The 144,179-nt window shown below is 43.7% G+C and overlaps 3 long non-coding RNA genes across 4 annotated transcripts; 2 read left to right on the top strand and 1 right to left on the bottom strand.

The window, feature by feature from the left end:
- Positions 1–29,442: 29,442 nt before the first annotated feature.
- On the bottom strand, positions 29,443–115,691 carry LOC120093543 (uncharacterized). 2 transcript variants are annotated; one of them, XR_015625184.1, is made up of 5 exons: positions 115,612–115,691; positions 68,265–68,402; positions 36,629–36,744; positions 34,242–34,359; positions 29,486–31,527 (listed from the first exon to the last, which is right to left on the bottom strand). It is a non-coding gene; the product is annotated as an uncharacterized LOC120093543 (long non-coding RNA). The 2 variants fall into 2 exon arrangements; XR_015625183.1 differs by lacking the exon at positions 68,265–68,402 and having other exon boundaries at positions 29,443–31,527.
- LOC100910949 (uncharacterized) lies at positions 115,238–118,883 on the top strand. Its single transcript, XR_015625182.1, has 2 exons — positions 115,238–115,522; positions 118,449–118,883. It is a non-coding gene; the product is annotated as an uncharacterized LOC100910949 (long non-coding RNA).
- Positions 118,884–125,902: 7,019 nt separating this feature from the next.
- Positions 125,903–130,207, top strand: LOC148004591 (uncharacterized). The gene is made up of 4 exons (XR_015625185.1): positions 125,903–126,274; positions 126,973–127,025; positions 127,574–127,798; positions 129,388–130,207. It is a non-coding gene; the product is annotated as an uncharacterized LOC148004591 (long non-coding RNA).
- The last annotated feature ends 13,972 nt before the right edge of the window (positions 130,208–144,179 follow it).

Here is a 144,179-nt window from a genome sequence, read left to right as displayed (position 1 = left end):
ATGTCTCCCAAGGCCCACATGCAAAAGGCTTGTTCCTCAACTTGGGACTGGAGTTGGAAAGCCTCCCAATGTGGGGCCTAATGGGAGGTTTTGGGTCATTGGGTGATGGAGTGCCCTTCAAAAGAATTGTGGGATGTTAACCCTCTTTTCTTTTGGTATTTCCCAGATTCAAGGGGTTGGAGGATGGCTCAGTTGGTAAGGTGCTTACCACAGAAGCATGAGCCCATGAGTGGCAGTGCTGTGCTTATAGAAATATAAAGAGAGTGGGGTATGTTTTAGTGGATATGTGTTGAGGTATGGGGAAGAAGGTGCCTCCGTGGGCCCATGCTGAGGCATCCCTTCCCCCTGAAGGACCAGCCACACAACAGTATAGTATAGAATAGAGTTTATTTGGGGCATGGGGAGGGGAGTTAAGAGGGTAGTAGAGACAGGGAAAGGCAGAGACAGCAGAGAAGAAAAGTAGAGAAGTAGAAGCCAGCCATGAGCATGTGAAGAGAGAGGGGAGAAGGAGGGCAGAAGGGAGAGCAAGAGCAAGAGAGAGAGAGAGAGAGAGAGAGAGAGAGAGAGAGAGAGGAGCCCTCTTTATAGTGATTCAGGCATACCTGGCTGTTGCCAGGTAACTGTGGGCAGAACTTAGACAAAATGCTAACAGGCAAGACCCCAGAATGCATGTGAAAATGCTGGTAAGGGTAGGGGTGGGTGATATGTGCTTGTAACCCCAGCAATGGGGAGGCAGAGATGGGACAAACTCTAAGCCAGTCTAATCTGAATGGAGAGAGCTCCAGGCCCAGGAGAGAGCCTGTTTCAGTGAGTTATGAATGATGATGAATGGTGAATGATGTTGTCTACCAGCCTGTATACAGACTTGCATGCTGCATGTGGGTGTGGGCCCACAACACTCAACCTCCAAAAGGTAAAAATAAGAAATCAACAATAGTCATTCAATAATACAAGAAATGGGAAAGTGACCTTTTCAGTCCCTAATACTTGAAATGGTCAGAATCTAGCCTTGGTGATAGATAATACATTTTGTTTTATATGTGTCTTTATTTTTTTTTAATGAGCTAGCTAGATCGTTTTTACTTTTTTAAAGTTGATAAAAGATAAACATCAACATTTGATAAGAAAAGATTAAATAAATATTTTTAAGACATTAAAAGAGATTCAAAAGATGTATTAAAAATACCCCTTGTTCCTCTGGATAATATTAAAATTCAACATTTAATTGTGGTTTCTAAAAAAATTCAAAGGATAGCTTTCTTTCAAGTGCAACTTCGGGAGGGACTGCACACAGGTTCAGCTATGGTGGCTGCCCAAGCCCTGGACCTCCATCTTGACCACACTGGAATGGCATCTATCAGTGTGGGGGAAACAGGTAATTTCCTTGGAAGGACATTCTTTTCCTGGCTCATCTCCATCCTTCATGAATCTTCGTCTTTACCAAGACCTGTATCATTCATGAGTTTAAGCTCTCCTACAGAGAAATGGATTTTGGCTTCCATTAGGGGAAAATGTCAACAAATGGCGAGTTTTAGGGCAGTGGAATAGCTTTAAAAATGAGATATTGAGTTTCCCCAATACCAGAGGCAACGGGCATGCCTACCACCTACAGATGGGCAGGCAACATGGAGAGCACAGGATCAAAATGTGCTGTTAAGACACCATCCTCCTCGACCCCACCTCACAGCTGGGAGCCAGCACGGAGCACACGTGTCGGAGGGGGAACATGCAGTGAAAGGCCTGGGAGCTGAAAGAAAATAACTGGAACCCAGTTTCAAGGTTAGATCCAAAGCCAGCCAGCAACTGTAGCCAAAGCAGGAAGAAAAATTTCAGTGCACACCAGACTTGAAAAACAATCCACACCTAGTCCAGGAAAAATCATTTCTTTCACTTGCTCAGCACTGTGTGGTTTTAAAGTGTCCTTTCCTATTAGCCTGGTCCTTTTTCATGGCTCTGGAAAAGAAAAGCCATTGGGTTATCAGAGACCTAGCTTGGGGTGGTTAATATTTATCGTCGACGTAGCAGGACCTAGAATTATGGAAGAGACATGCCTCTGGGCTTGCCTGGGAAGAAGTTTCTAGATTCGATTAATTAAGGCGGAGACGCCAACTCTTAACTGTGGACAGCACCATTCCAAGGACGGAATGGAATAGCGAAAGCCAGCTGAGAACAAGCGAGCGGTCAGCTATCCCATGAGTGATTGATGATATCACGTGACCACCTCTCGCTCCCGCCTTCATGACTTCCTGCCAGGTTGGACTGCACCCTGGAACTGGGGGCCTTCCTTCTAATTGCTTTCACAAAGGAATGTTGTTGAAGCCACAAGGGAAGTAACTAATACACCGTGGGGGCAAATGAGGAAAAACCCGAGTCCAGGAAAGTTAAGCCACTTGCATCCACTCAACAAGCAACAGTCAGGACCTCGGAAGCTGGGTCTCTATGCTTTATGGTTTTTACCCTTAGAATTATATCCAGACGTCAATTCATGGTTTGGAAGTGGAAGAAACTCCGGTGTGTGTGTGTGGGGGGGGGGGGTGTTGTCATTGGCCACACTGACCTTCTAATGCCTTCCTGTCAGGAGGTCCCTTCTGTCATCTACTCACAGCAGGGGATGTTGTTGCCCAAGAGTCTCTCAGTTTGCCTCTTCTAGGTCTTTCTGCCACAAAAGGCTGATTCTTCTGATACAGAGCCCGGACAGGTGGTCGCCATCTTCCTCAGAATGGCTCTTCACGAGCCCAGAGCTTGTTATTAAACTGACTCTTCATCTTTTTCATCTCCAGACAAAGTAATTGGCTTAACCTTTCCCCCACAAAGACAACTACCCTCTTGAGTATCAAATGCCCTTTTCATGTAAATGGGGGAATTCCTGAGCTGCCACTTAGCAAACTCTCCTCCTTTAAAAGCTCTCTCCAAAAGCAGCGTGGCTTTTAGCGAGTAAGCTCTTCAAGGAGCCCATTAGCTATCTGGGCGGATCAGCAAGAAATAAGGCAGACCTTTGACCCAGACCTGAGCATGCGTGGGCTTGGCAGGGAGGAAAAGGGCCAGGTTGAAATGTGGTTTTTCTGTGAGGCTCATTTTCTGTGAGGAGCCTAGGCTGTTTCCATAGAAAAAAGGAAGCCAGCGTCTGCCCAGGTTCTCTTGAGACCCCTGTTCATTCTCTGACAATTTCCCCTTTCAAAAAGTCCTATCTCCTTGACTAAGGATTTTTGGAGCCCAGGCCTTGTATCTTCTCTACAGAAAAATCACGAGGAGGGTCTTGAGCTGTTGAAACTCCAACTCTCTTTTCAACAGGCAGATGTGAGGTCATCTTCCTAATAGGGATGGAAAGACAGCTCAGCGAGTAAGGGCGTTTGCTGGGCAAACATGAGGACCTATGTTCGAATCCCTAGGAGAACTGCTGTGGCTTACTGAATGCCAGGGTAACCCTCGGTTCAGGGAGAGAGTCCCGGCCTCAACTGAATGATAGGCAAATAGGAAAGGACACTGCGTCTCCCTTTGGCTTTCATGCATAGACTTGTATACTTGCATACGTACATGCAAATATATCACAAGCACACACATTTCAATCAATCAGTTTTCTTCGAATGCTTCTATTTCTTCCATAAAGGGGAATGGGCATTGCTACGCATTTCATGATCTCTGTACAACTCACACAAAGTTCAGAAAAGGATTTATAACCTCTGATGTGTTTTCGCATGGACCAGGATATTAGCATTACATAGTCACTCTTCGGGAACCTCATCCAGCCCTGCAGGTGCCCAAGATGAAGAAAGAGATAGTCTCAGTTGAAGTGCTTCTCACTGGGCCCCCCACTGGCAGGGCTGACAGTCTGAGAGGCCCCGGAGAGCTTCCTGCCTGCGCCCTTTTGTTCCCTCACACCTGCTGTGTGAGGCGTCAGACGTCGGTGTAAACAAACCTCTCGGGAGAATCACTTTTATCATTGCACCTGCAGGATCCCACTTACCGTGATCAGAGCCCGTGACACAAAAGCAGGCCTGTCTCTGGGGCCCGTTTGCCATCTGCACTGGCGGACCCTAGGGACTGCAGATGTAGAAACAAGAGGGCTTTAAATCCCCAACTTGCTATACTGCCTCACACCCTCTTGGAGTTCCCCAGTATCTTATATCCCAGCCAGAGCTGCCTTATTTATCCGCACTGTTTTATTTAGTTGCTCAGTCTGGGACCAGCTGGGTGTTGCCTTTTGTGAAATCTTTCAGCCTGATCCCTCTTATTCAAAATGCTTAGAGCCAGAAGTGTTCCAAATTCTTAATTCTCTCAATTTTTGAAAACTCTCGAATGCACAGTGAGCTCTGAGGAGGAGGAATATGTTCAGCTATTGATATTTCTCATAGAACTTATGCATCTAGCCTACACGCAGGCCATTTTATGCAGCACTGTTAGTGTGTCTGTGTTCTGAGTGTGACCTCGCGTGACTTTCCTCTGATGATGCCACATTGGTGCTCAAGCAACTTGAGGATGCGGAGCCTCTTCAATTTTGGACTAGGGATGGAACTTGTAACTAGCTATCCCTAAAGCGAGCTCTGTGCACCTGCAGACACCAAGGAAGCCCAGCCAACACCCAGATGACCCAAGAGCTGGAGAGATACGTAAACTGTTGGCTTCAGGCATTGGACTTTGGGATGATTTGCTGATGAAGACATTGCCAATAACTCATGTCTGAAAGGTCAAAGGTCAAAGGTCTCTTTGCTTATACTTAAGGTTTACAAAAGCAAAGGTTTAACTTATTTTCTTTATTGGAGTCTATTTATTTAAACTGGGGTATTAGGCTAGGGTGGGTGGTGTGGGATACACATGGGAGGTCTTAGGGTAACTCTCAAGAGTCAGTGCTTTCCTTCCAGGGTGTGGATTCTGAGACTTGATCTCAGCTTCTTAGGCCTGTGGGTAAGCACCTTTACAGCTGAGCCAGCTCCACTGGTCCAAAAGAAGAGATGCTTAGAAATACATGCGAGTTTTCTGTATCATAGAAAATTAATTTCATAATTCTGAAAAAATAGAAGAAAGGTCTGGGGGTTTGTACACAGTCCAGTATTTTCTTAGAACAGTCTCACCCAAAGTGGGTGCGGATGAGGGGGAAAAGTCATTATCTATTTCCTGAGAACGTTAATATCCACTGACATTTAGGTGTTTATATTCTTAAAAATCAAACAGCTCTACAATCGGTAAGTTTAAGAGCACGAGACATGAACATCCGGAGAAACTATCAGTAGACATAAATAAAGAGACCAGGAGGTCATATGACCGTGCACTTAAAGAGATTATTAGAAAACAAAGAGAAAAATGGGGGAAATACATGGAAGATACCCAAGTACAAAGCATCAAAGGTCCCGCTGCAGGGTAAGACCTCATGATCCCGACACTTGGTGACTGAAGGATGAACATGAAACACAGTCAAGCAGTGGCATAACAGCCAATGGGGAAAATACAAGGAGTGAGAAAATGTCCAACTCTGTAATCCAATGAGGAAAAGCAAATTAAAGTGGCATCGAATTGTTGACCTCAGAAAACAAAATTTCAATCATTTTTAGGCCATAAGTCATTAGACCATTAGAAGGTCACGGGGTCTGAACAATGTATACATTGTTGGTGAAATGGTAAATATCTTCTTAGGGAAATAAATATGACAGTTCAGCTTATGGTCCTTTGCATACATTTACTTCTGACCTAGTGATTTGGGTACTTCATAATCAGGGGGACAAAAAGCTCTCTGTAGATCTGATCAACGGCAAGTCGTACTCAAAGAAAATTAGGATATGCACACATAATAAAATAGTATGCAGCCATTAAATAGAAACCATGAAGGATCTAAATGGTTTAAGAAAAATGTCTACCCTGAATATTAAGTGAAAAAAATATTATATTGTCTCTGAAATGCAGTTTAAATGTAAGTACAGTAATAAAACTTGAGGCAACACCAAAATGAATGTAGAAGTATTAAAATAATTGTTAAATTCTATGTTTTCCTTTTGCAGCCCCAGCTCCGGGAAATAGTAAATATGAGACTAATTGCTTATTATTAAATGCCTTGGCCATAAACTTTGGCTCATTCCCTGACTGGCTCATTATTTACTTAAACTATTCTGTGTGTACCATTTGGCTATTTATCCTCCTTTAGTCCAGGCTCAGTTCTTCCTTCATGTTTCTTCTGGTTCCCCCTGAGTACTTCTATTTGCTGGTTTATGTCCATCTTTTTGGTCTCTTTCTCTCCTGCAATCTCTTGAATCTCTCCTTTATATTCTCACTATTTCCCAGAATCCTCTCTGTTCCTGCCAATGTCCCACCTCCTTTTTCTTGCTTCAGCTCATTGGCCCTTGGCCCTTTTATTGACAGGTGGTACTTACAAGAATGAGTCTCTCTACATGGACGCTTGTTTTGCTTTGCATAATGTGAGTATAAACTTTTTAATAATTTGTTCAGTTCAAAGTTCCTAAGAAAAAGTCCATTTGAAAAGTTTTCTCTTTGAAACCATTGAGGGTAGGTAGATTTCATGTTGGCACTCCGTTCATGCTCTAGGAAGGGTGACTGTGGGGCCAAGAGAGTCCAGGAGCAAGTACTAGAGAGATGCCTCCCAGAGGGTGCTGACTCCTTGTACATGGCATCTACCATTAATATTATCTACTTCCAGGCTGATCTCACATTTTGCCCTTGGATTTGGTGCCCAGAGTGAGGATTCTTCCAAACCTGATCTCTTTTCTTTTCTTTTCTTTTCTTTTCTTTTCTTTTCTTTTCTCTTCTTTTCTTTTCTTTTCTTTTCTCTTTTCTTTTCTTTTCTTTTCTTTCCCTTTCCCTTTCCTTTCCTTTCCTTTCTTCCTTTCTTCCTTCCTTTCTTTCTTTCTTTCTTTCTTTCTTTCTTTCTTTCTTTCTTTCTTTCTTTCGGGATTGCTCTAAGGAGGTAACGAAGCTGGCAGGGTAGGGAACAGGAAGGGACTAAGGGAGAACATGGTCTTGGTTGGAGAGTCATATCATCTTGGTCCCAGAGAGCTGAGAAGTACTCATAAATGCCCAGTAGCTCTGGTCCATGCAAACTTTAGTTGCTGGTAGCTTTCTGTGGTCTTGCTGGTGTCCATTCCTCAGACGTCTGGGAATGTGATGGCCAAACTTTTGGACTGAAAGTTAACCTTATGCTTGACATTGGGAGATCGTCAGCATCTAATGCCATAGACTATCCTTTGACTCAGCACTCTTGGGTCCTTTGCAGTATGGCTCTGATACACATTCCCTAAAATGCTCCCCTTGTATACCTCAAAAATCTCTTTCATCCCGAAGAACATTATTAACATTATTAAAGAACAGCTGTGGTATGGAGGCTGGTAAAGGGGAACCAGGGGACATCAGCCTCAGAACTCTAGTCTAGAGCCTTACCCTCACCTCTCCCGTTGCCTACACGTTGCTGACTTGCCATTCTTGCACTGAGACTACATTCAGGCCTGGACTTGCGCTGTTGTCTCTGCATCATTCTCTGGCCTTTAGTTCACTGAGCATCCTTAATTACCCTTGAGCCCCACACAGCATCTTCTGGAGGCTGTCCTTTTTGAGGCTATGACTATAGCACCAGGAATATAGTGGTCATTCCAAAGGCTAAATGGAGAGAAGAGAGAGATACCATTTCCAATGGTTTTAAAGCAGTAAGGACAACCCGGTGAGGCAGAAGAATTTCCTATTCATCTATTAATGTTATCTATCCAGTTATCTCTTCTTCTAGCTATTTCAGCTGAGATCTGTCAACAACAGTATTTACTGAGGACATAAAGGAAAAGACAGAGAAAAGTGTTCTGGGCAGCCCATTCTGAATGAGGGAGAGTTATGGGTGTGAGTGTTCAGAGTGTAAGAGACTGGGATGCCTCGGGAATGAGGAGTGCTGGGAGCAGAAGAACTTGTTGATGATAAGAATTCAGAGTTTATCCTGCAATTAACTAGGCACTGTCAACAATTCTGTGGAAAAGACCGTATGAGTCTGAGCAACATAACCTAGCAGACGTCTGGGAATGTGATGGCCAAACTTTTGGACTGAAAGTTAACCTTATGCTTGACATTGGGAGATCGTCAGCATCTAATGCCATAGACTATCCTTTGACTCAGCACTCTTGGGTCCTTTGCAGTATGGCTCTGATACACATTCCCTAAAATGCTCCCCTTGTATACCTCAAAAATCTCTTTCATCCCGAAGAACATTATTAAAAAGTAGTGTTCCAACACACGTCAAAACCCTTTGCTCTATTCTCTAACCATACTGTAAGAGTTGATCATGTTAGGAAAACATTTCTCCCATTCAGTTGGAAGCTGGATCTATCTATCTATCTATCTATCTATCTATCTATCTATCTATCTATCATCTATTTGTCATCTGTTTATCATCAGTCTACCACTTATCATCTATTTATCATCTATTATTTCTCTATCATTTATCATTTATCTATTTATCTGTCATCTACCCATTGCTTTCTCTCTTGAATTCACGTGTATACATTTGCGTTAAGGTTTTCCTTCCTGTGCAGAGGCACATGCAGAAGCCAGAGATTAATCTTGGGTGACCTCTTTTTTTTTCTTTTTTTCGGAGCTGGGGACCGAACCCAGGGCCTACCGCTGAGCTAAATCCCCAACCCTTGGGTGACCTCTTTTGTGTCTTCCTGTCTTATTTTTTGAAATAGCATCTCTCACTCAACCTGGAACTTACTGTTTTTAACCAGGCTGGCCAGTCAGTCAGCCCTTGCATCTACCATCTCATACTGTATACCAGGATTACTGGTATACACCACTATGTTTTTTTGTTTTTTGTTTTTTGTTTTTTTAAATATAGATGCTGGGGATTTCAACTCATGTTCTCATGCTTGCATAGCAAGCACTTTACAATCATGGAGACATCGTCCCAACCCTAGAATTGTCATATTTATCTCCATGCTCCCACCAATTGACTGTATATGTCGGATGATCAGATGGATGAAAGTTTTCCTTTTCAGTGTCTGTTGTATACCTTGCCACGTAAACATCTTGCATTTCCATTTCTGCTGCTGACTACTTCCTTCTGGCTAGATTGACTGATGTTTTCAGTCTTGGATTCTAATATGTTGCTGTTGCTTGACCTGTAAGGTGAGCATAGAGAGCTACTCACAAGGCATTTGCTGAGTCATCGGATTTGTCTGTGCTTCCCAAACAGATTAATAATAGTCACCATGTTTGCGGATCCCACCACTCTTTGACTAGCATTATGTAAGGTGCTTCTCCTGCCCTAGAGACCAAGCTTCAGACTCTTTTCCAGATGGAGAAACGGAGGCACTGATGGATTTGGTATTTTGCCCAAGATCAAATGACTAGTTAAAAATGGCTATGGAGTGGGGAGCAACTAGTCAAATGATAAAGTAAAAATATAATTAGATCCAGGGGACTCTCATGTTCAAGTTGACCTGGTTGTTTTCTTCCATATAATGTGCGCTAACATCTACTTCATGTTCTCTGTGCTTCGCTATGTTTATCCAGCTTAACTCTGCCTGCTGGTTAACACTGTTCATCTGGTTCACCCCTCCAGGGAAAACAACTAGACGGAGAGGCTGAACTTCAGTGTGAGAGGCAGCCTAAGAGGTTGCCGAAGAAATGGGGATGTGTACATGACACCTTGGACCAATGCAGGATTAGAGGCTGAAAGGTCATGGGATAGGTAGGTGGTCGAGATGAGGAACAAGAAGATTCCTGGGCTGTGGAACGCACCCTTGTGTGTTACTGGGAAAATATAGATGAGCTCCAGGGGTCAAGATGCGCCATCTCTCTGGAGTTTGGTAGATATTCCATGTCTTTACTGTGAGTTTTACCTGACGTAAAAGATGGAGGAAGTGTTGGTCAGAGGAGGCCTGACATAATATGGGGTCTGGAGGGCTACCAGCTCTGACATTCAGTGAACCCAACTTCATTTCTCTGAACTCAGTTCAGTTATCAATAGAGAAAACGATGCCTACTCTAGAGGTTACTAAGGGCACTAAATGGGATTCTGTAGAGAAAACATTAAGCACAAAGTACATACAGTGGATATTAGATAACTATTCGTTTTACTTCATCTCCTTTAATTTGAATATCAAATACTTTTCTAAGAACCATGAGTTAGAGACTTGGTCCTTAGGGAATCCCTGTTGAGAGATGGTGGAACTTTAGGTGGGAGGAGCTTAATGGGTCATTGAAGCCATGGCCTTCAGAATACGTTATGGGACTGTAACCCCTTCCTCTTCAACTCCTTTGCTTCCTGCAGATGAGACTAATGGTTTTGCTCTAATACATGCTCCCATCATGAGGTGCAGGCTCATTGAAGGCTTCAAACATGGAGCTAGTAGACCATGGACTGAAGTCTTTCAAACTGTGAGCCAAAGGAAACCCTTTCCTTTTTATAACTTGACTCAGGCATTTTGTCATCATGCTAGAGACTTGGCATCTCTCTTTAATTTCTTTGCTAATTCTTTCAGTTGTTTTATGTAATAGAGTCTACGTCTCTAAGTTATAAATCTTATTAGGGAAGGCTATGTCTGTTATTGATTTAATTTCTTCATCCATCCATCCATCCATCCATCCATCCATCCATCCTTCCTTCCATCACATACAGTTTGTCCCACAGCTGATAGTGTTGAGTTAAGTACTTGGTAGAAATAATGAATAGCAAATGCTTATTTACTATGAAGGCAATCAGTGCCTGAAGCTATGTCATCATAATCCGTTTGCATATCAGAAAAGTGTTGCCTGGGAAAGGTCCCCAGCATATGACACTGTCAACTTTGCACCTCCTTACAGAGCAGTTCAAAGCATTCATTCCAGGCTGGGTTCTTCGTTCTTCCCATTGGTTACTGAACACACAGTCCTAACCTCTCCCCTGACATCAACCCTTCTTGCCCCTTTCACACTTTTTGAGGAGCAAATAAGTCAATCCATTTCATTTATCAACTGATAAGAGTTTTCAGTTGAAAACTATTTTTCACCCATAACAGCATTTAATCCGTGTCCCCTTGTGAAGGTATTAATAAAAACGAGAAAAATAAGGGCACAGCGCATTTAGAGTATTGCTCTCTCTGCCCTGTAGAGTATTCACAGCCAACACCTGGATGGTAGACATCTTTCTAGAATTTATATAATGTATGTAAAGGGGAGTGGCAGGTTATGCCCTGTCAGTTTGTCTTCTGTCATTTAATGTCTACTTTAGGTCTCATCAATTTCCTTTTGCGAATCCATCAATAGAAGAAAAAAACATGCATGAAACTGAAGCCGAGGATGACTGTCTGTGACTTGAATTCTTTCCTGAAGCTTGTCTTAATAGGTGTTAATTATCACGGGCTTACTACGAGTGGGAGGTGTGTGTGTACTTTAAGCCCACCCCAACCATTGTTCTTATATCCGAGCTGGTTCCTTTCACTCCAACTCATAGCTCTTCTTTCTTTCCTTTGGACTGCTCTGAGCTACACAGAGCCTAGCAGTGTCACCTCACCGGAAGTCGGTTTGGGAGCTCTTTGCTGAGCAAGCACCCCCGCCCACGGGCCTTGTGCTGACAGAGACTGCAGATGTCCAGGACTGCGGTGGACATTGCGCTACAAGAAAGGAGGAACCGGGCCAAGGACATTGTGTTCCATCTGTAATCAAATCCCACTACGTGGTGAATTCTTTAATTCAAAAGATTGAATAGGACGGTACTTTAAAAAGAACTACAGCTGGTTGAATTTAAGGCCTGACAAAACTCCGGTCTAATAATACCTCCTGGCCCGGGGCCGGCTGCGTCCTTCTGTTGGGGAACTGGCTGAGGTTTCAACCACTCTGGGCTGCATCTCAGGCTGACCCGTGATGAGACGCTTTCTTTGCGTTGGCCTTGACAACACCAGAGCACCTAACGGGACGAGCAGTTCTGGTGGCCTGCCATGGTTGTTCAAGCAGCCTGTCCTTGCTGGTGGATTTGAGGTGTATCGTGTAAATCTCGCTATATTTGTGAGTGGTTTGGCCTCAGTCGCAAACCTGGCATTTCTTCCCCCTGATTCCACCGTGTCAATCGGTCGATTTTTTTTTCTTTGAAGGATATTTGCAATGGAATGTCCATCTTTCCTCTGGTTGTTTGTCAGTTTTACCTCTAAATATATTCTGGACACTTCGTGGTATTTTTTCCTTAATTTGCTACAGAAACTAGCTATGTCTAGTACACCGCCTGGTTTAGTTCATAAAATAAGTCAACAAACACTCCAGAGAGGCCCTTCACGAGCAGAGCACCCTGTCAAGTATCTTGGGTGGAAGAGTACGCGGGGAAATTCTAGGTTCCACGGATTAAAACACTGACCACACAAAGCACTTCCCACATTCCTCCTGCTAGATTCTCTGCCCCTCCTGGGAGTGTACCTTGGTTGCCTCTGGGCCTCACACGTAGAGAAATCTCAAGCTGCCAGCATCCTTGTGGTTTCAAAATTACCAAGAGGGCCAGTTGGGACTGATAAGGTGAGAAATACGACCGAAATCATACAGTAAGTAAGAAACAGAGCCAGAGTGGAATGCAGGTGAACCAGGGGTGAGCAGGGGTGATGAGTGGATTCTGAAGTGTGTGTCTGTGTGTGTGTGTGTGTGTGTGTGTGTGTGTGTGTGTGTGTGTGTGTGTGTGTAAGTGCAGTGAATACAAAGAAGGTCCCGGGAGGAGATACAATGAAATTTAATCATCTGCGCTTTTATCACTGAACCCTGCTCCAGGGCTCATACTCAGCCTCAGAGGTCACGTGCCCAACCAAGGCTTACACTACAAAAACGCCTGGCTTCAAATGCAAGCTCTAGGACTCTTTGCACTTAGGAAACTTGCAATATCTCACTAGTCTTGTGCCAGCACTATAACAGCCACTCTTTGCAGGTCATTGTAACAATTAACCAAGTTATGAGGTGCCAGGCCTCAGTATTTTAGGGCATACATGAAAGACACGTGACCAGTTTTGCTATTTAACTTCTGTCCTTGGTGATACTTTCAAACTATAAAATAAGACGAGTGTAGAATTTCAAGGCAGGAAGGCACTGGTCACGTTCCCAATCACTGAAGCACCTAGAAGTAGGCTGGGATGGGATTACTGACACAGCTGAAATGAAAACCAACAGTTCCTTGGTGCTCCCACGTCTCGCCCCTGCCTCTTGGTCTCATCTTCCTGATACCCTGAAAGGTTAAGAAGGCAGAGGTCGGGATGGAAGGGAGGCCCGGCTACATACATGTTTTTGTTAACTCCCGAAAGCTTCACCCTCAGGATGTTAGAAAAATCCTACAGGCTGGTGGATTAGAAGGAAGCTTTCCTGATGCTGGTTGAGTACTCCAAATCATAGAAGGTTCAGGAAGCCAAAATTAGAAACTGGCCAATTATTCGTGCCCAAGGCAGGGCCAGCAGTGGGCCTTCCTCATCTAATCTCCCTCTTCCGAAGGGAACAGCCACGGGGAGTAAAATCGAATCTGACTACTGCGCTTCAAAATTTGCTCAGCAGCAATAAAAATGCACTCCAAGTGTCCACATATTTGATCAATTTTGCTTTTATCCTTTAATCGAATAAGACTCAGCCCTGCAATCAGAAGGGAAAGCATTTTGCAATCATTTCTCCAGTGATTCATCCAGCAGCGGGGCTCACACTCGACAGGATGGGGATAAGGTATTTAATGCAGAAATAATTTTTATGACCACATCACAAGAGGCAGGAATGGCTTTTAAGGTACATCATATTTTAGTCACAAAAAACACAGAAAGTATGCTCAGAGGTCTTTGCAGAAGGCCTGAATGGAATGTAGGGGTTGTATACACTGTTATCAAGAAAAGAAAGTCTTGGCTTTTGTTCTTTTCTGAGCCATGATCTCTTCTGTTCTTGGTTAGTCTAGCAGACTGAGAAGAAGAGTATTTTCAGAAAGTTCAAAATGAAGCTGCAGAATGATATGCTGTTCTCTAGAGCTGGAAGAGAAGGATCCAGACTCCTAGGAAGCTGAGATTCTGCAGAACATAAGGACACCCAGGGGCCAAACACACGACCACTGCCTCCCTTTCTCCTGCTGCAGGTTCTGTGCCCTGAGCCCTCCGTGGAGGGAGGAAAAACTGCAGCTCTGGTGTGCCACCCCCCATTGGGGTCCATGTCCTCTTCCCAGCTGTCACATACTCTGGAGATACAGGAAGCAAAGAGAAGTAGGAAAGGGAGGAGAAATGAGAAAGGGAAGAGTCGGTTGAGAGTCTTTGAAGAGGCAGGGGGTGTGGTGGATGAGCATGAACGTTGGAGCTGGACATGGGTTAAAATCTCACTTCTGTTGTAGCTCCATGGGTGTGGTGTGGGTTCAGGCACCTAACCTACCAGAACTTCCGCTTCCCAGTTGTAAAACAAAAGGAGAATGAATATCTGATGGGTTGTCGTAACAACCAAGGAGAGGTAGAAACTAAAGCGAGAATTACCACAAGAAGCTGGGTGTTATGATGCATGCCTGTAGAGTCCTAGTGCTTGGAAGGTGAAGGAAAGAGGAATCAGCTATGTAAGGTGGTCCTCTCTTGTGTAGTGAGTTCAAGACCAGCCTGAGATAAAGGAGACTCTGTCCCTAAAAAAAATAGCATCAACAGAAAGGATCTACCACATTATCTACTGCTGAGAACCTACCTGAAGGTATCTTAGGCAGCACAGATATCAACACATTTGATTATCATGATGCTTTGTAATATAATATCTGGGCTATGAAATCAATCTAAATGTGCTTAACAGATAAATGAATAAAGAAGGTATGTTAGAGGCACACAATGGAATATTATGCAAGCATAAAGAAGAACAAACATAAATAATTTGTGGGAGAATAAATGAATAGAAGTGAAGATCACACTAAACAAAAAGCCAGACTTGGAAAGACAAATATGGCATGTTTTCTCACATATGCAGAATCTGTTTTTTGTTTGTTTGTTTGTTTGTTTTTTAAGATACAGAAGTAGAGAAGGGACCATTTGAGAGGAAGAAGAGCAGATGGATTAGTAACATAACTTAGTCAACTGCATCTTTCCTGATGACTCACTTGTTCTGTTATTGTAGTGGGGTCCTGATATCTTCATCATCCAGGGCCTCTTTTTATTTCTCTTTCAGTTCCAGTTTCTGACCAATATATTCTGGGAACCCATCATCAAAGCACACACATTCATAACTGCCCATCAGAGCACACACATCCATAACTGCCCATCAGAGCACACACATCCATAACTGCCCATCAGAGCACACACATCCATAACTGTCCATCAGAGGACACACATCCATAACCACCCATCAGAGCACACACATTCATAACTGTCCATCAGAGCACACTCATTCATGACTGCCCATCAGAGCACACACATCCATAACTGTCCATCAGAGCACACACATCCATAACTGCCCATCAGAGCACACACATCCATAACTGTCCATCAGAGGACACACATCCATAACCACCCATCAGAGCACACACATTCATGACTGTCCATCAGAGCACACTCATTCATGACTGCCCATCAGAGCACACACATCCATAACTGTCCATCAGAGCATACACATCCATAACTGTCCATCAGAGCACACACATCCATAACTGTCCATCAGAGCACACACATTCATAACCGCCATGTCTTCTTACAGGACCACCCAGCCTAGCATGATTTCTCACCATCTGTAGCCCACTTCCTGTGTTGTCACTCACAGCAGCTTCAGGCTGTCTAGAGAACAGAAGGATGCAGTACGTCTTCCTCTGTCCTCTTACTTCTAATTCCCAGGCTGCTTATGTTTCGAGTGGAAATTTTAATAGTGACTACATAAAGAGTTGGGCCTTAGCTTATAATCCATTCTTAACAATCTACCTTTTAAATATATTTTATAGTTACTATCATATAATTCATACATACATAATATAAATAAGTACCATTTAATATATACGATATTGAGTTGGGTTTTTATAATTCACCTTGACAGTCTATCTTTTAGATATATTTTGTAGTTATTATTATCATATATTATGTATTTGTAACATAAATAAATGTATATTTAATATATAATGTACTTGGGAATTTCATACAAGTGTTTGTTGTATTTTGATCATATCCACTTCCTACTCCCTCTAGCATTCCTAGATTCCCCACACATATGTCCCTTCCTTATATATTTAGTTGTGAGCCTAGCCTTTAATGGCTGAGCCATCTCTCCAGCCCCACATGTCCCTTCCTAACCTCATCATTATCTCCTTTTCTTCCTCCTCCTCTTTAGATTCTTCTACTGTCTTATAATCCACTGAGACCGCTTTGTGTAGACTATATATTCATAGCTATAGGGCCATCCACGGGTGTATGTGTAATCTATCAATGACCACATACCTTTCCCATAGAAAAGTTACTCGCTCTTTCCTAGAAAAGGCCTGGGAGACTCTCCCTTATCTATGCTGGAGTTCTAATGTGGGGTTTTGATGAGCAGATAGGTCTGGTATGTAGGATGCAGTTCCATGGTCTGGCTAGCCCGAGTCCATGAAGTTGGGATCACCTGGGCTCGACCTTGCATCCTCCAGCTGAGGGCCTAGGCTCCTTCTAAAGCCTGAAGTCAGCGGTGGTCCTAACAGTGGGAATGGACAGTGCAGAACTTCTCAGAGAGCTGGCTCAGAGCATCTGTCTCATTCTGTGGCTCAGTGCAGATCTCCACAAAGCTGGGCTAGACTAAGGGGTGGTGGGGAAATAGTTTCTACCTTCTGAGGGGTAGAGCTAAGAAGCTGGTTTCTTTTGTATGGCCCTGAGTCTTGTATTACGGTATTTCTTCCACACTTTTCTTTTATTCTTTCTCATCTCTGCTGTCTATTTCTGGATCTTCATCCAAACCGTCAAACGGTTATATCTTCCTCCTATTTTCTCTCTTTTTCTTTTAGATGAATAGCAAGGATCTTGCCTGTACTTTGGAAAGTTATCCTAACCTTTCACCTCCAGCCCTTCTATTGATTTTATTTTTCTTCTTGGATATCCTCATCTCAGACATTTTCTCTCCTGAAATGTTATGTCTCTGCACTAACTTCTTCTGAAAGATGAGGTGACTCATCTCCCTGGGGGTTCAGAATAGGGCTAATCCGTTTTTAAATTATTTTTCTGCTCCTGGAAAATGATAATTATCCTTGAGGTTCTTCTTTATTTTTCTATTTGTGGCTCTGGATCCCATGTAGAATCTTCCTAAAGGTGGGGCTGGGGAGCTGGCTAAGTTGGTAGAGTGCCTGCCATGCAAGCAGAAGAACCCTCAGTTTGGGTTCTCCAATCCCTACCCAAAAGCCAGGTGTGATGGTGCATATTTGTGATTTTAGTACTGGGATGGGAGGTGACAGTCACAGGATGATACCAGGAGCTTTCTAGTCTAGCACCATTGGTAAAGTCCAGGTGCATTGAGAGACCTTGTCTCAAAAAATAAGACAGATATTTAGGAGGATACTGGGTGTCAACCTCTGTTTTCCAAATTCACATGCATGCATGTGTGGGCACACACACACACAAATGTGTATCTCTCTCTCTCTCTCTCTCTCTCTCTCTCTCTCTCTCTCTCTCTCTGTGTGTGTTATGTATGTGTGTATGTTTCTGTCTTTCTTTGTGTGTCTTTCTGTGTGTTCTCTTTGACTCTCTGTTTCTCTCTGTCTCTCAGTCTCTCTGTCGCTCTGTCTCTCTCTGTGTATGTCTCTGTCTCTCTGTGTGTGTCTCTTCTGTATGTCTCTCTCTCTCTCTCTCTCTCTCTCTCTCTCTATTTCTCTCTTTCTCTCTCTGTTGTCTCAGGAACCTTAGTAGTCTGTCCATATATAGAATGAATTCTTGTAATGCCAATTTTAAGCACTTGTTCTTGAACAAGAACCTCTGTTGTAGGATTTGTAGCAGGATCACACAGAACTAGCATGGCCAACCAATTGAAAGAGACATCCCAAAGGCCAATAAACACAGATCTCTATTGTACATACTGATTTCCCCAAACTCATTTAGACCCTGGGCTTTTACACATGCTATTTTATTTTATATTTGAAACAAGGTCCCACTTTGTAACCTCGACTGACCTGGGACTCACCATGTAGATGGGGCTAACCTTGAACACATAAGAGATCCATCTGCCTCTGCCTCCTGAGTGCAGGGATTAAAGGTGTGCAACCCCAGATCAGTTCATTCGTTCGTTTGTTTGTTTTCTAAACTCTTCCTTTCACCATTTATTTAGTGTCATCTTCTATGACAAGTTTAAGCTGAAATAATATCTTTTTGTTAGGGGTATTTTCTGTATCCCTAGGCTTGCTTTTGAGCCCTTGTGATAGATTGTTGCAGTAATCTGTCCATCAATCCTTAAACGTAACTCAACCCTAACCCTGATGATTGCTTTATAAAAACATCAATCCAATGTCTTTCTTCCTAACTAGGCCACGGTCTTCCTGAGATCCAAGCCTTTGGTCTTTCTCCACAGGATCCTAGGCACCTAACAGTGCACCTGGCATGTAATGGACACTTGGTGACTAAGCGGAACATACATGTAAACTAAATCTCCTGAACACCCACATCTTTAAAATGGCAAAATGGAGTCAAAAAGTCTGATTTTTACTTCAGGGCTTAATTAACGGTCATGCTTCTGAAGTCCCACCCCTGCCCTCAGTTAATGTTCATGAGACCTCCTGCAGGAGACAGAATACCCCTGGAAAAGTCCCTGGTAGGTCAGAAAGCGGAGGACATGGTGTGTGTTGTACCCTACAGGAGCCACGCTTTGCCCTGACCCTGGGGCGAGAATACCTTTAAAATCCATGTAAGCCAGGGAGAGGGCCGCAGTGGTTGGCTGCAGAAACAGCTTGTTTTTCCACTGTTGCTGCCACCGCTCTATGGTGGCTGGTGCCACAGCAAATACCCAAGAGTCTCAGCATAACAGAAGATGGAAAACTCTCAGCTGACCACTTTCACCTTGACTGACTTCACCACAAATCTCCCTGAATGCTAAGACTATAACAACAAGTTGAGCACAAGAATTTTAGAGTAATACCATCAGTGACCATACAGGGTTCAAGATGTACTTGAGACTCATGAATTTTTATTGGGCCATGAGGAACAAATTCATTTTGTCCTTTCTCACATGAGGAGAATCAAAACTGACTCAGGATGACAACTATGTCCTGTTTTCTCTCGTTAAGAGGGTCCTAGATGGTATAAAGATATATAAAGTCATGTGTGAGCTCTGATCTGAGTAGAGGGTGAGACTGTCCAGGGGAACAATGTGGAGTCATGGGAGGTAGCATAAAAGGAGAAATGGCCAAAGAATGCTATACACCTCTATGAAAATGTTCTTATTAAACCCAGTGCTGTTTGCAAAGAATATTCGCCAGTTATAAATAACAATGGGCTGAATAGGCATTGGAGATAGCCCCACCCACTTCTCATTTCAGACCCAAGGAAACTCTGTGTAGGGCAACTTGCCTACCTGAGACAGTTCATTTCAAAGCCAAGGATAGACCCTGAAGCCTCCAAAAAAACGTGTCTTGATTATTTAAGCAAACGCCAGCTGAGGGAGGAAAGCCACGTCTACTTAGTGTGCTGGAAGCTCAAAGCTGCTCTACCTCAGGGTAATGAAGGAGAGACCGCTTCCTGAATCCACTGCTTTTCTGGAGACTGGCAGACAGCTGAGAGGGCAGAGCCACCCAGTAAATAACACCCTGGAGAGAGACACAAGTAGTTCCAGAAGGAGAGAGCACACTCAGCTGTCTCAGACCAGGCACAGGAGGAGAGCCAGCTAGCTGTGATGTTTACTGCCATTGTCAATTGGACAGAATCTAGAATCACTTGGGAGATGGCTCCAGGTATGCCCTGGGGAGTTTCCTTGAGTGTGTTACTTACATCCTTGAAGACCCATGTCTAACAGGGCAAGAACCTCTGCCTGCAAGTTTTATCCTGTGCTAGATTCTCTTCTAGCCTCTGCTCTTGGTTCTCCTCATTTCTGTTCTGCAGCTGTGGAGTAGCCGGGTCCTTTGGATGTGTTTGCTCCGCTCTATGCCTGGTGGTCCTAGAGTTAGCCACAGACACAGATCTCTTGATATTGACTACGGCCTGTCCACTGAAAAGGTCTCTAAATGGAAAACCTCTCCCTGCTGTGTAAATGAATCTTCTTTAATATAAGTGCGGCAGTGGATTAATCCAGCGGCCGTTCTCATTTACCTTCACAGAGAAACCACGATTTCTGTAAAACTACACATCAATAGCCGAGCAGTTAAATAGCATACCTCAAACGTCTATACCGAACTGGCTACCTCCCAGCCCCATCCCATAATACTTGCATATGACTACTGGATCTGGCTCTTTTGGCCCTTCTTTATGGATTCAATTCCTCTATCCTGTCGGCTCATCTAAATCTCCCTCTCTCCTTCCTCTTTTTAGAGGACATCCTGTCCTATTCTCTATTCTGCCCAACCCTTGGGTAACTTCTACTTATTGACAAGGCAGAGAATAAAGGCTAAGAACTGTTTACACAAACTTGAGACAGGAGGTTCTTCGTATCAGCATTACAATGCCCCGTCTGGACTGAAACATGACATGAGGGCAGAGAATTCAGTATTTGAATAACTCCAGGGTAAGTTTTATACCGCGTTCAAAACATTATGCCTACACTGCTGAATCTCTATGTCCTTGCCTATGACCTTTGACTCCTGTGCAGGCTTCCCCCACACCCCCGGCACAGCATTTTCCTGTCACATCCCTGCTGTAGCAACCATCACGCTCTTCATTTAAACTCAGAGCCTCTCTAGGCTAGTGACTTGGCCATGGTTAGTTCGCACCTTTGACATCTCATAAGCACAGGGTCCCATTCAGAGACAGACTAAGTGTTCCCAGAGAGAATGGATAAAGGGTGACTTCCAGACCAGCAGAGGACCCAACAACTGCACTCCTTTAGTTGACTTTTGTTATCTCTGAGTCACACATTGATGCTGTTAGTGACTTACCTTATCTGAGCTCTGTTTACCAGCAGCTTCTGTTTAGTAATTGACTGAGAGAACAGCTAATCCTGTATTGTAAAACACAACAAGAAAGGGATAAAGAAGACGACCGAGAAGGCAGATGGTCTTTGCTCAAAGTCCTTTTGCACAGTGGCTGGGTGACCTAGTGTTAGGGTTTAAATCTCGGCCCACGCCGGGACAGAAGACGCCAAGACAACATGGTTCCACGTGGAGAGGTTTAATGAGAGAAGAAGAGGAGAGGAAAGGTCAGCCATGGGCGCATGGTGGAAAGGGGGAAGGAGGAAGAAGGCAAGAACAGAGAAGAACAAAGAGTAAGAGGGAAGTAAGAGGGAAAGGAGTGGGCAAGCAGCCCCTTATATAGTCAGGCACAGCTGGCTGTTGCTAGGCAACTGTGGGGCGGAGCATACTTGGCTACTGCCAGGTAGCTGTGGGGTTGGAGCTTAGACAGAATACCAACACCTAGGGGAAGTTATTTAACTTGTCTGACCTCCAGTGTTTCATCTACTACATGGAGATGACAATTGGATAGCAAGTATTAAATTATATGCACAATTAATATATATAGAGTGGATATGACCAACCAGTCCATTGCCAATAATCAATAAATATTAGCAATTACTACTGGATAGTGTTGCTTTTTTAAATGAAGTATCATATGTGTAACAATAACATTTTTTAAAGATTAATTTATTTATTTTATGTACCTGTATTTTGTGTATACTGTAGCTGTCTGCAGACACACCAGTAGAGGGCATCAGATCCTATTACAGATGGTTGTGAGCCACCATGTGGTTGCTGGAAATGAACTCAGGACCTCTGGAAGAGCGGCCAGTGTGCTTAACCTCTGAGCCATCTCTCCAGCCTCCTACCATAACATTTTAACTAACAAGCTTCATGCTGACTGTACTTATAGGCCAGGAAGACTATGCACTGTTAAGTAGTCACTGAGAAGGGAAGGAGGGTAACCCATTTGATAGCTGGAAGAACACTAAACTCAAGGTAAGGCAATCTAGTTTCTGGTTCCTATCTGTTATGTGCTGGATGAACTATACAGGCATGGTCTAACCCAGGCTTCTCCTCCCCTAGAAAGGGGAGATGAGAGGCTATCCCTTCCAGAGATGGGGACCATGGACAGAGATTACCTCTGTGGAAGAGTGATTATCACGTTCAATGTTAGGGTTCAAACCCGGACAGATGGCTGAGGTGCCTATTCAACATATCAAAGCAGATACTAGTTGCCAGGTTCTCCCAGCATCCTTCAGTCCCACAGTTAAGGGGCCCTCCTGGCGGGCATATCTCACCCCTATCCTGATTCTCCAGCCCAGAGGGCTGGGCTACCTTTCCTATGTTATCCAACCATTTTGGTTACCCATTCTCTTTGTACCTTTTGACCCCCTGGCTGCTGCAACTGGTTCCTCTCTCTCCCCTCTTCTTTCCCCTCCCCCATCTCCTCACATGACCCAACTCAAGTCTGGACATGTCTACTCTGGACTCTCCCAGATGCCATTGCCTCTAACTATGCTCTCTCTCTCTCTCTCTCTCTCTCTCTCTCTCTCTCTCTCTCTCTCTCTCTCTCTCCCTTAACCATCCCCGATCCCCTGCATTCACTCACATTACTGAGTCACTGTGAAGGGACTTGGTGTGGACAGGGAACCCTGGCCAGCATGCCTCTGTCCTAGTTTGCTTTGGATTGGGATAAACATCATGAACAAAAGCAAGTTGGGGAGGCAAGGGTCTGGCTCATCTTACAGCTTCAGTTCTTCATGAAGGGAAGGTCAAGGCAGGAATTGAGAGACAGAAACTGAATCAAAGATCATAGAGGAATGCTGCTCACCGAGGTCTGCTCTCCACAGCTTGTTACCCTTCTCACACAACTCAAGACCGTCTGCTGGCCTTGGGTTATGTCAATCAACAAGCAAAAGAAAATGTCCCACAGATAGTCAGCAGGCCAGTCTGCTAGAGGCCTTTTCAACCCATGTCCTCCTCCCAGGTGACTAGAGCTTATGTCACGTGAACAAAATAACTAACTAGCACACATGCACAACAAAAATGGTCTCTCAGCTGACAAGGTAGAAGGAGATTACTAACTCTCACCAAGTTAACGCTTGCCCAATGTGAGTCGCCGGGAGCCAGAGACATGGTGGTGGATGAAGCTAAGAAAGGAGCAACCACAGCCCACAATGTCCTGCAGGCGTGGTGGTGTGTGCTGTCTTTTGGAGGAAGTATGTAAAGAGCCCAGGCTTGGTGACAGGAATATAAAGACGTGGGCTATAAGGAGGAAGGATCGATGGCAGCCAGGAACGCTACACTGAACTGGTAAGCCAGTGGTTTCACTTTCCTATCCTAACTCACTGAGAAACCGGTAACTTGGACTTCACCATGGGCAGAAATCCCAGAAGTTTGTGAGTATGATGTAGACATTAGCAGGCAGCTTGAGTTCTTCTTTTAATAAAAATAGCTTTTATAGAACAAAGTTGGGCAGATGAAGTGGATGCCTCTGGGTTTTAATTCTCTCGTGGTATAATCATAGCATACATTTGGCCAGTGCTGTATTTCAGACTCTCGTCTCAACAGCTGACTCCATAAGTATTATGATGGTTAATCTTAAATGTCAACTTGATTGGATTTAGAATTTCCGTGGACATGCATCTCTGGGTGTGTCTATGAAGACATTTCCAGAAAGGTTTAACTGAGAAAGAAAGATCCACCCCAAAATATGGGCAGCAGTAATCCAGGAACAGGAGCATCCCAGACAGATTAAAAAGGAGGAGGAGCTAAGCATTCATCTCTGTCTCTGCTCCCTGGACCAGGTACCTCCAGCCCTGCCACGTGAGCACCAGCGAGGCGCCACTCCAGAGGAAACTGCTTTCAAACTGCTTCTTTCCTCAGCTGCTTTCAAACACTCCAAGTAGCTAGGAACTAGTAACTCGTAACTAGTAACCAGTGTGAGAGTCTGCACAGTTGGAAGTGGTCTTAAGTCTGCCTTCTACTGCCTCAGCAGTTTGGGTCACATTTCTTGGGTCACTGTCCTCGTTAGACAATGAGAGCCTTTGAGTGAATGACCTCCATGCTGTCCAAGGTCACGGCACTGGGTCAGAGGATGTACCACACATGTTGTTAGTTTCTAAGGGCACGGGATTAGATTACTTGCACCTTGGGGTGCCAATGAGTGTGATCCGTGGGCTAGGGTTGTGAGAGTGGTGGAGGGGCTGCCTAACAGGTGGCATACTGCAGGAAAGGAAGAGAGGAAGGGAGGGAGAGGGGGAGGAGGAAATAGAGTCAGGGAATAAGAAGAGGAGGGGGAAAAGGAGAATGATACAGGAATGGGGCGAACAAGAGGGAGAAGGGAGGCAGGGAAGGATACAGGGAATGAGAGAAGGAGGTTAAGAAGGATAGAGAGATAGAGAGAGGGAAGAAGGGAGGGATGGAAGGAGGGATAAGAGAGGAAAGAAGGGAGGGATAGAAGGAGGGATAAGGGAGGGAAGAAGGGAGGGAAGGTGGGTTGTGTCTCCTTGTATGGAAGTAGGGGGGGAAGGGGGGAGACTTCAGAATCAAGTTGGGTGATACTGAGCAAGAGACATAGAGAGGGAGGAGGAGGAGGAAGAGACAGAGAGACAGAGAGACAGAGACAGAGAGACAGAGAAAGACAGAGAAACTTGAGAATGGAGCTGGATTATTCTGAGCCAGAGACCGAGCAACAGAGAGACAGAGGGACAGACACAGAGACAGAGAGGCTTGAGAATTTAATTGGGCAATGCTGAGTCAGTTACTTAGCCTCGGCTTCCTCATGTTTGTTCACTGCTCCTTTATTCTTCCATTCAGTAAATGTTACAAAGGCCAGACCGAGCCTGCTCCTGCAGGCCAGTGTTCAAAGGCTGTTACCAGACGCCATCATTTGTGGAAAGGAAAACAATCTATTGGGTTTTCTGGAAGAACAAAATGAGGTCAAACATTTATAATGCTAAGCCCAAGGATGGCTTATGGAGATGATCAACAACTGTTAATTATCCTTTCTCCAGCCAAAATGATGATCTTTACATGGGGGACACTCCTTATCAAAGACTTTAAAGAAAAAAATTGAAACGATCACAGAGAAAAGCCAGTTACCTTCAGACATTCAAAATTGGGTCTGGCATAAGCATGGTGAGCTGTAGCAGCTCATCTCAGAGGGGTGGCTGGAGGACACGAGGCAGAGATTTCATTGAAATCAAAATAAATCAGACCACCTAATCCAAGTCCACTTAAAGTAGTGTAATTCTGCTTGATTGTTGAGATGATGTTGTTACCAAGGGATACCGTGTATGAGGTGCCCAAGCCAAGGACATTTCCAACTTAGGCTTCTATTCTGTGAAGAGACACCATGATCATAACAACTCTTATAGAGAAAAACATTTCACTGGGGGTGGCTTACAGTTTCAGAGGTTCAGTCCGTTATCATCAATAGTGGGAAGCATGGCAGTGTGTAGGCAGACATGGTGCTGGAGAATGAATCCAGAGAGTTCTATATCTGGATTTGCTGGCAGCAGGAAGAAAATGCCACTAGACCTGGCTAAACCCGCCCAGTAGTGATATACTTTCTTTAACAAAGGCATACTTATTCCAACAAGGCCACACCGTCTAAGGCCACTCCCTTAGAAGGGGGTCATTTTCACCTAAACCATCACAGCATCCTTCTTCTACTCTTTCCCCTTCTCTGTGTGTCTTTCCTATGCTCACACTTGCACGCCCTCATGTAGATGTACACAGCGATTACACATGTGGCATACATGCATCAACATGCACAGTGCCTGTGTGCTTTGCTGGCTTCCATAAAGGTCATGTTTGTATGTCATTGGACAAGTAGTCCTTATTTTTGCTGCTCTAAGTGTGAAGAGATAGATGAATTGAGGAGTTCTTTTCTTTCTGAGGCAAGCACCAGACCTAAAACATGATTTTTCCCCCAAAAGATGGCAGAGGATGATAGGAAGAGGAGGAGTTTGAGGAGGAGAAGAAAGAAGAGGAAGAGATAAAATAGAGGAGGAGGAGAAGGAGGAGGAAGAAGAGTAATTTGGTTAGATATATCTGGGAGCCCTGAGCTGTATAATGCCCAGAGAAGACTCGCCCATGCAGAAGATATTGAAAGAATCTGGGATATCTTCTAGTAAAGAATCAGTCTAACTTTTTAAGTTTGAGGAGTGTAAGCACATGTCTGTGTTTGTGTGCTTGTCTGTGTTACAGTACCCACAGATTCTATACAGCCCATGGTTCTGAAAAACTGAGTTTGGAAATACTACACTAGCTTATGTTAGTGGCAGGCTTGCTGTGGTCCTTAGAAGACCACAGAATAGATCTTCAACTTGTCTACACCATACCCACATCCATCTCCTCCTCAATACCAGAGGTTCACTTCCACTCACAGTGGCCAAGTTATCAGCAGTTGCCAGGCAGCATCTCAGGGGGAGGTGGCTACAGATTGCTGGGCATCTGCCTCCCAGGGTTTGACATAGTCTTTGACAGTTGGCTGGTTTAGGTTTATAGCTGGGAGCCATGACTTAGACATCTGGAAATGTCTGGGAAGCTTCTCCTGAACAATTTTCTTGGGCTCTGCAGCAAGGTGGGACATAGAGGCTGTGTGTATTGTAGAAAGTTCCTTCACTTTGGCCAATGACTGCTCTAGACCCATCCAATTGCTACCATGCTGGGCTGTTGTGCACTTAGCAGCACGGTGTTTTGGCTTCTGGTGTCTTCTTTCCAGGGTTCTCCTCTGCTATTTATCTACCTAAAAAAATAATTTCTCCTCTCTCAGGGCACACTATCAGTTCTACACGCTCTAGAAGGTTTCCCTGAATATATCTACCAGCTGACATAAAAAAAAATAGGTTTCTCCCATTGAATTTTGTTGTAATCAGTTAGAAATTAATTTTTCTGACCCAGTAGACTATAAGCTACTGAAAGTAAAAGCCTTATTGTTTACAGTCATGCTGTGTTAGCAACCTTGTATATGGTTTGTGTGAAATAAGAGGAGAAGGAGGAAGAGGAAAAGGAGAGGGAAGTAGAAGAGGAGGAAGGAAGCAGGGACGAAAGGGAATGAAGTCCTAATGACCAAATCAATTATCCCAATTAATTTTGGTAAATTACCAAATTAATTTTGAGCCTGTTTCTTCTCATCTATTTCCCCAGTGGGTCATATGCATCCTTTCTCCATAATTGAAGTCATATATAATTTTCTGCCCTATTGTCTTCAGCTGAGATTATATAGAAAACATGTTTCTGTGTTATCATTTCTTCAAAAGCAGCATTGCGATGGCTGTGTGACATCCCCCTGAAAAATGTACCATACTCTATTGGCTAACTTCCCAACATTTGTACATTTGTGTAGTCTTCCATTTTTTAAATTTTTGCTCTTAAAAATAATGAAGTGTGCTGGAAAGTTTGCATTTGTCTCTCCAGAGCCGCTGTCCACCCTGTCCACCACCTGGATTTTGTCAGAAGCTCCTTTGCCTCTGGATGTGGTTGGAGTCAAAAGATTGGAAGGAGCCAATACAAGCAGAGCTGGAGGGATGAGACTGGGTCATTTCTTCCCCTGGGCTGACCACATGGGGAGTCAGAGACTTGGAGGAGCCCTGTGCAAATGGCAAGTTCTAGAAACAAATTACTCCTTGCCCTTGCAGGCCTTGAGTACTGGCACCTCTCTGCTGCTAATCAAAGTCTAGTACCTCTGTGCCCCTCCCCACTCTAAGTTTGCTCTTGGTCAGTCGACATTTAAGCCTTGTGAAATTGCCCTCAAATGACTTTGCGCAGTGTCCCTTTCCAACAGAGAGTGTGTCCCGAGATGTGTGCCTGACCCTATCGATTTCTCCTTCGAGATTCCAGATAAATCTTAAAAGTAGATGAACAGATAGAAGTATGCACATGACACTTAATTTATATTGACACATTCTTTCCCAAAGGTCACTGATGGCAACTTGTGCTTCCTCCTAGTAGGGCTTAAGAACTTTAACAACTGTTATTTTTTGCTTAAATGGTGAAATTTTGTTGTGCAAGCATATGGTGCTAAAACTCCTTGCCAGGAGGAGTCGTAAACAATGTCTGCCTCTTCTCCCAAGGTTCCAACAACAAATTGAAGCACCATTCTACCAAAATTCATTTTGGGAAACCAAAGAGTTCTTTGGGCTTCCTTAAGAGCATAAGGGAGGGATTACCTACAGGAGTTTGGGTATGCTTCCTTCCCCTTTTAAGCCTTTACCTAGGAGGCATGAGGGCTTCTCCACAACCCTATAGATGGAGATCCTCCACCAGTCTTCCCCCCCCTAGGTCTGTGATGCTCTTTTGCAAAGGGGCATAGCTCTGAACTCCCCAAGATGATGGTTATTTGCCTCATGGGGTAGTTACTTATAAGAGCATGAGAAGGGGTTGGGGATTTAGCTCAGTGGTAGAGCGCTTGCCTAGGAAGCGCAAGACCCTGGGTTCGGTCCCCAGCTCCGACAAAAAAAAATAAGAGCATGAGAACCTGAGTTCACGTCCCCTGAGTTCACATAAAGAGCTCCTTGGATGTCCATTATTGTGGTACTGGAGAAGAGGAGACAGGAGGATACCCAAGGATTGCCAGTCATCTAGAATAGCTGGTTGGTAGGGGCCAGGTTCAATGGGAAGCTATCTTCTAAAAGATTGAAAAGACACCCAAAATTGAACCCTGGCTTCTACATGTATGTGCATACTCAGACAGCTTCACAGACATAGACACACCTATAAACATGGACACACATATAAACAACATGGACACACACATGTAAACATGGACACACATATAAACAGGCATACATATAAACAGGGACACACACATATAAACAGACACACATATAAACAAGGACACACACATATAAACATGGACACACACCTATAAACATGAACACACATATGAACAGGCACACATATAAACATGGACACACATATAAACATAGACACATACCTATAAACATGAACACACATATAAACAAGGACACATATAAACATAGACATACACTACACCACACACATACACACACAGAGTCACAAAATAACATTTTTGAATATTTGAAATGCTTGTAAGCAAGACACAGATTATGTTTTAGTTTGTATACGAATGATTGCTAGAAAGAAGGAATGTTTTACGTACCTCGTTTATGGGTGACCATGCCTAATTTCAGCTTGGGACCAGAAGTGGTTTTGTTTTTGTTTTTGTTTGGTTTCTTATTCATTTGGAATCCAGAATAGTCACAGATACACAGTGAGATTTCTTGGAGACGAGACCCAAGTCCAGGCATGAAGCTGCTGACAGGCTTTATGGACAGTGCCTTAGTAGCTTCCCTTGTTGCTGACAGAGCGCCTGGTATAGCAATGTCAGGGAGAACAGCTGTAATTCGATCCATGGATCAGGGGAAGCAACATGTGGCAGAGAAGGTGTGAGTGCAGGACCAGACACTACCTGTAGTAGTGAGAGCTCACTTGCTTGCCTCTCAGCATGTCGGAAGACAAATAAAGGAGTGGGCTATCAGACCACAGCCACCTCCTCATTCACCACCTTTTATTTAGTGTAGGACCTCAGCCCAGGGAACAGTGCCACCCACATTCAGGGAACGCCTTACTTCCCTCTTTGGAAATGTCCGTCATCATTCTTATTCTCCCAACACATCTGTCATGTGCCTAACTATGTAGTTGTAAATCTAATCAGGTTGGTGATGGAGATAAACTATACTAAATCTACCCATGTCAACTGGAGATTCAGAAAAATTACTTTGAACCTTAATATCTCATCTCTAACCATCAAGTTTCACGTTTATTTCAGAATGCGAAATACTCCATCCCTGGGAGACCCTGTTGCTCATCCAGCTGTCTTAGTTACTTCCTCATTGCTGTGATAAAATACCCTGACCAAAACAAAGTAAGATAAGGCTTAGTTTGACTCACAATTCAGAGGGATACAGTCCATTACATCAGGAAAGAGACAGCAGGGAAGCCATTGCAGCAGGCCCTAGGGAAGGCATGGTAGCCAGAGAAGAAGGCTGCCTGGTTGCATACATAGGAAGCAGAACATGAGCAGGAAGTAGGATTGGACTATAAAGCCTCAAGGCCCACCCCCAGTGACATATTTTTCAGTGAAGTTCTACTTCCTAAAGGTTCTACAACTTTCCCACATGCAGCCACTAGCTGGTGGCTAAGTGTCAAAAGACCAAAATCTACGGGAAAATTTTCTCATTCAAGTCTGAACACCAACTGAAATAAGCAGTTGAGTCCATTACTTGTAGCTTCAGTCTTAGGCAGGCTTTCAGAATGTGCTCAGAACGTAGCCGTATTCTTCACCAGAATATAATATGTCTGTTTCCCGAGTAGATTCCTTCCCCTCTAAAACCTCATGAGCGTGACCTTCACTCTCTGCATGTTTACCAGCAGCCTGAGCTTATGAACCCCTGGTAGAATGACTCATTAGGCTCCGCCCACAGTATTCCAGGGTTTCATTGGTCCATAACTCTAAACTTTTCCACATCCTCTTAAGATTTTAAAATCTAGTCCCAGAAGCCTCTGAGGAACAACACCTAGTCATGTAGTCATAGAACCAACCTCACTTTTCAACACAACTTTTTCCATTTGTTTTCTTATCACTGTGACCCAATAAATATATGACAAGAGAACAAGGAGTTATTTTGGTGGGTGTGATGGTTTGAATATACTAGGTCCATGGGAAGTAAAACTATTAGGTGTGGCCTTGTTGGAGTAGGTATGGCCTTTTGGAGGAAGTCTGTCACTGTGGCAGGAGGCTTTGGGGTCATATGCTTAAGCTTCTCCCAGTGAGGAAGAGAGACCCTCCTCCTGTCTGCCTTTGGATCTAGGTGTAGAACTCTCAACTCCTTCTGCAGCACCACGTCTACCTGCACCCTGCCATGCTTTCCACTATGATGATAATGGACTGAACCTCTGAAACTGTAAGCCAGCCCCAATTAAATAGATGCCTTTATGTGTTGCCTTGGTCACAGTGTCTGTTCACAGCAATGCAAACCCTAACTAAGACAGTGGATAGGATGTCATGGAGGGAGTGGTTCAAGGCTGTGGCAATAGGCAGATAAAGTGGCTTGCTCACACCTCCTTGGACCATGAAACAGAGATAAAGCAGAAAACAGGGCTATCAATAAGCCTTAAGATACAGGAAACCCCTGTTCCCCAAGTGACTTACTATTACTCAGTTGACCAGGATTCTCAAAGGTTTCATGACCTCCCAAAATAGAGCTGCCAACTGAGGACCAAGCATTTAAAGGTATGAACCCAGGGAGGGTATTTCACATTTAAAACCTCAATGTACAGCTTGAAAAATGTTCATAAACATTGTTTTCAATGAACCTACATAGTGATCCTTCTCATTTTCACTTGTAGTGTTCTATGAACACTCAAAAACTTTTAGAATATGGATCATTTAAGATTTTGGATGTTTGGGGGTCCCAGCTATAATTGCTTTATAAAGGAGTAGCTAATGGTAACTAAAATTCTTCTTCTTCTTCTTCTTCTTCTTCTTCTTCTTCTTCTTCTTCTTCTTCTTCTTCTTCTTCTTCTTCTTCTTCCTATTATTATTATTATTATTATTATTATTTTATTGCAAAGCACTCTGGGTCTTTACATTTGCTATTTACTCACTCAAACCTTCACACATGTTCTGACTAATAAGCACATCCAACATCCTTTGAACCATGTCTGGTTGTAGCAGTAAATTATTTAAACTGCTTTGGCAGGTCAGAAGCACACTGCACCCACCCAAGAGCTCTCTGGATTCATGAAGGAGACACACATGCACACCCACACGCATATGCACACACATATGCACACATGCACGCGCACCACACATACACACAGACCAATTTTGATATGTCTTGATTAACTCAATGGTTGGGCATTTCTAATCCTCCCATAGCTAGCATACGTTCTCCCCTCCAAGTTTCCTGAGTCAACTTGCTAAATCAACATTTCATCTCTGCTACCTTGGACCCAATTTTACATCTAATCCCTCTAGTTCCCCTCATAGCACGTCTTCCTCTTCCTACCCCCACCCCCTTGGTCTCTTGCATACACAATCTAAAAGTCCCACCCTGTCTCCCTGCCTAGCTGGCTGTATAGCAATTCTTTATTATTAGTCAAAGCCAAACTGAGGTCAGGTACTCTCAGGTTTGGAAGCACAGCTTTTTGGAAGCAGAAATAAATTAGAACCAATCCCCAACATCTCACCTTTTCTGTCCAATTTTTGTTTTTATAAAGGCTCTTCTCTTAGATACAAATTGAGCATAACCATAACAATTATGTAAATTACGAAGTATGATATGTAATTAACATCTAGTCCGTCAATTTGTCAATTAAATAAAGCACTCTACCATCTATCCTAACTTAAAGAGCTTACAATTCTGTACTTGAGTTATGTTCTGATTTTAGCTTGCATTACCATCTGAAAACCATCCTTTGAAATCTATATCATCTTCCTCAATGCTAAACAACTTAAGTTTAATTATAAGACTAACTAGTCTTCAATCCTGCTAGAAATCTGAGAGTGAATTATTATCTGAATATGTAGGAAGCACAAAAACAAAGCTTCCAAACTTAAAAAAAAACTGCCGAGACAGCTGACTACTTGGTCAGTTCCCTAATTTCTGATAATGTTGGAGCATCTATCCTTGGTCTTCTGGCCCAGAATCATCTGACGGACCTTGAAATGAAACAGGAAATGTGAAGGACTAGTTTGCTCTGTCTTGGCAGAGCTAAGCTGTCAACTACCCTGCACTATGAGGTCTCTCCTGGACAGCATTTTTTGGTCTGTAGATGAATTGAGCAATTTTTGTCCAGTGGCTACCTTGCCATAACTGGAGCAACTCTATATGGAGGTTTTGATGCTCTAATTCTTCTTTGAACAGGATTGGGGAAGCTCTCAGTAGCAGACATGTCTCATTGTAAAGTGTTCTTTAATAATAACATTAAATGTCATATTCTGTAAATTTGTAATGTTTCTGAAGACTATCTATGTAAGGTATATCTGAACTGTCAAATCTTAACTACTCTTGGCTTTTTCTATTTGAGTAATATTGAAAACACTTTATTATAATTAAATCAGAATCTAACATAACCATGAGTTTACTCTCTGACACTTAACTTACATTACTTAATCATCCTAAACAGTTTGTAATAGCAGTTATTAGAAGGACTGGGTCTAAACCTTGTATTCTTTTTTTTTTTTTTTTTTTTGTTCTTTTTTTCGGAGCTGGGGACCGAACCCAGGGCTAAACCTTGTATTCTTAAGTTAGTTGCATAGGCACTATCTAAGAGTAGCAATTTTAATTTCAAATTTTATATCAATATAAGAAACTTATATCAGTGAAAACTTTAATTCTATATAAATATATAAATTCTGTACCAACATAAGAAGTTTTAACTTCAATTTTGTATAAATTATAAAGATTTATAGCAATGTAAGATTATAGCTTCAGAATGCTTTGTTCAAGAATAAATTTAATAATCCATCCTATTTCCTTCCTGTTCAAAATTATGACCATTCCAAATTATCCCTTAAAATGACAACCTAACTATAATTCATATAATAACCAAAACCAGACACCCAAACTCAAGAAATGGGACTGATGATTCTCCGTGGATTATTCCTGCTGAATAGGGGCAATGAAAAATTCTTTAAAGATGTGGGAAGGCATAGGAAAATTAGAAGAATTGGTTACACTTAAGAAAGCTAGCTTTAGCATCTGGCATCCAGTCTCTGTATGTTTAGAAAGCTCAGGATTTGACTGAAGTTTTGATTGGATCTGTCTGAAAGGTTGGATGAAGCAAAGCCATCTGGAATCATGAAACTGTTTTGGAAGCAATTCTCTGGAAATAGCTTCAGGAGGCAGGGGGCTGGAACAGCAGGTCATTTCAGCGTCCCTGAGGATGAATCTTGTCAGAGTTGTACATTCTGCAATATATGAATCTCACAATCAAAATTCTAGTACTATAAAGATATTTGTATGGATGGTGCAAGATGCAGAGGTCAATGAAGGCTGAAATTTTTGCTCCTTGTTTGAGCAAGTGAAAGACAACTGTCCTTTTTATGAGTTAATTTTATCAATAACCAATCATAATAAATCTTCATTCATGCAAGTGGAGGATGGCACGATGAATCTTAAGGATCCCATAACTCAACAAGATTTATTGTCTAATTTTAGCTGAAGTTTTGGCTAGAGACATTTTTACATCTAAGCCAGTTATTGTGCTGTTCCCATGTCAAAGAATCAGCAAATCAAGTTACCTGTCCTGTTTGATTTCTTCGAATCTTTCCTTTCTGTAGCCAAGATCTTCAGTGGGGTCTTCCCCTGTCATATCAGATCCTCATCATCTGGAAGAGGTCCAAAGTCTTTTCTCCTTTCCTGTCAACACAAATATAGAGCCTCTCCCTCAAAATAGCATGTCCTTTGTCCGGAAATTATTAAAGATATAGCATGATCTCTGTCTCCCAGAGGGATTTTAATATCATACATACCATCAAATATTTAATCATCTTCATTTTGATAATTAGAACAACACAAAGCAATTAAAGAAATATAAACAAGGGGCTGGAGAGGCTCAGTGGTTAAGAGCATTGACTGCTCTTCCAGGGGTCCTGAGTACAAATCCCAGCAACCACATGGTGGCTCACAACCATCCATAATGGGCATATGATGCCCTCTTCTGGTGTGTCTGAAGACAGCAACAGTGTACCCACATATATGAAACAAATAAATAAGTCTTTTTTTAAAAAAAGAAATATAAATAAATATTATCTGATGAGATAGTACTCCTCTGCTATCTCCTGTTTTGCTCTTACAAGATTAATTTTTAATAGTGAGATTAAGGCCTAAATTTCTACTCTCTGAGATAGGTTAGGCTACCTATCCCCTGCTTTTCCACCTATAATTTAAGACCAAAAGCTTCAATCATTTATTCATCGAAGTATACTTAAGTTCTCCCTTCTATGGAGATTACAATATCTATATATTAATATAAGTATTAGTATATAATATATAATATATATATATCCCTTCTCTTTATATAACTTGATTTAACATAAGCTTTTATTATCTGTCTGAGTTAAGTATTTTCTACTTGCCCCCTGCTCTTTGACCTGTAATTTAAGATCAAAAGCCTCAAAATAAATATTTATTCATCTATGTATACTTAAGAACATTTAAACATTATCATTATACTCCCTTCTATCCTTAAAAACAATTAAATCGAATTTAATATATCTCTATCCTTTACTTATCTGGTTGTGGGAGGCAGGCAACTTCTATTGTTGCCTCTCTCCACCTTCCTTGGAGCAGCCAGCCTGTCTGTTGGCATAGCAGGGGCTCGCAGGGGTTCCCAGGGGCTCTCTGAGCCCAAACTTTTTAAACTAGCAAACTTCAGGAAGAAATCTTCACTTTGGCTCAGGCAAAATCTGTAGCCTGTTAAGAAGCCAATTCTCCTCCCCTCCTCCTAATCTTATATCATGGCATGTGTGTATTCCACCCAAAATCTATAAATACATTTTAATAGTGAGTTCTTGCCTGCCGCATTGCACACCATCTGTGGCGGTAAATTAGTTAAACTGCTTTGGCTCCTGGTGGGTCACATGCGAGCTGCACCTGCCCAAGAGCTCTCTGGATTTGTGAATCACAAGCATGCACGCACGCACACACGCACACCAGCTATGTTTGATATGCCTTGAACTAGTTCAATGACTGGGCATTTCGAATCTTTCCACCCCCAGCTAGCATACATTCTCCCCTCCAATTTTCCTGAGTCAGCTTGCTAAATCAACATTTCATCTCTGCTACCTCAGATCCAGTTAGGGGAGTGGTCTCCAGGGCCATTTTCCCTAATTCCCTAATTCTTACATGGCTGGTTTGGTTCTTTCCTGAAGCTCTTACATCTAATCCCTCTGTTTCTCCTCATGGTGTTTCTGCCTCTTCCTCCCCCCTCCCTTGGTCTGTTGCCTACGAAATCTAAAACTTCTGTCCGCCCGGTTTTCCTGCTCAACCAATGGTTGTACTGCAACTCTCCACTATCAATTTAAGCCAGCTGGGGCAGGGACCCTCAGGTCTGGAAGCGCAGTTTTTTGGGAGCGGAAATAAGACCAAGCATTAGACCCAATCCCCAACATCTGAATCCTGTTTCTGATGCCCAGCCCCATCGCAAGCCTTGACTTTTATCCAGCGAGATGTGAGTTGGCATGATCTCATTTTATTGATGCTTCACGGTGTCAAGCAAAAATGGAAAAGTTAAAATTCCACTAGATAGACAAACTGTTCTCAGATACTCTCAATTCACATATCACAAACATTAAGGGCTTGGAAGGCCATTGGATACTATAAACAGCCCGGTAACACTTGAGCATTGTTCTACTACTTAGAGGGAAATGTTCGAGATTCATCACTCAGAGAAAAAGAGGGGTTGAGAAAACAAACATAAAAATCCCTTTCTAATTTCCATTTTAGAATAGAAGGAAGAATTTTGGGGGCAGAGCGTGGTCAGTGTTATGGTCTGTAAGCACGTGTCTCCTGGGAGAGGCCGTACTGCCAGACGAACCTGGCGCCTTGGTGGTTTGGACACTGTTCCCTCTCCCAGATTCCTCTCTTCGAAATAGAACATTCCTGCCTCCCCACACCCCGTCCTAACCTTTGCGCTTTCCATTCTCGGAGCATCAGCCTCACTCTTCTTGTTTTCTTGTTCCTTCCTCCTTTCTCCGATGAGATGAACAGTAGCAAGCAGCACTCCGTTCTCTTGGGTTAGCTCTGCCGTGGAGGAAAGTGGTTACTTTTGCAGAAGAACCAGATGCTATTTTTGTGCTCTGTGGCTTTGCAGGGATTTTTAGTTTTGCAAGAGGCTGTGTTTTATGTATTATAGCCTTAGATTTCAGCTTGTTGCACTGGATAGCCAAACCCTAGTTTTTAATTTCGTCCTGCTTTGGCTAGTAATGATGAGTCTGGAATTGGAAACTAGATTCAGAAGCAACTCTTCCTTTTATCCTTGAACAAGTTCCCCTTGTTCAGTCTCAAAAGGAGCTAAAGTTGAAGGAGGAGGAGGAGGAGGAGGAGGAGGAGGAGTTGGAGAGAAGAAGAAGAAGGAGGAGGAGGAGGAGGAGAAGAAGAAGAGGAAGAGGAAGAGGAAGAGGAAGAGGAAGAAGAAGAAGAAGAAGAGGAGGAGGAGGAGGAGGAGGAGGAGGAGGAAGAAGAAGAAGAAGAAGAGGAGGAGGAGGAAGAAGAAGAGGAAGAAGAAGAAGAAGAAGAAGATGAAGAAGAAGAAGAAGAAGAAGAAGAAGAAGAAGAAAAAGAAGAAGAAGAAGAAGAAGAAGAAGAAGAAGAAGAAGAAGAAGAAGAAGAAGAAGAAGAAGAAGAAGAAGAAGAAAGAAAGAAGTTGGGAGGAAAAGAATGACCCAATGCTCCAGTCCTATTGATGTCTGTGCCATCCATGGGTGTGGTCATCCAGATGTTCACTCCTCCAGATGTGCAGGCTTTCCCAGCTCCAAGCAGACCCACCTGTGCTGGGAGAACCCGAGGTGTTCTGAGGTCAAGGTGCTTGCCTTCAAGTCATAGTGTAAAACCCAAGGCAATCGTTCCCCGGCTGCTGGGTGTTCGGAATGTGGTTCTGTTGGGTCTGCACATCATCCTGGCTTTGGGCTCCCGGCAGAGAAGAGTCCACTTGTCCAAGGAAATGTCTGTAATACATGTTAAGTGGCCTGCGGGAGAGCCTTCTCATTTATTGGCTGAAACATTGAAATGGAAAACATGCAGCGAGCACTGGGGCCCCACAGACTCTGCTCCTTCCCAGGAAATGGGGTGAGGAGAGATGAAACAAACACGTGAAGCCAGGCGGCCCACATGCCTGGGTGTTTCACAATGCAAAAAGCATCTGTCAGGTGGAAGTCCTGGGCATGAGCATTGGAATTTACAGGGACAGATTGACTTCCGGTCTCTTGCCGGCCTTCCATTCCCACTGCTACGGGAATAAACTTTTCCATTAAGCAAGAAGAAATTCATCTCCGCTCGACAATGCTCACTTAAGGCATTGGATGCACACATCCTGAATGCCAGTGTCTGAGGCCAGAGATGAATAAGGCAGAGACCCCTACGTTCAAGGATCTTGCTCTGCAATGGGAAGGGGAAGCTGGAAACAATTGGCAGAGCCCCATGGTGTCTCTGAGAATAGAGAAACATCCAAAAGGACTTGGGGAGCAACCTGGGGGATGTGGCGGCCTATAAATGCAGAGCCCACCTCCAGCAGAAAGACAGAGCAAAGCTCTGACCCATAATTCTTCCTGTCTGAAAGAAAAGCAGGAATAGAAATGGAGAAGAGCCGGGGGAAAAGAAGGTCCAGCGACAGGCCCAAAGTGGGATCCAGCTCAAGGGGAGGCTCCAAGACCTGACACCATTACTGAGGCTATGGGGCACTCACAAAAAGGGACCCACCATGACTGCCCCGGAAAAGACCCAACAAGCAGCTGTAAGAGTCAGATGCAGATATGTGTACCCAACCAATGAACAGAAGCTGCTGGTCCCTCTGGTTGAATTAGGGAAAAGCTGGAGGAAGCTGAGGAGGAGGGCGACCCTGTAGGAGGACCAGCAGTCTCAACTAACCTAGACCCCTGACATCTCTTAGACACTGGATCACCAACCAGGCAGCAAACACCAGCTGAGATGACGCCTCCAACACATATAGAGCAGAGGACTGGCAGGTCTGGGTTCAGTCAGAGAAGAGGCACCTAACCTTCAAGAGACTCGAGGCCCCAAGAAGTTTAGAGGTCTGGTATGGTGGGCAGGGTGGGAACATCCTTGTGGAGATGGGGGTGGGTGGGGTGGGGTGAGGGGGCAGGAGGAGGTATGGGATGTGGAACAGTCTGAGGATGGACTGGGAGGGGAATAAAATCCAGAGTGTAGGGCTGGGGATTTGGCTCAGCGGTAGAGCGCTTGCCTAGTAAGCGCAAGGCCCTGGGTTCGGTCCCCAGCTCCGAAAAAAAGAAAAAAGAAAAAAAAAAAACCCAGAGTGTAAAAATTAAATAAATAATAAGAATAAATAAATAGTACTGGAAATTTGCTATTTGAGCCTAACAATGTTCCACTTTCTTTTCCTCTTTATAACATCACTTCACTTTTTACTTGGTCATTCACCCCTTTCACAAGCAGTTGTCTGTATCACTAGCCCAGGAAAGGGACCAGATTGATTAAAGCTTATTCTGGTGTCCCCTGTCCCACTGATCAGGGCCATTCAGGGTTCTCAGGGTATATAATCCAGTTCAGATTTGTGTATTCAGGATGGGGGGTGGAAGGAGGATTTGAAGGAAGAAGCTCAGTTGCTTTTTAAAAAGAAGTGCTGACAAAAATCAGCTCTCCTAGCCAGCTGAAGGTTCTCCAGGGATTCTTTGTTCTGTAGGAGAACCTTGTGGGGGAGGATGTCACTGAAGGTTGAGAACAAAAGGGAAAGGTCTCTGAGGTTTTGTGCTCTGGTTCAGGCATTACAAGCACTGTCTAAAAGCCATTGTGTAACTCAGAAGCTCTGCAGTTGGGTGGGCTGATAAGCCCTCTTTATTTTCTCAACTCCTATGGGTGGTCTTCCCTAATATTTGCTGTGATGGTTATTCCTGCTTGTCAACTTGGCTACATCTGGAATGAACTACAATCCAAAAGTGGAGGGCTCACCTGTGATCCAGATCTTATGTCTGGAGGACACAAGCTACTGACCTGGATTTTGACATGGAGATGTTGAGGCATAGTGGCCATGAAAAGCTTAGGCCCAGGCAACATGGTACATGCATTTAATCCCAGGAGACTGAGGCAAGCAGATCTGTGAGTTCAAGGTCAGCTGGGTACAAAGCAAATTCCAGATCCAGGTAGCTCAGAGGAGGGTCTTGAAGTCCAGGTCCACATTGACTCACTTCCTCCTACAAGGCCACGCCCATTCCAACAAGGCCACACCTCCAAATAGTGCCTCTCCCTGGGCCAAGTATATTCAAGCCACCACACTTGCATTCAAAGATAGAAGAATTTCTGCCAGTAACAGTCGCTAGCCATTGTGCAGCAAGTACCATGTGCTGATCACTCTGCTCCACACCTTCTACAATTTGCACCACAACCTTAGGAAAGAGAGCATCTCAGTCATATTTTACATATTAGAGAATTAAGATTTTTTTAGAAGATGAGGGTAGCTTAGTGGCAAAGCACTTGTGAAGCCCTGGGTTCAATCCACAGAACCACAAAACATAAATGAATCAGATTACACAGGTGGAATCAATTGCCCCAAAGCACAAAGAATATATTTGCATATTGCTAGGAGGTCCAGTCAAATGGGGACTGAAACTAGCTATTGGATTAAGTGAAGTGAAGTGCATCAGGAATCTTAGAGAAAACCTTTTGGGTGCATGTAGAGACTAATGGCTGAATTAAGTTCACTGGGGATGACTAGACATCAAGGAAAAGGAGGCGGCCATGTGAATAATATTTTGGAGAAATTTCAGCATAAATCATGTCCTCAAGCCTAAGTGAAATGTACTTGTGACCCAAAGTCAATTGAGGCTGTCTTAAAGTTTCAGAGGGTCAGTCCATTACCATCACAGTGGGAAGCATGGCGGCATGCAGGTAGACATGGTGCTGGAGTTGGCAAGAGTTCTACGTCTTGATCCAAAGTCAGCCAGGAGGAGACTATCTTCCCCAGGAAGCCAGGAGGAAAGTCTCTCTTTTACATGGGGTGGAGCTTGAGCTCTAGGAAACCTCAAAGACCACCTAAACAGTGACACACTTCCTCCAACAAGGCCACACCCCCTAATAGCGTCACTTCCCTTGGGCTACACATATTCAAATCACCACATTCACTCTAAACAAAGATCTGGCAAAGATCCATTCTCTTGATGCCCTATGAGATACTAGTCACAGTCATGTGTCTTTCTCCTATGACCAAATTAAAATCCATTTTTTGTATCTATTCATAGACTGAAACTCTAACAAAGGTATTTGACCAAGAGTCCTGCAGAGACTCTCGTGGCACTTGCCTCAGAAAATATACCACAAAGAAAGCAGGCAAGATAGAAGAATGAGAAGAACTATCGAAAGACGTGATACCAAATGGATGAGTATTCCTATGTTTATGTGTGTGTTCATATATGTGTATATTCATTTATAGGGGCAGAGGACATAAGGAGAAGGCAAACTATACACATAATTAAAATTTCACAAGCAAAGGAAGAATAAAATAATGTAAGAAATATTTGAAGACTTTAAGGCTAAAAGCTTTCTAAAATGAGATGTTAATACGTAGATTGAAGAGGATGATCATCTATCAATACACAGAACAGAGAGAGAGAGAGAGAGAGAGAGACAGAGACAGAGACAGAGACAGAGACAGAGACAGAGACAGAGACAGAGACAGAGAGATCCCAATCAGGATACTAGGAATAAACCCAGGCACATCATAATGAAATTTCAGTAAAACAAGCAAACCAAATCGAGGTAATTTCCAAAGACTCAACTGTTACATTGACAGCAATCAAGAAAGACAGCCACCTGAATGGCCCTGAGGGAGCCTGGAGAGCACAGAACAATAGTCCCAAGAGAAGCAACCCAACTGGATCTGACAGGAGATGCTGGTTAGTTGTGAGTTCTCTACACAGCTAGGTAGACCATAGAGACATGCTCACACTTAAACTGAGTTTGGGCCAAAAGACAAAATATTCTATGGGAAAACTGAAGCTGTAGAAAATACTGTAACCTGCCAAAGTGACAAAGCTGTAGCTAAATCTAGGCAAATATCTGTATTTTTGAAGGACTGACCAGTTACAAAAGAAAGCAATATTTTGTCAGTCTTGCAATTTGGTTTAGTGATAACTGAGATTAGCAGCAACAGTGTTCTGAACTTAAAGAAGAGGTTAAGGGTTGAAAAGTTCTAAATATTTTCCCTCACTCAGGAGAAATGTAGAATATAGATTAATATTAGACTTTTAATTATATTATAATTGATTATATTAAGCTCCAACTAGACCAAGATCCACCCTTCTGCCATATCCTCCTCTTCCCTGCTTTGTTTCCTCTCTGTTTGTATGTCTGTCTCTGTCTCTGTCCTCTCTCTGTCTCTGTCTCTGTCCCTGTCTCTGTCCTCTCTTTGTCACTCTCTCTCTCCCTCTCTGTCTCTCTCCGTCTCTTCCAAAGAGACTATGCTGAAGTAGATGTCCTGGTCCTCTGCCTTTTACAGTCTTTCTCATGCCCTTTCTTGCCCAGACCTTAAGTGTTAGAGTAATGGAAAAGAGCTAACACTAGTGGATCATGGATTGTAGGATGATATTCTTTACTTCCTGCTTTCTTATGATGGGTTTCAGTACTTCTCAATTTTATAAAATGGGTCTATAATGCTTTATATTTAAAAAGCCGTAAAAAAATTAAAGCAGCAATTGCCATCGGTGGTGTGAGAAGCTAATTAATTCTGGAGTCTGATAAAGGCAGTAGAAGAGTTGTCTGTACTAGGAGACATAGAGACACGTAAAACTCAGTAACATTAAGGCCATCTCCAAAATTAAAATTCTAAGTGCTTGATGTGTTATTTTTGTCCATCCAGATTTCTCTTCTCTTTTTTCTTTTCTTTTTTCTCCTTCTTTTCTTCCTTCATTTCTTTTCTTCTTACCCCTTCCCCATCTCCTCCCCTCCTTCTCTGTTCTTCTCTTCCTCCTCCTCATCTTTTTTCCTCCTCTTCCTCCTCCTTCTCTTTCTCTAGTACTTGAGATCAAAGGACTGTCTTACACATGCCAGGCAAATACTCCAGTACTGACTCTCATGTCTACCTTCCCAGTTCACTCTTGTGAGTTGTAAAATCAGGAAAGTCTTCAGGAACATAAGTCACCCAGCCCTGGGGTCTATACAGCGTCCCTCTGCACTTTGGAATCTACTTGGGAACTTGTGTGTCATAGCAGTCTGTCTTCTACTGGGATGCACCAAATTTGAGCCCTGCTCTGCACCCCATGCGCTGTATGATCTTGGGGGAAATTCACTGAGGTCAATTCCCTAACATCTAACTATGTAAGGGAATACAATACAGGGCAGGGCTGGAAGTAATAACTTCCCTGAAGAATGTTAGGAAACTCCCTGACTGCTCTGGGACACTGTGTGAGTAAGGGCCAAACTTCACCAAAGACCAAGTGGACTCTTGCCCAGTGACTTAGGTTTGTCAAGGGAGAAGAATAAAGGGGTGGCCTGAACACAAGTTGAAACAGCTGTCTCTGGCTCCAAGAGTGCAAGGCTAGGCTAGAATTCTCACATCCTGAAGGGTTACCAAGCTTGCTCAGCAGAGGCCACCAGACCTTGAGTGTGATGCTAAGACCTGAATCCTAAGTGCACTGTGCCTGCTCCAACTCTACAGTAGTGGGAGACATTTTGTTGACTCTGGGATGACCTCCACCCTAGATGGGGGAAAACAGTTTCTTCTGTCTCTAGCTTCTTTCCAAATAGGTGTAGGTATAAGACATACTCTGGTGTACTATAACCACCAGAGTATACTATCTTGTTGGAATTTAAAATAAACCTCCAGAAATACATACTGGATGCTTGAACTGCTTTCCTAAATAAATAATCATGTACCTTCTGTTTTAACACCCCCTGGAGCCCAAGAATTGCATGCTTATCTTGGTCACCTATCATGTTATTTTTCTTTCATGACCCAAAAACCCCTCAGTGGTCATGAGCGAAACTCATCTTCTTGGAGCTCTTTGCTTCTAGGTCATAGAATGACCATGTTATTTAGGATTCTCATCAGTTTCATAGTTTAGACTAAGTGCACCCTGACTATGTGGCTAAGCTGGGACACTCTCCTGGTTAAATAAGACATAAGATTATCTCAGAGTCAACTAGGTCAGTTCTAGTCTCCCTTCCTTAAAAACAAAACAGAACTGGTATCTAAGAAAACTTAGGTTACTTCCTAGATTAATCAAGGGAGTTGTTTTCTTTAGTAGGAAGGACAATGAGGCCAAGAACTGGTGATTTGGGGGGGACTACGTATGCTAGAGAGAACCAGTTGACTCCCAAGATCTAACCCTTCTGTTCTGATGGCTATCGGGGAGAAAGCAATTGGAAGCATTGTGAAACATGAATTCTTCTGAAAGGACTCGTCATGAGCTACATGAATTATGACACATATGCTGTGGTTTTACTTGCATTATAGAAGCCTTAAACATTGGGAAGTTTTGGCCACGCAGTACAGTGCTGCACACTGTGTGGATTCTGCAGTCTGCAGTTGGGCTGGTTTCCTCAGAATATTCCAGGAAGCATATAAAAGTCAGATTGCTGGGTGTCACCTCTTAGTCTTTAAGAGGCCTAGAGCATTTGTACTCTGGAAAGCTCTGGAAGCATTTTTACATGATGAACCAGAATGAAAACAAGGAACAAGAGTACCAGTTTTGGGGGTTAGGGATTTAGCTCAGTGGTAGAGCAGTTGCCTAGCCAAAAAAAAAAAAAAAAAGAGTACCAGTTTTGGTACTAGTCATACCCCTATTCCATTACTTTGTCTCAGATTTATTCTAGGCACAGAAGAACCAGCTGTAAACATACAATGCACACATCACACACACACACATACACACACACACACACATACATATCACACACACATACACACATCACACACATATACATACACATCACACATACACACATCACACACATATACATACACATCACACATACACACATCACACTCATACACATACACATCACACATACACACATCACACACAATACACACATCACACACACATAGCACATATACATCATACATATCACACACATATACACACATCACATACATCATCACACACACACATCACACTCATCGCATACATCACACGTCACACATATACAGACATCACACACATGTCACAGACACACACCACAAATGACATTAAAGTCAACCAAATTTTTGGTCCATGGCTGGTCTATGTGATTTAAGTTCTTGATGTCTTCATTTCCAACACTATAAAAAGAGGATGGCGTTACCTCCATCACGGGGCTGTTAGAATGTTAAAATAAGTAAATATGTGTGAAGAGTTTGCCTCAGAGGCCGTGGTACTTGACAAATCGTATCTAAAACAGCAAGTTAAAGCTAGAAATGGGAAAGAAAGGTTGGGAGGGTCATCCCATGGAGATGTGGAAAGACCGATTGTCCTATCCACGTTTAGCCATAACCCATGCTTTGGGACTTTCAGTGACCTTCCTTCACACTCTTTGGTCTCATGTGGACACTGAGGGACCTATGTATGAAGATAAACATTAATGTTCTATAAGCAGTCACTCAAGCGTACTTCAAAACTGGCAACTGCAGCCGGATCCATGGTTGGCTTTCTTCTGAACCGTCTGAGCTGCTGGCATTCACTCTGACATGGCGCCTAAGGGCAACCACACAATCCCAGATACAAGATGAAGTTGGAGCCCCACAGTCAAAGGAATGACAAGAGAATTCAAGAGGAAAAGAATTGGGTTAGTGCTTTTTTTGTTCAACTTGTGGTACACAGCAGATCCAGGAGCAGGCCCTTGTCCCTGCCACATGAGGTCAGATAGGAAGGGGATGGAGAGAGAAGTGGGAAGAACACATAGGACAAGAACATGGGGAGAGGTCAGGGATGTAGGGGAAGCTGAGAAACGCTCAGTGTGTGTCAACATCAGAGATTGTAATGAGGGCATCTTGGCCAAGATCATGATTCACTGTCCAAAACAGGGCTGGGCCTCTTGTTACTGGGAGAATACCACAGTTTTGTTTTTGTTTTGTTTTTTACATTATTCCCCAACTTTTCTCCTACACTTATGGGTGTCACTCTGTATTTATTACATAAAGTGTCAAAGGCCTCCGCTTATGTATCCTCGAGGGCCAGAGTATTGGTGGTGATGGAGAGAGAAGCCAGGAGCTGGGAAATGGAACAGTTCTGGGAAACACCCACAGGACAGATTCTGGGAGAGAGGCTTCTGCTCCCTCTGTTCACACAACCTCAGTCCAGATCCCCAAAGAGAAGCAAACATTGAAATGAATTTGCGTGGACTCCACAGTTGAACATAGCCAGGCTTTGTCCAATCAGTAGCCTGTTGGAGACTGCTCTTCTAGTCAACTCTGTGACATTCTATTGCATGTATGAGTAGTGAACAGACTTGTTCTACAAAGGGACCAGATGGCAAGTACTTCTAGCCTTGCAAGTCAACCTGTCCTGGTGGCTTGAATCTGAACTTTCAACTAAGGTATAGGACAAAATAAAGTACATTATATAGCTGTGTTTGTATCCTAGGATGGTGCATAAGTGCTGACCTTCAATAACACACAGTAGAGGTTTTGGAGATGGCCTAGCAAGTAAGAACATATGCTACACAAGCATGAAGCCCTAAATTTAAATCACAATCCCCATATACAAAGCACAGCATGGCCACTCACATATATGTAACCCCATTGGTGGGGCTTGTTAGGCCATTAGCCTAGCTCCTGCTTCACTGAGAGATTCTGACCAATGCAATAAGATAGTGATAGAGAGGGATATCTGATGTCTTTCTATGACACTTATATACACCACACAGATAGATGCATACAACACTTGTATGCAACACACACACACACACACACACACACGAGAGAGAGAGAGAGAGAGAGAGAGAGAGAGAGAGAGAGAGAGAGAGAGAGAGAGAGAAATCAGTTAGTGGACCAGACAGGGTGCTGGTGAAAAATGGCAGTCCCTGGAATTCTATGATATAGCATCCTTTGCCTGCCCAGTGACACCAACAAGGTAGCCTGGCTTGCAAGCATCATAGCAATAAAGAAATAATGTTGAAACCTGTCTGACCCTAATCCCCTCAGGAAGATAAATGTTTAGTACTCAGATATGAGGCTTCAAAGGCCCCCAAGTGACCACATAGGATGTGGTGTACTTCATCATATTTTAATTTATTTCTCTAACATGTGTGACGTAGAATTAACTCTCCAATCTTCTAATGGGTTTGCTGGACCAGGAATCCTCCTACAGTTCAGTTTGAGCTCATTTCTGGATCTCTGAACTACCTGAGGCCTAACAGGTTCCTGGAGTTCTGAGTTCAGGTTTTAGTTGTCTCACAGAGACACAAGGTTTGGAGAGCATCATTGTTTCACAGTGGCTTTATATAAGAAGTGTGAACTATCTCAGTTCTCCGAACTGTGATTTAGGTGTCATCAGTGGCCCATGAGAGAGAGGTCTCAAGTCAGACACAACTGAACACTGTGCACATAACCATTAGGAAAACATACGACATAGAAAAGGTGTGTTAACAATAGTATAAAAGGTCCTTTAAGTGAAATTACTTAAGACAGTAGGTTTGTTCATTGAACAGACACTCACTAAGTCAACAAGAGTGCAAGTTACAGATGACATATAGTGACTAAGTCACTTGGGGAAGCTTCAAGTTGGTATGGGAGCATGGTGATGCCTTGGAGACCTGAATGGAGCGTCTGATTTACTGCCGATTCCCTGCCAGAAATAAATGGTCAATGCGTCCTCGCGACAGATAGAGGGACAGATGACGAGTGGATTGGCAAAGGCTGAAAGAGATAAATTCAGATGGTTTGTACCCATGGCTGGATGAGGAAGTGGCTGGGATAATTAACCCTGGCCTTGTGGATTTGTAAGGCCTTATTTGGGTGTTAGAAAGGATGAGGCGTGGTGTCAGAATTGTCATTGATTTCAAGGCTCAAGGTAAATGGAAGTGGGGGAGGGGACATTCTCCTTCTAAAGTCTTGTCTGGATGCTAAGCCTTCCATCCTGCTGCAGTTACACTGATCAGCAGGGACAACAGGCAGAGGAAAGGCATGCTGAGCTGAAGTCAGTTCTGTTGCCCACAGTGAAATGTCAGTCTTAGACATAGGCATTTGCAACAGATATTTAATGACAGGAACAAAGGTGCAAATAACTGTCTCTAGCTAGACATGCTTCCACCTCAAGTGTGAGCTTTGAGTTTGGTTATGAGAAAGGCAACTTACAGACACAGTCCACAAATATAGAGGATGTAGGGCCAGTGGCCATCACATGACACAGGGATGTGATTATGTTAGGCTACCTTGCTGGGGTAGAAAGTCCCATCTCAGGTCAGATTACAGTAGGGGCTGTTGCATTGGAAGAGGGATGATGTCTGACAAAAACTTTCTTTGTAATCATTATGCTGTCTAACTTTGGGTGGAGGAATAAAATGTGGCATGCAGAAGCCAGTTTTTGCAAACCTAGGATGCACCCTTCTGATTTCATCTGCCGCTTTCATGGTGAGTACTGAAGTCATCGCTTTTATCATGCACACTTGGGGGAGGAAACCCTAGTAGCTGATGCCTCAGGATGGTAATTTCTCCCAGCAGAGATGGTAAGAGAATAGTACCAAAGGCCCAGCTGCGTGCGCAGACCTCAGATCCTGTTTCCTGGCATATCTTACCCTCCTTATGCGCCCCAGTTTGCAGATCTGAAAAACACGTTGAAGCAATCACAAGGCGGTTGGGACAATCCGATGAGCTCATTAAGGCAAGGCACCTAGGAAAGGGTCTGGCTTACAGGAAGCACTCACCGAAGGGAGCACAGTGTCATTCTGCGTATGTACAATTGTACCAGAAACTTCCACATCAGGAATCTTAGACTCCTCAGAAGACAGAGGTTATTCTTAGTTTCCAGACACTAGGTCAAGTGAATCACCAAGGTCTAACAGTAGCAGACACGGGGACAAACGAGCTCCAGGTTCTTCAATGTCTTAGCAGTGACTTAGATGCAACTTAATTAGTCAATCGAAAGCTGTGTTCATCACACTGTGGCGCACCGCAGCTTCCACAACCAGATGTTGTTTGTGCTTCACTTTGCTTATTTTTTTGCGTGTTTTTTCTTTGGGGGAGCGGGTTGGGAGGGCAGAGGATGAATATGACGGGTCGGGGAGAGGAGCGGAACTGGGGAGCACGATGTGAAACTCACAAAGAATCGATAGAAACTTTAAAAAGGGGGTGCAAAACGTCCGTACCGTGGAATATAATATAAAGATCGACCTAACTGCATTTGCATTTAATTTAGTGTAATAGAGAGTGAATTTGGACTTTCTCTGGCTCTATCCCCTCGGCCAGCACCACCCCCGCCTTGTGGCAGCTATCAAAGGCCTGGTGATCTGATTTGATCCCTAGAACTCACATGAACATGAAAGGAGGCCAAGTACAGAGTTGTCTTCTGACCTCCCCATGTAGACCATAGCACATCCCCCACTCACTCATCCCACCCTCCACACACACAGAGAGAGAGAGAGAGAGAGAGAGAGAGAGAGAGAGAGAGTAAAACGAAAAAAAATTGATTTGTTAACATTAAGCAACACAAAATAAAAACATTTCCTCTGTCCCCTACATTGTGGTCAGAAGGTGTACGAGGGATAATTTAGTGAGAAGGGATATCCCATGGTGTCCCTTGCAAGAAATGGGCCCCTGGTCTCCTGAGACCAACTCAGAGGCTGACACTGCTAGAGGCAGCGGGAAATCCCAGAGCTTGCCTTCTGGATGCTGGCTTCCTTTAGGCTCACCGAGGCCTGTGGACCTTAACCAGGCCTCATTCTCCGAGAAAGGAGCAGGAGGGATGGAGACATGTTTGTTAGGAAAGTGAAAGGAGAAAGAGATGCTCTCCTGGTGACTTTTGATCTTCTTTAGAAAGGGAAACAGTAGCCTGTCCCAGGTGAGGGGAGAGGGGAAAAGTTAAGATGGACTAAGAAAACTGACTGGCACATAAAGAAGAAGCCAGACAAGAGGCAGTGAACATGGCCTCTTTTAAAAAAAAAATCTAAAACCAGTCTTTTTCAAGTAGCTTCAACACTTGAAGCATCAGTCTGCGGGCTCCACGGCCCTGTGGAGGGCAAGGGTGAGCTCATTCAATGGTGCCTGGATTCATTCACCCCAGTAAACCAACGATACATGAGAAGTCCTCTGGACCCTAAGACACAGCCATGGCTGAGATAAATGATGTTCCTATTGTCGGAGAATTGTACTCTCATGGAGAAGACAAATGAGATGGACACATGTGGGTACAGAGGGCAGTTCAGAGATCTCTTGCCGAAGAACAGGCCAGAGACACCAGACTTGGGATTGGATGCATGGAGGGGACCCAAGAACACAGGACATTGGCCTGAAAGATGTGAGCAGCTAGAGGTAGCAAGACTGAACAAGATCCTAAGAACAGTAGGCAGACAGGTGGGCTAGGCGGTGTTAGCATCTCTTCCAGGCTCTATCCCACCGTTACCTGGCAACAGCCAGGTATGCCTGACTCAGTATAAAGGAGGCTGTTTGCCCCCTCCTCACTTTCTTACTCTCTGCCCCTTCTCTCCCTGCCCCTTCTCCCTCTCTCCACATGTTCCTGGCCAGCCTCCTCCTCCTCCTTGTCATCCTCCTCGTCCTCCTCTTCCTTCATCCTCCTCTTCCTTCCTCTTTCTTCTCTCTCTCTCTCTCCCTCTCCCTCTCCCTCTCTCTGCCTCTCTCTATCTTTACACCCTCCTCAATTCCCCTTCCCATGCCCTGAATAAACTCTATTCCGTACTGTATCTGTCCTATAGCCGATACCTCCAGGGAAAGGGATGCCTCAGCACGGGCCCACAGAGATTCAGATATCCATCTACCTCTGTTTAGTGAATCTTCCTTGCAAGAAAACATGCAAACTCTTCATCCTAAATCGCTTTAGATTGAACCGTTGTCATCGCACTCTGCAGGCAGTCTCCAAGCTCTCAGAACCAGACAGCTTATTGGGAAAATAGCTAGGGGTAACTGCAGTTCAAGTGTTCTTTTTTCTTTAGAGAGGTTTCCAGCGCCAGTCAACATCAAAGTCGCTTTGTCAACAGATGGTGGCCGCCAGGGCCTCCTGTAGCAGAGCATTGTAAATAGATGGAAGGGTTCACCTTGGGCCTCCTGTAGCAGAATATCAGGGAGGAGTAAAGACCACAAGAACTTTGCCATCTGGTCCAGGTAGAAGCCCCTTGTCCAACAAGGTCCAATATCCAACATGGTGTTCAAGGAGAATGGCCTTCCCTTGGTTGATAAGGAGGAAGGGCTCAAAGTGTTCTTCTAGTGCTGCATTAGCAACCCAGGGCCTCTTCAGAAAGCAAAGCTTCCCGTCTGTTAATATTTACTTTGTCTGCTGCCCTCCACAGAAGAAGGGGAAACTTCTCCCCTGTCAAGCTAGTGTTTGCACAAAGGGTCTACTGGCCCTCTCAGGTTGATGGGAAATCCATTCCGTTCAGTTAACCTGTGCCCTTAATGAGGTGGCAGCTTTCTCCATCCATCAGGGATGACAGTGGCAAGAACTCAAGCTTAAAATGATTTTCCCTGGAAACCTGGGAAAGGAAGAACAGACGCTCAAAGGATATAGCCTACCCTCAGAGAGTGACACATAACTTCGACTTTAGGGGTGACATTCTGGGGACAGCACCTGGAACCCAATTAGAGGAGAGCTGGCAAATATCAAGACATTTGTAGGGAGACAGCACCCTTCAGACCACAGGATGCTTACTAGCCTATTATATTTGGTTCACAGTCAATCACTAGCACACCTGGGGATATTTGTTATTCAGAAAAACACAACAAATTCTTCAGTTAAATGAAAAGAAATTGAGGTTCACTGTAGTATGGCGAAGCATGGACCAGAGGGCCTGCATTCTGAAGAGGTGTCTGGTTGCTGTCCCAAGGAGAACTGTGCTTGTAACCAAAAAAATCTGTCTGCCCTAACAGGGCTTTTGTCGTCTTTGCACGGCTACCTGGAACAGAGACACTGAAAATGATTTGCTAGGCCAGCAGAAAAAACAAGTCTACCTACTTGCTGTGCTGGTCACAGAGCTCTGACGGCTATGGCCCAGTCTGAAAAGAAAAAGTAAGTTACATCTAATATAAAATCAGGTCCTATGGCAAGTTGGGGAGGAAAGGGTTTATTCAGCTTACACTTCTACATTGCTTTTCATCACCAAAGGAAGTCAGGACTGGAACTCACACAGGGCAGGAACCTGGAAGCAGGAGCTGATGCAGAGGCCATGGAGGGGTGCTGCTTACTAACTTGCTTCCCCTGACTTGGTCAGCCTGCTTTCTTGTAGAACCCAAGACTACCAGCCCAGGGATGGCACCATCCATGATGGGCTGGTTCCTCCCACCCTTGATCGCTAATTGAGAAAATGCCTTACAGCTGGGTCTTATGGTGGCATTTCCACAACTGAGGCTCCTTTCTCTGTGATAACTCCAGCTTGTGTCATGTTGACACACAAAACCAGTCAGCACACTTCTCTCGTCTGGATACAAGGCTGAAAAGAAGGAAGGAGGAGGACTATGAGGAAGCACTGTCAATGTATAGCAGATCCATTCAAAGAATGTGGCTTAAATCAAGGTGTATTTAATCATCTCATGCAGCTCTGAGAGTCAGAAACCAGAGGCAGCTCAGAGATGACTCTGCTTATGTCTTCACATCAGGTCCCTGCCAATGGTCCCCACGTTCACATGACTGCTATGTGGAGACTTCAGTTCCTGTCCTATGAGTTACTCAAAGGGCTGCCCACAAGAGATGCAGCTGGCCTTTTTGAAGGAGGAAAGGAAAGGGAGTGAAGGAAAGAGGGAAGCATAACAAAACAGGCCAGACTGGCCAACACTTAACTATATCTCCCAGTTCCGGAAGCTAGAGACCAAGATGGCGGCCCCCAGAGGGGTCTTTTGACACCACAGAGGTGTCTTTGAGGCTCGGGCCTTGCTGGCATCATGTCTATTTCCTCACTGTGTCTGGCACAAATGTCCACATGTGTCCAAGTTTCCTTTTCTCATAAGGATATCAGGCACAAAGTTTTGGAAACTATCTTAATGGCTTCACTTTACCCCCTGTAAATACCTTATTTCCAGATACACTTCTTGAGGTAGCAGGGGTGTGGATTTTGAAGGGACACAATTTAGACCACAAAGAAAAACAACCCCAAGAAGGAAGACGTCTTTTTATCACACAGTCTTTGCGGGTGACACTATCCCTGCAGAACTCCCTTATCCATAAGCAAGACCCCAAGTCCAGCCCTTAAGTAAAAGGAGACAGTGAATGTCTGTCCATTACGGGGTGCAAGGAAACAGGGCCGTTCTGCCCATCAAGGAGTCATCAAGGAGTAGTGAGAATTTAAAAAACAGTTTACCAAAGAGGGAGCACAGAGCGGAGAATGCACTGCCATGGTTAAATGTGGCTGTGGGACACTGGTGGGGGACCATTCTCTCAGGGATAGATGACATCTCAAGACTTTCCATGGTGAGGGGAAAGGAAGCAAGTTTGCTCACCACCTCCTGTCTTCAGGCACTCAGCAGGAAGTGATGTGAACGTCCCTGGGGTCTGAGTGGCACCAACAAAGCACTAGCGAGGTCCCTTGGGGATAACACAGGAAACCAGGCAGGAGTGGTCCAAGGGTGGGCACGGGACCAGGCTCTGCATGGCAGCTGCTTGGGGCAGATGAAGGAAGGAGCTCCTGAAGTATTACAACACAAGGGCTGAGCATCTAAGGTACAGACTCTCGCAACAACTGACCTCCGTCACAACCTTACGGTGGGAGCTGTCTAGTGAAGCACGCATCCATGTTGCGAGAAAGTGGACCCTGCAGCTTCTCAGTGCCAGTCACTCCAGCCAGCACTGGCCACTCTGGTGACTATGAGACATACTGACACCCAAGACTATGGGGTATGGGGGAGGAGGTAGAAAGGCACTTTTTGGCTGTCCCTGTGTCCCATAGCTGTCCTCCATGTTGACAGGACTTGGCTGGGTGAGGCTTCTGTTGGCTCAAAGCTAATGGGTTTTGGTAAAGTCTGTTTGATCCGCCAGAAGAAAATGGAAGGGTGAGTCCCATCCTGTTCTTTGACACACTCTCCTTCTCTTCCTTCTTTTTCTTCTCCCTTCTCCTCTCTCTGTTCCTGCCCTCCTCTCCTCCCTTCCTCCCTCCCCTTCTCCTTTTTCTTCTTCCTTCTCCTCCTCTTCCAGCATTTTCTCCTCACCTTCTGTGTCTTGATTGGCTGGATCAATTACAGATGTTCTTGCTCATGATTTTAGAGACCTTTCTTGTCTTCCCCCTCTGAAGGGGCGTTTACGTTTTCATGGATCACCCTCCCGAAAGCGAGGCAATCCAAATAAAACTTTGTCTCTGAAGATACAGGGCATAAACGGGAAACAAATCTCTAGGCAACAAATATAATTTAAGGCCATTAAGTAATTTTGTAAGTGCTAATACAGCAAATGGTTCTACCAGCATCCCCATGTGCACTAGCCTCTGTTTCCTGCCAGGCACAATTCTAACTTCCTAAACACGCTATGACCGAAGAGGTAATTAATCTGCTGTTAAAGCGATCTAGCCCAAGTGTTGCCCTTAAAATAGCAACATTCACTCTGATTATCTGCAGCATCTCTTTATTTATTAACTGTCTGAAAGGTCCTGGAATTGTTCTGTATTCAACAATAACACATTTTGTTGCCGTCATTAATTATCTCACATTCTTCAAGGAAGGTTGGTCAATCTGCTCTAGCGAGCTGATAGAATTTCACTATACAGCACACAGACGCATCCTCAGGCTGAGCCCCATCTAGCTCGCTATCTCCTAATTGCAAATGCACGCTCAGGAATGAGTGATAAACGTGAGCAGCTTGCTCTGAAGGACCTGCCTGCCATTAACCATGCCCCTGGTTAATCCTATCACCTGCAGGGCTGTGGAAACATAGACCCTACAAACACAGTTGCCTTTGCTGAAGCAGGCAGTGGGTAACACATCAGCCCTTCCAATGGCCTGCTCCGAAACCACTAACAAACAGCGTGCAGACGCCCAGGGGAAATGGCACTCAAAGGTTCTATTGAAAGTTTCTCCTTGACAAAGTGTGGGCCCAGAGAAGGACAAGCTTGTGGTCAAGGCCTGAGCACAGGAACTGTCTGGCACATAGTAAAACAAAACATACTTGTCCACCAGGGGTCTCCAAGGGGCTGTCAGAACTCTTGAAAAGGAACCAGCAGGGCATCATATTCCCTCCCCAGATTGTCAGGTCTGGTGTGTGCCTCAGTGCCCAGGCTCTACCCTTGGCTTTGATGGGCAGCAAGGACTAACCACGGCATGTCCTTTCTGTGGTGTTTGACTCCCGGGGCTCATCTTCTGGCAGTCCTGATGGAGGCCCCGGTATGGTAACTAACCTGTCACCAATCTCCAAGGAGTCATAGCCACAAACTGCTTGAACAGGAAAACAGGAGCTCGTATCTCAACTGCAAGCATACAGAACAGACACTGTGTCGTGGTAATACCACAAGGCTTAGACACTGAAGTCCGTTTCTAATGACAAACTTCCTCTAGCAGGACCACACCTCCCAAGCCTCCCCAAACAGGGCCTCCAGCTGGGCTCCGAGTACTCAAATACAGGAACCTATGGGGAACATTCTCATCCAAACCGGTAGAGCAGCCAATAGGAACTTGTCTGTCTGACAGCCTGATGGTGTATTGTAAAGTCTAGGTGATACAACACTCCAGATTTAAATGACCATTCTACAACATTCTATGTAGCTTTACTAAGGTACTCAGGTAGCTGTAGACTTCATTAGGGTGGCATGGGAGCAATAATGTCCACCTAATCAGGTTGTGGGGCTTTAAAAGAACAGATATGATGATCAGCAAAGTGTTTTTGAGACCATGGGTCCAGTGTGATAGGCAGCTTTTCTGCTGACGGGCCTGTGATAACCAGGAAAACTTCTGGGCCTTGGTGTCTACATCTGGGAGATGGGGATGACAAGAACCTGTGTGTCTTTGGTTGCTGTACGGCTACACGAGTGAACAGAAGCAGAGTGCTAAGAGTAGGAGAGCCAGGAGCAGAGGGAAGCTCAACAAATATTAGCTAGGATCCCAAGCAGGGCCTGCTCCACCACAGGCCTCTGCTTGGCACTCAGCGAATGGCAATACTGTTAGTAAAGCTTGTGGTTGGTCGAGGGGAATGGAAAACTAAATAAGAACAGCAGCGGCAACGTTACTCTGAGCAAAAGCTGTACCTTGTGACCAAGGAAGTACTGCGGGGGTGAGGGGAGTCCATTCCCATGAACATTACAAATGAACTGAATTCCTCAGTCTCGGGGCAAGGGACAGACAGACAGAACCCAGTCTCAGGACAGGGAACACGCAGATAGAACATGATTAGCAAAGAATGAATAATAGGAAGCTCTCCTCCGTTCTGTCCCCCAAGTAAACAAGATATGCATGTCCCCGTTAACATGCCCCCAGGCTGAAAGATCATGCTCCTGGTTCCTGCAGCAGCCCAGCTAAAGATGTGTGCAGATGGTAGCCATGATGAAGTCTGTTCTCTCCCATCCGTTCCTCAACCTGCCTTTGGTAACCCTGCACATCTTGCCTTTCATTCTTGAAATACCTTTCAGGCTCTTTATTTGATGCTCCGGTCTTTTTGAAGTCGGCTTCTTTTGTATTTGTGGCCAGTGGACTTCCTGCACCCTTCCGTCTCTGCACGGTTTTGAAGCCAGTCCCAGGCAGTTTTATATCCATCGTCTTCCCCACTGACATTGTTAGCCAAGTGGTTGCCCGTGCAGGAAGGTTTCATTAAACGCTGGGCATGGTGGGCGTGTGTGTGTAAGTGTGCCTCTGGGGAGGCCAGCTGGAACCACGTGCCGAGAGTCTGTCTTCCAGCCACACAGAACAAGAAAAGAACCGGTACATAGGATGGGACCATTGCACAGAGCGTAAGAGGGAGATGAGGAATGTTCTGGGTTGACACAGTTGCCCCATGCCAAACATGTAACATCTATACCTGTTTGATACTCTATGGAATAGTGTGCAAAAGCTTATAGAAAAATCTGGAAGGCAGAGCACAGCGCCACCCAAAAACCAGTATAAATAAGTGCTCTGTTAGCGAACTCTGTCTGCACTTCAAAACCGTGAACCCTAACTTCCTCAAATATAAGTGAACATATATCGATGCATTTATATTTATTGTAAAATATAAACATTTGGAAAGCATCATTTATAATGATATCAGTATATAATAGGAAAGTTTATCTATGTCCATGTTTTAGACTGCTTGCATAGATATTCCACATCAAATGAAAATGAGTAAATATATATTTAATATACTTTTACAGAAAGCATAAGGGCATACATTTTGTTCGCTAGCTGGTTCAAGAAGTCCATGGAAGCTATTTCCATCTATGGTTTGGAGTCCTCCTTAGAGATTCTGATTTCATAGCCACATAGACTGATTCTCAACAAACACACAGAGAACATGGACACTAGCCAAACACTCGGAAGTATTTGAGAGTGTGCGAAGATGTTTCTTCTCTTAGTTGCTCGAAGATTGTCCGTAGTGGTATTCACTTCCCAAAAGCCCTGTAGAAAGGCTTTCCTGTGTGAAATTGAATTTTATCCAATCCCGATGCTTAGCATTAGCATGGATTTCAAGTTTGTAGAGGGAAACTATTCGCTGCCACAGACAGCGATCACAAGGCGCCTGGCTCTGTGCTAGGAACTCTATCTGCAGCACTGCGCTAGCCCTTCCCACTTTCCTCATGACTTGGTGTAACCAGGACTCCTCAGTTGAGTTGAAGAAAGGTATTTGGTTAGGTAAGGAATGTGTGGCTGAAAAGGTATTGGAACCCAGATGTTTTTGAGTCTTGAATCTGAGCTCTTTAAAGATTTATTTATTTATTATGATTAAGAATACCAGAATAGGGCACCAGATCTCATTATAGATGGTTGTGAGCCATCATGTGGTTACTGGGATTTGAACTCAGGACCTTTGGAAGAGCACACAGTGCTCTTAACTGCTGAGCCATCTCTCCAGCCCAAATCTGAGCTCCTTTAAACAACATCCACACCAAATATCATGTACAGTTTTACTGGGTTCCCTGCTACCCATTCAGGGCACTTACATTTCCTGAGCAGCTACAATGGTGGGACTATTCTAGGACACAGCAGCGATTGTGACAGAGAGGCTCTCAAGGCATTTATTTCTCCAAGACAGGAATCAGTAGGAGGCAGACAAATGCAAAAATAGTGATTACCTAAGTGTCTCATTCCTTAGTGCTAGAGAGAAAAAAAATAAAGCAAGAACGATGGAAAGGCAAAATGGGTTGAAGGGAGAGGCGGTCATCTTTCAACTGCAGAGGAATAGGCCTTGTTGAATAAAAGCTTAGAAAAGATGAAGAAATGAAGGCATCGTGGATCCTTCCCAAGGAACCTGCTCTTCATGCCAGGAGAACACCTCACACATGAGCCTTTTACGCCATTGTACTTTCCGAGAGGTAACCATGGATGGATGGAACAAAGATTAGAAGAGGTGGTTCTCCCAGCAGGGTCTTTGGACCAATAATATCAGCATCGTCACCTGGGGACCAGTTGAAGATGTACATTTGGAAGTCCTACTGCATCTGAAGACATGGATGGTGGAGTCAAGCTCAGTGTATTATGTGTTGTGTGTTTTGTGTGTGTAGGTCTGTGTGTGTTTGTGAGAGAGAGAGAGAGAGAGAGAGAGAGAGAGAGAGAGAGAGAGACTTTTATTTTTAAAAATTCCAGATCGTCACAAGTATTTGTAAAGATAGTATAGAGATTTCTCTCAACTCAGATTACCCCAATGTTAGTCATCTACCTAATCAAAATATATTTTTCTATACTCATAGATTAGCTTTGATACAACACTCCTAGCTAGACTGCAGATTACTCCAGAGTTAGTCATCTGGGGTGAACAAACTCTTAATGTCTACTAAAATTTAGGGAGCTTTAACTTGGGAGGAGATGACTTCAGGGAGGGGGGAATCTAGATCGTGTAGGCTTTAATAGGAAAACGTGAGCCCTCTGGTTTTTACCTCTGCGTGTAACCGGTTGGGGCCCAAAAGATCCTTTCCAATGTAGTCCGAGCTGACTGCACCTTGTTAATATTATAAAGGTTCTCCTCCAACTCTGATCCCAAGTCCCATACTCTGCTCCCTTCCCTCCCACACTTTGTGTTCACTCTTCATCTTGGCCTCTACCTCTGTCTCTACTAACTTTATTATTCTCTGGCCCATGCACCAACCCAACACGGTTGGTATCTTGTTTGATTCCTGCTCTATCCCCAGCGCTTGGCACTGGGCGAGGACTCAGACAAGATCTGTTGAAGGAAGGAGAGGGAGAGATACAAAATAAAACTGGGAAGAGGCAAGCTGTTTTGACATGTATCACGAAACACAGCCAAGGTGAGGGGTGGAGAGGAAGGAGGTGAAAGTGGGCAGAAGTCGATGTGGAGGTTGCAGAGGTCCAGCAGAAGCGACGAGAGTGCCTCTTCCCCAGGCAGCCCTGAGGCTTTCTGACTCACACATGCTGAATGAACAGACGATAACATCCTGGGCATCCGAAAAATCCTCTGCTTAAGACAAACTCTGGAGAGGACCTTTTGAAGATAAATCAATTTCTTATTTTAAGAAGGAAAAATAAACTCCTAATATTTGGTTATTTTAAAGGAATTCCCTGTGCACGTGCAAAATGACCAGCTTTTATTCTCTATTAAGACATGCATAGTCTATCATTACAGCCTTGATGTTTAACTTAGCATCAAAGGGAACAGGCCAAGGGGGCCAGACCTCAAGTTCGGGAATGTTAAACACTGCTCACAATATGCCCCAGACTTAAGATGTTTCATATGATTCTGAACAGTGTGGTTCACACAGGACAGCCTCTGTTCTTTATTCCAGAAACACAGGGAAGAACTGGGGGTTGGCAAGCTAACATTCATCTCAAATGTAACACGACACGTAAGGAGCGAAGAAATGTCACTGGGTCTGAAGTTCACAGCCTATTTTCTAACCCTAGGCTTAGACAAAGTTATTCAATGCCCTGGGCCTGGCTGTCATGTCTTAATCTCACACTAATCCTGCTTGGCACTCTATGCATTTATTAGAGGGGAGAACATCCCAGTCTTCGTTTTAGCAAAGACAACTGCTATTTGTTGTCAATGGCCTCGATCTCTAAAGGAATGATGGGAAGCCATGCTCTAAGAAATCATTTTGTTCTTGGAAAGGGTTTTTAAAAGTCCCCTTTGGCCATGTCGATGTAGAATGAGAAAGTCCCCATGACTCTGAAGAAAGGCTCAACAGGACAGTTTTTTGGCTTAGAAAAGGCCACTCCTTTCAATCTCTTCCAAATCTGTCTAAGGGCAAAAAATATTCTAAAAAGAAGACTGAGGAGTCTAAAGCCACTTCCTGGGGATTCACATGGACAGAGCCTCTCAGATGGATAGTAGTAGCCTCCACTGAGGGCAGCTAGCAGGAGAAGACCTTCCACGGAACAGAAGAAACCATGAACATATCCATCGGTATCATAGTGTAAAGGCCAGCCATTGTTGCTACTTGAACCTCTGAAGAGCCTACAAGGCTCCATTGTACATTCATGCATGTACATGTGCACATGTGCGTGTGCACGCACACACACACACACACACACACACACACACACACACACACACACAGAGTACTGTTTGCCCAATAAAAGGAATCCCTTGTCTATCACCTGCACACCTCAGAAGTTCTTCTAGGATCTATCCAAGAAAGGACCCAGAAGAAATCCAGCATCCCTGGCTGGATCCTGGACAACCAGGCTCTCAGCTTACCTGTCCCGCTTCGTTTCCTTTCTGGATCTCAGTGTTTCAACTTATGTCCTATTTTCTTCCTGGTTTCTAACACTCTGATAGCTTCTTTGCTGGGACATCCATTCCTCCTTCATAAAGTGATACCCATCTATTCACATTCTTCTCGAGACCCATATGCCAACTCACACTGACCCTCAAAACCTTCCTCAGCAGACAGTGCCTCCCAAGCAGCCCCATACTACAACCTGGACCTTTAATCTGACAAAGGATGGAGCCAAACTGCCAACACTGTGCAAATTCTATAGTGAACCCAACTGCAGTGCCCATAGCTCAGCTCTTGAAACTGCCCCAATTCATTGATTTTCCTCTATCCCTCACCCCTTTGCACCACTTCCCTGTGTAAGTTGATCTACGCAATGCACCTTCCAGACATGGAGTATTTCCCTTGCTAGAAGCGGGTTTCCTCCCACTCTTGTCTCCTAAGATGGCACCCACCATATCCTGCAACTATAGTCTGAGTGGTGATTTTCTTTAGGGTGCTTGGGAGAGTAGCAGTAATAAGACCATTTGCTCTCACAGCAGAACCACTAGACCAAGGGGATGTGGCTGCACAAAAGGTCACCGAGTAGTCTGGGCAGAAGAAATGGCCTCAGGGGGAGAGAATCTGCCAAGCAGCTGACCAGTGAAATCTAAATTGGCAGCAAGACCCAGTCCTCATTTCAAAGGGGAAATTAAAACCAGGCTTTCTGGGAGGGTAGGTCCTAGTCAGAAGGGAGGTGATGCCTGAAACCATGGCAACGTGCAAACACTAGCTTTTCCTCTCTCCTCTTTTCCTCCCCAGTGGCCTACTTCCAAACACCCCTCCTACACTCATATATTTTAGGGAGAGGTGTCATAAGAAGATGAAGACATCGGGTCAGTCCCTGTGAAAATCCAAAGGGATGGGGTGCTTCCACCAGAGAAAACACTGGAAAGAAAAGCCATTAGTGACTTCCATAAGCAGAGATTCATATAATAAACACAGAGGCAAGGTCAGGTCTTCCCAGACTGAAGGGATGTAGATTCTTCTAGAAGGATTGGAAATTCAAAATCAAGTTACATAAAAATAGTCAATGATATCTTCCATTTGTGGGGAGGGTTGAGTTTGTTATGGTTTTGCATACATCGTCCTGTGATAGCAACCACTGTCTCCGTTTAACAGGGAATAAGATGAATCCCTAGCCATTCTTGTGATATATTTTAGAGGTACAGAGTCTCAGCAGAGCCATCCTTCATCAGGACTTACTGATGGAGTGAACACCCTGCATTCCTGTACTGATCACGCAAGAGAAGTTTCCTGAGTCTGAGTTCTGGCTGTCCTGTTTTATCAGATACACTGTGTTCCTTCTGGAGGAGCCTAACTCTTCCCATCATCAAACCCGGGTTCACTGAAGCACTGTGAGCCCGAGGAACCACGTGAATGGTTCGACCTGTTGGAGAGAAAGGGTCTCACAAAGTTCATCTTCAAACTGCATAGGTAAAGGTAGTGTATAGACCAGAAGGAGAAAGGGTGGTAGCAAGTGTTCTGAAGATCCAGCAAAGCAGTGTTTTAGAACTGGGGCTCTGTGATGGAGACAGTAGTAAGCTACAGGGCTTGGACCTGTTAACCAACATTTCCTATCACTATAACTTCCAAATTAAGATGGTCTTTAGAAATGTACCTTACTCTTTAGGCTGGATAGAAACTTTAGATGTTTATACTTTTTACCACTTTATTAAGCACTGTGCCTGTTGGTTGTAATCTCATTAAAGGGTAATTTGATTATTTTCTTCTCTGTCAATGCATATTTCTCAGGGAAAACAGCTCGACCAGACCATCTTTGTATTTTCTAATCTAGTCTGAACTGTAATGAGGAGATCATAGCCTAAAGTCTTTAAAATAACCTATGTTTTGGTATGTGCATGGTAGGTATACCTTTATGTATGCTTGATTTCATGCGTTGGCACACATGTATGAATGAGTACATATGGAAGCCAGAGGTTGGGCTCAGGTGCTTTCGTCTAGTACTTTCCACCTTACCAGTTCAGCTAGTATGCCTAGAGAGCTTATTCTGCAGATCCTTGTCTCCACCTCTTGAATTCTGGGATTACAGCAGGGCTACCTTAAACAGTTGGTATTTATGTGGGTGCTGGGGATCTGAACTATGGTCTTATGCTTGCATGCTATCTGTGCAATCTCCTCAGCCCAGTTGTAGCTTGACCTTGGCTACTTTGTGGGTGCCTTTTCCTCGAGCCCCTTTATGCCCCTCTTCTTCCCTTTCAACCCCCTAATACTAGATAGGACCAAAAAAAAAAAAGAATAGAGGGGAAAGGGGGCAACAATATTGTTAGACTACTTCCTGCTAATTAGGAACATCAATTTCCTTGGACAAGTTTGATCTTTGTCATCAGGATAACTAATTTCTTCTTCTCATTTCTTTGCACATGACCACTTGACAAATAGCACCCAACAGCACCCAACAACATCCAACAGCCCCCAACAGCACAAACAGCACCCAACAACATCTAACAGCATCCAACATTACCCAACAGCATCCAACAGAATCCAACAGCAACCAACAGCATGCTATAGCAACTAACAGCAGTCAATAGTAACCAACAACATCCAACAGCACCCAACAGCATCCAATAGCAACCAACAGCATCCAACAGCACCCAACAGCATCCAATAGCAACCAACAGCATCCAACAGCACCCAACAGCATCCATCAGCAGCCAACAGCATCCAGCAGCACCCAACAGCATCCAATAGTAACCAACAGCATCCAACAGCAACCAACAGCATCCAATAGTAACCAACAGCATCCAACAACAACCAACAGCATCCAATAGCAACCAACAGCATCCAACAGCACCCAACAGCATCCATCAGCAGCCAACAGCATCCAGCAGCACCCAACAGCATCCAATAGTAACCAACAGCATCCAACAGCAACCAACAGCATGCTATAGCAACTAACAGCAGTCAATAGTAACCAACAGCATCCAACAGCACCCAACAGCACCCAACAGCATCCAATAGCAACCAACAGCATCCAACAGCACCCAACAGCATCCAATAGCAACCAACAGCATCCAACAGCACCCAACAGCATCCAATAGCAACCAACAGCATCCAATAGTAACCAACAGCATCCAGCAGCACCCAACAGCATCCAATAGTAACCAACAGCATCCAGCAGCAACCAACAGCATCCATCAGCAGCCAACAGCATCCAATGACACCCAACAGCACCCAACAGCAACCAACAGCATCTAACCACCCACCAGCCAACTGACCACTCCCTAACTCTTGGGGTGCTAGCATTTTTATATCCTCTGAAAAATCCCTAGAATTCCAAACATCACAAAATCACAGAAACTATCTGAAGCTGGAAAAATGATGTGCCCTATTGGAGCATGAGGCAAATTATAGTCAGCTGTTGTGGACAAGCTGAAACAGCCCCATATCCCACACCTGGGATTAACACACACACACAAAAAAATAGCCCCATAATATTTGTGTTCTTAGGGGCTGGGGATTTAGCTCAGTGGTAGAGCGCTTACCTAGGAAGCGCAAGGCCCTGGGTTCGGTCCCCAGCTCCGAAAAAAAGAACCAAAAAAAAAAATATTTGTGTTCTTAAAGAAACCAAAATTCTCACTACACCCAATATTGTTTGAAATGATTCCCACAGAAAAGTGTGAAAAGAGCAAGGATAATAGAAGTAGCAAAGTTTTATTTCTTGAGAAAAATCAAATAGGAGCACACAACTAGTCAGTATAGAACCGAGACTGAAGGTAGTCTCTCACCTGAACTAATATGAACCACAGGACTCCTCAGCTTCAGCTAAAACATACAAAAATGTACTCCCCAAATGAGCTGAGGGTCTTTCTGGCTTTAAAAGTCTATGCTGGGAGATTTTCATTACAGTCAAGACGCAGTAGCAAGAACTGATTCATTCTTTATCAGAGACAATGAAAACCATCAGACAAGATGCACAGAATAATGATATTTTGGAAAAATGGGCATCCATCAATGAAGGCATGATTAAAAGCACAGAGGGTGAGTGTAGAGGGCCGCAATAACATTCACCACCACAAGATGGCGCTGGCTTCCACTGCGCCCCACGTGGAAGGCCGAGATAGTTTCGCCATTACGAGATGGCACTGGCCTCCGTCGCGCCAGCCGACTTCCTTTCAGGAAGTTAACTGTGTGCGCGTGTGCAAGAGTGTCTTCGTGCCAGGTCTTTGCCCACTCCGGGGCGTGCCTAATGAGATCATGGGTAAGCAACCAATCAGGTGTGGATGCGCCGCGCTAGGGTGTATATAAGCTGCACCATGCTGGCGTCCCGGCGCCCTCTCTATTATTAATAAATAATAAGCATTTTGGCTACAGAAGGATTCGTGTGTTCCCGCGTATTCTTGCTGGCGAGAGGTCACGCGGGACAGGTGAGCTAATGACATTCTTAGCTTTCACAACCAGACTTGGAATAGAAAAGGGACAGGCCATGAGGGTCCAGCAAATCTCCTCAGTGGAACAGAACTAAAGATTCAATGATATGAAGGCCTTTAGAGTTAGAGGGCAGCATTGGGGAGGCAGTGCGATGCTGAGGAAGAGATCAGAGCTCTGCAGAGAGCTCTACTATTCGACAGCCTTCTGGGCAGTGTGAGTGTGAAGAAGCTCTGAGACCAGATAGAGAACTATCATGAGAGAGACTGTGTATTTACTGACAGGAAATACCATCTATTTCTGAGATTACATCTGGAAATTTTCTCAAGTCACAGGGCATGTAGAGTGTTGAGAGGTTCTTGCTACAGGACCAGAGAATAGTACACCCAAGATTAATGTTCTAACCCCACCCACCAGACCTTCAAAGTACAATCTGGAGGGCCAGGGCTATTTCTCAGTAACTTGACTGTGTTCCGGAACAAAGCACAGGAACACTTACAGGAATTAAAAAACACTGAGTAATCGCAAAATTGGCATGGCCTTCTATCCAATTAAGGATTAGCAGACACTCAAAGAAGCTGGAAAGTTTGATGCATAGTAGAGCATTCAGTTCAGCGAGAGACCCTGTCTCAAAGAAATAAGGCAGACAGCATTGGAGAGTTTGATATGAAGACACCTAATACTCTCCTCTGGTCTCCACATGCACATAGATGGGTGCATGCCCCTGTACACTCATATGTGTGTAACACACACTCTCACACATATACATATAGACTCACACACAATAACAAATAGAATATAGTTATATCTAAAATAATGAAGTATTGATGCATATCTTGGATGAAAATATCTTCGTGGAAGAAACAGCACATGTCATATGATTTAATTTACAGGAAACATCCAGAACATGTAAAGCAGTTGAAATGGAAAGTTGAATTAGTGGTTGCCAAGGGAGGTTGGGGAGGAAGAAATAGAAAGTAGTGCCCACTCAATACAAGCTTTATTTTGGGAGGGGGAGGGTAATAAACCTATGTTCTCAAATTCTATTGTAGCAGTGTTTAAAAAACCCTGTGATGATACTGAACACTGCTGCACTGACTACTCTAGGAGTGGAGGATAGGGAAGAATACATTAACAGTGTTGTTTTATTGTTTGAAAAGAAAAGAAACAAACACTTTTGAAAATATACAAAATACGACAGGAATTCATCAGCAATAAAGCTAACCCGGATGGGCCTGTTAAAGGAAGTGACTTTCAGATGGGGGGCGGGATAATGAGATGGAAAGACCCACGTGCCCAGGGGATTGGAGAGCAGAGCATTGGGCATGGTGGCTGCAGGAACAGTGGCACAAACAGCCACCCTTGTCAGTCATCTTTCACAAGTGTGTATCAGCGGCTGCTCATCGTACGCCTGAGAACAGAATCTGAGATGGACACGGAGGGAAGGAGTAACATCCAAGGAGAAAGTTCTCTTCCATCACACATGAGAAAGGACTTGGCCAGATACCAATGGGACTGCAGAAGAACTTGTTTTCTCAAGCTCAAGTTCAATGAAAAGCAATGTCAGCAGCTCACTGACATCTTTGTGTGTAAACTTGACTTGGTGTTTAAAAATAAATGGAAGAGAAAAGTGTTATTCTAAGACTGTAGCTCCATTGGGGTTGATGTAGGTAGTTATTTAGAGCAGTTCGGGTAGGGGAAGCATCTAATTGTGTCTAACTGTTCTCACGTCCCTCCGTGGTGCTTGGCGTGTGAAGACGCATGCAAGCATTCAGGGCTAGCATTATAAGTCACGAGATGTGTTGATGACTTGGTCCGCCTGATGTGATGCGAAACCACCTTTTTTTTTTCTTTCCATTTTCACCCAAATTAAGAGCTTCAGCCTCATTATGAGATAGGTCTAGCAAACTCAATCTGAGAGACACTAACCACTCTACACTGCTCCAAATCGGCAAAGTCATGAAGGGAACGGGAAAATGAATGCTATGTTGAAAAAGGAAGGGGATGTTCTGAAGGTGGCTAAACTTCAGTTCGATCTGAAACTTCACTAATCAGTTGGTTCTGACATCAATCTAGTTTCTAAATTTTCATTTTATTTATTACTACTCTGTGTGAGTTTCAGTTTGTATGTAAAGGACAGACAGACAGACAGAGAGAGACAGAGAGATGGACAGAGAGAAAGAGCAAGAGTGAGAGAGAGTGAGCAAGACAGACAGACAGACAGATAGACAGAGAGACAAAGCAAGAGTGAGCAAATAAAGAAGAACAAGACAGTGAGTGAGCAAGGAGTGACAGAAAGAGAGAGAGAGAGAGAGAGAGAGAGAGAGAGAGAGAGAGAGAGAGAGAGAGGAGAACAACTCCCAGGAACTGCAGGAACTGGTTTTCTCTTGGCTCTGGGGCTCAAACTCAGGTCAGTAGGCGTGGCCAATAAGCACCTTTACCCACTATGGCATCATATAACCCCAATTTCTTGTTTTTTTAATAATTTAATAATTATATAGACATAAGATGTTTGATGAGGAATATATCAAACTCCATGTTTAAATTTTAATGACTCAAACACATTTCTCAAGCCTGGTAAGATATTGCACAAGCATGAAGACCTGAGTTCAAATCCCCAATCCCCCAAGCCAGGTGTGGCCGTGTGGATGTGCCTGTAACCTCACTGATGTAAAGAACTAGACAGGCTCACTGGGACTTCCTGGCTACTTAGCTAGCTCCAGGTTCCGAGAGAGACTCTGCCTCAATAGAGTGGGAAAACAGGATGCCCAGTATCCTAATCTGGCTTCCACACACATAACTGGAAGCATGTACCCCTCCACATACATATACGTGCATATGCGTTCCCTACCACACACATGCAAATAAATACTTTCTCTAGGACTAGGTTTTTTAAATCTGTACTATTTATCAAGAATTTAGGTAGTTTAATCACATGGATCAGAGTCTACAAACAAAAAAAATTCACCTTCACTGAGGTCATGCAATGATATTAATTCCTGCACACTAGGCTGCTGTAGGAGTTAAAAATCACCATGAGTGTCACTTGCCCAAGACAGACTAAGGTAGGTCCTCAGTGATGGATAGGTCACCTTCTTTTACAACCAACCCTTACCCAAAATGCACTAGGAGAACAGTGTGCCTTGTAAACCAGTTCTCATTCTTATTAATTTATCCTTTCAGGAAGAATTATCTTAGCATCTAGTAATAACCACTTGCCCATTCAGCACCTTTACAAGATTCTCTTGCAGTTTTCACATTTAGTTCTTCTGAGCCAAGAGTTAGCAAACGTAGTTTTCACGGGACCACACAGCAGCTACGTCAGTCTTTGCAGGCCACAGGCTCTATTATTGAATGAGGCAGGTCCTCTGGAGAAAGAGATCCAAACAGAAAAGATCCAGTGTATAAAAGAGGACTCACTAGATGTGAGTGTGTATACAACAGGGGCCAAGTTGTTGAACATGTAGAGAATCTGAAAACATACCAAATGCATGGCCTTGGCAGTTTCCAGTTGGCATTGGAGTCTGAACAATTCCTAAGGAGGTGCTTGTCTTTGGTTCACTGTGGCAGGCTGTTGGTACGCGTGGTGGAACTCAGGGGTAGTGTTTCCCAGCCCAGAGAGACAGACAAGGCTGTTTCCTCCATAGGCTCTCTGTTGGAAGTTACTGCCTGCTCTGAGGTCACCTCAGTTAAGCTTTTCTAGAACTTTCCTTCTAGACCTACCCAGAGCCTTGTCTTTAGTTGACTCTAGAGTCCAGACCCATCAAGTTGACAATCAAGATTTATCATTATACATGTTACCTCAGTTTTCTTGGTTCAATTCAAAAGCAGTTGTGGAAAACCCAGAATCAAATGGTTATGTTCTGATAGAATGTTGTATATTGAATATTTGTAGGGGGCAAATTTGGCCCATGGGTCATAGTTTCCTGATCCTGCCCGGCATAAACAGAAATAAAAATAAAAACAAAAAACAAAAAACTGGAAAAATGCATAACTACTCTGTCTAATACAGAAATGAATCTGACCTTCAAAATGACTTTCTCCAAGACTGAAACCAAAAAGACTGAGTTTTCAAATTGGTTAAATAATTTATCATTCATGGGTGCTCCAGAATTTTATATTCTCAGATCACCACCTGCCTTTAAATTTTCTTTTTTAGCCATAAAAATATGTAAGAAGGGGCTGGAGAGATGGTTCAATGGTTTAGCGCACTGGATGCTCTTCCAGAAGACCTGGGTTCAATTCCCAGCACCCACATGGCAGCTAAGGACTCTCTACAACTCCAGTTCTAGGAGTGCCTTTTCTGGCTTCCATGGGCACCAGTCGCACACATGATCCCCAGACATATATGCAGGCAAAAACATATAAGCATAAAATAAAATAAATGCATCTTTTTTCTTTTTGTCTTTGAGGCAAGTTCTCAGCATGTAGCTGGCCTGGAGCTTACCATGTAGACCAGGCTGGTCTTGAACTTACAGGGATCTGCTGGCCTCTGCCTCTGCATCCCGAGCGCTGGATTGAAGGCATGAACCATTATGCCCAGCATAAAACAAACAACTCTTTTTAAAAATAAAATAACTGGGAAGACTTAAACAGTCTGTGGAGGCATGCCTACAAGCAGAAGCTGCCCCCAGAAGACCTCCCTGACCTGTGACCCTCTCTTGGACTGCAACTAGACATCCGTGACTTCTCTTTGTTCTTAGATGCTCTGTTTTGAATGTGGTTCGGAAAACCACAATTACAGATTCCAAATGAGCCTGGGCAGCTTTGTTTTTGAAAGATGCTGTTGCCTGGGATGTGCAAAGTTTCTGGAAATGAGTCGAAGGCAACAACCAGCAATCAGGAGTCTAAGTTGCCCCCAGACAAGAGGGGAGGCCAGTTTCTAAAATCTGTCTTGGTGGTACCCATACTTGACCCCTGGAAGAGTACAAAATACTCTTCCAACACAACAGGGTACCAACCTCTATTTCCAAGCTGTGGATCATTATGATTAAAGCTGATCTCTGATGACACCTCCAACAGGTAGCATCTACTCCTGTGAATTTTGGCCTTTTCTTTTCTGAGTGAGCTGGAACCTGAACGGTTTCATAGCCCTTTAGTTTCTCCGATGCCTTCTGAACAAATTTGCCATAGCCTGTGGCAAGTCATAGGAACTGCTAAATTAAAAGCCTGACATTACATCTTAAAATACAGCCCTGAAGTCCAACAAGGCCAAGCCTCTCACTTTTGCCTACGTTATTTGTTCTTTGGAACATATGTCTTTGAACACTTCCTTTAGTGCTCTATGGTCTGGAAGCCGGTCATCCACCTCTACCCTGCATTCAGACATCTGCCTTTTTACAGAATTGATTCATCAGTGAGCAGGTCATTCAGCACAGTATGGAATCCCTTCTTCACTTGCTATTATCTGTTTCATAGGAGTGACTTACACCATGGTGGTAGAAACATCTTGGAAAAAACGAATGCAACTTCAGATTGCTACCAAGCTACTTTCTGCAGGCTAAGGTCCCATCTCACTTGCACAGTTGGAGCCAGAATCCTCTCTTGTAATGCAAAAGTAAGATTTACCCTGGGCTGGAAGCACAGCACCATGTAGACATTATCACCAAGAGTTCCTGTCCACACAGGGAATAGAAAGTTTAACTAAGATGTCACCTGAAAGGAAGACAAAGGGCTGCAGTTTTCAGATGCTATTTCACAAGATCTTAGTCATTCCATGCAGAATCTAGGATCCCCTCCCCCCCACTACTTTATTTGACAGCCAACTAACAGTAGCTTAAACAAACAGTGACAGGAAGAGCGGACAGTTTAGGACAATGGCACCTCTGTTTGGTGACACTCTAAGAAAGACCTTTCTTCCCTCTGAAAAGGATTTAGTCGGTTAGTTTTCCACTTCAAAGTGGCAGTTCAGATGTTGTAGCTCTAGGCCTTGAATCCATGTTCCAAGTTCAAACAAGGAAAAGAAGGAAAGAAAGAAAGAAAGAAAGAAAGAAAGAAAGAAAGAAAGAACGAACAAAAGAAAGAAAGAACAAAAGAAAGAAAGAACAAAAGAAAGAAAGTGAGAAAGAGAAAGAAAGAAAGAGAGAGAAAGAGAGAGGAAAAAAGAAAGAAAGAAAGAAAGAGAAAGAAAGAAAGAGAGAAAGAAAGAGAGGAAGATGTGAGTTATTTTAGTTTCCAATTGCTGTGGTTAAATACCCTGATAAAAACAACTTAAGGTAGAAATGTTTAACACATGGTTCCAAGTCACAATCCACAGAAAGTCATAACAGCAGGACTTTGGGGGAATTAGTCATATTGTACCCATAAACAGTTAATAAAGAGAAATTCATGCATGCATGGTTGTACTCAGCTTACTTTCTCCAATCTTACAAAGTTCAGGATCCCCTGCCTAGGGAGTGGTGCTACCTACAGTAGGCATGACTTTCCCACTCCAACTAACATAATTAAGATAATCCCCCCCAGAAATGCCCATGGGCTAATCTGATCTTTAAAAAAATCCCTCATTGAGACTTTTCTCAGGTGATTCTAGATTCCATCAAGTTGACAAAACTAATGCTCATATCTCCACCCCTGTCAACTGGACAAACATAAACAGCCATTTCAGAGCCATAACTTTCTACTTACTGTCCCCCGAGTCTTGTGTTTAGCTCATAATGTAAAATATAGTTCAACTTTAAAAGTCCTTACAGTCTTTAAAAGCTCTAACGTTTTAGAAGCTCAAAGTTTTTCTAAACTATGAGCTCCTATTTAAAAACAAGTTACACATCTGAAACATCATAATGGTACCATTATGCATGGTACCATGCCTGTATTTGGACATGGAAAAACAAGGATGGAGCTAGAGAGATGGCTCAGTGGTTATAAGTACTATGCTGCTCTTGCAGTTTGGTTCCCGGAATCCATTCTAGAAAGTGTACAACTTCATGTAACTCCAGATCCAGGGACTCGACACCCTCTTCAGAATTCTCTCACATCTGCTCCAGCACTTACAGGTTCAGAAACCTGCATGCACACACACACACACACACACACACACACACACACACACACACACACACACACGTGATTAAAAAATAAATCTTGGGAGAGAAAAGAAGAACAGAATGTTATAACTAGGGCTCCTGTTGCCTTGACACAACATTCTGACCAAAAGCAACTTGGAAAGGAAAAGATTGACTTCATCTTACAAACTCATCGTTCATTACCAAGTGAAGTTGGGCAGAAACTCAAGGCAAGAACCTGGAAGCAGGAACTGAAGAAGAATTTATTACCTTACTTTCTATGGTTCCCTCAGTCTGCTCTCTTATGCTATTTAGTATCATTACCCAGGAACGGCATTTCTCACAGTGACCTGGGCTCTTCCACATCCATCAATCGAGGCAATTCCCGCAGGACTGCCTACAGGCCAGTCTTAATTGTGACTTTCTTGTTATAAATACGATTCCCTCTTCATAGAAATGTCTAGCCTTAGATATGTCAAGTTGACAAAACCAACCAGCATAATTGATCCCTTATCGACTTGACACATAAACAAGTCACTATTAAACCATTACCTTTCGGATTGAAGAAGCTGAAGGGGTTTGAAACCCCATAAGAACAACAATACCAACCAACCAGAGCTCCCAAGGACTAAACCACCAACCAAAGAGTACACATGGACAGACCCATGACTCCAGCTGCATATGTAGCAGAGGATGGCCTTGTTGGGCACCAATGAGAGGAGAAGCCCTTAGTCCTGCCAAGGCAGGACTCCCCAGTGTAGGGGAATATCAGGGCAGGGAGGTGGGAAGGGGTGGGTGGTTGAATGGGGGAAAGGGGATAACATTTACATTTGCCGTGTAAATAAAAAACATCCAATAGAAAAATAAGCTTTCCTTTCTTGTTCATTCCCAAGAACTATAAAGCATGTTCTAACATTTAAGAGTCCCATAGTCTTTAAAAATTTAAACACTTTCAAAATCGAGTCTCTTTAAAATATCTAATGTCTCTTTCAAAGTTCAAAGCTTTTCTAAAATGTTTAAAAAGCCCTCCAAAAATGCTCAAAGTTTCTCGAAAATATCTAAAGACTCTATAATGTTCGGAGTCTCTTGTCTTAGTTACTTTTTCTATTGCTGTGATAAGGTACCATAATGAAGTCAGCTTATAGAAGAGTCTTTTGGGGGCATACAGTTTTAGGAGTAGAGTCCATGACCATCATAGTAGGGAGCATGGCAGCAGGCAGATAGGAATGACAAGGGAGCAATAATAGCTAAACATTCACATCTTGAACACAATGGTGTGAGTCCTTTGAAACCTCAAAGCCTGCCCCTAGTAACACACCTCCTTCAACACGTCCACACCTCCTGATCCTTCCCAAAGAATTCTACCAACTGGGAATGAAGCATTCAAATATATGATTCTATGGGGCGGGGGTGTGAGAGGGGAATCATTCTGATCAAGTCACCAGATTTTTCAACTGTGGGCTTCTAGAAAATAAAACAAAAAAACGAGTTAAATAATTTCTTACTTCAAGAAGGAAGAACCAGGACACAATCACAGTCGGATCAAAGCAAAACCAACATCCAGCACCGTTACTTAAATCCTATGGCTGAACATTCTGTATCTGAAATATGTTCATAAACTTCTGGGCTTCAAAGTGCCTGATTAGTTCCGCTTCTTGGGCTCTGCTACTCACAGCCCACAGAGTGGCATCTCATAGGCCAGTTCCACTCCACAGCTATTTGCTGTCCGTGATGGTTGTCTTAGTTAGGGTTACTGTTGTGATAATAGACCACAATCAAAAGCGACTTGGGGAGGGAAAGGATTTATTTTTTTCACAGGTTTATATAACAGCTCATCATCCAAAGCAGTGAGGGCAGGAACTAAAACAGGGCAAGAACCTGGAGGCAGGAGCTGATGCAGAAGCCATGGAGGGGTGCTGCTTACTGGCTTGCTCCTCATAGTTTGTTCAACCTGCTTTCTTAAAGGACCACTAGCTCAGGGATGGTACCACCCACACTGTGCTGGGTCTTCCCCCATCGATCACTAATTAAGAAAATGTCCTAGAAGCTTGCCTACAGTCTGTTCTTATGGGGAGCATTTTCTCAATTGAGGTTTCCTCCTCTCAAATGACTTTAGTGTGTGTCAAGTTGACATTAGACTATCCAGCACAGGTGGCAATTTCTAATATGCTGTGGTCTCCATCGCAAACTCGTTGTACCTTCACCAATAGCTTCTCTCAGACTCTTTAGGGGACTCTGATTCCGACACATGGTGCCAAGCCTCAACTTCTTTCAATGATTCCTTCAATCTTGGGAGTTTTACTACAACTGAGGCTATATATTCATCAATGGCCTCTTCTTTTTCTTTCTCCCAGTGCCAAGCTCCAGCTTCTCTCCATGACCCCTTCATGCCTTCAAAAACAGCCCTACCTGGGAATTTCTTACACATGGCCAAATTCAATTGCCAGCACAAAGTGCAACCTTGACCACCCCTGGACCACAGCTTCTGTGTGCTGACCCTGAAAAAGCACTTCAGAGGATTTCACTTCCATGCTCTTGATCTCTTCTTAACCACAGCACATATCTCAGTTCCAGCAAAGCAAAGGTCTCAGTTTAGTGGTTCTGACTCTGTACCAAGTGACCATGGATGCTTAATTCAAAATGCCATGTAAATTGCCTTTGCCTTCAAAACCAGTGCCATATACACAACACTGACTTTTGCTGTCAATGGAGATGTAGCCTTGCCCCTTGGGACCACAGCTGTATCTGCTTCTGTGTGCTGACCCTAGGGAAATACTTTCTTAGGTAATTGGTCCTGAGGAGAAAAGAACGCCTTAAGCTTTAATTTTTCTGTAGATAAATTTTGATCTTTATAATATAGAGTATATTCCATAGGGTAGGGCTTTGTTCTCAGGATATTTCCCCCATCCCATTGTACCTCAGGTGATTTCTCTACAATGGTGCTGCTCTCTGTCAATTACAGGTCACTTTCAACGTGAGACTGAATAATAACTAGCCTTGGGATTTCTTCTCCTACTCAAAAATCAGTTCATCACCTTCAAACAACCCAACACAAGATGTCAGGACATATACCGATTGCAGCCAGATTCTTGGGTAAAATATCATATAAGTATCCCCATTAGGGTTCCTGATAAAGTCTGGTCTTCTTTAAACCCTTATGAGCCAGGTCTCTACTGTTTGCATCAGTCCACCAAGCTTCCACTAGGAAGGCTTCTTACACTTTGTTCCCAGCATTCAGTGGCTTTACTATCCCAGTGTACCAAAGTTCTCCACATTCTTCTAATAAAAAAAGTACCAGTGGTTTAAAATCCACATGAGCAGTTTTATCATAGCAACAACCCATTCACAAGACTAACTTCTGTTCTCATTTTATTTCCTGTTGCTAGGATAAAAAGTTCCTGACAAAACCAACTTTGGGAAGAAAGGGTTTACTTAAGCTCACAGTCCCAATTATATAGTGCACAAAAAAAGTCACAACATCAGGAGCTTAAGGGGATTAATCACAGCACATTTATGGTCAGGAAGAGAGTGGTGAATGAATACACGGTTGAGCTCTGCTTGCGTTTCTACTCTTAAACAGTTTAGAATGCACTTTCTAGGGAATGGTGCCATCCATAGTGGGCGACATTGTCATCTCAAAAAAATATAATTAAGGTACTCACAAAACAACCATATTGTTTCAGTCACTGTTCTATTGCTGTGAACAGACACCATAACCAAGGCAACTATTATAAAGGAAAGCATTTAATTTGGGGCTTGCTTGTAGTTTCAGGAGCTTAGTCTGTTATCCTGGCAGGGAGCATAGTGGCAGGAAGGTGTGGTGTTGGAGAAGTAGCTAAGAGCTACATTCTGACCTATAGACCAAGAGTAGACCTATAGACTTCTCAAATAGTGCTACTTTGTGGTGACTAAGTATTCAAATGAGCCTATGGGGGCCATTCTTATTCAAACCACCATATTAAATAATCTATATATTCTCTCATTGAGACTTTCTTCCCAAATGGTTATAAAATGTGTCAAGTCAATAATTAAAACTACCATGGGGCTAAACAAAGAAAACCTTCCAAAACAACATATTCCTTGTATCAGGCAAAGCTTTCTGGGGGTCTCCTAATACCCACAACATGTACATAAGAACTTCCCCCTTTTTATATGTATATATGAGTGAATGTGGAATACATACATACATATATACATACATATATATATAATGTATATACAAGTGTGTGTGTGTGTGTGTGTGTGTGTGTGTGTGTGTGTGTGGTTGTACACATCCATGTGTGTGTACAGAGTCCAAGGAGGACAATGGGTGCCTCCTGATCTAACACTCTCCTCTTTATTCCTTTGAGACATGGCCACTCACTGAACCTGTAGCTAGGTTCATGGCAAGCTAGTCCCCCTACCAAATTTACTTTCTCTGTTCTTCCTGAAGTGCTGAGGTTACAGGTGTGTGTGTGTGTGTGTGTGTGTGTGTGAGAGAGAGAGAGAGAGAGAGAGAGAGAGAGAGAGAGAGAGAGAGAGAGAGAGAAGGGGTGTGCTGCCTTGAAAATGCTTGGCCCATGGAAAGTAGCACTGTTAGGAGGTTCGGCCTTACTGGAAAAGTGTAGCCTTGTTGGAGGAAGTTGTCACTGTGTATGCAGGCTTTGAGATTTCCTAGTGCTCAAGCTCCTCCCAGTGCTGAAGCAAGCTCTTCCTGGCTGCCTTCAGAATACAGATTCCTTCTGGCTGCCTTCAGACCAAGATGTAGAACTCTCAGTTCCCCAGTCCCACATTTGCCTGTACACTCCCATGTTTCACACGAGGGTGATAATGGACTACACTTTTGTAAGCCAGCCCCAATTCAATGTTTGCTTTTATAAGAGTTGCTGTGCTCATGGTGTCTCCTTCTAGCAAGGAAACTCAAGCTGAAACACTCAGGTATACTCGTATTTTTGTGTGGAGATTTTTTAACTCAGATACATTCGCATAGCAAGCTTTCTTAACTATCAAACATCTCTCCAGCCCACAAACTCCCTTTTAAAATCCAACTGCATATTTATTTTAAAAATGTTTTATTATGTTCATTTATGTTTGTTCATATATGTATGGATGCATATATATTCATATATATGTATCTGTATGGATGTAAACGTGGAGTCCAGAGGACAGTTTAAGAGAGTCAGTTCTCTCCTTCCGTCATGTTGGACCTAGGGCCATCAGGAAGTAGGTGCCTTTAGCACTCCTTTCGGTGTTTATAAGCCACGTGTTTATCCAGTTGTAGGCAGTGAGGGAACTGGGCAGGTGTGCTTTTCAACCTCTGTAATGGCAAGGTGACACAGAAGAAAGAAATGAGTGAATGTCACGCCTTCAACCCAACTGGTCTACAACAACAGATTTGTGTTGTGAGAGAGATTCAATTTTTTATGTTCTCTTACTTGTAATAATAATAATAATAATAATAATAATAATAATAATAGATTATATACATATACATATGTATGCATTTCTTTCATTATCAAACAAGACTAATTTTAAAAACTTATTGCGATAACTTGACCGGGTTTAAAGTCATTTCTTCTAACACGGTGTTTACATTTTAATAAATATCTTTGGTTTATTATTTTCCTCCCAGTAGAGGTTGGCAAACTGTGCCCATGGACCAGATTATCCCACCACTGGTTGCTGATGAAGTTTTGTTGTATCAGTGATGCTCTTTCTCTCTTGCCTAGGCTGCCTTTTGCTTTTACGGCAGTTAAATGTTTGCTATCCTTAACACACTTTCTAGTCCTTTGCCAAAACTGTTTGTCAATCTTCTGGTGGACAAGAAATTTCAAAAGAGAAGCCAGATCATCCCCCTGTGGAATACCGGGCTCCTCACTGAGAATCCTGGGGATCAGTCAGAATATTAATAAAGACAATAACCCCATCTGTCCCTAGTGATACCCACATTGCCCAGCGTGCAGTCTGATTGGGCCTCAGGTCTCTTGCTTTGAGTGAATCCCAGGCCTTCCCTTGCTTTGAATAAACTCTTTATGATTTCCCATGAAAATGTATCCCAGCTAAACCACCTACACCAAGAGAATTGTGCAATGGCACCCTGATAATTGTTCTCACACGATATTGAACAGCTCTTGGCTTAGTGTTGGTGTTACCATAATAGACTAAATGATAACAGATCTTAATTTTCGTGGATTTTGCAATTTTTTTAAAAATCACAGGCTGGAAAATGGCTCAGTAGTCAAGAGCTTGTACTGGTCTCGCCTGAGCTCGGTTCCCAGCACCCACACAGACCAGTGCCCAAGTTCTAACTCCACCTGCACTCACATGCTCTCCCCCGACACAGACGCACATGGGTACATAATGTTTAACTGAAGTCAAATAAACAAATAGCCTCTATTTGCAGCATGCCGGACACATCCTGTATACCACCTTTCTCTCCTTTAAGGAAATGATGGCGTCTATGCTGCTTGCTAGGCACTCATTCATCCTGGCAGCCCCTGGAACTTAAAACGTAGCATCGACCCTTCTCTAAAGACAGCTCGTTTCTTTAATATCAGCTGTAGGCTTTGTGTAGGCCTTGGGTAAAAGTCCAGCGAATCTGGCTGTGACTTTGCAGGATCATGGGGTCTTTGTTAGTCACACGAAGTAAAATTCGAAGGAGCCAAGATCCCCGTCCCTTCCGCAGTGCCTTCTGCCTGTCCTGGTTATTAAGCTGTGACCACAGGGTAGGTTTCACAGTAGGCCTGTGCTTGTGGCCAGCTTGGCCAAAGCTGCTGCTGACTAAATAGGCTATACTTAGAAAGTATGTTTTCCCCCCACAATGTATGTGGCTACCCATGAATATGAGTTTAATTCCTAAAAATTACCATAAAATGTGGATTTTTTTTCTCTATTTTTGACCATGGTTCCCACCCTTGCTTCTAAGTAATATATACCTGCACGCCAAGGCCCAGACGTAGACATTGAAGAGAAGAGAGACCTCTTGTTATGTTCTTTATTTGTCAGTGTGTTTGTGTATTTCTAGTTTTTTCTGCTACCAACAATAGTTCAGTCACTGGCCCACCAGCCCTGTGTATTTAGTTAAGAAGGATGCTGGGGAGTCAAATGACTTGTCCAAGGTCTCAGTGTAAGTGGCACAAGGAGGTTTGGGCCCAGGACTGGATTTGAGTCAGACTCAATGATTCATGTCCTCTACAACCTAGAGACTACAGTCTCTCCAGCCTTGTTTTCTAGTTTGCATAGTGGTGAAGATACTCAGTGGAAGGGCTTCTGCCTCAGCCCCTGGTGATTACTCCACCCTTCTCTCTCTGTGGGCCTCAGGCCTTTCAAGCAGCAGGTGAGCCTAGACCCAACCCCCACACTGACAGCTGTCTTAAATCCATGAGTCAGGGTTGAAGAATGGAGAGTCACAATGGCCTGAAGCTACAACAGGTCAGGGAGACCTTAAAAGGACTCAGCACTCAGGTCTCCATGTATCTAAACCATGATCTGCATTCAGCACTATCTTCTGAATCAGCTCTGACACATCAAATGCCTTGTTCTCAACATCTTCAGAGTTACTAAGAAGTCTGCTATTAAGTGGGTCAAGGAACAAGTCAATCTGGCCAAAGACACCTGCAGCAGACACACACTGTGGCTTGGACATAGATTGAATAAGTCCCTCAAAGGTTCCTGGGCTGGAAGCTTGGTCCTCAATGTGGTGATATTCAGAGGTGGCGGAATGGTTAAGAGGTAGCGACTAATGAGAAGTGCCTAGGGCATCACAGATAACACCCTTGGGAAGGATTAGTGTTGGTCTCTGTGGTTGTTTGAATAAAAATGGCCCCTATAGGCTCATAGGGACTGACACTACTAAGATATATGGCTGTGATGGAGTAGGTGTGGCCTTGTTGGAGGAAGCCCATCAGCAGGGGGTGGGCTTTGAGGTTTCAGATGCTCAAGCTAGACCTAATGTGGCATTCACTTCATACTGCCTGCAGGTCCAGTAGTAGAACTCTCAGCTCCTTCTGCAGTACCAGGTCTGTCTGTGCATTGCCATGCTTCCTGCCATGATGATAATGGACTACATTTCTAGAAGCCAGCCCTAACTAAGTGTTTTCCTTTAAAGGAGTTGCTGTGATCATGGTGTCTTTTTCCAACAATAAAATGCTAACTATGGCAGTCATTCTCCCAAGAGCAATTTCGGTAAGAGAGGCTGGTGTCCATGCATATATGAATGTGATTAAAACATGTTGTAGGCATATAGGAAAAGTTCACAATAAACCCACAGTGTTGTGTAAATAATATGGGATAGATACAGATAAAAGTGAATTATTTTGAAAAGAAACACTCAGAGGCCAAGTCAGTGAGTCCTGCCAACCTTGTTCTTTCAGCTTCTGCAACGCCAAAGCGTGAATGTGTGTGTTTGGGTGTGTGTATGATGTATATGTGTGTGTGTGTGTGTGTGTGTATACACATACACATACACATCACACACATATGTGATATAGATATATGTACATATATATGTATGTATATAATGTGTATGTGTATATATATATGTATGTATATAATACACACACACACACACACACACACACACAAATCTTTTCTTCATGTGCTACCCAGCCTCACGTGTTTTGTTCCAGCAACATTAAACAGACAAGCACCCATGTTCAGGCACAAATTATTTTGGTTTGGGAAATCTACCACCAAGCTTCAATACGATACAAAGTTCCAAGCAAAATACTCTGTGTTCCTTTGGCTACATGCAGTAGGAGACATTTGATGACTACAGACGTTGTTTGTTATAACTGGGGATGAGGTCAAGATCCTGTCAAACATCGATATTGTATGGAATAGACCCTGTAGCACAAGCTGTGAGGCCCGAAGTATCCACGATGCTGACACTGGGAAGCCACCTTCTAATAAATTCCAAGCCTACAAGGTGGCTGGAGAAACAAACAAAGCAAGCCCAGAGGCCTCAGAACACCCACCCTCCACTAAGTCTAGTTATGCCTTTTCTTCTTGCTGCTAAGGTAGTTAAGTACCCATATGTTCTCATACCTAGGATTTAGTGAGGAAACATGGGGCCTGGTCCAACTCCCTTGCACCCTCCCAAAGGAATTGCCTTAATTCACAGAGCAAGCTTCCTCATTGCAAAGGGCAAATTCTATCCTCTGTGCAGTGACAAGGATTGAATAGGTGCTTGCTGTCCTAGCTTTTGGTGAGCCTTTTGTCTTAAGAATGTGGAAGCCACAAAAGGAAGGAAATCATAGAGCAAGCCTAATGGTATCCAGATTCGCCACCCGCATGCTTTGCTGTGGGACTTCAGTGGATGTCGGAGTCTGGCTTGCTTGTGTGGAAAGTGGCATCAGGATGGAGCCCGAATATGCTGGCCTTGGGGAGGCCTCCGGAGCCCAGTCCAACTTACCTGTTCCTAAGGCTGGTGCACTCTTAGCAAACTTCCCTTCCTGTTTCACAAAGACTCGTTAGAACTCCCTCAGACTCAGAAAGTCTAGGCATAGACTGGCCACTCTGAATCAGCATCCCCAGCCTAATCAGTGCTTACACTGTCCAAAACTTAAGGAAAATGTGTAAATCTCTTTTTATTTAGCATCCCAGTCGTATTGACCTCACCTCAAGCACTCAAGAGCCTGTGTGGCTAAGGACTGCTATATCAGACGATTTGAATTCAGTGAATCGTGCTATCATGCCACAAAAGCTTTTCTGGGTAGCAATGAATTAGTGGTAGAGGATGGAATATTTCATTCCTTTGAATCTTTAGGTTCTCTCAGCCTTCAATGGGGACTGTGTTTTTTCATTTGTCTCCTTTAAAGAAGGGTGAGGCAGCCGACCCAAGCAGGGCTTTATAAAACAGTGTGCAAACATCAGGATTGCGAAAAAATACCCAAGTCATTGCTTTTACCTACGATGATGTGCCTTGCTGTGTTGCCAAAAAACACAGGAATGCTTCTGTCTAGACTACTTTTTTTTTAACTCATGGGTTGATAAATTATTGCTTCGGGTGAATTACCTTAAGACTAGGAAGTTAAAAGAAAGAGACTAGGGAGTTTTATAGGTGTTCTCTTCTCTTTCACCCATCATTAAAAGCATTTTGCGGGACCCCTCCCACCTCCACATGCTCTTTGCCTTCTCAGGTAGAAGGTCTCCTTGTTACTTTGCATTGCTCTTTCTTAAAAAAATATGATGCTCAACCCAGCTCGCCAACTCTAATGGACATTTAAGCAAACTCAATCTCTGAGCTCAAGAGTCTTCAGATTTGCCTTACTTAGGGTCAACAGAGCTTTCCAAAGCAAATAGAAGGAATGGTTCCTGTTAAGCCCCCAGTAGTCTTTGGTGTTACTCTGCTGTCAGCTTGGACACATTCTACTGACAGAGCAGATCTCTGTTTTTACTTAGGCTTGTCCTGATCCGTTGTAAGCCGTAGCTCGATGAAAGCATTATAAGGCAATAAGAGGGTGTATGTCAAGGAACTGGCTGAATTATAGCTGAGCGATCAGAGCATGACAACAGGCTGCTCACAAAGCTGGTCCAAAAGTGCCACTGGGTCCTGGATGACTTACCACTCCTGCGTCTCCTTGAGGGTCTTGTGTTTTTCTAATGGGAATAATAAAGCTTGGTATTTGCACGACATTCCTCAGGGTAAAGATGCTCTATTGAGCAACATCGCCAATTAACCCTTGTGTAGCAAACACTAGAGCAGACCTGGAGGCCCAGCCCCAAGAGGGCCAAGAGAAAAGCTTGAATGTTTGCTTGTTACTTCCTATTGGTATACAGAGTATCAAGCGGACAAAGCAGACAGAAGTCCCTTCCTCAGAGAAGCTGTCTTGTAGCTGAGAGAGGTAGAAAGGGAGGGCGATAGTAAGAGATTAGAAACAGTCAGGACAGTGAGCATCCCTGAGTGACAATGCAGTAGAAGCTGGAAGGAAATAAGGAGGTGAGGGTATAGTCACTTGGCATATGCCAAGGCCTTGGGGAAAATGATAAGTTTAGACAGGGAGATGGAGAGGGAAACAGATAGAGAAAGACAGAGAGACAAACACAGAAAGACAGGCAGAGACAGAGGGAGAAAGAGGCAGATAGACAGAGACAGACAGACAGACAGAGACACAGAGAGAGAGAAAGATAGACAAAGACAGAAAATCATATCAGATTAGCTAAGGCAAAGCGAATTCAGAGAAAATAGAGGAGGGAAGTTTGCAGGGTGGTGTGGGAATTCTGGGTGTTTTGAGCAGAACACTAATAACCTGATCTAAATTCGGAAAGATTCTTCCTGGACAAAACTAAGCATAGAGGAGGAGATGCCATAGTACATAAAAATGCATTGTGAAGAACCTCACAGCCCTTCCACAGAGCTGCGAAGCCACGGAGCCACGGAGCCACGGAGCCACAGAGCCACTGAGCCACGGTCTCCACCACTATCCCAGCACCCTGTCTCTGGCACCTGTGCGCGTTCATGTCAAATCCATGCTGTCCTCCCTAGGACCATGTCACCAATTGCAATGAACTGTGGGATGCTTTTTGGTCTAACCAATTCACTCATAGCCCCAACTCTTAAAAAAAAAAAAAACAAACCAGATTACGTATCAGGATTGAGTGGTCACTTTTTTTTCACTGTAAAAATCTATCACATATCCAGAGTGGCTTAAGCAATGACAAAGCGAGTACTACATGCTCCCGTGCAGGCAAGAACATCAACAGCCCCGTTCACACCCAAGAGTCTGCCACAGGCACGCACCCTCCAGTCGTGTGGAAAGCCGTGATAACATTCGCCATTACAAGATGGCGCTAGCTTCCGCTGTGCCAGCCCGACTTCCTTTCAGGAGACTAGCTGTGTGCGCATGTGCAAGAGTGTGTTCACGCCAAGTCTTTGCCCACCCCGGGGCGTGCCAGTGAGATCATGGGTAAGCGACCAATCAGGCGTGGACGCGCCACATTAGGGTGTATATAAGCAGCACCTTTCTGGGCCCCGGGTCTCTCTTCCTCTTTAAGATGCAATAAACACTTTGCTGAGAAGGATCCTGGTGTCCGCGCGTCGTTCTTGCTGGCGGGACGTTGGCGCGAGACATTTGGTGCCGAAACCCAGGAAAAACGCCTCATCATCGCTGGCGCCGAGGAGAGCCTCCGCTCGCGGAGAGGGTCCAGAACTGCAGGACGCAGGTAGGCTCTGAGAGGCATGTTTGGTCTTGATCTCTCTCGTCTCTCTCCCCCATTAGAAGATGCGGTGGAAGCTTTTGTTATCGTTTTGGCAGCGCTCATTCTTTCTCTTTTGGTTTTTGATTTTGCGGCTGCCGCTAGGCACAGTCAGAAGTCGTGCCTAGAAGATGAGAAATGCCGCCCAACAGTAATAGCAGGACAAGGGGCGTTAGAGGAGTTACAGGACAGCATGTCAGAAACAGAGCGAGGTGAAAGATTAGAAGCTTTAAGAAGGAAAGGTGTACCTAAGAAAAGAGGCCCTTCCAAGGACCTTGGATCCGAGGAAGCGAGAGATAAGGGAAAGGACGCCCTGGGAGAGAAACAGGGAGGAGATAAAAGGAACACAGTATTTTGGGAGAAAAATTTTGTCTTTGTGCTTGTAAAAGGTGTGATTAGGCTCTGGAAATTTCACAGAATCATACTGATCAGATTTGATAGAGGTAGACCACCTGAAACATTTATTCAGGAGAATCAAACAAAAAGATATCTCAATTCTAAACTTTTGTCTTCAGAGTTGTATTTTACAGAGTGTGCCTACTTGGATTCCTGGTCTCAAGGACTTTTAGCTGGGACCAGTCAGAACACATCAGCTACAGCATTAGTTTCATTTTTCCTATCCCCTAACCCCAAGGACATCTCAACGCCCATGCACAGCTTGATGGAATTAATATAATTGGGTTGTGAGTGGAAATATTCAGGACTGTATTTCACTTCCATACCATTTATGAATGTCAGTCGTGCTGCTCAGATATCTTACAGGAATTTGGTTTCAACACGTTGATGGACTAGTCCAGGAATTGAGACAATCCATTGTCCATATCAACTCCACTCGAGTGGATGGTCACCGTGGAAGTGGTGGGAAAGGGGAAATCCTACCTCTCTGCTGACTCCTATTGGAATCTGGGTCCCTTTGGTGGGACACCATCTAGTTTTTTCCCCTCTGTCTATTGTCTGTCCTTGGTGCACCAAGCTGTCCATGTCTGTCAGTTTATGTCTGTGGTTTTTGTTTCTCGTTGTTTAAATGCTTTATGTTTCATGTTCAAAAGAAAAAATGGTAAAAAACTTTATCTGCCGGTCGTTCACACCTTGATTTGGTTTTAATTCGTTTCAAAAAAAAAGGGAACAAATGAATAAAAAACAGTTTCAATCGACCTTTGGAGCCCTGTACCTGTAGCTAGGAGCCTAAGTCATCTGGAGAAGCTGCCCGGGGGCAGAGCGTCTACAGGAGCTGATCTTAAAGGCACCAGCAGCTCCTCAGCTTCTTTGGTACAGGAGCTGATGGCTGTTTCTCTTAGAAAAATCCCTGACTTATTATTAGACTTAGCAAGTGACAAGGTGCTTCTCTTAAAATCATAGCTAGAAAAGTAAAAATGGTGCTTGGTGTAAATATTAAAGACATGTGTAGCCACTTCAATTTTGTTTCTGATTGGTTTTAAATGTATAAATATGCTCTATATGCCTTGGTTATGGACTATTGGCTTTTAAGTTATTGGATATGGCTAAAAAGGTATAATATTGGTAACAGAAAGTTGACATAAAGCTGGTAATTTGGATGGAGTCATTCTAGACAACATGTGTCATAAGCCATCCTAGGGAAACAGGTCTAAATTGAGATAATATTTTTATGGAATTCTTACTCTAGAAACCAGGCTTCTAAAAGAATTTAGGGCAATGTCTCTTTGAGGTATCGGAGACCGCACCATTGTGCGTTCATATGTAGGAATTGGCAGTCAAACTTTGTAGCATGAAGGACAGACTCGGCGTTTTGGAGACTGGATTTTGGAGACTAGGTTGTTGGAGGTTGAGTTTTGCTTTCCAAAGTTGTGGTTTGCCCTGAAGTTATCTGTATTTTAATGCTAATTCCACTGCCCCAAGGACAGCTGCCTAGTCACTACTCAGAACTCAGGTGACCTTGTGGTTGTGCTCTGGTGTTACAAGGAGAACTTAAGGATTGTGACTAAAGATTGCCAGTGTTACATTGACTAACTCAAACTTATTTATTATTGAGAAAAAGTCAAACAGATAGAGATTGTTACAGGATTTACGAAGGATTGATGAGGTTTTAGAACTTGTGAGAGCATTACAGCCTGTTTGCTTACTCCAACTGCCATTTCAAGATAGATTTAGAGGATGTCCTGCTGATTGTGAGTTTTCATTTCGTGAGCTTGCTTATAATTTTAGAGAGCCCATAAAGTGATATCATTAAAAATTTTACAAAGGAATGGCTAATAGCCTTATATTATATAATTTTGTCGCTTCTTCAATGTAAGAAGTTAGAACATTAAATCTTTCAGTGTATATAGAAATTTTTACTACAAACCTTTGCTCTCAATATGAGCTTTAATATTTGGGGAGTAGCTGTTACACTACTCCAGAAAAGAATATTTGAAACTAATTTTAAACTTCTAAGGATATGTTAGTTGGCTAAGTACCTCACCTTACCAGAGGACTTAGGTCTTTGTTATCCTCATTGGAAATAAAGTTTGTGAGGTGCTAGAGAGATGGCTTAGTGGTTAAGAACACTAAATACTGTTCCTTTAGAGGCCATTTAAGAACTCAAACTGGATTGCCTAGGCCCCTTAACGAGGGAGGACAATGATACTAGACAGTTTATATCTTAATAAATAAAAAGGGGGAGATATCCCTGTATGCTAAATAATGCTCCTTTTATTTCAATTTTTAAATTTGGATGCCAAGGAACCCTTGAGTGTTTATGGCACCCTACAACTAGGCATACTCCTGCCTGGGTGAAATAGAAAGATTCACATATTGACATGATCCTGTTCAGATATTTTATATGGGGAAGAGGGAATCTTTGTGTTTTTTCTACAGGATGCTACAAGAGTATGCCAGCTGCCTGAGTGGTTGGTGAGACTTGCTGATCCTGGTTGCATGAAGATTCAGCTTTCGTGGTTTGGGTCCCTGGAGTCATTCCTCTGCCCTGAGAGGAAGATGGAAGATCCCCCCTCATCTTTTGTCAACCACTGCTTGTGTCCCGTCCCACTGTGACCTACGCTCAGACCCTCTGTGCACTGCTGCTTGCAAGAGAATACTGGACTCCATTACCCTTGCCCCCCTCATTCCCCTGGCGACTCTTGCTGCCTTAACTGGCGTTGTCATTTTCAGTCTGTAGCTTCACAGGAATGCCATCCGCGTGAAGCTGCTGTGGACTGGGGAACTCTGCCCTGGTTGTACAGATCTCAGACATGGTTCCATTGCCTGCTGGTTGTTCCAGAGAAGAATGACCAATCCTAAACTGTCCTGGGAAAGACCTTGTTACTTTCGCTGCTATTGTAGCAGCCATTACTGCTTCAGCCATTGTGTCTGCAGTGTCTAGAGTTACCCTCCCCCAATCTATTGTTAGGCAAGCACAGTGGGTGAACTTTCTGGAGTAGTTGCTAACAATTGGGAATTCTAAATTTTCTTATAGGAGCGGCTTGACTACGGCCCTTGGTGGTAGCAACTGAGGAGAACCAGATGAGGTGCCCACTACTTATCGGGAGTGGCTCTGTTTGGTACAGCCCTATGCTGTGAATTAGTGTTCATGCTATGGTTGGTTTGCAAACTCAGATCTCAACAGAAATGTGACAAGATCGTTGTCACTCAAGAACTTGTGGCCATTGAACAAGGGGCCTCCCCTGGAATTTGGTTATCTATGCTCAGGAATTAGTCGGCATCTGAGTTCTCTGCTCTTGCACCCCATGGATTTGTGGATCCATTGCACTGGGATGAGAGAGACTCAATGATTCTTTGATCAGCCCTTGCACATCGCCGAGGTCTCCTTATTGCACGCGATAGGGTGATCATCACTTCCCCACTAATTCATTTTTGGCTGGCCTCTTTTGTAGAGTTCGCCCTAGGCCATTTAACAGTTACCGTCACACAGCACTGCAGTATCCAGAGACGGGCAACTTTCCTCATGCACAGACCAATCTAAGACATGGGGCCCGGTGGCGATAGGGTTACCCTACGACGGATAAGGCTGTGATATTAGAGGAACGACCTAAGACAGGAGCCACAGCAGATGGACGTAACTGTAGAGGCCTAGACCAGCCTCATTCTAGTAAAACAAAAAGGGGGAGATGTGGAAAGCCATGATAACATTCACCATTACAAGATGGCGCTGGCTTCCACTGTGCCAGCCCGACTTCCTTTCAGGAGACTAGCTGTGTGCGCATGTGCAAGAGTGTGTTCTCGCCAAGTCTTTGCCCAACCCGGGGCGTGCAGTGAGATCATGGGTAAGTGACCAATCAGGCGTGGACGCACCGTGCTAGGGTTTTATAAGCATCGCCTTTCTGGGCCCCGGATCTCTCTTCCTCTTTAAGATGCAATAAACGCTTTGCTGCAGAAGGATCCTGGTGTCCGCGCGTCATTCTTGCTGGCGAGACATTGGGCGCGCGACACAGTCGAGTCTTCGCTTCTGCTCACATTAGTGTACGTGTCTTCAACACAGAAGGTCTAAGCAATGCTTTGTGTAGGGAAGGAGCAGAAACCCATGGGTGTTTTAGCTACTTAGAGCTTTCCCGGAAGTCTGAATTGAGATCTAGGACAGGGGCTGTGGTTGGTATATATGAGGGTTTCCAAGAGCTCTTCTGGAAGAGTCACCGGGCAGGGTCCTAAGTGACTCCTGCAAACCACAGAGCAAGGCACTTCAGAGCCAGCACAGTTTATCTGGTCACACTACAAAGTAGGTCGCGAACCAGATGTATGGACAGCACATAGGCAGGGAGAGTGTGGCAGCTACATGGTGGAGTCTGGAGAGTGAGTCAGAGCAGGACGTTGGTGTGGGCTCCTGAGTGTCCTCCAGGCAGCAGGGCACAAAGGAGAGAGCAGACACCACTTCAGACAACCAGCTGTGGTCCAGAATGAAGACCAGGTCCTTCAGAACATCCTGTCTTCAGGTTAGCTCGGAATGTGTTGACAGCCCTCAGTGGGTCTGTCTCTGATCAGATCTGGTGGGCTTTGCTTTTCATGTGTAGACACAGCTGCCATCCTGGGTTAACCCTTTACCACCCTCTTGAGGATATTTCTCTTTCTTCTCAGACACCAGTTAGGCTTCGTACAGGGGCATGTGTACCCCATACCTTCATTTTGGCTCTATTCTTACATTTTGTTGAAATGTAAAAAAAAAAAAAAAGTGCATTTCTTTCTAGCTTTCATTCTCTCTTTTATTTTTGAGACTGTGTGGCATGGGGTGTCTGCTGGCTCAGAAATCACTCTGTTAGCTGAGGATGTCCCTGAGCATCCTGTCCCTTGCCTGCCTTTACCCGTCACGTGCTGGGATTACACACACGGGTCAACATTCTTGGCCCACGAAAATTCTTTTAAGCAAATCTGAGACTTTGAATGTTGCCAAGTAGTAACAACCTATGCAAAACTGTGGTGAGTAATTTGGCTAGATATATAATTGTTAATTGTATGTTATTTAACCACAGAAGTTTTAATATACAGCATTTTTAAATACTTAAGTAGATTCTTTTTTTCTTTTAATATTTTTTCTTTCCTCATATAATATATCCCAGCCACAGCCTACCATCTTTCCACTACTCTCAGTACCCATCGCCCACACTCACATCCCTTCTCCAAATCCACTCTTCCTCCAGTCCCCTTCAGAAAAGAGCTGGCCTCCCAAGGATATCAACTGAATATAGCATAACAAAACACAACAAGACTTAGCACAAACCCTTATAGCAAGGCTGGCCAAGGCAACCGGTAGGAACAAAAGGACCCCATGAGCAGTCAAAAGAGACACAGATACCCCCCACTTCACTTTTAGGAGTCCCACAAAACCACCAAGCTAAGCTATGTATGCAGAGGCCCTAGCGCAGATCCCTGCAGGATCCGTGATTATTGCTTCAGTCTCTGTGAGCATATATGAGTCCTGCTTAGTTGATTCTATAGGTTGTGTTCTCCTGGTGTCCTCGAACCCTCTGGCTCCTACAGTTCTTCCTCCTTCTCTTCCATGGGGTTCCTCAATGAAGAGAGTCATAGTAAAACATTGAGCATTCTAATAGTTGACCTCTACGTGTGCCAAAGAAACGAACACAAAACAAACCCCACAGTATCTATTTTTTCTCCAGTATTCAGAAATCACACAATAGTCTTTTATATGGACTTTTAATCCATCTACTGGGTGCGATGAAACAAACTTGGTCATCCTTTGATCATTAGTTCTGGACATTTTCTTAAGTCATTTCTTAGACTGTTTTTCCATTCTTTCCCCTGCTTTCTCTGTCCAAGGTTCCTTTGCCCCAGCCTTCTTAGAACTTATTTCATGCCTTTACTTATGACTTTTTAAAAATAAACGTTGGGTGATACGTCTTCCAATCTTTCTAACAAGATTTTTTTTTCTCAACAAACAAATGGCAAAAATAAACCAAAGAAGTAGAAACAAAAAGAACAAAAAACACATACATGCACAAAAAGGAAAATCAAAATCAAAACAAAAGATGAGATTAAAAAATGCCAAACAAAACAAAACAAAAGAAAAGAAAAGGCCACAAAGATACCATTGAGTTTGTTTGTGTCGGCCAACTTGGGCATGCCATGTATCCTGGAGTTTGATGCCCAGCACCACTCCGAGATTCATTTCCTTTTCAACAGATATTAATTTCAGATAGGGTCTTCATGAGAGATGAGTCCCCATGTCCTCTTTCCCCTCTCCATGCTGGGACCCATCTGGCTTAAATCTATGTAGATCTTGTGTTTGCTGGCACGGTCTATGATTTCATATGTGTCTAAGTACTGTTATGTGTAAAAGACACCGTCACCTCCTGGTCTTACAATCTTGCTGTTTCTTCTTCTGCATAGATTCCTGAGCATTGAAGGAAGCGTTTGCCAAAGACATTTCATTTGGGACTCAGTGCTCCAAAGTTTCTCATTCTCTGCCCATTGTCTAGTTGTGGGTCTGAACTGGCTGGTTTTGTGTGTCCACTTGACCCAAGCTAGTGTTACCACAGAGAAAGGAGCCTCCCTTGAGGAACTGCCTCTGTGAGATCCAGCATTAAGGCATTTTCTCAATTAGTGATCAAAGGGGAAGGGCCCAGCCCATTGTGGGTAGTGCCATCCCTGGGCGGGTAGTCCTGGTCTCTATAAGAAAGCAAACTGAGCAAGCCAGGGGAAGCAAGTTAGTAAGCAGCACCCCTCCATGGCTTCTGCCTCAGCTCCTGCCTCCAGGTTCCTGCCCTGTGTGAATTCCTGTGCTGACTTCCTTTGGTGATGAACAGTGACTTGGGAGTGTAAGCTGAATAAACCTTTTCCTCCCCAACTTGCTTCTTGGTCATGATGTTTTGTGCAAGAATACAAACCCTGGCTAAGACAGTGTCTCTGTGTTCATTCTAATCTGTGGTGAGAAGAAGCTTCTGCTGTTGGTTGAGTGAGGCACTGATCTATGGGCACAGTGCTATGTCATTAGGAGTCATTTTTATTGTTGTGTTCATTTAGCAGAATAATTGTGTTAGGTGTCCCCTAGGCCCATGACCTGTCTAGTCTCAGTTTCTTAGTCACTTTAGAAGTGTCAGGTGTGGGTTCCGTCTCATGGAGTAGGCCTTACATACAATAAAAAAGTTGTTTGGTTATGCCCGTAACATATGTGCTACCACTGTGCCAATCAGTATATCTCACAGGCAGGATCACCATTATGTGCAGAGCACCGTCTCGTATCACAGACCCTAGACATGAACCAAACTTTTCCATTTTCTATGACATGAGGAAGTGTTGGCTTCAGCAATAGGATCTTACCATCAAGTAGTGGAGAATAACCACTAGTCTTGGCAATAAGTTGTGATATTTGAGGGTTCCATGGGGGCCCTTTTGGCCAATGACTCAACAAAATACAGCCCATTCCTGGCACTGGAGGTTTGACTTGACTTGGTGTGGTAAATTGTCTAGTAGGGGCATTGTCTCTCCTATATGTGGTGACTCCATTTGGATTCCTTTCATATATAACTATACTTTAGGAAGCTTCTACATTAATAGGTTTCCATGCGTGTTTTTTTTAATCAAATGGCCTTTAGTGTTAGCTGTCCCTCTCCATATTCTGTCATTTGCTCTGTTCTCCAATCCACCTCTCTACTTAATCCTATTCCAGTTTTCCCTTCATCTCCCCATAACACCATTTTCTACATCTCCTTCCCTGGAAGATCCTCTCACTCCACTCCGCATCCCTTGCTAGGTACCTACCCTCTGTTCTTGTGTTTTTAATTATCCAAAATTTCTCATCTTTCTTTATTTTAAAGAATCCTTTCCCTATTTTATCCATGTACCCTTATCTCTTTTAAGAAGATTAATGAAAGCTGTCTCAACAATTCTTTACTTTCTTGTTTCCGCTAAGTTGCATTCCTTCTGTTTGTTTGTTGTGGTCTCCGTATGTCATGTTAGAACATTTCCACATGTCTGGTAATCCATATTGCTTGCTATTAATAAAAATGAGGAAACAGAAAGCTCATTGGAAGTTTTCAGCTCAGCAGTGGAACTGGTTACAATCGACTCCATCAAACCACACACTACCAGACCCACATTGTCTGTATCTTTTCATCTTTTTTTCTTGGCTAGAGTTTAGAGTCCTCAGAGAAGATTCTTCCCATCTCTTGCATGAGAGATAAGCATCTTTAGAGCATTCTGTGGTTGCAGTTAGAGGAGAGGGCTGGAAAGCTCACCATAAAGTGTGTGCTGTAAACAAATTCACCAAGTCCTCTGATTCTGATGTGTCTACACTCAATACCAATGCCTCTCCTCAGAATAAATCTCCAGACTTACCAGCAGAATAATCATATTAAGGAGACACTTGAACTGCTTCTCAATGGTTTAACCGCTAACTTAGATCTGTCTCTTGCGAAATTTCATGTAGACGTGTTTCCTTAGCAGACAGTTTCCTGAGGGATTATTCAGAGATCAAGTTTCTTTACATCGTTTGATTCTATCAAGACTAAAGGGATTACACTGTGAAGCTTCTAGATGGAGAAATCAGGAGAGAGATTTGTGTGTAAAGTTTTGGTGGGTCAGGCCAGAAAACAGCACTGAGAAGTACCTTCACTTTCTGAATTCAGAACGGTTTCATAGCTCTATGTGATAGCTATTTATGGTTGTTAACTTGATTGTAATCTCCAATTCAGAAATGGAGGGCACACCTGAGATCCAGATCTTGAGGCTGGAAGACAAGTTTCTGTCCTAGATCTTGACATGGAGATCTTGAGGCATAGTGGCCAGGAAAATCTTAGGCCCAGGCAAGGTAATACACACCTTTAATTCCAGGAGACTGAGGCAAGTAGATCTCTGAGTTTAAGGTCAGCCTGGGACAAAGCAAGTTTTAGATCCAGGCATGATGATACACATCTTTAATCTGAGCCATACCTTCTTTGGAGGCCTACATAAGCATATTGGAAGAAGGAAGACTCACTCTTCTTTGACCGCTTGCACTTACTTGCCATGACATCTGTTGGAATCTCTCTCTTCAGGATTCCAGCCTATTCAGAAGACCAAGTGAAACAACCAGCCTCATGGGGATGAGTAACTACTAGATTCTTGGACTTCCCACTCACAGCTGCCCATTGTTGGGTTAGTTAGACTACAGACTATAAGTCAATACAATAAATTCCCTCGATATGTATAGGGAGATTCCATAAGTTCCGTGACTCTAGAGAACCCTAAGACACTATACCTAACTGCAAATAAGTCAGGGAAACATGCCAACCTGTGTCCCCAAAAGGAAAAGGAAATGGGTTTGGAGAACATATATCCTCTACTTTAAGGCACTGTCTCCACAACCTATAGAATGGCAAAGCTGGAACAAGACTGAAGGTCCTGTAATATTTAGATGAGGACAAAATGCTTAATCTAATGCCAAGTACACAGGAAACCCAGAGAGTCATTGTGAGTGTTATGCTTTTTCTTATTCTTCGTTAGTTTGTTTTACTAAAACTAGATATTCATTAAAAATTAAATCTTTCTGCTTTCTAGGAATGCAACAAAAGAGCAGCCAACAGTATCCAAAAGTAGAAGAAACAAGAAAAGTAGGAGGAAGAGGCCTCCATGATGACCATCACATGGATGTTCACATAGTAAATGTTTTCTGAAAACAAATCTACTGTGTACCAAGCATGTCTTAAAGGTCTAAGGATAACTGGACAAATAAGATAAATACCCCCCACACTTGAGCTTACTGAAATCTGGGTACAAATCAAAAAGTTAAACGTCATTCTTTGGATATTTTGGACCAGGTTCCAATAGAAAGTTGGGAGTCATTCCAAAGGGTAAAGTGACTTGAGGTGATTTTCCATTTCAGTGGTCAGATAGAGGATTAGGTAAGGTTGTCAGTCACTTCCATGTTGCCTGATCCAGTGCTTAAGTCTCAGCCCCCATCAGGCTGACCTGCAGCAGATCAAGAAACCATGCTTGAAAGAGCAAGTCCATGGCTCGCAGGTGAGCATGTCCTGGCCTTGCTTCTTCTCCATTGGCTGTTACTCCTTTGAGTCTGGTGTTAGTCCTCCTCTACTCCAATGCTTCTTGATGATGGAGCAACCCAGGGCTCAGTTGCTATACCTGAGTCATTGTGCCACTTTCCTGAGAAATCACATCTCAGGTCATAGCTCCTAACACCAGCAAGAAGTTGGAGGCTCAAAATATTGTATATCATACCAGCCATCCTTGAATTTCAGTTTCGTAAGCTCAGCTGCTTTCTCAACTTCTGCCCTGGAATCCCATTAGCTGAACTTCTGATCTTCTAGCCACTGAGCCCTTTATCCTATATCCAATGCATTGGTTAGTCTCCTGGTTAAACTGTCAATGTATATCCAGAACTCAAATATTCTTTACTATCTGTACCTCCAAAACTTAGTCCAACATGTCCTCATCTCCTTCTTGGAATCATCCATCTGCATATTGTTCATCTCTTGGCTTTTATTTGACAGCATTATCACCATGTTTTATGGTTATAAGAATACACACAGAGTCAGGGAGAGAGAGAAAAAAAGAGAGAAAGAAAGAGGAAGAGGAGAAGATAGATAGATAGATAGATAGATAGATAGATAGATAGATAGATAGATGGTAGATAGCTAACTAGAATGTAAACTGTAACGAAACATTTATCACTCATGTTCATGGTAGCTAGAGTGGTCCCCAATAGCTAGAACTCTGATACTTTATAGGCATTTGTGGTGGTTTAAATGAAAATGGTCCCCATAGGCTCATGGCAGGTGATACTATTAGGAGGTGTGGCTTTGTTGGAGAAAGTGTGTCACTGGGGATGGACTTTAAAGTTTCAGATTCTTAATCCAAACCAGTGGCTCACTGTCTCTTGCCGTCGCCTGCCAATCTGGATCTAGAACTCTCAGCTCCCTCTCTAGCACCATGTCTGCATGCATGCTGCCATGCTTCCCAACATGATGATAATGGGCTAAACCTCTAAACCATAAACCAGCCCCAATTAAGTGTTTTCCTTTATAAGAGTTGCTGTGGTCATGATGTCTCTTCACAGCAATAAAACCCTACCTAAGATAGCACTGGGAAAAGTGCAGTCTTGGAATTGCAGTTTCTCAGCTTCCCCTAAGCCACAGAAGAGCTTTTCTAAAAACACCATCTTACCCAGGGTCAGAATCCTCACAGCCCATGCTAGACTTCTCATCTGTTTGGGAATGTCTTTCCCTGTTTCACACTCAGTGTTTATAGCTCCCCTCTGCTGATACATGTAAATGAGTTGACACCCAGACAGTCCTATTGCTACATCTGTCCCCTCTGAGGCAGAAGCTGAACCCTTCTGCTGTATCACTAGAGGATGCCTATAGCACTCATCCTTCATCTGCTTCTGGGAGGAACCCACCAGCTAAGAAGGACCAATACTCACTACCAAAGCCAACCGTGCTAACTTTGGCTTCTCTCTGTGAGTAAGGTCTTATTCTGTCCAGTTCCTTATTGTGATGTTTTCCTTGGCGATTCCAAAGGCAAGATGCAGTGGGCAGAAATTTTTGAACTTCTGCTCCTGATGATAGGCAACAGATGTTCCTGCTCAACACTAGATATCCAATATATTTTAAGTACGTGAAGGAAAGAATGTGGGCGCTGTCTAGAGACCCAGTATATTTGGAATAAATGGGGAAAAGCATGTGGGCATTCTTCAGAGGACCTGGTGAGATGGAGATGGGCACACTTCCATCCTGATAGAGTTCAAGGAGCAGATTTAATTGTGTATCTGCATCTTTCTTTTCTTATAAGTGTGATCACGATTGTTGGAGCAAGAGAGCTGGAGGCTGGTCCTCAACAAGAAGATAAAACCTCAGAGGAATGCAGGTTGAGTTCTTGTACTCAGTAGAAATGGCACAAAAAGTACACCAAGGCAACTGTTTGTCTGCCTCCATAAGACCCGCTTTCTTCCCCTATAAAGGTTATTGAGAACCCTCTCTTCTAAGGACCCCACGATTTTCATTTACTGAAATTAGAAGATGTGTAATAGCAGATGGTATTTGCTCTAACATTCCTTCCACCTAGTTAGGGTGACTAACTGATCCAGGTTTTCTAGGGGCTTTCCCAGTTTTAAAGTTGGGAGACACATACCAAGGGAACCCCACCCCCCACCATTCCTGGGCAAAACAAAAGATATCTGGTTATTCTATAATTAGTCGAACTTCTTCCACTTGAGCAATGACTCACTGTGTTAAGCCATATGCCTACAGATCCATTCCATTCAAATGCCCGACAGATGGCATTTTTTTTCTTTTAGGTATCTGGCTGTGGGTAATTTCTAAATAAGTTTGGTTCTTTTCGAGGTATGGAGGCTATGAAGTTCATGATAAAGTCACTAGCGTGCTCAGTCTGGTTTCCTACTCTATCCTAACACGGTGGAGACCATCACAAGGTAAGGCAGAACAAGTGTGCTATTGCGGGTCTCTCTTGTTCTTCTTACAAAGCCAATGATGCCATTACAGAATCTCCATCCCTATGACATCAGAGGCTCGAGTCTACAAATCCCATTAGCACGATGTGGGGGCAAGCTAAGTACGAACATGTGACCTTCACAGAAATTCTTCAAACCACAGCAGCTCTGGCCTATAATATCAAGATGACAGGCCATTGCTGTAGTCAGTGCTCTTGGGTGCCTCAGATCTTTTCTGACATAGTCACCATCCCTGGAGCTAACAGTTCAAAGTTAGATTCATCTTAAAGAAGCCTGTCTTTATGGGAAACTGATTTTCTGAGATTTTTCAAGGAGACTTTGTTCTTTTTTTCTGAGGCGAATAACCATGTGGTGACGACATAAGCCTTGTCTCACTCTCTTGCAGGTGGGACAACCCTGTAGCATTCATTTGTATCTTAGGATTCTTGTGGCGCTCAGCTCTAGTGAATTCAGATGCAGGCAGTCTTATCTTCACAGTGCTTCAATCACTACCTCATAGATTTCTACTAAGAGAGCTCCCTAAATACATCACTTGCAACATGATCCCCATCTTACACTGTGCTTCTAATTATCCAAACATGTAATGGCCAGTACTGCTCATGATCTCAGGAAGCTACATGCCAGGGTTGGCTCATCCACCTCCTTACTATTGGCAACGAGGACCCCTATCTCCCTGTTGGCCACTGACAACTGTTAAGATACTTTCTGAACTTGGATAGAATACAAGCTTCGAGAGATGTGCTGGCTTGGGTAATATCCTGCTATTGAAAGAGAAGGGAAATAGTAACGTTAAAGACTGAAACTTGATAGTTTTGCTGAGTGCCCTGGATGCACGGAGGAAAGCGGAGCTGACAAATTCAGATTGATTGCTCAGCAACATGAAACAAAACATGGAATTCAGGGGGCTCCCTGACAGTGCTTAAAGAGCCTATCTCTTCTCTGGTACCCAGAGAGCACCTACAACCAAAATCTAGCTAAAATACAACCGGATACTAAGAGTGCTACAGCTCTGAAGAGAGTTCAATTCTAAGTCTCAGGAAATCTTCCAATGATGAAGCTTTGATGGCTTCATCCAGATAGATGAACCTATAAGCATTGAATGTCCAATTTTCTTTAAACAGGTGAAGCCCACAGATGTGAAATGTACCTCTTTGTTAAATGAAAGAGCTTCCTATTCTCAGCCAGCCTTGAATACCAACAAAAGCCTCAAAGACTGGAGGCTAGGAGAAGGCCGTGCCTAGGCTCTTTCTCGCCTTAGTTCTAGTTCCATCATCAATGCCTCAGCTTAACTTCACCGAGGTAGCTCTGAGCATGAAATGGAAGACCAGCCCTTAGAGCAGTGAAACACACCAGGATGGATGGACTAGAAGGAACTGGGTCAGAATCCCAGAAATGGACCAGGATGGTAATGGATCAAAAAGAACAAATCCAGCATTGCATAAGGAAGATTAATCATCATACCATTAGTGTCTTTCACGAGGTCACAGAGCATTCTGTCTACTTAAGTATTAGAAACCCAGTCAATCACCTGTATCCAGGGAGTCTACCCACACACTGTTCACAGGAAGGTAAAAAGTATTCATTAAAAATTTCATTACACCTATACTAAATCTATGCAGATTGCCCCTTCCTTGGTAACAGGGAACCCTGTGACTCATGTGCCCAATAATATGAAATGTACTAGTCGGTGCTAACATCACTGACCTAGTAGCTTGTGTGATATGCTGCTAGGGTACAACTTAGAAGCTTGAAAAACAAAAGAGTCTATGGTAAATACAGTAAATACTAAAGCAGCAATGGAAAATTATGGAGGAAAGGACCAAAAGTCTTTTTGAAACTAAGTATTTTATCGTGGATCTATTGATCAAGAGCAGGGAATTTATTAGCCCTCTGCTCTACTTTGCTTTTTCTTTAGCTGGGATAAACATCACCACCAAAAGCCACTTGGAAAGGAAAGGGTTTATTTCATCCCATAGCTTATAGTCCATCATCAAGTGACGCCAAGGCAGGAATTCAAGGCTACTTCCTGACTCCCTACCAGGCTCATGTTGAAATACATTTTTTTGATCAGCCAGGACCACCTGCCTACAGATAGTACCACCCACAATGGTCTAGATCCTTCTACACCAATTAACAATTAAAAAAGTAGTCCAGCAGACATGTCCACAGGCCAGTCTGACCGAGGTAATTCCTTCACTGAGGTTCCCGATTCCCAGGAATGGGATTAACCATCATACCATTAGTGTCTCTCATGAGGTCTCAGAGCATTCTGTCTACTTAAGTATTAGAAACACAGTCAACCACCTGTATCCAAGGAGTCTACCCACACGCTGTTCACAGGAAGGTAAAAAATATTCATTAAAAATTTCACTACACCTATACTAAATCTATGCAGATTGCCCCCAGCCATCTTGCTTGCTAAGGAATACAGTTTAAGAGCTATTTCCAGAATACTTGCTTTGGAATGGGTATGATGAGTGACCTAAAGATAAAGTATACAGCAGATGAATTGTGTAGGTTACACAGAGGCACCACATCATTTCACCTAAGAATCTCCAACCATGCTACCGGGAATCCTCAATGCAACCCACGGTTATATTGGAGAATGGTTGTAGGCTGGTAGACATATACCAGCCTTGTTCATAAAAGTTATCAGTGATTTTTCTCTTTGTGTTGATAACAGGAGTTCCCTAGGAGCAACAGCATTGCAGAGGTCAGGAGATGGTGATTTCCTTCACAAACCATTCAAGAAAAACTACGTGTTGCGGTTAGTGAGGATGAGATGGTCATCGGGAAGGCCTGACCTTCAAGGATGTGGAGAAAGATAACAGAATGTACTGTGTCTAGTGGCATGGTAGAGTCTTCAGCAAGCTTCTTTTTATCTCGGGACAACGTCTCGGCTAGTCTAGGCTGGCCTTGAACTTACTATGAAGTCTAGGGTGAAATTCTAATCAGTTTCCTGCCACCTTCCAAGAACTGGGTTTACACGGTGCTGGAGTTCAAACATGGGCTTTTGTGTATCCTAGGCAACACGTTTACCACCTGGGCTCTATCTTCAGCCCTTCTAGCAAAGCTCAATTTAAAAAAAAAAAGCCTATGCTATGGACTACAGGCATTTGAAACAGAGCTATGCTATCTACAGCAGAGAACTACACTCTTAGGAGGGAGCCCTTGATAAAATACTGGACCATCAGAGAGAAAGAGTCCCTGATCCTGGGATATCAAGTGACATCAATGACACTTTTCAGGAGCAGGGCAATGTCAAATCCACTAAACTAGGTGCACCTAGTAGCTGCCCATTGTTAAGATGGAGATACGCTGTGTAATGTTGGACTATGTGATGTACTCTGTAATGGGAGATGCAATGGACAGAAGTAAGATTGGATTGCTCTGTCTCTTCCTTCTACACTCACACTCACAATTTCATGGGGCCGCTGTAATCTCCTCATACTAGAGAAGGGCGCATTTCTAACCGGGGTTTATGGATAGATGAGCTTAGGTAATTTAGGCGAAGAACAAGATGCTGTTTCTGGGCTGTCCCACCTAAACGCTGATGACTGGGGGGATTTGTCCATGTAGTTGTTAATTTTTCTATGTAGGGAGAAGTGGTCCAAGCTTGGGATGCACACAGACACACGAGCAGTAGCAAATGCCCTATCTGATCTGTCAGATGGATAAAAAGAGGTAAAAGATTAAAGAAGTCTGTAAAGGTAGATTTAAACATATTTATGGGAGAGGCCAAAGACTGTAGGAATCATTCTATCATGATGTATGATGGAGAGGTTGCACCATTAAAGAGACACATAACTTAGTTAACAGATGCCAGCTAGCCTCTAGCCTCTAGCACTTCAGAGATTATGTAATTAAGTCATACTAGATTAGCCCTGAGGAGAGAGATGGACTATACACACAGATGTTCAATTCACAGGCCCTGCTTCCAAAGAAATATCAGACTACTACCAGCTGGCAGTCAAACACACCACTGATGGCATGCAGGAGAACTGGTCCTGAGGCCGTGGAAAACCAACTTACACTCCTGCTTGTAGTTCTCAGAGTAACTATAGACCAAAGCAAGAATACAATGGCTTGAAATGAGGAGGCACTGTCTGGAGAAGCCAAAGTCATATCCTTGCTCCAGTGAGAACACGAAACTCTGCAGGGCTTGTGGTGTGTAGGATCAGTTGCACCCAGGGCATAAGATCATCAGTGGAATATCTTTGGGGTTCCTCACCCCATAAAACATGTGCAGACAGCTTCATCTGCCCTGGGGAGCTTTCTGGAAACTTTCTGGATAAACTCATTACAGATTCTAAGTTTCTATTTATCTTTGATGGCTATCTGTGAGTCACAGATCTGTGTCACCTGACTTGTTAGACAAGTGTTCTGGACTCCTGCAGGTGGTTAAGAATCTTTGCACAGATATGAACACAAAGCCCTTGATACAGCATCACCGATGGAGAGACAAACCAGCTGCTTGCTGGTAAAATGATTACATTATAACTCTTCTATCATAGGAAACATAAGAATAACCCTTACCAGCATTAACAGATAGTCTAGGTATAGGGCTGCCTTTCTTTCAGCAAAGCCTTAGTCAATATCACGATTCAAAGCTCAAAGATCGCCTGTCGTACTGACCTGGGATCCTGTGTTAACTGTGCTGCAGAATAAAGAGTGTCTTAATAGCAAAAGAGGTTTGCTAAGAAGCACACAGCTTGGGATATGTTTCAACCACATACTGCACATGCCCCAAGCTTCTAGTCCAATGCCGTGGTAGAGCAAACTCAAAAGGATGTGGGTGGTATGATGGAGGTCTAGTGTGGGTGGTGTGCAATTTAAAGCAGCAGCCAACACACATATGCACGCACACAAGCACTCGCGCGTGTGTGCAAGGGCACACACATGCACATGCAAGTGTCCTTCCTAGCTAAACATATAGATCACACACACACACACACACACACACACACACACACACACACACACACACAAATCCCCCATAGTAAGCATGTAGCTCTTGGACATCCATGTTGGAAGTAGAGTGGCTTGAAGCTCTGTGGACCAGGAAGTTCCAATTCCCCAAGGGAACAGAATTAAAAATCCCATCAAGCTTAAAATGGCAGCTACTTCCTGGTATCTCTGGGAATCTCAAGCCAGTACGGATCATACTAGCAGGAGGAAAGGACTCTGGCTACAGGGAGGGGTTAGGGTTGCTGCTACATAACGGCAATAGGAGATGCATACGTAAATATAAATATAAACACATATAAATACAAATATTAAATCTATATCTTTATCAACTATATTTATATCATCTATACCTATTTCTATAGATGATATAGATGTGTCTATATAGATATTGTCCTGAGTTGGCTAGTTAAATGAATTCTCTGGTATTCGATTTTTTGACTGTAAATCATAAAATAAGCTAAAACTGCCCTGGTGCAGAGTTCACCATGCATTAAGTTACCCCCCCCCCCCGCCCCGCAAAGAGGTCCATGTCAAACAACTGAGTTCCAACTGAGAGGGAGGAGCTTCTAGAGAGCTGGTAGAGAGGTAGCAACCATAGCCTTGCCTCTCTATCACTTCTCTCATGAGGTTCCAAAGCGACACCAAATAGAATCCTGGGGATGGTGTGCTTGGATAGCTATGACAATCCTGAGGGCCTAAGTGGTGCAGGGGTGCATCACAACACAGCCTGAGCTGTGCAGGGGTGCATCACAACAGAGTATGAGCTGTGCAGGGGTGCATCACAACAGAGTCTGAGCTGTGCAGGGGTGCATCACAACAGAGTCTGAGCTGTGCAGGGGTGAATACAACAGAGTCTGAGCTGTGCAGGGGTGCATCACAACACAGCCCGAGCTGTGCAGGGGTGAATCACAACACAGTCTGAGCTGTGCAGGGGTGTTACATCACACACACACTTCTGGTACCCAGGGAAGTGGCATGAGGGGAGCTGGTAAAGGATGAGTCATAGTTAGCCAGCAAGGATGAGTAGCTCTGGAAGAGCTGCTGTCCCAGCTTTCCTTCAGCAGCTGTCTCCCCCGCCCCTTGACTATGGCGAGCATTGACTGCCAAGCTCGTAGAGTCACGGCCTTCTCCACAAATTGCTCTCAGTTGAAAGAAGCCTCCTCGTTCCTCACACCTTGGGAGATACTTATCTTCTGGGAAGAGGCTTAAAGCCAGCAACTGATTACTAGGGGTATACAGAAACCGATTTCTCACACCAAGGAAAGACAGCACTGCAATGCTCTTTACACTCCAGCACATAACCAGCTAATGGGATCCAGGCTAGGTTGCCAATGAAGTTGCATTCTTTTTCTAACTTTGCTCTTTCTCCTGTCCTATCCTGTTCTTTTCCTCCCCTGAGTTTTCTCTTGAGAGGTGACTCTCAATAAATCACACACTTCAAACACTCATCTTGGTCTTTGCTTTTGCGAAATCTGACTTACAACAGCTGATAAACTTTTTTCCATAGCGTGGCAGAGTATGTTCTGTTCCCAACGACGGACTCCTTGTAGTAAACATATTGCCCAGTCTTACTCATAGTCATGTGACTTGGCCACACATCATCTACAAGAGATGTCTCTCCTCATCTCATCTCATCAGCCAGGTGACAGGTTTAAGCAGATGGATAGCCACAGAAATGTCATTCGTAGCACCGGAGTATGAGTTTTAAACATCAGTCTGGGTGTTTGTTTAGTCCCTCTCATACTTCTAGCATTTTTCTGGGAGGCCTGCATATTCCAATTAGGGAATTTGCCTTCAGTCCAGCTAAGCCAGGAAGAACCATGCAAGCCACAGCACACAAACAGATCTGGGGGGTGAGAAATACCAGTGCACACATTTAGCACATAATGAATAAACGAACACGCATATACTATGTTGTACACACAAGTACTATTACTTACATCTCATTCTATATACATATATGCACATATATGTGCATGTATGTGTATTTTTCTAAATTACTGAGGTTTGGGGAGGGTTATTTATTACTATAGTCAAAAGCTAATATTCATGATTAAGTAGGTTTAAAATCATTACCAGGTTCCTTTTCTATGAGACTGTCCAATGGGCTAGAATGTTATGACCTCAAAAGTATGTGTCTCACAGTCATTTGACCAGGGTAACTATTGCTAAAGAACCTTTCATAGGGTTGATTTTTCAATGACACAGTGAAACTTCATGGTTGCCTGTTCATAGTATTTATAGAATACATACATGTTAGAAGACAAGAGTAGTTCCTTAGCACAACTTTACAGCAGCATGGGCTGTGTGCAGAGAACCAAAGCATGGCTCTGAGGCCTGCATTCTAGGGAGAGAGTGTGTCACTAAATTGTGAGAACAAATTTGCTAATGGAGTAACCAAGCTGCAAACTCAGACATCTTGGGGGAGTCAGCACATGATAGGTCAGCAACTCATCCACTTTCCCCAAACCCACCTGTACTCACAAAGTCAGGACATCAAGGGCTGCGTGGAAATAACTGGAACAAGGTACGGAGAATGAACGTCAGTGAGTGACAGAACGGGATCAATTTAAACAGTCCGGGCCAAGATCACAAGGTAAAAACTTATTTCAAGTTACATTGAATAGTGCAAATAAATCCTCAGGATTTATTTAAGCATTCCAGTAGATAAAGAGCAATCACCAATTGCTTCAGGTGTGTTATTCGCTGTGTGCTTCAGTGTTTCAGAGCCAGGACCAACACGATTCAACAGCACACAATAAGCTTTGTCCCTGCAGGAGTCTACCATGGCATCGACAGAAAGGCTCCAACTGTCATAATAGGTAAATTCCCTTCAATCAGCAGGCAAATTAGAAAGGGACTAAATCCAACATCAGCATTAATTCCTAAGAAAGGCATTCCACTTTCAATAGCTTGTGTTTCCTGCCTCGGGCTTGTGCTCTTCAGCCTTCTCAGAAACAATGTCTGTGCTGTTCCCATGAAGATGTCTTTCACTGAGCTTCTAAACCTCACTTGTCGGACGCCCTGACTCACACTTGGAAATGCCTGTTGCTTCCTCTTCAGAGCCACTGCTGTCCAAATGCAAACCCTTCATCTCCTGTGCAGACTACTGCAATCAATTCTTAATTAGTTACCTGAACCAACTTCCCTGTGAGCGCCTTCCTTTACAACTCTTTGGGCATCGACTGTTCAAAGACCACCAGCAACATCACGTAGCTACGTATAACAGCCAAACTCCTTGGACATGGCTAAAGCTTCCTATGAACAGATCCACGATGCAGTGAGAATACTGAGAATTTTGGAGTCCCGAAGACTTCACCTCAGAATGTGATTTCATCCTAAGTCTTCTTGGGATAACCCCTACTGGCCATAACTTCCTCCTCACATAATGTGGCAAAGTCTTGATGTTGTAGGACTTATGATAGTCTACGTAGGATGTCCTGATGCCAGAGTTAACACAGTAGACACTCTATAATATACTATGCTTCCTCTTATCTTTCTCCAGCATCCCATCACTTACATGAAACCAACTTTCTTCTAGGTAGGGCTGCACAGAGTCCAGTGTATCTTTTTCCATGCCAGCCTCCCCAATTGGCGGTGACCACCTTGACGCTGAATTCAGAAACACTACAAAATGTTTTCAACACCTTCTATCCATGGTGCCATATCAGAGGGAGTGGTAGAAAATGAGGCAGATGTCTCTCCAATCTTATCAAGCACTCACCTACACACTCCCCAGACACATCACCATTGTCAGTACCTGTTTGGACCAGGAGTCTGGAAACTTGCCTGGAAGCCACATTTGCATAAGAATGATTTTACATAATTTAGATCGGTGGTAAAGGAGACAATCCTCCTACAACTGCTATCTGTAAGAGCTAAACTATTATGTAACACTAAGAAGCAATGACTTCCACCTGTATACAACAACGTGACTTACTGTAAAAACACAACAATGCACATAACAGGATATGTTCTACAAAGATAAAAACAACAAAAAAACAAGATATAGTTTCACATCCATTAGAATGGCTTGACTCCAAGCTGCTTAAAAACAATATGCGCTGTTGACTGAGGACACATATTTTAGTTTTCTTTCTGTTGCTGTGATAAAAATACTCTTACAGAATGCAGCTTACATGGGAAAGGATTTATTTGGCTTACTGTTCCAAACTACAGTCTGACATTTTGGAAAAGTCAAGGCAGAGAATTTGAAGCAATTAGTCACGTCCTCAGTCAAGATCAGAGAAAAAAAATAAATGCTTAGTGTTTAGTCCCCTCTCAAACTTTATATAGTCTAGTATCCCCTGCCTAGGGAATAGTGCCACCCACTGGTGGGCTGGGTCTTCCCACATCAATTTAAGTAATCAAATTAATTCCCCATAGCCATGCCCACAGGCCAACCTGATCTAAACAATTCCTAATCGAAACTTTCTTCCCAAGTGAGTCTATATTATGTCAAGTTGAAAATTACAACTATCACAATTGTAAACTATAGTTGTTGTTGGTAGGGATTCAAAATGGCAGTCATGTTGGAAGAATTTGAAGGTTTCTTTGGTTTAAAAATGTGTATATGTATAGTATACAAACTGTGTTAGATGCATATGTACAAACTGGATAAATGTAGCAAATTAGCATATTTATCTTACTTGTCACCTTCCCTGGTGTCAAAAACACTAAACATTTAGCCTTCAATTAATTTCCTTTAAGCTATCCCCGTTGTTACAAAATTCATGGTTTCCTTCTCTTTTACAGTTAAATAGAATCTCACTGTAAAGATACACCATATTTTCTCACCATTTTCCTGTGATGGACACAGATTTGCTCAGTGTCTAGGCTATTCCAAATAATGCTGAGGTGAGCGTGAGAATGCAGATGTCTTCTCAGTGTGCTGAATTTATTTCTTAGTTCTTACCCGGAATCGGGACTGGTGGGTCACATGGCATTTCTATCTTCAATGTTAGGAAGAACTTCCATTTTAATTCCCAATCCGTTACTGATTCCACAGTGAGTTGTGGTGGTTAATATTGCTCGTAAACTTGACAAGAACTCTGGTCAACCAAGAGTTACATCTCTAGATGGGTTCCTTAGAGTGGTTTCTGGAAGGGTTAACTGAGAGGGAAAAACCACATCCCAGAGTGGAGGGCATCTGCCAAGGGCAACCCAAATATGAAGGTCTGATGGCAAAGGCTTTTGTCTGCCCACTACAATCCTTAATGGTACACACATCTATTCTATTTCTGTGGTTGCTCTTGTTATTCTCCACTGACCAGTGACCAACCTGACTTCCACTCCAGATTGAGACAGTTGAAACGTTCAGCTTCATAGACTGTGAAGCTACTGGCTCCTCAGCCTCTCCTGCTATGGTTGGATTACCTAACCTGTATGATGTAAGCCAATCTAACAAATCCCCCTTTGTAATATATACCATTGTAATGACTCTGCCCATCTTGACAATCCTAATACATAGTTATAATGATTTTGTCAACGTGTTTCTTGTCTACTTGATAACCATCACCATGCCAGGTGTAAGGGGCTATCTCGTATTTTTCTGGAGATTAAAAATACTGAGCATGTTTTTATGTAGCTATTGGCCAGTCATTTGCCTTTTGCTTTCATTTTTTTTTTTTTTGCTCTTTTGTCTACCCCTCAGTCATGCTATTTGCTTCTGTGCTAGCAGTACATTTGGCTTTCTATGCTTCCCATGTTAATCCCTCTCAGCTGAATGAGTTGGAAGCACTCCCACTCTGCAGATTGCCTCTCTGCACTGTCAATCATTTGCTCTGCTTTATTTCTTCTAGTGATCTTGGGTCTGTAATCCACTTTGAATTGTATCTTGCACATGGTAGGACACAAAGGTCCTACTTTTCACTCTTCTCCAGACAGACGCTAAGCTTTCCCGGAAGAATCCCTTGAATAGACTCTACAATAACAAATCTCACCACATGACTCACCGATCATACATAGAACGTATTTGAAAACTTTCATTTAGCAAGATTTTTATTAATATAAGTGATTTTTTGAGACAAAGTCCCATGTATCCCAGGCTGGCCCCAAACTTACTACATAGATAAGGATTACCCAATCTTTCTGTCTTTACCTCCCATGGGTGACCCCCCCCCCCAATATTATAGGCATGCACCACCACGCCTGGCTTCTGTAGCCCTGGTGATTACTCCCAGGGCATACTAATTCACCACTCTAACACGTGTGCTGCATCCCTAGCCAGACTGTAAGGTTTACATGGACTTTAGTCATAATCATCAAAAGAATTAGTAGCAACCAAGGTATTCTGCAATAAGTAAATGTGTAAGCAAGCTGTACAGTGGGATATTACTGGACAATTAAAGGGAATTAACTATAAAAACACGCAAAGACACGTGAATTCACTAAGTGAAAGAAACCAGCCAGAAACGACTATATACCACGTAACCCCCTTTTACCTGATTTTCTGAAAATGGAAATCTACAGAGTCAATTATCATATGGGTGGCTGTCAGGCACCCAGGGGTGGGAAAAGCTTGACATGGTGGGGACAAGAGATTGATTTAAGATAGCGAATCTGCTTTATATTACCCTTCAGTGGTAAACAAACGACAGAGTTAATTTGTCCAAACCCTAGAGCTACCCATTAAGACTCCTGAAATATCACAGAAGAGGAAGAAGAAAGACATGGTGTTTTACCCTTGAACAGACAGAGGCTATGGGTGCCTGTATAGGATTGGGCCCTCTAACTTTCCATCATACATAGAGGAGGTAACCATGAGGCCCCCATGCTGTCTATAAGAACAGTTGACTATTAACTGTGAGGATGGAGTGTCATTTTCTCTAATGGCGTATCCACTGGAGAATTAGGAAGAAGGACAGTCTCAGAGAAAGGGAGGGAGACAACAGAAAGTAATATGATTACAAAATATCGTACATATGTAATATATGCACTGTTAAATAGTATATAAACTGTTGAAAAAGGAAAATAAAGCACATAACAAACAACAAAAAAACCCTAATCCCACAACTACTTCGTACACAGAGTAAATCTTAATATATATTGTAGAGGAATTTAATCCAGGGACATGGCTACTCTGGCAAGAGACATATGCAAAGACCTAGGTCTGTGTGATGTAGCTGGAATGCAGACATACCACACATCTTTAATCCCTCTGACTGGAATACAGACATAGCCTTAGTACACACCTTTAGGGTAAAATTAGTTTGTAGAAAGAAGCAGCCGTGTTTGAAAGTGATGTTGAATTCAGGAGCAAACAAAGTAACACAAATTTGACAGAACAATCCTGAGATAGGATATGTCCAACTCTCAGGAGAACAGCACAGGAAAGAGAAGCTATTGAAGAGCAGGCAGGGAGAGAGAGTGAGTTAGTTGGGAGTCAGTGCAGTGCAGTGCAGTGGAGTTGAGTTCATGAATGTGTTCATGCAGCTCAGTGAAGATCTGAAAAGGCAGTTGAAGCCATAGAATAAGAAGGAGCCAAAAGATTAAAACAGATTGCCGATGTTAGTATGAGGCCAAGAGGAACAATCCAGTATGATGCTGAGAGAAGCCAGTTTGAATCAGTCAGCTTGGAGAGGTCTTTGAGCCAGAACAGCTGAGTTGAACCAGCCAGCCAGAGTTCAGAAAGGGTGAACTTATTCAGCAGTAAGCATCTGAGAGCCTCATCTGAGGAAATAAAAGTGACATTTACAATATATGAAGTTTCAAAATAGTTAATCTAGAAGACTGGAATATAAAGCAAAATGTGACAAAGTAATTGAAATGTATTACAAATATACGAAGTAATCTCTTTTAAGGGAGCAGAAGAGTAAAAACTGAGCAAAATAACTTAGGAAATGAGTGGAACCTAGTCTACCCAAGGAAAGGGAAGATAGACATGAGCACATAATCACCTCAATAGTCAATAATTCTAAAACCAAAAGATACACAATAAACCAATGGTTGACATGGAAACATATGAAAATGAAGAAGGTAGAGTGAATCAATTAGTTGAAGCAGCAGTGGTAAGCTTTGCAGGGACTGTCTTAGAAAGAACTCACTCAATGAACAAATAATTGAGATAAATGATTTCTGTAAACTGAGGTTTATAAGCAAGGGTAATGTGCCTTCACCCTACCGCATACTGTCAAACCACCCACCATGACATTTCATCCACATGTCTTCGTTTGAAGAACCACATAGGAAAGCCTGAGGTCCTACATTCAATCTCTACACTGAAGCCTAAGATGTGGTTTACAAGGTATAGGACATAAGAGTCCTGGGTATGAGATACTTAGGGCTGTTTATGAGTATGGGGGTGGCTATTTCAGCCTGTCTTTAAACCTCTTAAATCCTCTATTTTGATTTTATAGATATATACTTTTTCTGCTCATGAGACTCAGGGCAGGGAGGATAAAAGAACAAACTAATTAATTAAATAATTAATTATAAATCAGAGAGACATATATTCAAATCTAGTATAGAAATTTGACTAAAAATATGAATTTTTTTGGTGTTTTTACTTTTACGGAAAATATAACAATTGAGATAATTTACATACAGTGTATAGAACAGTGGCTTGGCCATACCCAGGGTCACTTTTCCTTGAGCCCCATAATTTTAGACCCAGAAAAAAAGTGATGATCTCCCATATAGAGAGGGGAAGAGTCAAGGCTAAAATGGTTGCCTGCTTTGTATGTTTCACGGTTTTCCTGACTGCAGTTTCATTATTGTAGGTGCATTAAGCAGGGTTCCCTACAGTAACAGAATTTATAGAATGAATTCCCTTCACTCCACCCACCCCAACACACAAAAGGGATTTATTAGCAAGACCTATAGCCTATGGTCCAACTAATCCAACAATGGCTGTCTATGAATGGAAAGTCCTAGAGTTCAGTAGTTGTTCAGTCCAAGAAGCTGGATGTCTCAACTGATCTTCAGTTTATACCAGAGTCCCAAAGATAAAGGCTCTAATGTTCATGAAGGAATGGACTTGCCAGGGAGAACATGAGAAAGCAGGCAAGATAGATAGATAGATAGATAGATAGATAGATAGATAGATAGATAGATAGATAGATAGATGGATGGATGGATGGATGGATGGATGGATGGATGGATGGATGGATGGATGGATGGATGGATGGACAGACGGACGGACGGACAGACAGACAGAAAGACAGACTTTTCCTTTTTTCATCTCCTTTTTATAGGCTGCTGGCAGAAGGTGAGGTTTGGATTAGACGAGGGTCTTCCCACCTCAAAAGATCTGGATTGGCTAAGGCATCATGGTACACACCTCTAGTTCTAGCATGGGAGACAGAGGCAAGTGGATCTCTGAGTTCTAGACCACCCTGTTCTATAGAGTGAATTCCTCAATATCCAGGGCTACACAGAAAACCCTGCCTCAAAAAAAAACAAAAAACAAAACCAAAAGATCTGGATTAATGATCTGTCTTCCCACCTCGGAGTGAATCTTTCCACTTCAAATAATCCAGTTAAGAAAAAAAAAATCCCTGACAGGTGTGCCCCACCATCCTCGGGTTTTAATTAATTCCAGATGCAGTCAAGTTGACAACCCTAAATTGCCATCACAGTAGGGTGGTGATCTAGAGAGCTATCGTGTGTGTTTTATGAATCAGAAGGTGAGACTGACTATCAATTGTGGCCTAGAAACACTTCCTCTTCTTGCTCTGTGCCTCAGTTTCCCCATGCCCTCAACATCATTCTAGTTAATACCTAATACCTCCTGAGGAGATCAAGTCATGAAATTAAAATCAAAGCTGTTCTTTGTGTTTTCCTGGTGTTTGAGAGTGAAGAGCTATGCTGTTTTCTGTGAACAGGGAACTGAGGGTCGTAGTGAGAACTCATGTATTTCTCTGTGCCTTTTGAATCCGTGTCCTTCAGTCTGTGACTAGGAAAGGGAAAAAAATGCATAGTGTCAAGGGGTCCAGTCCCTTTTTGTTCCAACATCCTATTTCTTGTTGGAATATGAAAACACAGCTTTCCCCCCAGAAAATCCTGTGAGCCACTAAAATCAAAATCATAGGGGCTGGGGATTTAGCTCAGTGGTAGAGCGCTTACCTAGGAAGCGCAAGGCCCTGGGTTCGGTCCCCAGCTCCAAAAAAAAGAACCGAAAAAAAAAATCATAGATAGAGCTTTTCCTCAAGAAATAACAAAGCGTCTCTTCTATGTGTCAACTTCAATGCACTTTTCAAAACAAAGTCATCTAAAGAGTCCTCAGAATGGGTATCCCACAGGTAGAATAAGAAAGTTCCGGTCCATTTTGTTCTATAAATCTCTACCATAAGCCAGCCCATAGCCCTGGAGACACCAGGAGAACATTGGAGAGTTTTGAAGAAGGGTTTCATAAGCTCAGATCTGCATTTTAGAAAGTAAACTAGGAGTAGATTTGCTTGGGGAAAGAAGGAAGATAAGAAGACGCAGCTGTTGCTTCCATACAGAAGCCCTGGTGATGAGTTAGGGATCTGAAGGTGGGTAGAACTGATTGAGGTCACAAGAAGCTGATAGTTAGGAGAGATAATTAGAAGAAGAGTCCAAACTTGGTGCTCAGTTAAATGAGATAAGAACAATAGTCTGCCAGTTCACTGTGCGTGAGCGCCCTGCTGTACAGGATTGGGATGTGGGTAGAAAGCAAGACATCCAACGCCTCATAGAAGTGAATGTTATTCAGATAAGGATCGGGGCTTTCCATGAATCCTCTTCACAAATCTGGACAGGAGGAAAGCCAGACAAGAAGACACATGTCTGAGGTAAAGGAGAAAACATGTTTGGTCCTAATAAGGTTGTGATGAAGGGTGGGAAGAGGAGGAGGAGCTGTTCTGTTCTAGAACACTCCAGCCCAAGGTGAGGGCTGGCTTGTGAACCTGCCAGCATTTTCAAGATGTTAATGGTGGTTATCATCTGGCACCAGAGCAAAGTGCAAAGTCAAGGATGTGTTGACAGCTAAGAAGCCCCAGCACAGCACAACCGGAATGCATGTGTGTGTGTGTGTGTGTGTGTGTGTGTGTGTGTGTGTGTGTGTGTGTGTGTGTGTGTGTGTATATGTGTGTGTGTGTGTGTGTGTGTCCCAGAACAGATACCAGGCTTGCTGTCCACTGACATGCTCAGAGAACAAATAGACTTGGCAATGTAACCTTCAAAAAGCAGTTACACAATACTCACTTGTGGAAGTTTGAAGTGTTTCCATGGGGACCATTTGCCTACATCCCATTCATATTCATTCTATTTATTCTCCCTTTTCTCCAAAAGAAAACCCTTCTGCCGTAGAAATCCCCACCCTAACCAAGCACCCAAACACCCACACAGAAGATCTCAAACTCTCTGCCCACCTTCATACACATACACACACACACACACACACACACACACACACACACACACATACACACACACACACACCCCAGAGCATATATCTAAACACATTGCTCTTGAAAGCATTGAGGTTAATGGGGCTCCTGGTAGACGCTTTGTTAGTGTGTACAGAGCAGGCTCTCAGACAATCGAGGGCCAGTGAGTTTAGGAGGCTCTTCAGTACTTCACCATAGTTTCGCTTTCTTTGAGATCATCTTAGCCCAGTTTGTTTCTGTGGCTAGAACAACACCAGAGGCTGGAAGGATTACAAAGAGAAGACTTCATCTCATGGCTCTAGAGGCAGGAGAGTTCGGGTGTTTTGGTTGCATGGGCCCTATGATGGGTTCTAATGTGGTGGATGGTATCATATGGCAGGAGTGTGTGTGAGTGTGGCAAGCAGGGTTTGTGGAAAAGAGAAGGGGGTAGAAGACAGCAGGTGCTTTACAACAATCTTCTCTCTGAAAACGCATCCATTCCTGAGAGAAGCAACCCAGTCTCCAGGGAAGGATGTTAGTCCTCAAAGACCCCAACCCTACAATGCTCTAGTGGTAAAGACTGTTAAGATGAGCTCCAGCAGGATTAAACTGGGTCTTGGAACATAGCAGACACCACTGTCAGAAGGGCGGTGAATGAACTTGACATCACCGTTACTTGGGACGTAAGCAGGCACCAATGACTGCGGTGCATCTATCAACTTTGCAGAGCTGCAGCCTTGCCACTTGGCCCTGGACCCTAGACTACAACCTTGGTTCCATTTCCTTATATGTAACATAAGAAACAACCATGAGTGAGAGGGATCATAACCTTTACTTTGTACGAAGACAGAGAAGATTCAGAGAGCTGAGACATTGCTCTTAGAAGAAACAATGAGAAAACAGACTTAAGTTTGAAACCGTGGAGCCTGGTCCCTTCGCGCTCATAACCACTGCACATCTTGCCTCAATGCCTATACAAAACTGTTTCTTTAATCTGTGATGATGGTAACTTGGACAAGTTCATTAATTCGCTAGACCCCATTTCCTGCAAGAGAAACAGCGTTCCGTGATTGTCTATCTTCTAAAGATGCTGGGGGAGTCACTGAAGCAGATAGTAATGGGATTCGAGGAGAACCCCAGCAGCTGTGGGCAAGAAGCCAATGCTCACCTCAGCAGTAATACTGATTGCTCTGCGAACATCACACACATCTGTGGTGTTTGTAATTACTTGCTCCAAAGCTTGTGATTTCCCTATGTTCTAGAAACTGTCTCTTCCTAATTTGCCTTTGGCAGCCTCACCTCGACAGAGCATACTTGGGAGCATCCTCTGCTTTCGGTGTTATTTGGAGATGCATTGATAAATGGCGTGAAAAGTTCCTCTCTCTTAGAATCCTAGCATAATGTTTGGCTTGGGAATTCCACCTAATTAATATTGGTTCTTTTTCTTTTTGCAATGGAACACATTATCTGAGACAAACACTCCGGAGTCCCATAGCAGGTGCCTCTGAGGGACACAAGCATCTCTAGCACAGCAGCTCACATGCCCTGTGATATGAGCAACGTGATGTACAAGGAAGCCCATGCTGGAGCCTACCTCGGAGGGCAGGGGATGTTATGTGTTATGGAGAACAGTGCTGCAGGCGTGGTTGAAAGTCTCCAGAGCAGAAAGAGGAAGGCACTTGATGTTCTGATCGCTTCGAACTGCTAATTAGGCTCATGCATGCTACAAACGCTGGCAGCTCTTGTGTCCTGGGGTAACAGGGACAAGCCTGGCAAAGAGGCTCAGAAACACGGCCAACCCATCCATAAGCCCACGTGCTGTGCCTATAAAGAGATGCTTCAACGGAGTACACTGGCGAACCAGCTACCAAGCACGTTTGAATGCTCTGAGATTCCGAGTAGAAATATAATGTCCAGGTGGGCATCAAAGTCTCCTTGAAACAGCTCGGGAAATTCTACATTTACCGCCGGCAGTCAGTGGGGCGGGAAATCGTGCACTCGGGAATGGAATACACTATGCTTCTGGTTCGTGAATGTGCCCACTGAGAGCTGCAGCAGCGAGTCAGCTGACATTTCAGAGCTTCTATGTCTTCCTTTGCAAAGTGGAAACTACCCAGTTGGCACAGGTAAGGGAAGCTTAAAGAAGTAACCTGTATGAGAGGACGAGCGGATTATAATAAAGCCCCATCACCGCCACCGCCTATGGGGAGCTGACCTTATCTGAGGGCACCACCAGTGAAGTCAGTGTGTTCCCGTCTTCCTGCTTGAGTGGCTCCTGTGGCTGTACTGTTGAATGGCGCTGTGAATGAGTCATCGGCTATTAATACACCTCAGCAGGGACTTGTCATTAGGACAAGTGACAAATAAGGGCTCAAGGACAGAAAGGACCTGGATCATACTCAAATAAGATAAACTACACCATAAATAACATGGCATTGGCTGACTTGGGAAGGAGTGCCGATGAGTGGCTGTGATGGACCCAGAAAGGTGGAAGTGGTCCAAATGTGAAAAAAGAGAGTAAGAAGGGTGCGGGGAGGGAGCTTTAAGGAAGTGAGAGGCCACTGAACCACAGGAGCTGTCTACCCGACCAAATAATGTGGGGCCAAGCAGAGGTAGCAGCCAATGAAAGAGAAGCTAATCTATGATTGACAGCAGCAGACACTGTTAGCCAATAAGGAAACTGAGGCATGAAGTGAGCCTAGTCTTTTGCCTGGCTCCAATGCCTGCTGGTGATCCCGGGTGGGTTGGTGAATTAGCCAAGGAGTCTGTGGGACCATGAAAGGCAGCCCGGTTCCTGGTTGACCTAAAGCATGGTCAACTTCCTGCATCCTGCCTCCCGAAGCGGCCATGCCCTATGGTGCAGTAGACCCGGGACCCCTACAGGAATCTTTAGACTTTCCAGCCCTTGAAATGACTCCCGTTTCCCAAGACCCTGCATATCATAGCACAGCGCCTGGTGTGCCAGCATTACCAGTGGAATATAGATTTCTTAGCCCAATAACGATTTGCCGTAGCAGACAATATCTTCAATGATTCCGTTGTGAGGTTTTGTCTTGTTTTACTTTATTTTGACTACCAATTAAATCTTTCCTGTGGTACCTTTCTCCCCATTAAGACTATGAACTTTAATATAAACCTGGAATATAGTTAAAAGGAAATTTTCATTCCTTATCTGCTCCCTTTAAACTTTCTATTTTTAAAACTTTATTCAAATAGGGCTAAAAAATCTTAAAATTATATTATAGAATATTAGTTTGTGTGATATATAGCATGCATAAGAATAGGGAATTTTTCCTCTTGTTTAAAAGAAAAAATTAGGGGTTGGGGAATTAGGTTAGTGGTAGAGCGCTTGCCTAGCAAGCGCAAAGCCCTGGGTTTGGTCCTTAGCTCTGACAGGGGAAAAAAAGACAAAATAGTAAAAGAAAAATTAGCCTGGCAGTTGTGGCATACCCCTTTAATATCAGCAATCAGGGACAGAGGCAGGCAGATCTATGAGTTCAAGGCCAGCCTGGTCTACAGACTGAGTTTCAGGGCTACAAAATAAAAAAAATAAAAATAAATAAAAATAAAAATAAATTATTTTTCTCAAAATAAAAAGCATATATGTACATATGTGTGTATGTGTGTATATATATTATATATATGCTTTTTTATTTTTGAGAAAAAATATATATATTAAAGCCAAACTTTACTGAATAACAGTGGTACTTACACTTAACTTCATTTGAAATTAATCTTCCCTTTCTAAAAAATCTTTCAATTCATAAGGGAAATGCAGCATATTTAAATAACAGCCTCAAAATGATATGGCATTTAAGTTTTCTAAATAGAAGTCTGATATATTGAATTTAAATAAAGGTTATACATAGTGGGCATTACTTACAGCACAACAGAGACACAGAGACACAGAGAGAGAAAAATGCATTGAATTCTAAGCTTCTGAAACTATAAACCAAACCAAGACAAAGATACAGCCTAGGAAAGTGAATATAATACTAGGAAAAGAGGCATTCAATTTTGAAATTTTAAATTAATTAATTAATTAACTTTTCACCCCCACAGCAGTTCTCCCTCCCTCCTCCCCATCCTCCCCCTCCACCCCATCCCCTCCACTACCATCCTCTACCACCTTCCCTTTTTCTCTTCAGAAAAGGGAGGGGAAAGGAGGCGTTCTTACTGGCCTATCACATCCAGTTATAGCTTAGCTATTTCAAAATGGTTTCTTGACCTTTTTAGATTGAGTGGATATTAAAATGTTATCTATTAGATAACAAAATAACAAAATAAAATGTATCCTTTTAATGTGAGAGACTGTGGGAGTTTGAATGAGAATGGCCCCCATAGGCTCGTGTATCTGAATACTTGGTCCATAGTTGGTAGAACTGTTTTGGAAGGATTAGGAGGTGTGGCCTTGTTCGACAAAGTGTGTCACTGAGGGTGGGCTTTGCAGCTTCAAAAGTTCATGCCAAGCTCAGTCTTATTTTCTCTATGTCTTCACCTTGTGGGTCCGATGTAAGCTCTCAACTACTGCTCCAGCACCATGCCTGCCTGTCTGCCAATGGTCGTGCTTCTTGCCACGATGTTCATGGCTTCTCCCTGTGAAAGACCCAGCTAAATGCTTTTTTGCTATAAACTGCCTTGGTCATGATGTCTCTTCACAGCATTAAAACAGTAGCTAAGGCAAAGCTAAACTTTATTTCTCTTTTTTCATTCACCATAAACACTCAGTTCAATCCAGAGATAAATAGTATACAGATTCCATGTTTTCAAATGAAGAGAGAGAGAAGAGGAGAGAGGGACTGGGATGGGGGAGGGGACCCAAATCCTGCTGTGTTCATCAAGGAGGAGTAGGAGGAGCTTAGACACACAGGTCGGAAGCTGAGCTTGCAGGTGAGCACCCTTGTTTTCCTCGAAAAGCAAGAAGCTCCTTCACACAGTACAGACTCCTTGTTCTCCTTCTTCACCAGCACAGACCCTAGAGAAGGTGGATGTTAGACTTCATCCTGAGTATGATCTGATTGCCTCTCCTTAATTCTTCCTCTTCTCTCCAAGTCAAGTACTCTGGCTCAGCAGAAGACTGACAAAAATGTGGCCCTCACTCTGTGACAATGTGTTTTAGAAAGGAATGAAGACACTGTTTGGAATGGAGACGCCATTTGAAGCAGCCCTGTCCCCGAGAGGTCTACAACACCTTGCTCTTAGGAATCCAAGTGGAAACAGGACCGTGTCCAAATTTCTTCTTACAATATTGATTTTTTTTTAAAGAACCTTATCTCTCAAAGTCATATGTTTTGAAACAGTATAGCTCTGCTGGCTTTGAACTCACTATGTAGCTAAGGGAGGCTGAGGATCCTGGTCCTCCAAGTGCTGGGATTGTAGGAATGAGCCATCATGCCGAGCAACACATTTGCCCTGAGGCTTTCTGGAGACCTACCTCCTCCCTAGTTCTAATAAAGGCAAGCGTCTTATAGGTGGACTTATGTTTGCCACTCGCCTTTGAAAGTCTTTTCTGTGATATGTGTTCAACTTCCACGTGTTTTAAACCTTCTTGAGTACACAGCCTTGGTATCATCATCATCATCATCATCATCACCACCACCACCACCACCACCACCACCACATGCAAATGGGTATGTAGATGTGAATGCAGTACCCACAGAGGCAAGAAGAAGGCATCATAGCTCCAACAGCTAGAGCTCCAGGTTGTAGTGCAACTCCCAACATGGGTGCTAGGAACCAAATTCTGGTCCTCTAGAAGAGCAACCAGAACTCTTAACTGCTGAACCATGTAGGTAGTTATTTTTGTATCAACATCAGAATTCATATCGTTTTCCTGAGGTTTGGCCATTAACACCCGTCTATAAAAAGCAGTATTTTATGATCACTGCAAAGCCTATTACTTTCTTCAGGAGACATTAGAGTTTCTTCTGAACACCAACTCTCAATACAGATGCCACAAAGCTCCTGCAACACAGAACCCATGTTTCCAAACAGAAAGATGAACCGCAAAAGAGAGATAGCTTTGGCTTCTAGCCAATTTTGCAGCAGAAAAAGTTTTTCCTTAGCTTTGTCATCATTTATTTATGGGTCTTACAAATACTACATCACGGAGCAGGAGGGGGTACCACGTCATTATGAGGGGTGGGGAAGAGAGGAGGTGCCACACCATAAGGTAGGGAAGGGAAACACTACATCATACAAAGGGAGTGAATACCACACCGTGGCATTCATTGGTGAGTCTGTGAATTCGTGACCGAATACAGAGAAGCCATTGTTTTTCAGCGTACTGTGTAAATCTCTTCACCTTGTGTCAGATCAGCGACATGCTGACTTGTTCCACACGTCAATCATAAAGCTTTCGGTCCCTCAACTCCACCTTAGATCACTGTGATTCCTTATCACTGCATGACATAGTGCAGTTCTCACTGACTGTGGGACTTCCCTGGAGGAAGCACAACATAGTAGGTTCTGTCCTGTGAGTGTATGCACACTTGTGTGTGTATGCATAGTTGTGTAAGAATGTGTGTGTGTGTGGTTGATTTCAAGTATCATCCTTAATTACTCTTATTTATCAGTAAACCCAAAGCTCACCAACTCAGATGTCTTCTGGAGAGCTCACCTACAGGAACCTCCTGTCTCCACCTCCTAAACACTGGGGTGACAGGTGGGTCACCATGTCCACACAGGTTTCTCCGATGCATAAGGAGGAACTTCCAGTCATCACAATTACCCAGCAAGTGTTCTATCCTCTGAACCATCTCCCAGGTCTGTAGTTTTTATGTCTAATGATATGAGGCTTGTCTATGTGCATACACTTAGAAAGTTCACATGGAAATGTCAACATGAGAGAATCACTGAAAAAAAAAAACCACTTGGGCATATACCCAAAAGATGCCCCAACATATAACAAAGACACGTGCTCCACTATGTTCATAGCAGCCTTATTTATAATAGCCAGAAGCTGGAAAAAACCCAGATGCCCTTCAACAGAGGAATGGATACAGAAAATGTGGTACATCTACACAATGGAATACTACTCAGCTGTCAAAAACAATGACTTTATGAAATTCATAGGCAAATGGATGGAACTGGAAAATATCTTCCTGAGTGAGGTAACCCAATCACAGAAAAACACACATGGTATGCACTCATTGATAAGTGGCTATTAGCCCAAATGCTTGAATTACCCTAGATGCACAGAACACAGGAAACTCAAGAAGGATGACCAAAATGTGAATGCTTCACTGCTTCTTTAAAAGGGGAACAAGAATACCCTTGGGAGGAAATAGGGAGGGAAGGGAACAAGAATACCCTTGGGAGGAAATAGGGAGGCAAAGTTTAGAACAAAAGCAGAAGGAACACCCATTCAGAGCCTGCCCCACATGTGGCCCATACATATACAGCCACCCAATTAGATAAGATGGATGAAGCAAAGAAGTGCAGGCCGACAGAAACTGGATGTAGATCTCTCCTGAGAGACACAGCCAAAATACAGCAAATACATAGGCAAATGCCATCATTAAACCACTGACCTGAGAATGGGACCCCATTCAGAGAAAGGACTAAAAGAGCTTGAAGGGGCTTGAGACCCCATATGTACAACAATGCCAACCAACCAGAGCTTCCAGGGACTAGGCCACTACCCAAAGACTATACATGGACTGACCCTGGGCTCCAACCTCATAGGTAGCAATGAATAGCCTAGTAAGAGCACCAGTGGAAGGGGAAATCCTTGGTCCTGCCAAGACTGAACCCCCAGTGAATGTGATTGTTGGGGGGAGGGCGGTAATGGGGGGAGGATGGGGAGGGGAACACCCATATAGAAGGGGAGGAGGAGGGGTTAGTGGATGTTGGCCTGGAAACCGGGAAAGGGAAGAACAATCGAAATATAAATAAGAGATACCCAAGTTAATAAAGATGAAAAAAAAAAAAAGAAAGAAAAAGAGAGAAGAAACTCAACCCAGGGAACTAACTGGATTGGATACTGTAATATTCTTTAATGCGATTGCAAGACAACAAGACACTCAAGTAGGTATGCAAACTAGACACAGTCAGCCCTCCATGCCTGCCAGTTCTCCCTCTGCTGATTCAAGTAACAGTGGATTGAAAATATTTTAAAGGAATACGTGTATACTGAAAACACACAAACTTTTTAGAAAATAGAAGTTAGTGTGAATAGGAATCAAAAGTCACCTGAAGAACACTGAAGACTATACACCTGTCCTATGCAAATACAATACTTATTTATCAAGGGGACTTGGGCATCTATGGACGACGCTGTCTATAGGTAGCCCTGGAACCGTCCTCCATGATTACAGAGTTAACTATATATAATAAAGGAAGTCTCTCAAACCATTGGTGCAAAAAACCCAACATTTTGAGCAAAGAGTGCTAGACAGCTAAATAGTCAGTAAATTGAACTTCCCAGACAAGACTGCTGCAGTGAGGAGCGCTGATGCTTCTGAGAGGATTCCTGGAGTTAGCATCGTGAGGCCAAATGGTGTGATGTCTATCTGCTTCCTGGGAAACAGAGTCTACGACTCAGGGTATCCCCAGAGTAATAGTTGTTCTTTATATGACAATGAGATGACTGGTGTTTGGGGACCCCCCCACTCCAACTCATATAGCTTCAGGATTGGGCAGCATGTCAAGAGGATTTTCTGCCCAATCTCCATACCTCTAGCTAAGAGAGGGTAGGTGAAATTTAAGCTATCAATCAATGGCCAATAGTTTAATTGGTTATGCCTATAGAATGAAGGTTCTAATCAAACTTCAGGGCAAGGCCATATCATTTAGGAACTGAGGGTAATGGAGGCAGAAGGGTCTCTGGGATTTGATTTTTTAGGGTAGATCATTCTATTCACAGGATGGAGTAGGTGTCTATGATGATACAACAATAAGCAAGTTGCAGGCATCAACTATGACAATAGGAGATTCCAATATGTATCAAACACTCACAATGTGGTAGCTTAGGGCTAAGGGGCAGCATCCTCTTCTTTTCCCATGGACAGTACCCTGAGAGGTGGTCATCATACAGACGGACATTCTGAGAAACGGGAGGCCAGGTTCCTATGGCGGGAGAAATGTGCTCTAACTACAAGCTTGACGTTTGTGTAACTACAAGCTTGACGTTTGTTTTCTGCCTGGGCAGGAGCTATCAGCACTCAGGCTGGCCTTATGCCTGCAGGTGTGATCACCTGGCAGTACAGGGAGTGTTTGTGCAGGACCGAGGGCAGTTCCTGACAAGCGTGGGATGCCATGGGCTGGGAAGGAAGGAGGGTGAATGTCTAAATATGGTCATCAAAGAGAAGTTTGGAAACATGATGTGAGAACACAGGCTACCCTTCTCCTGGCATCTGGTCTTCCCAACATCCAATGATATCATCCACCCATTAAGAGTCATTACCCAGGCCTCTACCCCACCAGGCTACCACTTAGTGCTCTGGACAGATACATGATATATTGCAGGTTCAAGAAAAGTCCTTTTCTTTTGCTCACTCACCATTTCCACAAAATTTGTTATTCTTGTCCTCACAGAACTCCATTCTAACACAGTGGGTCTATCCCTTCCTTCTAAATTAGTAGCATTCAGTACCAACAATGGTGCCATCTACCACCTCCAGTGTCCCTGTCAGCTCACTAGTCACTACATCTCACAAGGAGACTCTTTTCTGAGGTTTCACATTTCTCTCTCTTCTTACCAGACCACCATGGACCTCCTTGGCCATCCAGTGAGTCGCCTTCCAGTCCTCGGACTGCTATGTTTGCATGTGTTAGGTTCCTCATTTCCTCTGTTGAATTCTATCTCCCCAGAGATAATAGAGTCTTAACTCCCAGGATCCAGGAATTTGGCAATAGAGTCTGCCATTAAGATGAGGTCATCAGGGAGGGTTCTAACCCCATACGACTGTGTCCTTAGGAAGAAAGGGTGATTTGGACCCAGACGACATGCACATCTCTGCTAAAGGAACGTGAATTGAGGTAAAGGTTCTGAGAACTTGTTACAGGTGAGGAAAAGCAAAGACTTCCATCTAAGTAGCAGAAATCAAAGGCACCAATGAGCTTTCCTTAAGACAGAAACACTCCGCCAGCACCCGGAACCTGATTCCTGGCCTCCACACCTAAGGCTCCCTTGCTGTTTAAGTCACCAAGTTCACGGCGCGTGGCTTGAGGAACTCTAGAAAAGCAACACGGTGTCTAGGCTTTTGTCTAAAATGTACATTTTACCATGCCAGTCTCTGCTTAGAATCTCCCACAGTAATGGACACTGTGGGTTCTGTTTACTGAGCACCTACTGAGGGCCAGTTAACATCATCTCTAACTCTTACAACATCCCTTTAAAGAAGACAGCGCTGGTCTTGATTTCGCAACCGGAAGAAGAAGAAAAAAAAATCTTCCTAAAGGCTAAGTCAGTGACCCAAGGGCACACAAGTAATCAACGTGAATACTAACTTTTCTTCTCGTTCTCTTAAGAGTGACGAGGTTAGCACGTGTGTTCTAGTATAGTGGGGTTTAGGGAACGTCTCTTGTAAAGGACAGGCTAGCAAACAATGCAGGCTTTGGGGAACATATGGCCTCTGCCCAGATGACTCAACTCTGCCACAGGAGCCATCAAAACGTCATGGATAATGTATAAACAGGTAGTCGCAAATTAGAATGTTATAAATTCTCATTTATTTTTTTTTTGGTTCTTTTTTTTTTTTTTTTTTTTTCGGAGCTGGGGACCGAACCCAGGGCCTTGCGCTTCCTAGGTAAGCGCTCTACCACTGAGCTAAATCCCCAGCCCCATAAATTCTCATTTATAACAGACCAGTTGCAGGTCAGGTCTGGCCCTTGGGTCATCGCCTACCAAGTATGTTTCATAGGTTTGCTTTATGCTATCATGTGTTCCTGTGGCTTCCATTCTTTCTTCTGCTGCCTACATTTTACAAGTTCCGACTTGACAGGACCTTAGGACCTGTGACACGGTCAGCGTGCTAAGATAAACAGCCTAAGTCAAAGTCTACCATCTTCTTCATTGGCTACAAGACTTTCACACCTCCCCTGACCCACAATCCTCCGTGTTTCTCCCAGCCATACCTCATTTTTTCGTAGCCAATATCCTGCACTTCCTTAGCAATACCAATACTGAGAGACAAGTAGGGAGGGAGAAAGAAATGGGGAGGGAAGGGAAGGAAAGGGAATGGGGAGAGGGAAGGGTTGGAGAAGGGAGGAGACAGGAGGGGAAAGGGGGGTATGAACCCCACCCACCCAGAGGCAACGCATGGAATGGTTGGGCATCCTTGTGGTCAGTACAGATGGGAAGAGAGGGCGATGAGGAGTGCCTAACTCCTTCACACGGAGAGTTATAGCCTCATATGTTAATGAATATTCAAATCCAAAGAGATTAAATTAGGAACCAGCAGTGCTTGGCAGGTCTCCCAGGCTTGCCCGGTCGATACTCACCTGAGCTGGTACTGTAGATACTTGTAGTAGCTACTTTCTCTTTTGTCATCGCTGTCAGAACCTGATTGGTTTAGGGATGGTCTCTGAAGGCAGCCAGCAGAGCAGAAAGACAGGAAGAGCCTGAGGCAGGTAGATGTGCAGAGTCCTCAAATCTGCTTCCCCATCCCTACCTCCAACCGTCTAATTTGGGAAGCAGGGTATCCCTTTGGTTAAGCCACTGGAGTTTGGATTTCTGAGTTCTCTCTCTCTTTTTTTGTTTCCGGTGCTGAGGACCAAACCCAGGGCCTTGCACTTGCAAGGCAAGCGCTCTACCACTGAGCTAAATCCCCAACCCGAGTTTGGAATTCTGAACCTTGGGTACTTGATCCATCCTGGCTGAAAGGCCCAGTCAGGAACAGGGCAGACCCCAGGCAAAGACCTCAATTTCTGGAAGGTAGTAGGTCCTCAGTAAATATGTAAGGATGGCTTGGTGCCTCAATAAACGCACTACTAAAAGAAGGTAGAAGAATTAGGTTACAGAGAACTTTCCCTCGGAAAATGATATGTTTATAGCTATCATGCCCTACTGTGTGCCTCTGGTCTCATAATCTCCATAGGTCTTGGAGGTATTGGCATCTCCTTTGTACAGACCGGAACCTGAGACTCCAGGAGGCTCGGCTTAGCTTGCTGATCATGGCAGGGCTGAGATCTGAATTCCTTCTTGGGGGATGCTCCAATACGTGTCCCTTTTTGTAGTCCAAGCTGGAATTACAATCAACCCGCTGGGCAACTGAACTTAGATCAGAGGTTCGCTGGATACATTGGAGTAGCAATCCAGCCTCACTGTTTAATCCTGGACATGTTTTTTCTTGCTTTTCTGAGTTTTCCTATTTGTCGATCTCAATGTGCTCGCTTAGTAAGAGAAGGGGAGGGGCGTTAACAGCACCTGACTTGAGTCCTCGGATTAAATGCGACTATGTGTGTAATATGATGAGCCAGCACCGGCCCGGAATTATTATTCATCAACATCAACATCAACATCACCCTTGCCCCACTCCCTGCCCTGCAAGAGTCTGTGGCAAGAGTGGAGGCTGACTCTGAATGAAAATCTCCAACGCGGATGTCGGGGTGAGCCAAGCCCTTGCAGCTGTGGGGTCGAACCCGTGTGGTTTTGACTTCACAGGCTTGGTTTCTCACTTCTCCCTCACAACGTTGCCGTTCTCTCCACAACACTGATCCCCGTGGTCTCAAGATGCCTGGTGGATTTCTCTTCCCACGCGAAATCCTGGCAGTTTGTGGAGTTCATTGTCAGGCGGTGCCGCAGCAGAGTCCCTGAGAGCTGGCCTCTTAATCCCCACGCAGGTGTCAAACAATACCTGATGGGTGGAGAACATTGAGCTCCTCTCTGGCTCCTTGCCCATCTCACTTTAGCACCAGAACAGCCTGGGAGTAGGGTAAGTCTGAGACAAGAGGCGGAGGCAGATTTGGATCTTAGATGCTAATCTTCGCAACCAGAGGGTTTGAATCTATCTTGGCGCGCACACAGGCACATGAAATCCTCAGGGCCAAGAGCTGGTTACAGGAAGCCCAGGTGGTTGAAGACAGACAGGGCTAGGTGCTTCCCTACCGAGGCAAGCATAGCAAAGTCCTGAAATGCAGATTTACCTCAGGAAAGACTGGGACAGGAAATTGCTGTAGAGAGCTTGGTCTTTGAACCTCAAGATGATTTGTTCAAACGCCAGCTTGTGAATCACGTGACTTGAAGTCCATCACGCAACAACCTTGTTGCTACTTTCTCACTTGCAAAGTGGGGAAAGCAATAGCACCCACACTGCTATGAGCATTTCAGGAGACAGTTTAGGACAGCCTCAGTACATTGTTAGAGAAACCATTCCTAACACTGAACATTGGCTATGGGAATCATATCAGCCCAGGGATGTGTCCCATGAAAACCCCCAAGCTGCTCAACAATCCATTGAAAATTCTGTGCTCTGAGAAATGCATTCTGCATTTTCTATTGTTTTGCGCCATATCCCTTCTCTCCTGTTCCATTCCCCATCTCTTGAGACAGGTCTTACATATCCCAGGCTAGCCCCAAACTATGTTGCTAAAAATGACCTTGAACTTCCGATTCTCTTGCCTCCACCTCCAGAGTGCTGCAATTAAAGACCTGTGCCACCACACCCAAAGCTCTGTTCACACTAGGTAAGCACGCCACCAACTGACCTGTATCACCAGCCCCTCTTACCTAGATCTGCTAATGGCGGTTTGTCTTGTGATAAATTCATTCGTTTTTAATTTATTTTTTTTTTAGAATTTCATATACAAGTGCTTCGTTGGCATTATTTCCACCTCTCCCTGCTCAAACCGTTTCCATTTCTTCCTACTCGCGCTCAAATTCAAATCCACTCTCTCTTCTTTAGTTACCAGTGCTGCGCATGTGTAACTTACAAAGTCCGTTTAGTGTTGCTCATATGTATATGTGTTCAGGGACGACCCTTGAGATTGGATGACCTATTGGGAGAGCTCTGGAGAATACCGATTCTCCATGAGCAGTCATCATTACCTGTAGCTCATCTAGGGGTGAGTCCTTGGGACGTTCTCCTGCTTCGTTGTCATGTCAACTGGTGTTGCCACTTGGAAGGTCTCATTCAGGCATCCTCACTGTTGGGGTTGTATGGCTCGTGTCTAACGTCTCTTCTTATCACTGTCTGTTTTCACCTATTATTAATAGTTAAAACCATGTGGTGCAGCCCCTGCTTTCCAAAGGCTTCCGGTCCAAATGGAGGAAACACGAAGAATGTTAAAGATATAAAACGACGCTGGCCCAAGACAAGCTTTAAAGGTGAATACCAACATGGACAGCGGAGAACACAAGTCTGGAAATAATCTTCCAAAGTAAATGTACAGGAAGAAAAGACGAGACATCTTGGCCGTGGTTGTGCCCTCCCAGAAGACAAGGATACGCAAACCTCCAGGTTAGGAGGAGTAGCCCTAGGTCACATCTGTGTACAAGTTACCGTTCGCTCCTCATCCTGCGTATGCAGTTGCTTCTGTTTGGTTTTGTTCCTCCTATGACTGTGCTTTTATTCAGGGGTGTTTTTCTCGCCTTTCCTAAAACAAAGACCTTTATTCCTATTAGCATTCAATATTCAAGCACACAGACATTCTTAACGGCAAAGGAGGCTGAGAAATGTCTGTCATGGTAGTTTGATTAGGAATGCCTCCTCCCGACCCCCCTCCGCCGGATAAGTATGAGTTTGAATGCTCCGCCCATAAGGAGTGGTACCATTAGGAGGCGTGGCCTTATTGGAGTAGGTGTGGCCTTGTTGGAGGAAGTGTGTCAGTGTGGAGGCGGACTTGGAGGTTACATGTGCTCAAGCCACACCCAGTATGGCACACAGTCTCCTTCCGCTGCCTGAGGATCAGGATGGAGAACTCTCAGATCCTTCTCTAACACCATGTCTGCCTTGCACGCCGCCATGCTTGCCCCCATGATGATAATGAACTAAACCTCTAAAATTGTAAGCCAGTATCAATTCAGTGTTCTCCTTTATAAGAACCGCCATGGTCATGGTGTCTCTTCACAGCAATGGAAACTTTAAGACATCAGTCATCCGCGTACTTCCTAGTCTGCTACCCGAAGCATGCCTCTAGGGGCAAAAGGGATTGTGGTTCAAACTCTGATGAATAGTTGCAAGGTCTCATGTCCAGAGAGAGGCTACAGCTAACTTCGGAGAGGTCCATATGGACCGGAATGTGTGTGGGTGTGTACAGCAGATGAGTCTAGGACATGACTAAACACCTAAACTTACCACACAGAGAGGCTCTTCCTTAGACCCCCAGCCCCATCTCTCAAAGACAAACGGACCGGACCGTGAGCAGCAAGGCAAAGCTTTGCCAGTGAAAATGGAGGTCTCAGCAAGGTGTTTGCCCTGGGAGGAAGTGTCAAACTGCAGCATGGCTGCAGTAAAGAGATGGGAAGAGAAAGTTAAAAGACAGACAACCTGCTCCAGCCTGGGCCCCAGCGCACTGCTATTCTACAGGGGGAGGAGAGCAAAAAGCAAGCGGGAAGCGGGAGGAAGGAGGACTGGGGCTCAGAATGTCTAAAGCTGTCATGCATGCTGTCCTGATAATCCGAATCAGTCTTAAAGGAGTCCTTCCCTGCCCCTCCTCCACCCTGTGCTTTGTTCCCAGTCTGTGCCTTAGCGTCCCCCCCTGCCCCAAGTCCCCACTTTCTTGTCTGGCCTTAATGGATCCACACCTTGATTCTTGTTTTCTTCCCTTCCAATAACCAATACCCAATAGTTGTTTATTGGACATCATAGCAGACCGCATGGTATTTGTCTTTCTGATGTTCTCTTTATCAGCTTCTTCCTTCCCACTCAAATCCCATCGTGTTCCAGAAAGCAGGGTGGACCATCAAATCACCTCTCCTTCTGGACCTTCTCTGCAGCTAGAAAAACCACTAGGCAGGTATCTCTGTCCCTTAATGAAAAAAGGAAAAAAAGAAATTGATCCCAGGGAATAAACCCTTCTCCTTAAACCTTTCTTCTCTGTCTACTAGGGGCCCTTGATGCTAATCCCTCCTTAGAAGCATGCGGAAGAGCATCATCGCAGAGCACGTGATGTCAGATCCAGAGAAGCAGGATCCCACGTGACTCACTCAAACAGCTGCACTTGCCTTGGGCCACCTACTTCTAGACATTTTGTTAAGTGGGTGTATTAGTTTCCTATTGCTGCCGAGACCACAAACTTAGCTGCCTAACGCATCCTGCATTTATTCTTTCAGTCCTGGGGGTAACGCTCGAAGTCGGTCTCACATGACTGAACTGTTAGCAGAGTTCAATGAGGGAGGGTCTGTTTCTTCGACTCCTTCAACTTCTAGTAGCCGTCTGTGGTCCTCAGCTGTGGCCTCTTCCCCCATCTTGGATTTAACTCAGGCTTCTACATATAGGGTTTGCTGGCCAAGTTCCTTCATCCCTTGCCACAGACATGTTTGGCATCGTTCTCCACATTGCTTCCGTCACATACACATCTCATACCCTTGTGGGGCAAGTGGTAAGGCTGAGCCAGCTCAAACCCCGGGGAATCTCAGAATTGAGAATGGCAGGCATTGAGCCAGCCTCTGCCAAACTACCTGATCTGGAACACATAACCACGACACCCCACTGTGAGGGCCATGACAATTGGTCACGTAAAGACCTGGAGATCTCCATGCTAATGAGGTATCTAGATAGGCCCCAGGTGTTTAGCCAATGAACCTCCCTCACTGGGCATCCCTTCCTACAAAAGGTATTTAATCTCTGGTTCAACCTGAGTAAAGTGTATGTATTTACGTTGCCCATCAAATAAAACAGTTTGGACAATCAAGGAAAGCCTCCTTCATCAAGGATTGCCTGTGTGTATGTGTGCTTGGGTGGGGATGGGGGTGGGAGGTCTTTGTTGTAGAGACCCATGCCTACATCTCCCAGAGAAAGCCTTCTCTCTTCTAGTCCCTCTGTACACTTGTACACTCAAGACTCACTCAAAACCAAACCAAATTCCACCCCTAGTTCCTGGGTCAGCCTTCCCCTTCCTTCTTGGCTCATAGACTCCATGAAGGGAAGCACAAACCCATGAACCCCCATTCTCAACTCCCAGCAGTCTGTCAGCAGTGCCTGGGTGCACAGGAACCATAGCATCTGTCTCAGACTCTGCTGTTTCTCGCCTGGAAGAAACATGGAATGGAGCCTTTATTACTGACTGTGTTCTGCCTTCCCTGAACCTTAGCAGTGAGGTAGGCACGCAGCCCAGCATACCCCTACCACCTTCTTCTTTCTGAGGATGACTGTGATGGCCTCAAATCACATTAGGGTACACGACTGGCATCAAGACAAGCTCCCCATCTCGGCATCCTTAACTTCATCTCATCTCTGAAGTAGCCTTGACTACTGGAGACAATACGATTCTGTTTCTGGGCTTAGGATGAGGACAGCTCTGAGGTTCATGATTTAGCCTAAATCTTGTCACAGGGACAAAACGCCCTTTACCTGGTGTCATCTACTGTTTCTTGGGTATGTGTTGCTCAAGCCCAAGCTGATGCTATTCATTCTGCATCTTCAGCACTGTGTTTACCCCTAGAGATGCTTCAACAAGACAAGGTACCCTTGCCAGATTTTTATGCGTCTATAACTATTTGTTTATTTGCTGACCTTACCAGGGGGCACAAAATGGACAAGTCATATTTGTCTGTCATCCCAGAACTCGTCACTTCAATAGAATAGAGTCCTCCAACTGCTGAGTAAAGGAAGAATCCGATAGTCACAACTCAGCCTATCCTAAACACAGATACACAAGTTAATTGTAAGCATTGATGAAGAGGAAGGTGGAGAAAACTAACATTCTGTCCTAGTAGTCCCCAAAAGATGTTCCTACAACAAGATCCTAGATAAAAATAAAAGGTGGGAGTGTCTATTTTTTTAAAAAGGCAAGTTTACAAAAAAAATTTTACATAGCTCCATGACACTGTGTAACGAAAGACCCTGATGAGCTCAGCAGTCTTCACACTTCCTAACCCTGACATCTCTCAAATTCTTCCTTGGAAAAAACGTTTTGAGCAGCGGCTCTCAACCTGTAGGCCGCAACCCCTTGGAGGTCAACTGATCCTTTTGTGGGGGTCGCGCATATCAGATATATTGCAAATAAGACATTTACATTAGGATTCATAACAACAGCAAAATTACAGTTAAGAAGTAGCAACGAGATAAATTTGTGGTGGTGATCAGGGGAGGGGGCAGCACAACCTGAGGAATTATATTAAAGGGCCACAGGTTTAGGAAGGTTGAGAACCACTCTCTTAGGGAAATTCTTAGCCTTTCTCAGGTCTACGGGGCCTGCAGGTGCACTCCACAGTTACTAAAGGTTCACGTGTGCAAAGGCTGCTGAATGCAAGGCCTGCTGTTGTCTGAGAGGGTGTTGTGGGTGGGGAAGGACTTCCAAGAACATGGCAAAGACAGGTGAGGCAATATACTCCATTGCAAAGGCTGACTGCTTTGGTCCAGGTGGCCCAGTCAATGAAGTTTGTGGAACAGATTTAGGCTTGGCCTTCTGGAAAAGCATTCCTGTGTCATCTGATTTTAAGAATGCTGACAATTCTCAGCCACCCCAAGCCAGATGGCAGCCAAAGCATGGGGCTCAGTCTCTTAAAGAAATCCCTTCATCTTTGTTCCCAATCTGTGCCTTAGGCCCCTCCCTCTCTCAACTAATGGACCTCATCTTCTTCCCAACAGCTCACCCCCATTTCACTCCATCACAAGAATCCACAGAATCCACCAACATCTTGAGTGTTACTGCTCCTGCTTCTTCTCAGCTGCTAATGCTCCCAAGAAATTCTCACAGCACTCAAACCAGTCCCCAGGTTCTTCTGGTCTCCTCTACAAACCAAATAGGGCATTTGTCTCTGCAGCGACAAAGCAAACCGTGACATGTAGAACCCCAGGAGATCACTGGGTCAGTCTTGGAGGGGGCTACCATAGCATAGAAAAGCTATTACTTTTGAATGATGTTCATAATGATGAAGATGTCTCTCTATTTAAAAATTTTAGATACAGTTACTTAGCCATAACAATTATATCACAGATCGGAAAACTGGAGCAGAAAGTAAGGCTTGCAAAGCATCATGGGTAGAAACTCTAGGCCCCTTGATCCCTGAGAGAGCATCATTTCCAGCACACCATGAAGAACTTGTCATGGAATGCACCAGACCAGATAAAATATTCCATACAAAATCTCCAAGAGACTAAGTTTTGGGTCAAACTCCCTTAAACTGCTACATCGATAAGATGGGAATCTGCTTTTAAAAGGTAGAAAATGGGTTTTTAAAGATGAAATGTATTATAGTAACCAACGTATTACCCCCAGGGACTCCACTCAATAACTGAAGTCCTATGTCATTCCTATCTCTGGAAGCCACCCCTAGCTGCACATTTGTTTGATGGGGGAAAGGGGTCTCTACCCATTCCCTCAAGCCTTTCAAATTCTATCTACCCTCTCCAAATTCCTAGTCATTTGTAGAAATCAGACCAAGGAAAGAAATGTTATTTTTTATCCTTACAGGGTTTTATATGGTTCTATGCATAAATAAATATTTCAAAGAGTGGGCACCAGCCCACTTTCCCATTCCCAATACCCCAAACTCAATGAAATCAATGTGAAGTCTTGATTTACTCTTTAGAAAATGTAAAGAGGAAGTTTAAAGCAGAAGTCCTCCATTTGTCAACTTAAAGGTTTGCTCAGTGGATAAAAGTGATCATCATACAAACTTGACATCCTGAGTTCAAACCCCAGAACCCACAGTTATTTCATGTAGCTTTGCTAAGCTCCAGCAATGATCTGTGCTACTAGCTCTCACCCAGCTTTTCTTGAATCCACAGATAAAAGACACAGACACATACAGTTGTGCAATTTCAACTTGCCTTTTGACACAATTGCTGGGTGCTACTGTCTCCCATCTGGAGAATTGTGCACTTATCAATACTCTTAGCATTGTGCCTCTCAAACCTTTAATTGTTCAGTTACATCTAGTTCCTTCTAAACATCTTCAATCTCCTGCTTGTAGGAGTGGCCTCAGGCCACTGCTCCACCAGGAATCTCACATGGCTGGTCACCTTTTCTCCCTCAGAAGCATGGCAAATTCTCCCTTCTCTCCTTGTGTCTGTCTGCTTGCCTTCAGAGACCTAGAAGTCCACCTATTCCTTCTGCCCAGCAGAAGACCCATGGCTTCTTTACAGACAGATCAAGAGCCAATTGGGTAACAGGACCTTAGCATTAGAACCACCCCTACTCACAGTTGAGGGAAAGAGCTGACTCTTAAAGGTTGTCCTCTGACCTCGACATGTGCACCATGATACACACAAGTTCCCTCCCCACATGTCATACACATACTAACATAATGATAGACAAAAAATTTTAAAGCTGTTTTAAAAGCTGTTTAGTTGAATGGCACAATGGAACCTACTTCTCAAATGTATTAATCTCTGTTAGGCTCTCTCTCTCTATGTACTTCATCCCATCGTGACTCTTATTTGGGGCACAAACTAAGTTTTGCTTTCAGGGCTGAATTCACTCTTAATACTGGCACTACCATCCCAGTACAGAAAGGAAGATCTTAATCTCAGAGAGCTTAACTCATTGATCAAAGTTACTTACACAGCCAGCAAGTGGCAAAGCCTGAATTCACATGTGGATGCCACACATGAAAACTCACGTTTGTCCCTCTGGCACTTTAGTCTCCAAAGCATGATATATTAAGAACGCTGTTTGATACTGGCGAGGTTTTTGCATGGTGCCAACTCTATGAGTACCTCTCTTTGAGTTAATACTGAATACATGGGAAGGAACAAGGAGCCTTTGGGATTTTTCAATCTCTTTGACCTGTTGTTGAAATAGGACGGGAAACATTCCATTGCTTATAATTGAATGATGTAAACCTCAAGGGTCCAGATTATCAATTCGATGACCATATTCCCAGTTCTATTCTTTGTATTTGAGGGTTCAGAGGTCCCATCAACCCTTTAGATGTCTGTCAGCCTTGCCACCTCCTGTGCTCTAGACAGATTACAGAAATAAATGGCAACACCACCTTCCCATCACCTGGCTGAACACTGAGTGCTAATGGTGTCCTTATTATTGCCCCTCACCTCAGGCAATTGGAAGCACAGGTATCTGAGGGAGTCCCCAGATTCAGCATCCATGCAATTATCTACAGAAATTGCTAAGCATGCAGAAAACAGCTAAAACCACAGAGATCTACCCAGATAACCATCGTGGATTTCATATAACCAGAACCCAAAGTTTCAGTACTGGCTTGCCTTGAAACTGGAGTTGCCTAAATTCATGATTATTTCAGAGGAGCTGGTTTTCAAGGTGTAGCTCATGAACTCAGAGGCAGGCATGATGTCTTTTGCATTTACCAGGTTGATTTCAAAAACTAAAGCTCCTTAAGCCTGAAGTGTCATGTGTGTTTTGTAACCAATTATCTACTTCATCAGGTCTCTACTGCCTGAAGAAAGAGTCACAACCTCTGAGTATATTCCCAAAGAATCTGGCTCCCCAGCTGGCAACAACGATCATCAGCTTCCAAATTGGGCATGTTAAGGCACTTAGACATATCATCCTGCAGATCTAAAAATAAGACAAAGGGTAGTTTTATGCCAAAGAAGAAAGGTGGGGAGACTGTGAACGACCAAAGTTTTCTTCATCACAACCACTCCCATTTGCTTCCATAATCACCAAATATACCACCCACTGTTAATATCTAAGTTTCCCCTGGAATGAGAACCACCAAAGTGAGTCCCTCTCAACAAAGGTTCATGGAGTTGAGGAGACAGGCAGTGGGAGAAGTGGGGGGAGATTATGCAGAGAGGCTGAGACACAGCTAAACAGAACACAAAAGATAATCAGAGGCCCCAAAGATGAGAGGCCAACTGCTCATTCGATGGTGCTAATCCTGCCAGAGGAGTTTCTAAAACTCTTACACACACACACACACACACACACACACACACACACACACACGTACCTTTCACTCTTCCTGGAGTTGCTAAAAGACCCAGGGTGTGCGTGTGACATTTAAGTGTTGTATTACTCTTCAGTTTCTATCCCATCAGAAATATCTTCTGTATAGACTCTACTGCGAAACCACATCTGAAGTCCCTTGTCACTATCTCATTGCTAGCATTGCTCTCCCTACCATTGCCAGAAATGACTTGTTCTCTCTTGGCACTCGTTTCCAGAGGACCTGAACAAGAACCTTCTGAGGTTAGGTCAGAGAAGTGAGACCCATGTCACACCCACTACATGATCCGCCATCCTCTGGATAATTCCACACCCAGAAATAAGACTGGTCTCCACTCTACTCTTTATTTGAGGTCAATTATAACTCAGGAGTGTTCAGTCTTTCAGTAGACTCACCCAACTGTCCTTTCATACACATTGAATAAATACTTCTGCTATTTCATCTAATTGCCAGAGCAATAACACATGATAGATAGCTTAATGCATCCCTTATATCCCTGGTGTTTCTCCAAGATGCTTCATCTTGAGCTAAAATGGAATAGCTTAAGACAAGCCAGCTGCCTCTCTCTGACTCTAGCCCCTCCCATGTTGCAAGATCTCAAGTGTTCTGGGGATTCTTTCCTCCGAATTAGCTACTTTTCCTGGGCTCTCAATAAGCTTAACACCCTTCACATTACCAGATTTCACCACCTTTGCACACAATTTGGAGGAGCAGTTTTATGGGGTGGAAGAAATCCAGGAGGGACACTTGCTTAGCATCCATCTTTCTAATGATTTCTCTACTCGTGCTTCCTGCAACCTCGCCTCAAGTTAATAGAGCTCCTAATAGCTATCAAAGTTGCCAGTATGTCACAGTGTCATCAACAGAGAAATTATGGTCAAACTGTCACTTTTTTGGGTCTCAGGCAATAAACACTGGAGTATAATCCAGGGAGCAGATATTCAGGTCTGAGTTTCTCTTCTTTTCTCTCTGTGTGTCTTCTGCTTGCTTTTGCTTCTTAGCTCCACCCAAGACGCCCTCCTTTCAATGACCACATGGAAGAAGGAGGACACAAACCCCCAGAGATTGACTCCAAGAACCTGTGTGGGTACCAAAATTTGCAGGTACTACAGTCCCTTGTGTAAAAAAGATACAGTATTTGCATAGATGCCGTGTCCATCTCCCTGTGCACTTTCATAATCTCTAGCTTACTTATAAGCTAATGTAATGGTAGTCCCTGTCAATAGCTGTCAAATGGCATTGGTTTGGTAGAGATCAAAACTTTTCCTGAATATTTCTCAATGGGTAGTAGATCGAGTCTGCAGAAACAGAAGGCAAGAGTTTATTCAATGGCCCCTGAGTAGAATTCCTAGCAAGGGATCTGAGTGCCTCCATTTATGTAACACACTCATCCGTCAGTTAATCACTATTACCAGATGGCTTTAGAAGCTCTAGGTCATGTATACATGTGTGGTGGAGAGACTTCCTCCAAGATAAATGTCCATCAATGAACATGCAAACCTGGGGGAGAGAAAGGCCATGAGGACCCAACACAATACAAAAAACAACAGTCAACTAAGTAAACCAGGGAGCAAGGGAAGTGGTCCTTCTTGGGGAAGAGTACACTGGTGTTGGTTGTACAGTGCAAGATGGTCAGTCTTGAAAACATGCACACAAGTAAAATTATATGGACTCAGTTGGTCATGTTTAGGAATATATTTGTCTATAGAAATATATATATATATGTAACATATATATATGCATGCGATAACAATTAATGAAAGAAGAGGTCATAGATTTGAAGAAGAGAGGAGAGGGGTATATGACAGGGTTTAAAGGAAAGGAAGGAAGAAATGTAATTAAATTACAATTTCAAAAGTAAGCAAACAAAAAGACACAGGTTATTGGAAAGGCAGGAGAAAGATCCTTTAAGATCAGGAAGTAAACAACACAAAAGTTTCAGAAAATCCCTGAAACTGACCAGATTCACTAAACACCTGCTTCCTCAAGGATATAAGCAGTAAGAACTGCTGAGAGTATCAGACAAGATGAGCTGCTTCAAAGAAGTTGAGAACATCGCTTCTCGGCCTTTTGGCTAAGATCAAGTGTAAAGAAGTTGAGAACAACCACACTACCTTAAAGAAACAGACTAGCCAAACTGCCTTAAAGAATCAAGTATCAACTGGTCCACCTGGAAAAGGTTTAGACCACCAGAGATAATCTCCAACATTTCCATCTGCCTTCAGGTTGTGCAGTACAACCCAGGTTTTCAGTTTTGTTTTAGCCATCTCCCATTCTGGAGTGGGCTTCAGTGATGAAGCTATCTTTTGAATCATTTCTGCTTCTATAAGTAATTGCTCCTCCATACTTCAGTAAGTAACCCCAATAAAATTCTTTGGTTTACCAAGTGAGGCTTTGATGGTATCATTACTTTGGCCTGTTGTCAACTCCCTATCTGGGATAAGTAGATATTTGGAATATATTATTAGAAGAGTGGTGACTCCTGTGGATCACTGTTGGAATGGGAAGGCTGGTTCCAGAAAACCTAAATGGAGTATTTTTCACTACAGAGTGAAACATCCTGTCATCAAAATAAAGGGAAGAAGAGTGTGTGTCTAGAAAGCAGAGGAACCTCATACCTCCTTTCAGTATCTTCAGTCCTGGCATAAACTATATTTTTAAGTAAGTACATAACCAGACCTGGGGATTTACAAGCTAGAGTCTGCAAGGCCAAGAGAATCGTGTACTTGAGCGTGTTTCTTCCTTTATTTGGGATTCTTATCTTTGCTCATAAGTGGATTGACTTAAACCGTCATCCAAAACCCATTCCCTCGGTTTTGCTGAAGCTTTAAATTTGCTCTACAAGGTAATTTTATAAAATATCAGAGGTGTATTCCGTGCTGCTGCTCTAAATTACACTCACCTTCTAAGGCAACACAGTATTCTTGGACTTCCATTGAAGATGTGTGCCTCAAACTTAAAACCCACATATAACCTCTTTCGAAGATTTATTTATTTATTTACTTACTTACTTACTTACTTATTTATATGAATACACTGTAGCTATCTTCAGACACACCAGAAGAGGGCATCGGATCCCATTACAGATGGTTGTGAGCCACCATGTGGTTGCTATGAATTGAACTCAGAATCCCTCGAAGAGCAGTCAGTCAGGGTTCTTACCCACTGAGCCATCTCTCCAGTCCCACATATCATCTTTTTAAGAGTCAATAAAATGGGTTCGGTCCCCAGCTCCGAAAAAAAAAGAACCAAAAAAAAAAGAGTCAATAAAACTTTTCTCCTTTAGAAAGAAACACACACACACACACACACACACACACACACACACACACACACACACACACACACACTATAAACCCTTACAGTTTTCCTATACCGCATTGGTCATAAATGGACTCAAATCTCCTCAGAAAAAATATGATTTCCTGATAGCTTATTCTATTGAAAAAGATATGTCACATTTTTCCTTTCAGCTTTTTTTTTTTTGTTTAAATGTGTATGAGTGCTTTGCCTGTGTCTTATTTAGGTTTTATTGCTATAAGAGACACCATGATGTAGGGTAAAAGGTCTGAGCCCACATCTGGGTTTGAAACCTACTAAAACCCACAAATCCCTTAGCTCAAGATCCCACCAATCTGTAGGCTCATCTTGAAATTCCACCAATCCCCAACCTGGAACCCTCCACCCTGGAAAACTCCAACCATCAGAAACCCTATATAAAGTCTTTCTCCTGCTAAGTTCCCTGCTGCGTCTCACCCAAGCAGAGGCAGCCATCTTCCTCTGTCTTTCCCAATAAATTTATTATGTGAGGCTTGTTGTGTGGTGTGACTTTGTGTTACTCCTTGGTTCTCAACTGCCAGAAGCTGCAAGACCTTTTGGGGAGGCCTTTTCCCTCAGAGATAAACTCCTCCATTGGGAAAGCCTCTCTGAGCTGTAACATTTACACATGACTAAGGCAGCTCTTATAAAGGAAGGCATTTTAGTGGGGGCTTGCTTACTGTTTCAGAACCATTATCACCATGGTGGGGAGAATGGAGCCACACAGGGAGGCATGGAACTAGAGAAGTAGCAGAGAGTTTTACATTATGATCGTTGGGCAGCAAGCAGAGAGAGAGAGAGAGAGAGAGAGAGACAGACAGACAGACAGACAGACAGACAGACAGACACAGACACAGACACAGACACAGACACAGACACAGACACAGACACAGACACAGACACAGACACAGACACAGACACAGACACAGACACAGACACAGACACAGACACAGACAGACCGGGCTCTGTGTGGGCTTTTGAAGCTTCAAAGCCTCCCTTGTAGCACTCCCATAAGGCCACACCCGGTAATCCCTCCTGACAGCCCATCAACTGGGGACTAAGCTTGCAACTATATGAGCCTGTAGGGCTAATCTCATTCAAACCACCACAGTCTGCATGCATGTCTATGTACTGTATGTACACCTGGTACCTGTGGAGAGCAGAAGAAAGCATCAGGTTCCTTGGAACTAGAGTTATAGATGGTTGTGAGCTGCCATAGGGGTGCTGGGAATCAAACCTGTGTCCTTTTATGGGAGAAAGCTAGAGCAATCTCTCCACATACTTGACAGAGAACGGACATTTGATGGATACCCCAATCTTTCTGATAGGGTTTTTTTTTCTCAAAATTACAAGCATAGTACTAACTCTTCACACAGCAAGTATTGGGGAAGGTTGGATCCTTCTGGCTGGTGCTGATGCAAAGTGATGGGACCACACAGCAAAGCAATCCAGCATCTTTTTGAGTATTAAACCTGGGCTTATCATATCCCCCTGACATACATATGAAATTACACTTGTCCACACTCACAGAACTTAAGCACAGATATTCAGAGAATCGTTATTCTTTTTTTTTAGTGATGAACATTCACTTTTTTTAACAAATGGGGAAAAACATTTATGTCAAATTTAATAATTTCATGTTTTTTACAGTTGAGGGCACTCAGACTTTCTGTTGACATACTCCCTGGATGAACCGTAAGAAATAAGACTATGTGTCTTTTTTACGTTTGGGGGCTGACATTTACACTTCATATCATAAGCTTAAACAGTACAGTATCAGCTATAAGTTGTAGAATATGGTAGATGGACATTTACAATAAAACTATTCAATTCTTTACCTTAGTATTTCCAGTGGAACCGGAGTGCTAAAGTAGTGATTTGTTATACGTAACCAACTACAGAGAAGCACTGTTCTTAATAGCCAATGAAACAAGGCAAATACACCCTAGCCAGTGACTAGGTAAATACAGTGTGGTGGTGGGATTCACTACCATCAAATACACTGAAAGGAGAATGAAGGTCTGTCACAGGCCGCTTCTAATGCAGTATGTTAATGGAGAGAAACCTGCCACAATAGATCATCTGGATGAACCATCCAGGAAAGGAAACACTATAGAAACAGGAAGTAGGTTCTGTAAGCCATGGGATGGTTGGGAGTGATAAATAGGAAATTACTGCGAAGGGAGTCTTGGGGAGAAACCATAATATGTTCTAAAATTTGTGTGTTGATGGTTTTCAGAAAGCCATCTGTGATCACAAATAAAATGTGACAGGTGAGTTGCATACCAAGTGAATTTTACAGCTCAATAAAATGGGGTGGGGGGCTGTTTTAAGGTAGGAAAATATGGTACCTAAAATGAGACCGATGAACATATTAATGTTGCTTGTCAATTATGGTTCATTGCACAGAGGGCTTGTGTTGCCTTTTCTGTAAAACATTCATCTCTTCCCTTCTGGTAACACAACTGCTGTGCTCTACAAGAAAAGAACCAAATGGATGCCTTGCCTTAATTCATCTGCTTCGTGAGAACCCATGACCAGGCCAAGCCAATCAACATATACCACTCCCTGGGTCCCAGCAGTTGGTTCAGAGATAAGCACATGACACGTGTCCTGAGAATGATTGGCTGACGGAATTGTCTCGAATTAGACCAACGAGAGCTAATGAGACTTAATTCTAAAACTCTTGTCTTGAGTTCATAGGACCCATAGCCCCTCTCTCTAATGGCTATGAATTTGAGGTGGGGGCGGCTAAGTTCTGGAAGCAGTTAACAGCTACTTGTTGTAGTTTGGTCTTTGCTATGTATTGTAATTGGAAACTATTGGTTGAATTAAAATGCCTACAGCCTATAGCTAAGCAGAAGAGACCTAGATAAGGCTTCAGTTCCTTGGGCTTGGGATTAGAGGCCGGGTCACAAGGGGAGGGAGAGAGAAGGTAGAGATGGGAGAAGATGCCGTAGGATGAGGGATCATGGGAACTGACCGTGAGGAATGGCCAACTGGAGTTAAGAGCAGTGCAGCTGGGACATGACAAGTCATATCTCGGGGTTATTTACAGGGAAGTAGACAACATCACCATAGAGAGTTGATATCTACCCAGCTCTAGGCTGATTAAGGCTTATTGTAATTATAAAAGTTTTGTTTGTTTATCTGGGAACTAAATGATCAAAGGTGGAATAGAAACCCCCTGATTTGTATTAATTATTACCACAGCAGCTACTCGTAAGATGGTTGAGGCATGAAGGAGAAACAATTTTAGAATGAAAACAATACAAATTGAAGAGGGAAGACAGGAGGGAGGAAGCATGAAAGAGAGACTTGGGGCTGGCAAATCACGTGGTTCCTGCCAGGTCTGCGACCAGGTCTTTCCTTTGGACTTTCTACCATAGAAATGACCCAGTTCCCTCTTCTGTACAAACCACAATGGGTTGGGTTTTCTACCTCTCGTAACCAAAAGAATCCCAAGTGAAAGCAGCAAGGAATGGCTTTCCTCTGCACTGTCTTGAGAAATAGAAAGATACATTTCTTGTTTATTCAAACAGAATTCAACTAACTAGAAATGTCTATTTCTGGTATAGGTCCAGAGCTGAGGTGGGGAATGTTGGCACCTCCACTGCTCATATCTCACTCTCTGTTCCCACAAGAGAAAAAGAATTTAGAAATAAATCCAACCCTTACGGCCCTCACTAGAGAGAGTCAGCCCTTCTCCCCAAGTTCTCAGGGAGGGTGGTAGACTGGGATTCTGTCTGGGCTGTAAGCTACAGGCCTTGTGAACACTAATGTGGGGCTCAGCTTTCAGAGAACCAACCGCACATCAGGCCAAAATCAGAATTACATGGGCTTCTATGAATCAGTTATCTTTCTGGAGTAGGTTTAGTTGCACTTTAAAGATTTATTCCCTCCCTGGGAAGGTGGAGACTGGAAATACATATGAATATATTTGCCCTAGGAGATTTATAGTAAACTGAAAACCAGAGGCACTGATGATATTTTGAAACCCCAATTCCTCAGCGAAACAATTGAAGTTTTATGTGCAGCTTGGGAGATAAAATACTTCAAAGGTTTTCTTTGAGGTCCAAAATTCTTGGGTCTATCTACTTACCTTTGGTTTGGGGTTTGCTTGCCGTGGGGATTTGAAGGATTTGAGCCAACTATGGACTCACAACTTTCTTACCTCTGCTCTCTGCTGCCTAGTACGGTTTCTAGAGTAAACTAGGGACCAAAAAATACTTGTAGTTTTTCTTTCTTCTCCCTTCATGAAGTTTATTCCCTTTACAAAACCAAATTCAAATAAGGAAAATTCATTTCTTCTTGTAACCAGATGAGCCATTATGATAGAAACTTCAGCAAAGCTAAGCTCACTAAGATTTGAGCTTGGTCTTTCTTTCCTCAATCAATTTCTTAGAGCTTATTATTAAGCTGTTATGATTTTTAACTTCTGCTCCATTCTCGAGTAGCCTCTCCCCTAGTGGTGTCAAGATGTCTAGAAACACCCTCAGGACTATTTGAGCCTTCATCTCAACCCAGAGGGAAGATCGTTCTCTAGCATTCCCAACCAAAGTCCTCAAGTCCTCTTGATTGGATGGCTTTGACCATTAGGCCACTCCCAGATCTATCAGGAAGATCACCAGGATCAAGGCATATTGACTGGTTCAAGGCAGAGCCCATTCTCAGAGCAATAGAGAATCTCAGTCTCAAGCAGACCATGGGGATGAAGAGGCACAGTAGGCAAGGAAGGAAGGGAGTGACGGCCATAGTTTTCACCTGAAAAGACAGAACAGAAAGCTGATTTCATTGTTTGGTCAGTCCCAGGGGAGATTTAGTGAGAGAGAGGTGAGAGAGAGAGAGAGAGGGAGGAGAGGGAGAGGGAGAGGGAGAGGGAGAGGGAGAGGGAGAGGGAGAGGGAGAGGGAGAGGGAGAGGGAGAGGGAGAGGGAGAGGGAGAGAGACCAACCTTTGGACCGATGCTCTTAAGAACTCAATCCTCTCTTACTCCCAACTAACACTGCAGAAATACCATTCTGGGTCTTTCTGCTTGTTATGTTTCAGAGGGAAAAGACTGAAACTCTGTAGAGGTGAGAGGAAGGAAATGGGCAGCTGGTACACTCCCTCCAGGCTGAAGGATTTAGAGGAACAGAAAGAAAGAATGAAAGGCTGGGCAGGGGTGGGGGGTGAAAGAAGGAAGGAAAGAGGGAGGAAGGGAGGGAAAGAACTCAGTCTATAGATCAACTGAATCAGCTCAATGACACAAAGCAGCACTAAGAACACTGGGCAAGAGAAACAAAGGAGAAAATTCCAGCTTGGGCCTGGGGGTATCTGCAGACTAAGGGGAGGAGGCTGAGGGGTCAGGGCTGCCTTTCCTTTGTTCTCAGTTTTCCTCTGCATTTCTTTGTGGTCCTGTGTGTTGTTACAAGCCCAGTGAAAGCCCTTGGATGTGGTTAGGACATTCATGCCCCAGTGATAAATAATGTGACCAGTGTGTAT

The sequence above is a fragment of the Rattus norvegicus genome, chromosome 7 (assembly GCF_021556685.1).
Source record: "Rattus norvegicus strain SHRSP/BbbUtx chromosome 7, alternate assembly SHRSP_T2T, whole genome shotgun sequence".
In the NCBI taxonomy this organism is placed as follows: Eukaryota; Metazoa; Chordata; class Mammalia; order Rodentia; family Muridae; genus Rattus; species Rattus norvegicus.
Note: the sequence above shows the minus strand (reverse complement) of the source record. Positions and strands in the feature narration are given on the sequence as shown.